Consider the following 126063-nt stretch of genomic DNA (forward strand, 5'->3'; position numbering starts at 1 on the left):
CCGCCACTGTTTACAGTATACACCTTGTGTCTAACTGTCAACTTTAATAGACTTAAAGATAATTTGTCATGTTTAAAAAGTTTCATTAATTACTTAACACTTTCACTACTTTGTCCGTGTCCGAGGAAAATTTGCATACCCAGATTCCCAAAGGTTTCAGAAGATGAAATATTAGTTATTTATTCATTAATTACCTAGGTATAATATCACCCCATTGATATATTTGACATATAAAAAAGTGACCCAATCATCAAGCGATCCATTATATGATGCAGACTGCCATTACAATATGTACATGTGTTGCTGTGCAATATTCTTTTAATGATGTATTTTGTTAATCATGTATTGTATGTCCGACAAATAACTTCAAAGGTTTAGGCATTCTTATTTCATTAAAACCAGTTAATAAACTGAATGTAATCATGGCTTAATTGAACATTGAAATGTTGTAGTTTACCAATTTTGTAACCATCAAATATGTGAATAGGGCCACATGTTAGTGCTTGGTATTTATTGTATTATGATTTTCCAATATATTGTTTCTAAATTCATCATGTTATTAAACCATTTAAATTTGGATTTTTTTCGTTTTCTTTGTTTAAAAGATGTAGTATGACACATATTCTTCATTAAAAAAAAATGTTATTCTATAGGTATGGATTAAGCCATAAAAAGAATGTAAATAAGAAGATGTGACATGCTTGCAAATGAGACAGCTCTCCATCCAAGTCACAATGCGTAAAAAAAAAAACATTATTGGTAAAAGTACAGCCTTCAACAAAATGACTAGTGTAAAACATTTGAATCAGGAAAGTTCATTTCAGATTAATTATAAGCTGCAATTTTATATGTATAAAAAGCACACCCTCCACCACATCTTGTTCGTCTGTCTGAAATTTAAATTATTATCTTCTTGTCCATTAACTTATTGAGAAAATAACAAATGTTTCTTAGTGTGGCTGAAAAGTCCAAAAGTTGAAATGCAATCAAAGAAAAGCTAAAGTTGTAATAAATAAGGTTTTTTCCTTAAAGAACAAAATGTATTTTGTAATTAAATTAACAATGAAAATATTTTCCCCTAAAAACTTTGATACCTTTGTTAAACAAAAGTTAATATATAGCCATGATGGCCCATGAATACACATATTGTTTCATTCTGCATTTGTGTGTATGGCTTCCATTAATGTTTATGTTGTTTTGTTAGGAATCACATGTGTTTGGTATACAGTCGCACTAGCATCAATAGGAAAAAAGCAGATTATAAGCTTGATGTAAAAGAGTAAAACCTTTAATGTAACAATAGGCAGTTAGTTGGAGCAAATTTCCTAATGCATGTAGAGTAAGATTTTGGTTGGCTTTATTTGTATGAAATGTTTGCTCAAACATTCTAATTCAGATTGACATCAGAAAACAATATAAACAGGCAGGGTTAAATTTGCATACATTATATTTAAAAATGATTGGACATTATCAAATATTCAAATTATGATATACAAGTTTAACTCTGCCTTCCGGGTACTTATATTATTGCAGATGTCAATCTTAATTAGAATGATTGAGCAAACATTAATACATACAAAGCAAGCAAGCCAACCAAACTCTTACTCTTCTTAAATGTTACATGTCTCATGAAAGAAATATATGGAGAGGCAATCAACAATTTAAATATAAACTGGTGAGGTTTTCTCATAAATTCTATCATTCAGTGCCTGACAAAAAAAATGAATAAGGTAACATGTGAAAACAAAATGACAATGACAGAGCATCATCAATATCATAGTTTAAAAAAATAGATAAATTGACATAATAATTTTAAACTACAACTTCACTGAAAATGAGATAAGTTTTCAATTCATTATCTATATTACCTGTATCCACAGTCAGGTTTGTGTATCTACTTCTTAAGTACAGTCAAGCCCTGTACCAATTAACACCTATATGGTCCGAGACCACAATTATTTCGTAATAATTACATTAGATGTATGTTTCATTATGATACTTTATTCTGATTGGCTAACTGCACATCTCGTGTTATTCCGTAAGCAATTGCATTGCTCATTAAAACTTTTCATTCATGATAACACGTGGTCCCACAATAAAGTGCACAGGTGAATTAAATAAAACAATAATAAAATTCGAGTTTTCATGATCATAGCTAAAAAATGTAATTATAAGTATTGAATGCTTCTTTTTGTAACTTCATAGGGTTGTAAAAGCGTTGACCGTGCGCACATTTTTAGTATGAAGCGCTTCCGCGCTTCATACAAAATGTACTTCGGTCAATGCTTTTACACCCCAATGAAGTTACAAAAAGAAGCATTCAATTCTTAAGTGCATTTCTTTTAGAACATAAATGAAAATAAAAAAAACCCAACCTGCGCTTTCTCAAAGAAACTTTTACAGTGTGTTGTACTACTTTTGGGACAAATTATATCAAAATTATAGAAAACTTCATTGTCTCTAACTCAAAATATGGACAATTTTATGTTTAGGGCGTCTTGAAATCTTTTGACAGCTTCCAAAGTGCTAATTTTAAACCTTTTTCAGCTGGACCAAATCACTTCTTTCCTTTAAAATTCCGGACCCAAATTTTTTTACAGTGTAATTTCACCTCCCTCTTCAAAAACGACTTGATGATTTATCAAAATTTTGTACTAAATGGTGTTTAGAGGTCAATCTATCTAAAACCAAAGTTATTATATTTAACAAACCTGGTAAACTTTTAAAAGAATATTTTTATTTCGAAAAAGATACAATAGAATGTGTTAACAATTATAAGTATTTAGGTTTAAAATTTATATCTAGTGGACTTTTTAAGCAGGGAAAGGAAGAATTATACAAAAAATCACTAAAAGCTGTATTCAAATTGCAAAGATCTTTATCATCTTCCAATCCAAGTATTTCTACTCTATTACATGTATATGACCATACAATAAAACCCATTTTAATGTATGGCAGTGAAATTACAGGTATGTTTAAAACTAGCTCTGCAGCATGCCAGAAAGAAAGTGAATATTTATTACAGCACATTTATATGAATGATTTTTTAGATAAATCCAATTTAAGATATATGAAGTATATATTAGGTGTAAACAAAAAGTCTTCTAACCTAGCTGTGCTAGGAGAGCTTGGTAGATTCCCTTTATATTTCTCAATTGTATTATCAATGCTAAAATATTAGTTTAGAATAAAGAATATGAAAGATGGTTTACTGTATGATACCTATATGTGTAACAAAAACATGTTTAATAATAATATTGAATGCTGGTATTCATCCATACATTTCATTTTTAAAAAGATGAATATTCATAATTTGGAAGTGAAGCTCAACTTTTTTATCAAGTCAGTTAAGCAAAAACTTTGTAATAGTTTTATAAAATTTTGGAACACAAAAAGAACAGATACACAGAGTAGTAAATTAGATACTTATTTCAAACTTAAAACTTGTTTTTCGAAAGAAATGTATCTATCTTTAAACAATTTTCAATTGAGAAGTGCCATATGTAAAATTAGAATCAGTGCACATGATCTCAAAATAGAAAGAGACAGGTATAAAACATTATATATAGAAAGAAATCAAAGGCTTTGTAAGAAATGTACTCTAAATCTGGTTGAAGATGAACAACATTTTATAACTGGTTGTCCAGCATACAAAAATGATAGGGAGATATTTTTCGAGGAGATAAACTGTATTTGTCCTAATTTTATACATCTTTCAAATGAGGCAAAATTTGTTTGGTTATTTACTAATGAAAATTTGTCTATACTTAAATATTTAGGGAGCTATATTATTACATGTCTAGAAGTTAGACGAAATGTTAATTAATGTATGTAATAACAATGATAATTGTAATGATTTTATGGTTCTCATCCTGCCTGGAACTAAATGTATTTGATTTTTATAGAATGAAGATAATAACACCTATCTGAACTTTTTTAATGTTTCCTTTTATTATATAAAAATGTTTTTCTGTTACAAATCATGATGTATTGTTCTATGTGTACATGTTATGCTGCCCATCAAGGGCCCTTGATTGGAATAATAAAATATTCTTATTCTTATTCTTATTCCTCCCTACTTGCAATTTGAGGCATTAAACATGGAGAAATAAATTTGGAAGGGGTATAAAAATTAATGGCAAGTAACCCACTGTCAACACAAGGGACTATATTTGTGAACAACGAAAGAACAACGAAAGAACAACGAAAATCAAGGGACGACAATGGTGGTCTCGGACCATATACACAGGCATTCTTGAAAAGATTCTGGTTCTAACAAGTGAAACATTTACCAAGAGTATAGATATAGGAATGAAATCACATAAGTGATGAAGGCCAACTTTTGTTCTGAGATTCTATATCTTTAAATACACATTAAAACAGAAGTTTGATTCAAAGTACATTTCGATTTCTCAAAGAAATTCTCAGAACATAAGCAACCATAAATAACATTGTGTGGCAATTTGACTTTAAAAATTCATATATGATACAGTTTATATGAACCAAATAATAAAGGTCTATTGAATGGCCTTACAAGACAAAATGCTAGGCTTTTAGAAAGTAGATGTTCAATAAGCATCTGAACAACTTAATTAAGTGTCTACCACTAGTCCTACTTCAGTTACTTTTCAAATATATCAAGTTGAGAGACCAAACTTTCAATGTCTATGTTTACAGCTTGTGTCTGCTATATAGGTATTGATTGGTATTAACTGCTGATACATAGAACAAATGATGACTTGTGTGATAATGGGTTGGAATCTCTACCTTGATGGTCAAGGTCACAATCCTAGATTTTAGAGACCAAACTTGGTTAAAATTTCCAGGTTGGAGTTGAAAGCCCTATGGTCCAAGTTCTCAATTCATCTATCATTAATCATATCTGCTCCATATTAATGGGAAATTACTTGGAGTTCAAAGGTGATCATTTATAGAAATTTTCACCACCATTAGAATGTTTTTTTGGAAAATTAACTTGAATGAAGCTCAAACTTGGATTGAAGTTTCAGACCATTTTATAATATGCTTAAAAACATGTCTAATCCATATCTTGGGTGCCAAATTGGTTTCAATTGAGGACCAAATATTCCTAAAAGTTTTGCCAAAATGAAATACAGCTAAGGAAATCTATTCCTGTGGTAGAAAAGCCTTAATTTTAGTATTTCAAAAATTCAAAGTTTTGTTAACCGTTTAATTTATATTTATAAACATATCAATGATAACTCTACTCAACACAGATGTGCTATTTACTGGGCTTTTGATACCCTTGGGGAAATAAATCTCCACTTGCATATCTGTATATTTGTATATTTTTCATATTTATCTCAAATTCTATTGTTTATAATATTTTTATGACAAAAAATAGTTTTTTTCATGTATAATCTAACAATTTATGATAACCATTCCTAATAAGGGACTAAGTGCACATCCAACAATTAACAACATGCATGTAACTGAAAATGGTGTGCTAAAACTGTTAAGCAACTTAAATTCCAGATGAGATCCCAACAAGACTTCTCTTTACATCCATGTTGGCAAAATTGTTACGATTGACACACTTGGGTAGGATTGCTACGGATGATTCCGACAACAATTGTAGGCATGTTATACACCATTGTAAAGATAAATCAATTTTGATTAACGATATAACAAGTATAAGTGTGGTCAGGGACTTTCTATACTAGTATATATAGTATAGAAAGTCCCTGGCGGGGTTGTTAGCCTAGAAAGCGGCATATGATGGAATTTTGTCACCGCCTGGCATTTTTCTAAGGCAGCAACCATTTGATTTTCTGGAAAGGGGGGGGGGGGGAGGGGGCTATGGTTTTTTTTGGAAAAAAAAGTTTGTTTCCAGTTTTTGGAGAAAAAAATAATTTGTTTTTGATTCTGAGAAAAAAAAATTGTTTGTTTTACCCTCAGCTGCCACTATATGTAATGCTAAAATTGAAAGAAAAAAATTGTTTTCGACTTGTCGCGAAATAAATAGATTGTTTTTCGCCGCAGGCAAAAAAAAAAAATTGTCCAGAAAAAAAACCCAATGCCCCCCCCAGAAAATCAAATGGTTGCTGCCTAAAAAGCAAGTCCAGTACCTTCCGTTATATTAAGGTATATAGGGAAAAAATTCTGAGACAAGAGTCTTTCATGCGTCAAAGAAAAAAAATATAATGCCTTTCAAGACATCATAATTAGGGAGCTACCATTTGATTTTTATGGGGGGGGGGGGGGGGGGGCTATGATGAAATTTGAAAAAAATAGGCAGGACAGGAGTTTTGAGTAAAAAAAAAAAGTCAGGACGACAATTTAGGTAAAAAAAGTCAGGATTAAATTTTTAAAAAAAGCAGGACCAAACAGAGTGAAAAATAAAAAGGCAGGACAGAGATTACAGTAAAAAAATGCAGGACAAAATTTTTCATCCTAGCCCCCCCATAAAAATCAAATGGTAGCTCCCTTATTTGGACTGGATCTATACCATTTGATGCTACATATATTTCAGTTTGACATAGATGGATAGTTGTCTGAAAGCGTTTGTATTTATCATTTCCAGGTGTAAAAACAGAGTGATTGATTTAAATTGAAAAAGAACTCGCAATCCACACAATAATTTTTTTAAATTACAGTATCGAGATCACCGAGATGACCCAAACTTATTCCGGAATGTCGCATGTCCGATTTGGTTTTACTTTTACACACAAATCACCACTTCCGAATATTTAAAGAAGAAAAAAATCGTAAGAAATATCTCATTCTAATATAATTAGAATTAACAACAGAAAAATACATTTGTATAACAATATATGTGAACAATTTCTTCAAATGTACAAGCTTAACAAATTAATCTATCGAATATAGTAACCTCTTGCCTTGGGAATAACGTGTTTTAGTCATTTCCAAATTGTCTATTTTCAGTTCTGGAAACACAGTCACAGGCACTTGTTTCTATCCATTGGAAGACCCACTATTGGCACTATTAACGTATATGTTAACAAGTGCCTGTGTCAGGAAATCGCCGAAATTGGTAACGTTAAGGAATACCCGATGTATACAATATGAATACGGCATATATACAAAAACTGGCAAATGTTGTAACTTTCGGAAAAGCATGTCACTGTTTAACTGACCTGTGTCTAGGCCTGACATTATATATATGTGTCTGTCCCTGGTCGGGAACATCTAATATAGTGGCTGTCATAGGTTACTGTTTGACATCAAGTTGTTTATGATTTTGTCATAAAATTAAATCAGACAATTTTGATACGGTATGGGTTTTGTTCATTGTGAAGTGTATAGTGACCAATAGTTGGTCAAATTCATTTCATTTGGACTTTGTTGGATAATCCTCTCTTTGGAAATCATTCCACGTCTCCTTATTCAAATAATGTTATTGTCTTATTTGTAAAAAGGCAGATACAGTCAATATATTAGTTTAAACATGTTAAAGAACATAATTTAATTTTCTAAAAAAAAAAGAACTCAACTTCTTTTCTAGTAAGTAATTAACAAGCTCGGTGGTTAACACTAATTATTTTATTTTAAATATTAACCTTATACATGTTATATTCATCATTATTGGAAAGAATGAAAGAAGAATCTGATACAAGGGATACAAATCCGCCTATAGCTAGGACTTGATTATTTATTTAAACTTTCTACTTGAGAATACAGATGACATTGTAAGAAGTGTTTTTGGTTGTCAGCATTTTAATGTTATAAACTTATTAATGCAATACACAAAAGCTAGCATCTTCGACTTGTAAGTTAAATGAATATAATCAAATACCATCTAATATGGACAGGTTGCAATATTTTTGAATCCTGATGCTGCATACTCATATCATATTTGCTGTTTTTCGTAAATTGTTTTGTTATGAGTTAGGCCGTTAGTTTTTCTTATTGAACCATTCCACAATTTTCGTGTCTGGGCTTTTTATAGCCATCTTTAAGTTAAGAGTTTTCGTTCTTGAAGGCCGTACGATAGCATATAATTGCTTAAATACTTTATTTAACCCTGGTGGATAGTTACATGTATCTTATTTGCAATCATACCACATCTCCAATGTTTATATAAAAAAAACAAAAGAACACAGCACCAACAAAAGATGAATAGTCGTTTTTTAGCTCACCTGGCCCGAAGGGCCAAGTGAGCTTTTCTCATCACTTGGCGTCCGTCGTCCGTCGTCATCGTCGTCCGTCGTCGTTAACTTTTACAAAAATCTTCTCCTCTGAAACTACTGGGCCAAATCAAACCAAACTTGGCCACAATCATCATTGGGGTATCTAGTTTAAAAAATGTGTGGCGTGACCCGGTCAACCAACCAAGATGGCCGCCACGGCTAAAAATAGAACATAGGGGTAAAATGCAGTTTTTGGCTTATAACTCAAAAACCAAAGCATTTAGAGCAAATCTGACATGTGGTAAAAATGTTTATCAGGTCAAGATCTATCTGCCCTGAAATTTTCAGATGAATCGGTCAATCGGTTGTTGGGTTGCTGCCCCTGAATTGGTAATTTTGAGGAAATTTTGCTGTTTTTGGTTATTATCTTGAATATTATTATAGATAGAGATAAACTGTAAACAGCAATAATGTTCAGCAAAGTAAGATCTACAAATAAGTCAACATGAACAAAATGGTCAGTTGACCTGTTTAGGAGTTATTGCCCTTTATAGTCAATTTTTAACCATTTTTCGTTAATTAAAGTAATCTTTTACAAAAATCTTCTCCTCTGAAACTACTGGGCCAAATTAATCCAAACTTGGCCACAATCATCTTTGGGGTATCTAGTTTAAAAAATGTGTGGCGTGACCTGGTCAACCAACCAAGATGGCCGCCACGGCTAAAAATAGAACAAAGGGGTAAAATGCAGTTTTTGGCTTATAACTCAAAAACCAAAGCATTTTGAGGAAATCTGACATGGGATAAAAATGTTTATCAGGTCAAGATCTATCTGCCCTGAAATTTTCAGATGAATCAGTCAATTGGTTGTTGGGTTGCTGCCCCTGAATTGGTAATTTTGAGGAAATTTTGCTGTTTTTGGTTATTATCTTGAATATTATTATAGATAGAGATAAACTGTAAACAGCAATAATGTTCAGCAAAGTAAGATCTACAAATAAGTCAACATGACCAAAATGGTCAGTTGACCCGTTTAGGAGTTATAGCCCTTTATAGTCAATTTTAACCATTTTTCATAAATTAAATTAATCTTTTACAAAAATCTTCTCCTCTGAAACTACTTGGCCAAATTAATCCAAACTTGGCCACAATCATCTTTGGGGTATCTAGTTTAAAAAATGTGTGGCGTGACCTGGTCAACCAACCAAGATGGCCGCCACCGCTAAAAATAGAACATAGGGGTAAAATGCAGTTTTTGGCTTATAACTCAAAAACCAAAGCATTTTGAGGAATTCTGACATGGGATAAAAATGTTTATCAGGTCAAGATCTATCTGCCCTGAAATTTTCAGATGAATCGGTCAATTGGTTGTTGGGTTGCTGCCCCTGAATTGGTAATTTTGAGGAAATTTTGCTGTTTTTGGTTATTATCTTGAATATTATTATAGATAGAGATAAATTGTTTACAGCAATAATGTTCAGCAAAGTAAGATCTACAAATAAGTCAACATGACCAAAATGGTCAGTTGACCCCTTTAGGAGTTATTGCCCTTTATAGTCAATCTTTAACCATTTTTCATAAATCTAAGTAATCTTTTACAAAATCTCCACTGAAACTACTAGGCCACAATCATCTTTGGGGTATCTAGTTTGAAAAATGTGTCCGATGACCTGGCCATTCAACCAAGATGGCCGCCACGGCTAAAAATAGAACATAGGGGTAAAATGCAGTTTTTGGCTTATAACTATGAATTCAAAGCATCTAGAGCAAATCTGACAAGAAGTTAAATTGTTAATCAAGTCAATATCTATCTGCCCTGAATTTTTCAGATGAATTGGACAACTGGTTGTTGGGTTGCTGCCTTCCAATTGGTAATTTTTAAAGAAATTTTGCCGTTTTTGGTTATCTTGAATACTATTATAGATAGAGATAAACTGTAAACAGCAATAATGTTCAGCAAAGTAAGATCTACAAATAAGTCAACATGACCTAAATGGTCAATTGACCCCTTAAGGAGTTATTGCCCTTTATAGTAAATTTTTAACAATTTTCATTAATTTGGTAAATATATGTAAATTTTTACCAAATATAGTTCTCTGTTACTAATGGGCAAAGTTCATTATAGATATAATTGTAAGAAGCAAAATCGTTCAGTAAAGTAAGAACTTCAAACACATCACCATCACCAAAATACAATTTTGTCATGAATCCATTTGTGTCCTTTGTTTAATATGCACATAGACCAAGGTGAGCGACACAGGCTCTTTAGAGCCTCTAGTTTGCTTAACTTGCAAAATTTAACCCTTACAACAAATAAGACAACAGTCGTTAGTAGTATAACTATATATGAATGTATTTAGGATAATATGGTTGAAAAAATAATTTTGGTCTTTTAAAAAAAGTAGAATAGAGGTACGCAACAACGACTTCTGAACGAAATTATACCAGCATATATTTTATAATATTAGATATGTAGTTAATTTTGTATATTTGTAAGCCGTTAAAGCTTTGATATGGACAAAATATCATCACTTGATATTTACTTAACAGTGATTAAGTTCATCTTTAAATTACAATACATGTATTTTGCAATTCGCCGTACAACAACCTGCAATTCGCCATACATTAAACAAACAATGTTTTGGTCTATATTCCTTAAAAAACATCTTTTTGACAACAAATTTCAGTAAATATGATGTCACACTATCATAATCTAAAAACGTGTCTGGAAAAATAATGAAAAACAGTTGACTAACTTGCAAATGGGGTGTCAGAGGACGGTCGACCTCGAAATTTTCCGGTACTAAGTGGCAAGTTTTGGAGTATAACACAAAATCTTGTCTTAATTTAGTATTTATCACCCTAAAAATTTAAAGACATATATCAGAAAATCATTCCTTCAGCGGTAACCTCATCAAATCAGTAGAAATGCTTTAAATTGAATGAACTCCTACCTTGTTTACTATTTTTTTCTATGCTTGGTAGTACCCAATTTCTGGTTGCGATGATACGCAGTGTTGATGACTTGTTTTCTATCCATGGCAAGATCTACTATATCTGTATATTACGTAATATATATAGGGCTTGCCATGGATAGAAAACAAGTGCCTGTGATTTATTTTGATTTAACTTGAAAAAATTAAGATTTAACAGTATAAACTTAATACACTAAATAATAGAGAAATTATTTTATCAAAAGTTGCAACCAATCAGGTTACATTAATTTAATTGTTTTCAATTTGATGAAAATATTTTGCCCAACATTGCGAAAAAAGAAAGACTAAGTCATACATTTGCTCTGTACAATGTGCTCCATGTTACTCTTTTGTCTTTTTTGAACTTCTGCTTCTGCTTCTGCAAGATAATATAAGGACCATGGTCAACAAATAGATTATACTACAATGGGTTTGGTGCATATATAGGGCTGTTAGTCTGGAGAGATTTTCTGATATTGGTGGCTTGGTTGACTAGACAATTACCGGTAGTTGGATTATATTATAATTTATAAATGTATGTTTTACAGACAAATTAAACTAACAAGTACTAACAAAATTTATTATATACTACTAACGGTTAACGAGGCCGGGATAAGGTACCGGTATTTGATGTATCCACTAACAAATGTGAAAAACTATTAATAAAACATGATTTACCTTTATAAAAAAAAGAAAATCACTACAGATTCAGAATCCCAAAAGGGATTACATATGTCTAACTGTCTATTTTGATTGGGTTGTGCACTTGTTGTCTCTTTCAATGACACAATCCCCATTTAAATAAACCGTTTTATTACTTAGTCCAAATAATGATGATGTCTTGAAAGGCTTTTTAGCTCACCTGGCCCGAAGGGCCAAGTGAGCTTTTCTCATCACTTGTCGTCCGTCGTCCGTCGTCGTCCGTCGTCGTTAACTTTTACAAAAATCTTCTCCTCTGAAACTACTGGGCCAAATCAAACCAAACTTGGCCACAATCATCATTGGGGTATCTAGTTTAAAAAATGTGTGGCGTGACCCGGTCAACCAACCAAGATGGCTGCCACGTCTAAAAATAGAACATAGGGGTAAAATGCAGTTTTTGGCTTATAACTCAAAAACCAAAGCATTTTGAGGAAATCTGACATGGGATAAAAATGTTTATCAGGTCAAGATCTATCTGCCCTGAAATTTTCAGATGAATCGGTCAATCGGTTGTTGGGTTGCTGCCCCTGAATTGGTAATTTTGAGGAAATTTTGCTGTTTTTGGTTATTATCTTGAATATTATTATAGATAGAGATAAACTGTAAACAGCAATAATGTTCAGCAAAGTAAGATCTACAAATAAGTCAACATGACCAAAATGGTCAGTTGACCCGTTTAGGAGTTATTGCCCTTTATAGTCAATTTTTAACCATTTTTCGTTAATTAAAGTAATCTTTTACAAAAATCTTCTCCTCTGAAACTACTGGGCCAAATTAATCCAAACTTGGCCAAAATCATCTTTGGGGTATCTAGTTTAAAAAATGTGTGGCGTGACCTGGTCAACCAACCAAGATGGCCGCCACGGCTAAAAATAGAACAAAGGGGTAAAATGCAGTTTTTGGCTTATAACTCAAAAACCAAAGCATTTTGAGGAAATCTGACGGGATAAAAATGTTTACCAGGTCAAGATCTATCTGCCCTGAAATTTTCAGATGAATCAGTCAATCGGTTGTTGGGTTGCTGCCCCTGAATTGGTAATTTTGAGGAAATTTTGCTGTTTTTGGTTATTATCTTGAATATTATTATAGATAGAGATAAACTGTAAACAGCAATAATGTTCAGCAAAGTAAGATCTACAAATAAGTCAACATGACCAAAATGGTCAGTTGACCCGTTTAGGAGTTATTGCCCTTTATAGTCAATTTTAACCATTTTTCATAAATTAAATTAATCTTTTACAAAAATCTTCTCCTCTGAAACTACTGGGCCAAAATAATCCAAACTTGGCCACAATCATCTTTGGGGTATCTAGTTTAAAAAATGTGTGGCGTGACCTGGTCAACCAACCAAGATGGCCGCCACCGCTAAAAAAAGAACATAGGGGTAAAATGCAGTTTTTGGCTTATAACTCAAAAACCAAAGCATTTTGAGGAATTCTGACATGGGATAAAAATGTTTATCAGGTCAAGATCTATCTGCCCTGAAATTTTCAGATGAATCGGTCAATCGGTTGTTGGGTTGCTGCCCCTGAATTGGTAATTTTGAGGAAATTTTGCTGTTTTTGGTTATTATCTTGAATATTATTATAGATAGAGATAAATTGTAAACAGCAATAATGTTCAGCAAAGTAAGATCTACAAATAAGTCAACATGACCAAATGGTCAGTTGACCCCTTTAGGAGTTATTGCCCTTTATAGTCAATCTTTAACCATTTTTCATAAATCTAAGTAATCTTTTACAAAATCTCCACTGAAACTACTAGGCCACAATCATCTTTGGGGTATCTAGTTTGAAAAATGTGTCCGATGACCTGGCCATTCAACCAAGATGGCCGCCACGGCTAAAAATAGAACATAGGGGTAAAATGCAGTTTTTGGCTTATAACTATGAATTCAAAGCATCTAGAGCAAATCTGACAAGAAGTTAAATTGTTAATCAAGTCAATATCTATCTGCCCTGAATTTTTCAGATGAATTGGACAACTGGTTGTTGGGTTGCTGCCCTCCAATTGGTAATTTTTAAAGAAATTTTGCCGTTTTTGGTTATCTTGAATACTATTATAGATAGCGATAAACTGTAAACAGCAATAATGTTCAGCAAAGTAAGATCTACAAATAAGTCAACATGACCTAAATGGTCAATTGACCCCTTAAGGAGTTATTGCCCTTTATAGTCAATTTTTAACAATTTTCATTAATTTGGTAAATATATGTAAATTTTTACCAAATATAGTTCTCTGTTACTAATGGGCAAAGTTCATTATAGATATAATTGTAAGAAGCAAAATCGTTCAGTAAAGTAAGAACTTCAAACACATCACCATCACCAAAATACAATTTTGTCATGAATCCATTTGTGTCCTTTGTTTAATATGCACATAGACCAAGGTGAGCGACACAGGCTCTTTAGAGCCTCTAGTTTAATTTGTTTCAGAAACCATTTTTTAGGCTGGATGTTGACGGGAAATTTTGCTCTCAACTTTGAGACTCAATTTGACATGAAATCTACACATACAGCTAGAATATTTTCATTTTTAATGTATTGTTAGCTAGTTGGTGCATAATATTTCCAAAATATAGGGGGAGGGTTGAGATCTCACAAACATGTTTAACCCCGCCGCATTTTTGCGCCTGTCCCAAGTCAGGAGCCTCTGGCCTTTGTTAGTCTTGTATTATTTTAATTTTATTTCTTGTGTACAATTTGGAAATTAGTATGGCGTTCATTATCACTGAACTAGTATATATTTGTTTAGGGACCAGTTGAAGGACGCCTCCGGGTGCGGGAATTTCTCGCTACATTAAAGACCTGTTGGTGACCTTCTGCTGTTGTTTTTTTCTATGGTCGGGTTGTTGTCTCTTTCGCACATTCCCCATTTCCATTCTCATTTTATAAAACAAAGTGACAATGATATCCTAGATGTAATGACTTATTTCCTTTTTCAAATGGTTTTCCAGATTTCCTAAGATCTTTTACTTTTGTAGAGTATAGAATAATTGATCTACAAACAGATCTAGAACATTTAGAACTCTGTTGAATTTAATTGACCTTAATTTCCAGATGCATGTAAATGTAATATAAATCAAATTATTCTTGAAATTTTGGTCCCTCTTGGCATTCACATACAGTAACTATCATTTTCTCATACATTTCAATCATATCAATGTCACAATGATTATTATGTAACTACTATGTAAATCCTAACATACCAACTCTGCTCATTGTTGAAGGCTGTACGGTGACATATAGTTGTTAATTGCTGTGTTATTTTGGTCTCTGGTGGAGAGTTGTCTCATTAGCAATTATACCGCATCTTCTGTTTTATATTTATACATAATAATGAATAGGTAAACTTTAAACATTCATATTTACTAGTACAATTGATAGCCTATTAAATGAATGTAATTTTCTTTTTGGAGGCAGAAACATCAATCTGTATGATGAGTTCATCAATTATTCTTGGTGAAATTGAAGAAAACACTAAATTAGGTAGAGAGAATGCCTTGTTAGGGAACTATGACACTTCTTTGGTGTATTATCAAGGAGTTCTACAACAAATACAGAAACTTCTGACATCAATAGGAGAGCCAGATAGAAAAAGAAAATGGATGCAGGTATAGTTTTAGAAGATAAATTTACATGTATTTGCACAAACATACATATACACTGATAACATGTACCTCTGTTACCCTAATTTCCATGATCATGATGATTTTTTGCTGGTTATTTAATCAATCAGATGAAGACAGGAACTGTGATTTTTTATTCTGTCCAGCATTGTCAATAATTATATCAATAATATAAATCAAAACATAAAGGTTATTCCTGATTAATTTTTCGAATTATTTTATTATTAAAGGCGTTAAGAACCTTTGGTGACCCCACAGTTTAAATTCTATAATAAGTTAGTAGTGAGCAGTGGTCGCTACAGACAAACGTTCACCTAATCTGTCCCAGTCAATGGGATAATTTAGGTTGTCAATCAATGGCCACAGCCACACTGTTTTGAATATGATTCTATATACATTGTAATGATCGTACCTACAAAGAATACTTTCAGATACTTTTAAAAACTAATCATTTATTGCCAGTTTTATTGATGAACACAGAATGAAGTGGGCAAACTATGAGAGAAAGCCTCAGAACCACCAATCCTCAGGAAAACTGGCATTCTCTATGATGATACAATGATGACAGAACTAACGCTTGTTGTTTTTCTTTGAAGTCTGTTAACTTCTATTATTTCTTGAAATTTGATCATATGGGTGTTTTTTTTAATGTTCAGAATAAATTTGATTGTAATTATCTCAACATATTTGAAGCATCCTTGGATAAAGTTATGTACACCAATGCTGTAACACAATTTCAGGACAATTTTCTGTAAAATCATCAGAAATATTATGTTCTTATTTAATTCTGCTACATGTACATGTATTACAAATTTTAGTGATGAAATTGATCAGAATTACGTTTTTTTAGATTCATGTAATTAATTCGTAACTGATGAAAATGATAAGAGCTGGCAAAATCACTACTTTTGATGAAAATGTCAGGGGCGGGTCCAGATGAGGTGTAATAATAATTAAAAAAAACTATCGAAAAGAACTTTACATAATACTTCAGTGTTTGTTTGTTGTGTCATTCAAAGAAACCAGAACTTAATCTTAAATAGAGAGATATTTATCAGTCTGGCTACTTTATAAGTGGATGCTAAATTGTTGAAATCCAGGAGCTTCTGAGCTTCCCCATGGACCCTCTACCATGGCAATCATAATTATGCCTCCCGTTCATAAAATCCTTGCCTAGGACTATTGAAATGTTAAGTAACGCCTTATATCCTAAAATTTGGAATTTCTCGTTATTGGTATACTGCTGTTAAGATCCATCCAATCATTTTAATATACCAAGTCCATAGACAATTAGTGGAGAGAATTCGGTATAAAAAATATCAAACCCTGACATTTAAGCTATGAAATATACATGTTTCAAGTCAAACATTACATTAGTGCATTTCACAATTTTTTTATGATTTTTTAACAAAAAAGTCCAAAATTTTTTGAATTGAATTCTACGCCCCTGAATGTCACATTTTTTATGTTTCAGGCAAGAGATTTGATCAGCCAAGAACATGACAGAGTGAAAGATATTAATGAAACATTGGCAAGTTTTAAGTCTAACAATCCTAGACATCAGCAGGGTGATAATGATTATGGAAGTCCATTTCAAGATTATGCCAGACATGAAGAGCCAACAAGAGACCCTGATGTATGGCCTCCTCCTACACCTGTGGAATATAGGTTAGTGATATCAAGTTAGCCTCGTCAGTTACAGATCCAGGGGGAGGGTAGACTGGTTCTCTATCCTTTATCTGTTTGGCTTTGGAACCTCTCCTTTGTTTTGGACGATCAATGCATTTGAATGGGGACATGTGGTTGGAATCCCCCTCCTTTATACTGGGTTGGGAACCCTCCTTTTAAAAATGGCTAGATCTGCCCCTGTTGGTTCTATATTCTTATTCATCAAGCAATATACTAACATGTCCTCTCTTGAAATGGTTAAATTTTCAAATGGGGTGTTTACAGGACATGTTAAAATTTGACTATTTACTTGATATTTTCAAGACTTACGCAACCTTATATCTTACCTGCATGACCAATGGCTGAAGCAGGTCAAATTTCCTTGTCTCTGTCCATCCTCACAAGGAAATTTGATATCTGGTCTCCAACTAGAAAATGCTGAGTTGTAGGGAGTAGGCCATTGTTTCAACTGCCATGTAGCCCCTTCTCTTTTGCTGGCAATTTAAATTTCTACAACACAAAGTTAAATTTTTTCAAAGTTATTTTGGTTTCTAAGAAAGGCAATTATTAAATATATGGTCTGAACTTGATGATTTTCGATGTAGTGAGTAAACAATTTTAACATCTGCTGTATAGTGGCTATTAAATAGCTTCCTGTTTGTCAATTTTTTTACATTTTACATCTCGCATCAAAGTTTTTTTTTGCATCAGTGCAAGGGAATGATCAGTTATGCATTAGTATACACGTGACAACAATAAATTGCATGCAGCGATGCAGGTGCAAACTGTGCATTGATCTTGATATATAGTTTCCATGAATTTAAATTTTTAAAATCTGTTTTGCTAAAACTTTTGTAATTAAGTATTATATCTTGGTTACTTAAAATGAAGTTTGTGCTCCAATAATATAAGAAAATCATAGTTATTTGACTACTTATGAAAAGATTTATGCTTGTTATTTGTAGACCATCCCCAAATATTCGAGGTGGGAGGCCTGCACCTAGAAAACAAGAACCAGTCAGAAGACCGGGTCCTGGAAAACCAGCTCCTTCAAGACAACAGGACAGAAATAGGGCAGGAGGACCATCATATGGAAATGTGGACAAAGGACGTGACAACCGAGGCAGGCCAGAAAATAAGGATAAGAAAAAGGTTTATATTTTTGTATACCATGAATTCATTCATTTTCCTTGGTAACAATTTTTATGTTGTAATGGAAAATTATATTTACCTGGGTATTTGATATCGTTGTTTTGTCAAAGTCTGCACATCTTAAAAAAAATTGTAATTTTGAACATTTAAATATGTGGTTCACCTGCAGCCACGAAATCAAAGAAAATTGGTATCAAAGGAAAAATCATGAAACTGCAATATAAAATATATCTATAGATTATAGTTTTTTCCACACAACCCTATAATATTCATAACAATATCTCTTCATCATGAGGTAGTTAAATGTTCAAATATGGGGTGTAAATTTTCAAATATGTGGTTTACAAGTAAATTTTGTAATTAGACTATTAAGAGAATATAAATATATTGATTAACAGGGTTAAATGGAGGAATTTCTTTCTCTAATGATTTGATTGAAAATGTTGAGTGCAATGGTCCGAATGAATGATGCTGGAAATAATACAAGACAGATTTAATTGACATGTTTTTATCAATTTTATCAAAGTGGTCGTAACAAGTATAGATGCAGAGCTATATTTCTCAGACATTGGTTCTATGATATATTGTTATAACTATTTTCTTTTACTATAGAATCAAGATAAGAATTAGATTTATGGGGGGGGGGGGGGGGGGGGGGGAGTATTTTAAGTAAGCTAGTTTCTACTCAAAATTGAAATCTTGTATTTATGTGCTTTTATCAGTTTTATCAAGTTTTTAAGTTGTATCATACAAGTTTTATGATCTTTTGAAAGTACACTTTTGTTATTAGTTTCATGTCATTTATTGTTTTTTGATTTGTAATTTGTCCTTTTTGCAACACATATTTTAAATAATTTGTAAATAAAGAAATAAAAAAAATTGATTTAAATCAACATATCTTATTTTACCCTGTACAGCAAGGTGAGGACGGAGAGAAGAAATTTGATCCTACTGGCTATGATAAAGGATTAGTAGAAGGACTAGAAAGAGATATAATACAGAAAAATCCTAGTGTTCCATGGTAAGATAAAAATCTTATAAGTATTTTCAGTTCATAAGTGTAACCTGCCTAATCTGACATCTGAGTATTCCAACATCATGCTTTAATCGACACATTTTAATGGGGCCAAATTATGCTTATTCTTGTGGAAAAAACCTGAGTATTTCGACATCCTGCTTAATCCAACATGTTTTTTGGTCCCCCAGTGTGTTGGATAACACAGGTTACACTATACAAGTATATATATATATATCAAAGTCAAATATACCAAATTTTCGGTTTTTGTTGAGGTAGTTCTTTGATTCTCATTCATGAAGAATACACTCATTCTTAAATTTGAGAGTTTTAATCCAATGGCTTGTACTTATTAAAAGATTAGATAAAAATTATACATATATGACAAGTTTTGTACTATAAACTAATCTTATAACTGTTTATGCTGATTGCTGCACTTATATACAGAGACATCTTTCACTAGCAAATGAGTTGATTGAACATGATCAAATTGGACCTGCAATCTTAGGGAAAATGTTACCTTTAATTTTTATACGACTGCAAAAATATTTTTGGGGTTTGTATGATGCTATGAAGATGTTGTCGTCGTCGGCGGTGTTGTCCCAAGACACATTTGGTTTCCAAACAATAACTTTAGTTTAAGTAAACTGATCTCATCTGAAATTTTACAAGAAGTTTCAATACTACAAAAAGAAGATGGGGATTGATTTGGGGGATAATTGCCCCAAACATGCAAGAATTAGGGGCAAAAAAGGGACCAAAAACAAGCATTTTTTAGTTTCCGACAATAACTTGTGTTTTAGTTTATGGATCTCTCTGAAATTGTACCACAAGGATTCATATCATGAAGGGAAGGCTTGGATTGAGTTTGGGGGGAAATGCCCCAGACATGCAAGAGTTAGGGGCAAAAAAGGGACAAAAAACAAGCATTTGTCTGTTTCCAGACAATAACTTGTATTTAAGCATATAGATCTCTCTAAAAGTGTACTGCAAGGTTCCATACTACAAAGGGAATGCTGGGCTTGAGTTTGGGGGTAATTGCTCATCAATTTATTTTTGTTGGGGTTTAAAAAATTTTGAATTTAAAATTTTTAAAAAGTTTAAGAAGAAATTTTCAATTGCACAGTATTGCGCAATATATTTTTAAGATCTTGGACCACATTTTTTTGTTGTCAGAAAGCTATATTATGTCACAATCCAAATTCAGACAGTATTAAGCTTGAATATTGTGTTCAAACTGTTCAGGCTGCACTCAGCAAAGCATTTTTTTTTAAATATGTCAAATTTGCTTAAAAGTGACCTGGCTATCTGAGGCAATTTTTAACAACACCCTGTATCGTAAAGGGGGCATAACCTTATAGGAGATCACTCAGGTATGTCATCAAAAATAGAAGCAGCTTGAAATTTGATCAAAGTTATAGTATTAGGGTTATTTATTTGTAGGTCATCCATTGCAGATTTAGTAGAGGCTAAGAAACTTCTGCAGGAGGCTGTAGTGCTACCTCTTGTCATTCCAGATTTTTTCAAAGGCATTCGTAGACCTTGGCGGGTAAATACATAGATTATAATTGTTTTACCAGTAAATTAACAGTGATCGTAAGGGTATTGTGTGCACATTCAAATAATTTATTTATTAATTGAATAAATACATCACACTGTCTAGATATACATGTAAATTAGTAAAAGTGTTTGTTAATTATCGTCTATGGTCCATTTTTTATGAAATATTATATTCAGGTTCCAATTTTTATAGAAGCTTTTAGAAATGATTCATATAATTTGTATCTCCAAACTTTGCACAATTGTTATAAATATTGTTATACATATGACATTTTTCTGAAAAGCTTGTCCCCAAATTGCATGAACTGTCTACCACTGGAACTTATCAAACACAACAATAAGTTAATCAATTGACCTATAACCTGATTGCATTTATCTCTACACAAAGTGTTGACTGATTTTTGATTGGTCATTTAAAAACCACATCTGTGTTTGTATAGTAATGAGAAAGATGTTCCCCCAAAACAAACTTAATGAAAATGAATATTTTATAAAAGACAGAAATTAATATTCAACAAAATATAGATCTAAATATTATTCATGATGACAAAAGCTATCATAGTTCAATACAATGAAGGATATATAAGGATTGATATAGTGAATATGTTATGACCACCTTGATAGATTGACGCATGAAATGAACTTTTGATAGAGACTCAGAGATGTAATTTCTATTAAGAAGGACACACCCACTTTAGAAAACTATTGTTAAATGTCAAAGAGAACCTGCTCTTGTAATAATGCTGGCCACAGCAGTATGTAAGTAGCAAGAGATTTACAGAAGGATTTTGAATTAAAGCTGGAGTTTCTGTCTGCAGGGTGTGTTAATGGTCGGGCCTCCTGGTACAGGAAAGACGATGTTGGCAAAAGCGGTGGCAACAGAGTGCGGCACTACATTCTTTAATGTCTCATCCTCAACTCTCACATCGAAATACCGGGGGGAATCTGAGATGTTAGTAAGACTCTTATTTGAAATGGTAAGATATATAAATATGTTGTTACACATTTTTGTTTTTCTTTTTTTGCCTTGGTTTAGGGTGTGCTGATGGTAGGTCCACCGGGAACGGGAAAAACCTTGTTGGCAAAAGCTGTAGCCACAGAATGTGGAACAACTTTTTTCAATGTTTCCTCTTCCACATTGACATCAAAGTACCATGGGGAATCTGAAAAACTTGTCCGTATACTGTTCGAAATGGTATGTTGCTCTTTGACCTTTCAGTTTGTGCTAACTGTCGTAGTTCTTCATAGATTCATATATCACTTTTATCGTCGAACATTGGCTTTCACGCTTCATATATTCATCATGCTTTTTATCTTTGATCAATTATTTTCACATGATATTTTGATAATAAATTCATAACATTTTTATTTTATCATTTTCAGTTTTCTCTTAAAAAAAAGAAATTTGTTCATTAATTTATTAGTGCGTTGCCTTATAACTTTACAATGTTCAAACCGGAAATTTAAAAAATATATTGTGTCTATGCATGCAATTTGGTTTTGCTCATATTAAGTACGAAAATGTCTAGAATAATGTGAAAATACATTTTGTAGAAATACTTGAACTTTTTTATTAAAGTAAAAACATAAAAAGGAAAGTCTATATAGAAAAAGTACTATTGGCACATATGGGAAAAAACTTTTTTTATACCCCTGCTCCCATAACTTATTTTCATCTTTAACTAAATTGTATTTGCTTCTAACCCTTTAATCCTCAAACAAAAATATGTAATGGCCAACCCTCCCATACATGTTTTCCTAGAATATCCCTATTAAAACAGAAGAAAAAATAATTGTACAGACAATTTTTTCGAAAAAAATATCTAGCTTGCTGATAAATTAAATGGAAATGCCTTGAATTAATAGAAAATACTAGAAAAACTGAGTTACTGACAAATTCACAGAGAAAAATAATGTTATACAGAAGAACCCTGATACAGATCCAGGGGGAGGTTTCCGGGGGTTGGACCCCCCCTTTTTTTTTGGATGATCAATGCATTTGAATGGGGACATAGAGTTGGAAACCCCCCCTTTTGTCCTGAGTTGGGAACCCCCTTTATTAAAATGGCTGGATTAGTCCAAGTAGATGAGACCTGACATACTATTTAACTTGTATAAGGTTCAACATGTTCAAGTCATCCAAGGTTCTGAGTTACGTTATATTTTCCCATTTTCATAAAATCTCTTGTCGTGTAGACTTGATGTGTTACTATATTTCACTTCATAATCCATTTATATAGTATGAAAAATAACTATTTCATGAAAAAAAATGAGACAGAATAAACAGTTAACATTTGATGTTTACAAAGATACGTGAATACAAAATTCAGGAGCACTTGCAAAACAAAACAAATCATTGCAAATGGATGTATTCAATTCGCCATTTCAAAAACTTATGCATTATGGGTAATATTTTCAATAGTGTACACCAAAACATTGTGATTGGTTTAAAACGTTCTAAAAAATGGAAATTTGAACATTGACATAACGTTATTTTCATTTTGGTGTACAAACAATGAGATTACCCATAGTTCTTTAGATTCTGAAAAGGCAATTTTCATTTATTTTGAGGTTGATTCTTTTTCTACAACATAACTCTTACTGGTATGAATATAATTTGAGCGATTCTTTCCTCTTTCCTCTATGTCATAAATAAATCTTTTTTATCACAGGCCAGATTTTTATGTCATAAATATATCTTTTTTATCCCGGGCCAGATTTTTATGTCATAAATAAATCTTTTTTATCACAGGCCAGATTTTTATGTCATAAATAAATCTTTTTTATCACAGGCCAGATTTTTATGTCATAAATAAATCTTTTTTATCCCGGGCCAGATTTTTATGTCATAAATAAATCTTTTTTATCACAGGCCAGATTTTAATGTCATAAATAAATCTTTTTTATCCCGGGCCAGATTTTTATGTCATAAATAAATCTTTTTTATCACAGGCCAGATTTTTATGTCATAAATAAATCTTTTTTATCACGGGCCAGATTTTTATGTCATAAATAAATCTTTTTTATCACGGGCCAGATTTTTATGTCATAAATAAATCTTTTTTATCACGGGCCAGATTTTTATGTCATAAATAAATCTTTTTTATCACGGGCCAGATTTTTATGTCATAAATAAATCTTTTTTATCACGGGCCAGATTTTTATGTCATAAATAAATCTTTTTTATCACAGGCCAGATTTTTATGTCATAAATAAATCTTTTTTATCACAGGCCAGATTTTTATGTCATAAATAAATCTTTTTTATCACAGGCCAGATTTTTATGTCATAAATAAATCTTTTTTATCACTGGCCAGATTTTTATGTCATAAATAAATCTTTTTTATCACGGGCCAGATTTTTATGTCATAAATAAATCTTTTTTATCACGGGCCAGATTTTTATGTCATAAATAAATCTTTTTTATCACGGGCCAGATTTTTATGTCATAAATAAATTTTTTTATCACGGGCCAGATTTTTATGTCATAAATAAATCTTTTTTATCACGGGCCAGATTTTTATGTCATAAATAAATCTTTTTTATCATGGGCCAGATTTTTATGTCATAAATAAATCTTTTTTATCACAGGCCAGATTTTTATGTCATAAATAAATCTTTTTTATCACGGGCCAGATTTTTATGTCATAAATAAATCTTTTTTATCACGGGCCAGATTTTTATGTCATAAATAAATCTTTTTTATCACGGGCCAGATTTTTATGTCATAAATAAATCTTTTTTATCACGGGCCAGATTTTTATGTCATAAATAAATCTTTTTTATCACGGGCCAGATTTTTATGTCATAAATAAATCTTTTTTATCACAGGCCAGATTTTTATGTCATAAATAAATCTTTTTTATCACAGGCCAGATTTTTATGTCATAAATAAATCTTTTTTATCACAGGCCAGATTTTTATGTCATAAATAAATCTTTTTTATCACAGGCCAGATTTTTATGTCATAAATAAATCTTTTTTATCACAGGCCAGATTTTTATGTCATAAATAAATCTTTTTTATCCCGGGCCAGATTTTTATGTCATAAATAAATCTTATCCCGGGCCAGATTTTTATGTCATAAATAAATCTTTTTTATCACAGGCCAGATTTTTATGTCATAAATAAATCTTTTTTATCACAGGCCAGATTTTTATGTCATAAATAAATCTTTTTTATCACGGGCCAGATTTTTATGTCATAAATAAATCTTTTTTATCCCGGGCCAGATTTTTATGTCATAAATAAATCTTTTTTTATCACAGGCTAGATTTTATGTCATAAATAAATCTTTTTTGTTATCACAGGCCAGATTTTATGCACCCAGTACCATATTTATAGATGAGATTGATTCTATTTGTTCTAAACGTGGATCTGATTCAGAACATGAAGCCAGCAGACGAGTCAAATCTGAATTGCTAGTACAAATGGATGGTAAGTTTTTATTTGCACTAATGACAATTACAACTTTTTGTCCGTTAAAAAGATATTGTACAATAAAGAATTTTCATGTCTGAAATTACCGTAAGCAAGAATCTTAATTTTTATATTATTACATTTATCAGACTTTGCAAGTTATTTTAGGAGTATTCAATTCTTATATTTTTATTAATTTTATAAACTTGTTCTAAATCAAGGATTATGACCCCATATCAATTAAATATTTACCAGTATACTATGATTCACTTATTTTTGTGAACTATGATTAAGTGGATACTTAATTTCTTGGTTTTGCAAAAAAATCATTGTAAGCCTATTTGAAATATATTTTGGTCTGAATGTACCCACGAAATCCACAAAAATTGGTATACAGCTAATAGTAATGAATCCTCAGTAGTAAAACACAACAAAAACTAAGTAGAAGCAACATATCATTTTTAAAACTACAAAATTCAAGACAACAAATTTTAATTCTTGTCATGAATCTGTAAATCTATATCTTTTAAAAGGAGTAGGTCTGGTAAGGACCGATTTTGGCCTCAAATTTCAGGTTCATCTGAAAAAAGATTTTGACCACTTTTTAAACACTTAAGTGTCTATTTTATTTGAATTAATTAGTTTATGTGAAAGATTTTAACAGATTTAGTCATTAAAAACGATCCGATTCAAGCTCAAATATGAAAAATCTACCTAATATGCCGCAAAATGTCACTTTTCAGATGTTTTTTGGTCAAAATGAAAGTGGCCGCATCCGTGTTCATCCTCAACCTTTATATATGTTATGTATTATCATAGAATACAACTTACATTTCAATATTAAGGATGAACACGAATGCGGCCACTTTCGTTTTACACGAAAACCGTCTAAAATTTAACTAAAATGCTAGAATTATGAGGATTTCAGTAATTTAGCATGACTTAATGGTGCTAGTACCGGATATATGTGCATTGTATTGTCAAAAACAGCCCATATTTATGTAGCAGAAGCATTCTACTGTCCAATAAATAACTAAAGGTTTACAACTTAACAATTTTGTAAAACTGCTATATTTTGGGGCCAAAAAGGGGTCTTACTGAACCTACTCCTTTCATGAACATTTTCAATATTTCTTATAAGATAAACAAATTTGTTAAAGATCATTTTTTTTAAAGTTCAATTTCATTTGTTTGACCCTTTCCGCTCTGCAAAAATTCCATGATGTCAATATTTGACTGTAACTTGTCTTTTAGATCTAAGACCATTGTAAATTGTTGACTTTAATTGTACTTATAAATTTTGATACCTTAGGAATGTATGAAGGTATGTTGGAATGGAAAGAACTTTGATATGATAACTTTTTCTTTTTTTAAACTTTAGTCAACTATGATGTGCAATTCAATCCTAGGATTGTTTATTTTGATTAAGGCCACCCTATTTCTTTTGAATGACAAATGCTTTTTTTTTTAATTATGTGATAGTACATGCATTATCCTAAACCCTTGGTTTTTGAATGTATTTATGAGAAATAAACATGACAAATCTGTTGTTACTTCCATTGGAAATTAATATAGAAAAGGAGGGAAGAAATTAAACATTTTTGAAAATTATATGTTGACCTTGAGATATATGTTGGTGATTGTTTTGCAGGTTGCTGTCTCATTGGCGGAAATTTTATTGATTGCAATTGGCTTGCATTTAGAATATGAATTTTTTCAAGTCTGACTTTTCAGGTTTTTTACATACCAATCTTAAATCTTAAAATCATTTCAAAGTTCTTTTTAAAGTATAGAATGTATGACATTATTGTGGAAAGAATGAAAATGTATTTCTCTATAAATATTATGCATTTTGTATTAAATAAACTCATCATAGATACTGGGATTAAAATTTTATATATACGCCAGACCATTTTTATAATAATACTAAGCCTTGTCAGTAGGAAAAATAACATTATTAGTAATATGAAGTGAATCAATCTGAAGATACTCTGTCATATTATATTAATGATTTTCCAATGATAGGAGTTAACATTTGGTTATTCGTTGAGAGACAGCAACTCAAAGGCAAAAACAAACAATGGACATCTCAGTCTTTGATAGGTGTTTGTACAATATTTCAAGCTCTATATTGTCTCAATGACTTTTATAAAGCACAGAATTCTACAAATGACAAAAAAAAAATATATGAGGTATATAAATCTGAAGTTGGGGCAGGTGCATGAACATGTCCTGGGTTAAAATAGTATCTTTATTTTGACATCTCAACCCTCCTGCTTTTAGTCTCATTCAGTGTTACATGATCTTGTACATTTTTCCTGTTTAATTTCAGTGCATGTGTTGACTTGTACTTAACATATCTATGTACTTTGACTATAGGTTTGAATGATAAATATTCAGTATTTGCAAGTCATTTTTGGAATGGACTTTTATGCAAATTGTGTCTTACGATTGCTATGATTGCTATGCATGAAATGTATGTAATCAGTCTTTAAATTATTCAGTGTCATGACCCAGGAAGTTTAACTGTAATCTAACATGCTATAATTAAATGAAAAAAACTACTGTGGATTCATTTATTTTCGTGGGTACCAATTTTCATTGATTAAGGAAAACTTACATTTTCGTGGAATTTAATTTCGTGGTTTTGCTTAAGTCTGCATACAAGTCTATATAAATTTGTCTTTTGTTGAACATTAAATTTCTTGGTTTACCTGTACCCGCGACATCCACGAATATTAGTATCCAACTAATAATAATGAATCCACAGTAACTTTATTGTTATTTAAAAACAAAACAAAAACACACAGATCCTTATACTCCATTGTACATGTACTATCACATCAAGGCTCCTGCAGGTCAGTTTAGATTGTGTCTTCATTTTAAGCCTGTCTTTATTGAGGATCATTCATTTGTGACAAACATCATCTACACATGTGAATATCTTTGCAATAGCAGCTAGAAAAGAAGCTGATAGTAGCTGTCCACTTCACAACAACTAATATGAAATTTGTTTTAAAAAATATTATTTATAAATTATATGACATAAAAAAATCCCTGCAATGTCTAGAAAAAACAATTTTGCATAAAAACAACACACACAATACAGATCCTGCTCCACATGAGGCACCCATCATGTTTCTCCTATAAAAGTACAGTTTTATCAAGTGATTAAGCATCACACGAAGTACATTTACACCATCAAGGTAAAGGCCAGTTCCGGGAAACGGTTTTCAGATGAATCTGTCATTTGACTTCCATCACCATGTGACAAAAATGTATGTCTTTTGCATAGAAATTTTCATCACATGTTGAGCAAATGGGTGAAAAAGGTTTATTTTATACTGTACAAAATATTTGGGAAATTAAAATCTAAAAGGATGGTCATCCTCCCTCAGTCGAAACATTAATTATTTCTATACTACCCTACAGAATGACAATTATGAAAGAACTGAAAACTTTTAAAAGAGCAGGGAGACAGGCGCGCCTTCTATCTGGTAAATGACATCATAAAGGCGTGTGAAATTGACGATCTTTTCTGGTGAAAGACACGATTCCAGAAATGACCTATAAGCTTAAAATAGTTTTGTACTTGTACAACCAGCACTACAAAATAAATTGCCTTTAAGAGGTACATTTCTGATGGAACAGCATTGAACTTGTTTCAAACTATGACTGTTTTATAGGTATTTAAGTAGAATTTTCATTAATATGAGGCAGGCATTACCTGTGAATGGGGACGAAGTTTGTTTAAATTATTTTTTTTGTATTTTAAATATTTGTTAAAAAAAAGATACGGAAATACCGTAACGTTTCCGATTTTGGTTCTGTTGTTAGGGATTTTACTTGTGACGTTATTTAAGTTATGACGTCATGTTCAATGTAAACAAAGAAACGCAATGCATCAGGTAGGCCTAACGTTTATTCATACCAAAGACAAAGAATGATTAAAAATGAAATATTGGTATTGTGTTCCTTGAGTTCCTATATTTTACAAGACTAATCAAAGTCTCACGACAACAAGACCGGAAGAAGGAAGTAGAGTTATGTGTTCTGCGCAGATCCGGAAATTAAAAAACATGACAAAAAATTTTTTTCCCCGATTTTGAGTTCATTAGTACAATGAAAAATTCGGGAAATTTTCCCGATTTGTTTTTTTATTGAATTTTCTACTGTAATAGGGGACTTCATCCCCATATTAAATCTCAGTTTGTTTAGGTACTGCAGTCAGATCAGAAATTATTAGAAAAATGTGATTGTAAAAAAAATTGTTTGTTTAGGTGTTGGAGGAAATAGTGCAGATGAAAGTGAAGAACAAAAAATTGTGATGGTCTTAGCTGCTACCAATTTTCCATGGGATTTAGATGAGGCTTTACGTAGAAGATTGGAGAAAAGAATCTACATTCCACTACCTACAGGTATGTTTGATTGGTCAATATGATCATGTGACTACAGTTTGATTACAAGCTACATTCCACTACCTACAGGTATGATTGATTGGTCAATAAGATCATGTGACTACTGCATTGAATACAGTTTGATAACAAGCTACATGCACATGTTACATTCCACTAACTACAGGTATGATTGATTGGTCAATAAGATCATGTGACGACTGCATAAGGTAGAGATTTGATGACATGCTACTTTGGTTTTAAAATTTTTTAGAACATTGATTTGTTCTAGGTATATTTACCCTTTTCTCATCTACATATATACAAATAAGGAAATGGTAAGGTAAATTAAGGACAACAAACAACCCCCAAAAAAGTATTGACAGCCAGGATTTTTATAAAAGAAAAAAGAGGGTTGATTGATTATTACAGTGGCCAAAATGTGATTATTTGACAATTGTGAAACTCCAAGGAGGAGCTCAGTAGATCATCATTCAGTTTTTGTCTCGCTTGACAGAGTACATAGGTATGCTGTTTCCGGCGGTGACGGTGGTGGCGTCAACAATGTATTAGTTTGTGATTAGGTCTAGTTTATGGTAAACCACTAGTGGTAAGTCAAATATATTTGGTATACAGTTGTATTAGCTTTGGCACATCTCATTACCATGGAAATTATTTGGTTCCCTCCTTTTTTTTCCCCAGTCATGGTCTATTAATTCTGGTCACTTTTGCTTAGTTTTCATGTATTTGTTTATGATTAGGCCCGTTTATGGGGAACCACTAGTGGTAGGTCAATGATATTTTGTATGCAGTTATATAAGCATTTGCATATCTCATTACCATGGAGATTACTTGACCCACCCCTTAGTTATGGTTTATTGATTTTGAAATTTTACTTAGTTTACATGCACTAGTTTGTGTTTAGGTTTGTTTATAGGGAACTACTTATGATAAGTCAATGATATTAGGTATGCAGTTGTATTTGCATTGGCACATCTCATTTCCATGGAGATTGTTTAGCCATGTACCTTCAGTCATGGTTCATTGACTTTGAATATTTGCAAAACTTACATGTTAAAGTGTTGCTATTTTAACTCTACTTTTCGCTATATAGATGATGTTCTTTCACTAAATAATTCAAAATTTGGTGACTATGTGGAACGCATCTATCCAATCGAGCTAGAGATAAAGGATACTACAGATACAGTTACGTCGGCCTCATATCTTGACTTACATCTAGAAATTGACAATGAGGGTCGGTTGAAAACAAAACTTTACGACAAAAGAGATGATTTCAGCTTTCCAATTGTGAACTTTCCATTTCTAAGTAGCAATATTCCAGCAGCACCTGCATACAGGGTATATATCTCCCAGGTGATACGATATTCCCGTGCTTGCATTTCCTATCATGATTTTCTTGATAGAGGGTTGCTGCTCACAAGGAAGCTATTAAACCAAGAGTTCTAAATGGTGAAGTTGAAATCATCCCTTCGTAAATTTTACGGACGCCATCACGAGTTGGTTGACCGTTATGGAATAACCGTTTCACAAATGATATCGGATATGTTCCTTACATCTTAACTACAATCCCCTTCCCTTTCATGAATGTGACCTACCGAATTAGACCATTTACCGGATTTGTTATCACATAAGCAACACGACAGGTGCCGCATGTGGAGCAGGATCTGCTTACCCTTCCGGAGCACCTGAGATCACCCCTAGTTTTTTGGTGGGGTTCGTGTTGTTTATTCTTTAGTTTTCTATGTTGTGTCGTGTGTGCTGTTGTTTGTTTGTCTTTTTCATTTTTAGCCATGGCATTGTCAGTTTGATTTAGATTTATGAGTTTGACTGTCCCTTTGGTATCTTTCGTCCCTCTTTTAATACCAACATTTGCATTATGGACATTACAAAAAAAGTGAGACATATCTCTGTGATAACAGTTTATTGTTGATACCTTCTTATTCAATTTATGAAACATGGAATATTGTATGTTACTTATTATCAAATACATAAATGGTGAATTATTTTTATCTACAGAGGAAGGAAGAGAAGAACTGCTGAAAATAAATCTGAAGGGAATAGATATCCATAAAGATGTGAAGCTGTCTTCACTGGCTGGTAATCTAGAGGGTTATTCTGGAGCTGACATAACTAATGTGTGCAGGTCAGTCAGATATACATAGATAACATATATAGATTCTAAGGTTATTATAGAGCTGACATAACTAATATGTGCAGGTTAGTTAGAAAAAACATGGATAAAATGTAAAGATGATTCTTGATGTAATGTAGATATCATTGGAATCATTTATTATCTCCTGAATGCAATACAGCCATTTTGGATTGTAGTAATGTTTGATCAGTCATTGAGTATTTACGTCCTATCAATAGAGTAGAGTTTCTCTTATGTAAATCTTGTCATTATTTGGCACTAGCTGCATAAAAAGATCATGCTTTGTCCAGCTATCTCCTACAGTTTTGGAGATACAGCTTTAATATTTAGTAGAATGTTCATTATGAAGGTGTGCATGGCCACATGATTTTGATTTCTTTTAAATATTCTGAAAATGACAGCTAGTTGGTCATTTTTATTATGCCCCACCTACAATAGTAGAGGGGCATTATTTTTTCTGGTCTGTGTGTTCGTTCGTCTGTCCGTGTGTCTGTTCGTCCGTCTGTCCTGCTTCAAGTTCAAGTTTTTGGTCAAGGTAGTTTTTGATGAAGCTGAAGTCCAATGATTTCAATCAACTTGAAACTTAAACATGTTCCCTATGGAATGATCATTTTAATGCCAAATTAGATTTTTTACCCAATTTCACAGTCCATTGAACATGGAAAATGATAGTGAGTGCGAGTGGGGCATCCGTGTACTTTGGACACATTCATTTCCATTCTCCATTTATAATTTCTTATGATCAGGAGGGGGGGGGTCATCATTTATGTTGTACAGACAGCGTAACAATTTCAAATTGTCCATATCTAGTTTTTGTTTTGTGATAGGTCAAGGTTTACCACAAGTTTTGCAAATATGAATTCATGTTTCTTCCTCAGATGAAGGTCTGTTATGGATATAAAACCTGTCAGGCTATGAAACATCACCAGGCGCTGTTAATTATGTGTTTCGGCATATACATTTGTACTATAGTTTAATGCATTCACAAATTTAAGAACACTTGCTTAGATGAACATGTTTGTCTTGTTGGTTCATCTGACCTTGACCTCATTTACATGGATTGTTGATAATTTTAATAAATTTTGTGATAGTTGTAGTAAAACCATTTGCACTTGTTTTTCGCTTAACAGTCCAATTTCAAACACCAATAAAATGTTCCCAATAAAATTAATGAAAATAAAGTAGGTGTATTGAGTACCATCAAACACAGTGGTGGATCCAGAAATTTTCGTAAGAGGGGGTCTAGCACCAGTCATGCTTCAGTGATTACCTATATAATCAACCAATTTTTTCCCAGAAAAAGGGGGGGGGCAGGCCCCCTGAAAAACCCTCTAAAATTGCCTCTAAACAGACATATAACTGTCCATATTATATGTTGTAGAGATGCAGCCATGATGTCCTTTAGGAGAAGAATTAGTGGTTTGACCCCAGAACAAGTCAGGAATATTCCGAAAGAAGAATTAGAAGTACCTCCCAACATGGATGACTTTGAAATGGCCATTAAAAAGGTCAACAAAAGTGTCTCAGCACAAGATCTGGAAAAATACCAAAACTGGATGAAAGAGTTTGGTTCTGTGTAAAGTGAAACAAAACTGATTAAAATTACTGCATTAATAGCATTTCCAAAATATTAATATATTTATAAAGATTTTGTTATATGGTTTGACTCAAATATGATAAAACCTTCAAATGTATGATAAGTTTGAAAATAAATTGCAAAAATTCATTTAAAATTACATGTATATTATTCTTACATATTTTTGACTGAAGATGCCTGCAAAAAGCTAGTGAACAAAATCTGATGACTCTTTGCACTTCCAACAATAGTAGGGTGGGTTGGTTCATCTGTCCATTGTAAATCTGTGGACCGTTAAGTCTAGTATTTAAAATTAGTTTGAATGAAGTAGGTTGGCTGTTGTGAATAGTGCAAATATAAGTTAAAGAATACTTTTTATATAAATAAGGCAGTTATTTTTCTCGTTTGAATTGTTTTACATTGTCTTATTGGGGCCTTTTATAGCTGACTATGCGGTATGGGCTTTGCTCATTGTTGAAGGCCGTACGGTGACCTATAGTTGTTAATGTCTGTGTCATTTTGGTCTCTTGTGGACAGTTGTCTCATTGGCAATCATACCACATCTTCTTTTTTATATGTAGACATAAGAAGATGTGGGGATGAGTGCCAATGAGACCAACTCTCCATCCATGTCACAATTTGTGAAAAGTAAACCTGTATAGATCAAAGTACTTCCTTCAACACGGAGCCTTGGTTCAAACCAAACAGCAAATTGAAAAGTGCCCTAAAATGACTAATGTTTAACAATTCAAACAGAAAAAAACTAAGGGTCTAATTTATGTAAAACAAGAATGTGTCCATAGTACATGGATGTCCCACTCACACTTTTCATTTTTGTGGAACCTTTGACTTTTGTCGAAAAAGCGAGACATAACGATCCTACATTCCATCGGCGGCGGCGTCAACAAATATTCACTCTGTGGTTAAAGATTTTGAAATTTTAATATCTTTCATAAACTTACCTGAATTTCTCCCAAACTTGGACAGAAGCTTGTTTGTGATCATAAGATAGTATCCAGAAGTAAATTTTGTAAAAAATAAAATCCTGTTTTTCCGTATTTCACTTATAAATGAACTTAGTTTTTCTGCTGGGATACATTACATTCACTCTGAGGATAAAGTTTCTTAAACTATCCTGGATTTGCATCATACATGTATGTGGCCAGAAGCTTGTTTATGATCATAAGATAGTATCCAGAAGTAAATTTGGTAAAAAAAAAAAGCCAATTTTTCTGTATTTTACGTATAAATGGACTTAGTTTTTCGGCCAGGAAACAATATAAATGAACTTTTTTTTTTAGCCAGTTAACATTACATTCACTCTATAATTAATTTTTTTTTTTAATTTTATTAACTTTCTTAAACTTTCCTGGATTTCTTTAAACTTGGACAGAAGCTTGTTTATGATCAAGTATCTAGAAGGAAATTTGTAAAAATATATTTCCCGTTTTTCCCTATGTTCTTATATATAAACTAAGTTATTCTTCCAGTTATCATTACATACAGTCTGCAGTTAAAGTTCTTAAAAATATTTTAAGTTTCATAAAGAAGGCGAGACACTGGGTTCTGTGGAACCCTTACCTGTTTTCTATGTTCAGTGGACTGTGAAGTTGGGGTAAAAACTGTAATTTGGCATTAAAATTAGAAAGATCATATCAAAGAGAACATGTGTACTAAGTTTCTAGTTGATTGAACTTCAACTTCATCAAATACTACTTTGACCAAAAACACAGTGAGAAAATGCAGCACTCTGAGGCAGGCTTCAACTAGCCCCTAAACAAAAATGTGTACTAGTTCAGCAAAGTGAACTCCACACTAAACTCACAAACATATATATGAACCAAAATTAAATTTATGTATATACAAGACTAACAAGGGCCATAGGCTCCTGACTTGGGACAGGTGCTTAAATGCAGCAGGGTGAAACATTGTTTTATGAGTTCTAAACCCTCCCCTTATACCTCTAGCCAATGTAAAATAATAAAAACACACAGCAATATGTACAGTAAAACTCATCTATAGAGAAGTCTGATGTCAGAATAAGAAGGGACAAAAAGAAACTAAATAAAATGACAATGATACATAAATTAACAAAGAATTACTAGCAGTTACTGACATGCCATCTCCAGACCTCAATTAAACTGATTGAAAGATTTTGCCTTCATCATATAAAAATCATGAAAATAATTTAGCTTGCAGAACCCTGCATTCTAGGTTTCCTAAATATTATAGAAATCTGAACAGTTTAGTCACTTTAAGGCAAACTAACTCAGGATGCTTGTTTTCTAATTTTGAATATATGTATATCTGTATTTGTCTTTTAAGGTTTTATCGTCTATAAGATAAGATAAGATAATATATATTTTAACCAGAGAACATCTTACTATCAGTTGGTCATAGAACACCTTTTGTTACTAACACATGTTATATGGCCTTTTTTGGCATTTTATCAAATCGGCCCTTCGTTGTAATACAGATGCGATATCTTCTTGATGCTTTACCTACAATCACGATTTGTAGTGTAATTGATTTGTTCTGTGGTGTTGTTTTATTTCCTGATGACTTAGGTACCGGTGCAGGGACGGTGGCAAAAATGTCATTACTAGTATCTACACAGTTAGTGAATTTGCGACAAAATTGCTGTTGACTGCATTTGTTACACATAATACCATGTTCAAAAAAGGTTTCGAAAAAATTGTTTGTGTTGTTTTGAAACTTGTATACAATGAGGTAATAATGGCCTCATTTTAAGTTATGTGTATATTACACATGCAGCATTTGGGCTTCATTGCTATATAATAAATTCTTGTGTTATTGGTTATGTACAGGCACCTACATCAGTTTGACGACAGTTGTTCCTTGCATATATGAAATAAATGTAAACATGGAATAGAAAATAAGTCAAGAGTATGGACAGTCATGGGAATGCACACAATAACCGATACATTACTTTCTTTGATAAATTGATATACTAGTATACTATAAAGTCAAAATGAACCAGAGTGACTCTATGAATTAAGCCAACATCCGAAAAAATATATGATAGAAACATTAAAATTTAATGTAACAACACAAAAAATGCAAAAAGATTTGAACCTTATCTTCAAAACAGTCTTTGATTAGTAGTTCTATGCTCTACTGATGGAGCCACAGCAACGCTTGGTTATATTGTCTTATTTAGGAGCTATATCAGTACAATTTAGCGATGTTACAATTTTTTTATTAAAAAGTTTTTTATGTAATAAGGACACACCAGACCAATTTCATTTTTGAGGGAAAAAGTAGTATAAATTACAACAGTCTCAAAAACATAACATTTTTTTGGTTTGAAATGTCCTTCTGGGGGGATTCCCTGTTTTTCCCCATCTAAAATCACCATAAATTCCGCATATTGGACTTTTATCCTTTTTGAGGGTTAAATTAACTATTTATCACACATATCATAATATATGTTAATCGAGATATTGATCAAAAAGCATTTTTATTTTTTATTTTTATAGTAAATTTATTCTGTCGGCACTTTTTGAAATTGGCCCTTCTGTGAAAAAAAATCACGACAAATTGGCCCTACCTCTTTGCTGAAATTTGTGCACAAAACTTAAATACTTAAAAAATATTTGTCAAGTAAAAGTTTTGAATAGCCAGTAAAACTAGAAGTCCTCACTTCCCCAAGGAATTATTAGGGTGAATTTTCCAAGACCAAGGCCAAGTCTCTGCACAAAATCATCAGACTGGAAAAAAATTCGAACTTGATTTGTAACTTGTCATGATTAAACTTTATACCAATTGTCAATTCAATATGTTTAAGCTTGACGAAAAAAAAGTGAGAAAAACTGATTATTTGAGTGGGCCATAACTCTGCAAAAAAAATCATAAGACCAGACCAAAATTCGAACTTGATTTGTAACTAAGTATGGTGCTGAACAATAACAGGAAGAAAATTCAGTCTGCTACACAAAGATGAAGACAGTCAATCAAATATCTGTTCAACAACCCTCCGCATTAAGACAGTTACAACCAGCTGTCAAGATCTGAACAAACTACCATCTTCAGATTTAGGTCAGGACACAACAGACTAAATCAACATCTTTAAAAAGTCCTGAAAGTTGTTCCATCTCCAATGTGTCCTAATGGAAGAACAGAACAGGATATTGCACATCACTTACAGTCATGCAATCTAATTAAAATATTGATCTCTGGTTTCGTTATACTCATATGTAGCATAAAGAAATCAGAGATCAATATTTTAATTAGATTGATAGTCATAAGATCCTTTATGCACTGAGAGAAAGATAAGATATGGCATTCAGAAACACCACTCAAAGAGAATCTATATGAACCAGTGGATGCCCTACCAAAGACCACCAGATTTGCTTAGGAGATTGGTATTCAACTGTAAAGGTGTACGATAAAAAAAACATGATTTATAACTTGTCATGATAAAACTATATACCAATCATCAAATTAATATCTTCAAGCGTGACAAAAAAAAACAAAAAACGGAAAACTGATTATTTGAGTCTGTGTATAAAATCGTCAGACCGAAATAAAATTCGAACTTGGTCTGTGACTGTGTGACCGACAGGCACAGACTGACGGATTACCTAGACCAAACATACATTTAGAATGCTTGTGAACTGTACATGTACTAGCAGTTTTCCACAGACATTGAACTTGTTTTCCTGTTTCATATGCCATGATTGTTATTTTTTTTTTTGTGGTATTGGTCTGTCATGTTCTCATACACTATACGCATGCACTTGTGGAAAAATATACTATATCGTAATGGTTATCTTCTGTTGATTGGTTGATTGTTGGTTGCTTAACGTCCAGTGGCAAATATCAAATTGTTGATGATGAAACATACGAGATAAATGACAAAAGTGGGCAGTGATTGACAAACATGAAATCGCGAATAAGGCAAAAATCGGATTTTTAAAGTTTTATTTCACATTTCGCGTTCTTGCGATTTTTACGATTTTTCTGACGTTTTTATAAATATAAAGACGAAAACGCTAAACAGTCTTATCCGCCGGGTTCCATATCAATCGCATCGAAATAAACTATTTATTACATCTATAGATTACTTTTGTTGAAATCCTAGCATATTGAACATTTCCAATTCAACGGGTTTGTCAGCTGTTAGAGTAATTTAAAACATATGTGTTTGAGACATAAGTGACATTAAGTTAAGATATTAAAGAATGTGTCAATACATGATTTAAATAGAATAAATAAACCATAAAGACTATTTAAAACAAAAGGAGATGCATTCCCCATATGCCTGAGTACTAGATTTGAACTCTGTCAATCCTGAAGTACAGTAACTATTTATATATATATATAGATAAAACATGTGGTTTGAGTGCCAATGAGACTACTCGATCTCAAAACAAGTTATAAACATAGTAAAAAGTAAACCACTATATCACAAGATTTCTAGCAAATATTTAGAATAATACTTCCAGGTTTCAAAGTAGAATGCAAACACACCCAGGTTTTAAAGTAGAATGAAAACACATCCAGGTTTCAATTATATGGGATGTATCCTTCACGTGATACGGGTAACATACGGCAAAATCCGGTAGTCACATGTGCTTTTCCTCAATACACCGTACTCATTGTCACATTGTGTCCTATAAATTCCCTCTAGAAGTTGAAATTTTAAGTCCGTTCCGATTTCGCTCTCTCCCTCTATATATATATATATATATAGAGGGAGATATAAGTTGTCTGTGGTTCAAACATAATCTATAGATAGGATCCGGCAATTCTGATCTGAATGATTTGGTAAATGTGTTTTCCGCTTCACAAAACTGAAAAAACATCAACTCTTATTGGAATAGGAAACGTGCCACTTGGAATGATTTTTTTTTATGATTCCGTGAAAAGTACCACGTTCATTCGTTAAAAACTATGACCTTGAACAGGAAATTATCTTCCTATAAATGTACCAACTAAATCAATTACGAACATCAAATAAAAGGTGGACTTCGTACATGTACACCCAAAGAACTTGGAGGACTGTAAGATCCGGAATATCAATCCCTTTTATCTTGACCTTTATGTGTGTAAATTAATCATATCTTACAAACAATTTAATCATTCAATACTTTATTAATTCATAAATTACTTTGAAAATTCCCTACACATATTATAGACTATATACGGTTTACTTCGTAACCCGGAAGGAGTGTAAGATTTATAAATGTAGTATGTTGGGGATTTTCAATATTTGTTAGTAGTAGAATAAATTTTAAAAAACATGGTTAAAAGAGGTAAAATTAATTTTCACTGATCAAAAGAAAGGTAATTTTATCATTATGCTTATTTTCCTTTTTGTTTAATGTTTCAAATATGTCATTTTACATTTTTCACTTAGTAAGAAAAGATAAACAAATTCATTCATTGTTACAAATGCACCAATCAAAATTGTGACATGTATATTTTGAACTATTTAAATTGAAGCAAACATTTCTAAATTTTAGAACGCAATTAGTAAACGACTGATAGAGATAAACAGAATTACTTTTTGATATACGCCATAAACCCACCAGATTCCAAATCGGACGTAAATTTCTTGTTTATATGTAAGTTTTACTAAGAATCTGTTGCTTTTTGTATACCTAGTATAGTCAATAACACTACAGACAGACCCAGTCAGACAAAATCAACTACAATCGACTAATCTCTAAACATTTCCATATAAAGTATGTGTACGTTGGAGATACCAATTCTGGCTTTTATTATGGAGTATGTATTAATCCTCAATAAAAATGTTCCCTTATTTGTCCACAATTTCCTAAATTAGTTTTCTTCTTATTATAAAGGATCTATTTTTTATTACCTATAAATGATGACTTGTTTGAGAATAAAAAGTGGATCTAAATTGGATACTGTATTTGGTCTTTGTTGCTTGTAATTAACCATCTGACAATATATGTCCAGCATGAAAAAAAAGTCTGTCCATACATGGTGAACACTATAAAGATATCCGTCAGTTTACCACATTTTCAATTTGAAATCAAATGAAAATAAAAATAAATTCACGAAAAATAAAAAAATAAAAGAACATTTGGACCCTGAAATTGAAAGAAATATAAAGAATAGAGAAAAGTGACCTAACCGTTTCTAATTAATACAGAAATGAAGGACCCACCCAGATCGTCAAGGTTTATATAGTATACAGGGGTATTAAATACGCGAGGTCTCTTATAACACAATATGGGATTTATAAGGAATCTCTAAAATCTCAGAAGGATTAAAGCAATAACTAGGGAGGTAAAACCTACTAAATAAAGATAACCAATGAAAGAATTGTCCCTCGGATCAAAAACACGACAACTGGTATTTTTGAGGATTGGAAGAAATACCAAAATGTTATCTCACCTTGATTGTAACACTCAAAATTTAACCGTTTTTAAAATTAAAAACAGGTTATAATTTCCAGACAGATATGACAACTTCGTGGTGTGGATATAGGTTAATTAAGAGTGTTAATTAAGAGTGTTAATTGATGCGATGTTACCATTGATTGACTGTCCTTGTCCATTCAGTTTTGTCATGTTGAATGATTTCCTTCAAAAAATGTTCAGGTCAACATACTAGGTTTAGAGTTTGAAACACGATATAGACGCTTGTGTATGCCCGTTGATGACAATCCTCTATGACTTTGACGCTTTTCCATCTAGGGTGATGGCCTTTTCAGATATTCTTTATACATGTATACAAATATTGAATATCTAATGCTAAGTAAGAAATGCTGTTCTGTGTTAAAAACATTTTCGACCTTTGACGGGAGAGGGGTATGCCCCCTTTAACCACATACGGTACGATATATTGCACAACATGTATACACAATGTCAACCCAAAAGCAAAGGAATCAGTCATTACTAAAAGAAAAAATGGAACAAAAAGTGTACTTATTAAACTTCTAGTATGTCAGTAGTCAACATAAACTAAACGTTATCTTAAAGGATATGTACTATCTATTCGAACCAACTGGCAACGACAGTATAATATGTCGAAGTTGTGATATATATTTTTGAGCTTGACTGCATCATAAAAAATGCGTCTTTAATAAATTACAAGTGTGGACACAAATCGGTGTGGATTGTATTTTTTTTTTATTGGTGTTAGTATTTGACAGTGTTTTGTCCACTTAGTTTATGTATTTGTTGTGCCCCACCAGATGTTTTCTCTTTCTGATCCCTTTCTATGTTTCCCACATAGCGCCATACACTAAACTATGTCCACAATGACAGCCATTTTGGACAGATATTCAGCAAAAGCTTAAAATTAGAAAAGTGCACGGTTCAACATTAACCCTTTTAAACATAAAATGTATGATTTGTCCCAAAGAGACAACCACGTGTATAAATTACCAGATTCTGATGTTTCAACTGAGGTGTTCCGTAATATTTTTTAGCACTAAAGAATTAACACAAGCACTTCTAAATTTTAATTTCAAATTAATGGAACTTTTTTTATCCAGACCACCAAACTCATTTACTCTTGTTGATGATTTTACTAATGGTAACTTCCTGGTTATGACGTTTATTAATGGTAGTTTCCATGTGATAATCTTTAGTTATGATAGTTTCTTGTTTATGATTACAGATGATGGGAGCTTCAAGCAAATGCACTTTGTAGCTCACCTGCCCCGAAGGGCCAAGTGAGCTTTTCTCATCACTTTGCGTCCGTCGTCTGTCGTCGTTAACTTTTACAAAAATCTTCTCCTCTGAAACTACTGGGCCAAATTAATCCAAACTTGGCCACAATCATCATTAGGGTATCTAATTTAAAAAAATGTGTCCGGTGACCCAGCCAAACAACCAAGATGGCCGCCATCGCTAAAAATAGAACATAGGGGTAAAATGTAAATTTTGGCTTATATCTCTGAAACCTAAGCATTTAGAGCAAATCTGAAAGGGTAAAATTGTTTATCAAATGAAGATATATCTGCCATGAAATTTTCAGATGAATCGGACAACCCGTTGTTGGGTTGCTGCCCCTAAATTGGTAATTAATTTTGTCGTTTTGGGTTATTATCTTGAATATTATTATAGATAGATATAAACTGTAAACAGCAATAATGTTCAGCAAAGTAAGATCTACAAATAAGTCATCCAGTTGAACCCTTAAGGAGTTATTGCCCTTTATAGTCAATTTTAAACAATTTCTTTGTAAATTTTAGTTATCTTTTACAAAAATATTCTCCTCAGAAACTACTAAGACAAATTTAACCAAACTCGTCCACAACCATCATTAGGGTATCTAGTTTAACAAATATGTCCGATGACCCCGGTCGCGAACCAAGATGGCTGACATGGCTAAAAATAGTACATAGAGTTAAATGCAGTTTTTGGCTCATAGATCTCTGAAACCAAAGCATTTTGAGCAAATCTCTTGGGAATTAAATTCTTCATTAGGTCAAGATCTATCTGCTCTGAAATTTTAAGACCAATAGGGCGATTTGTTGTTGGGAAGCTGCCCCTGAATTGGTAATTTTAAGAACATTTTGCAGCTTTTTAGTGTTTTCTGTGAATATTATCATAGATAGAGATAAACTGTAAACAGCAATAATGTAGAGGAAAGTAAGAGCTTCAAATAAGTCAACATAACCAAAGTGGTCAATTGACCCCTTAAGGAGTAATTGCCCTTTATAGTAAATTTTTAATAATTTTCATAAATTTTGTAAATTTTTGTAAATTTTTACAATATTTTTTTCCCCTTTCACTTCTGGGCTAAGTTCATTATAGGTAGAGATAATTGTAAGCAGCAAGATTGTTCAGTAAAGTAAGATCTACAAATGCATCACCAACACCAAAACACAATTTTGTCATGAATCCTTCTGTGTCCTTTGATTAATATGCACATAGACCAAGGTAAGCGACACAGGATCTTTAGAGCCTCTAGTTTAAATATAACTGGGTGCTGATTGTTAATAAACTCGATTGATAGTTGTTTCTTGCTAATTTTCAGTACTGACACTTACTTCGGTCATTTTGTTGAATGCTGTTCTCACATACTTGAGTGTTTTTGTTCTTTGTTTTTCTCACTTACGGAAACTTACTCCAGTGCTTTTTTTGTTGCTGTTCTTACTTACTGACACTGACTTCAGAACGCTTGCTATTTACTTTTATCACAGACACCTACTTCAGTGCTTTTTATTACTGTTTTAACTAACACGTACTTGAGTGCTTGTGTTTATTGCTATTCTCACTGACACTTACTTCAGTGTTTTATGGACCCCTGTTCTCACTGGCACGTACTTTGGTGCTTTTGTTGATTTTTTTTTTCACTGACACTTACTTCAGTGTTTTTGGATTGCTGTCATCACTGACACTTACTTCAGTGTTTTTTTATTGCTGTCATCACTGACACTTACTTCAGTGCTTTTGTTGATTGCTGTTCTCCCTGTGACACTTACTTCAGTGCTTTAGTTGATTGCTGTTCTCACTGACACTTACTTGTGTTGATTGCTGTTCTCACTGACACTTACTTCAGTGCTTTTGTTGATTGCTGTCCTAACTGACACTTATCTCCGTGCTTTTGTTGATTGCTGTTGTCACTGACACTTACTTCAGTGCTTTTGTTGATTGCTGTTGTCACTGACACTTACTTCAGTGATTGGTTGATTGCTGTTGTCACTGACACTTACTTGAGTGATTTGTTGATTGCTGTTCTCACTGACATTTACTTCAGTGCTTTTGTTGTATGCTGTTCTCACGGACACTTACTTCAGTGCTTTTGTTGATTGCTGTTCTCACGGACACTTACTTGTGTTGATTGCTTTTCTCACTGACAATTATTTCAGTGCTTTTGTTGATTGCTGTTCTCACGGACACTTACTTCAGTGCTTTTGTTGATTGCTTTTCTCACGGACACTTACTTGTGTTGATTGCTTTTCTCACTGACAATTACTTCAGTGCTTTTGTTGATTGCTTTTCTCACGGACACTTACTTCAGTGCTTTTGTTGATGCTGTTCTCACGGACACTTACTTGTGTTGATTGCTGTTCTCACTGACACTTACTTGTGTTGATTGCTGTTCTCACAGACACTTACTTCAGTGCTTTTATTGATTGCTGTTCTCACTGACACTTACTTGTGTTGATTGCTGTTCTCACGGACACTTACTTGTGTTGATTGCTGTTCTCACAGACACTTACTTCAGTGCTTTTGTTGATTGCTGTTCTCACTGACACTTACTTCAGTGCTTTTGTTGATTGCTGTTCTCACGGACACTTACTTGTCTTGATTGCTGTTCTCACTGACACTAACTTCTGTGATTTTATTGATAGCTGTTTTCACTGAAATTACTTCAGTGTTTTGGTTCATTGCTGTTCTCATTGACTTATTTCAGTGCTTTTATTGACTGCTGTTCTCGCTGATTCTTCAGTGGATTTTTTTTTATTGCTGTTCCTATTTACTGGCACTTACTTTCAGTGTCTAGTTAGTTGTCATTTCTTTTGACAGCAATATTTTCTTTAAAAAAGAAATAACAGCTTCAATACTTTTGTGAATTATAACACCCAATTCCTGACAATGAAGATTTCTTTCATGTGCTTAGTTATTGATAAAATACAGCAATTTTTATACGACCTTAAAAATTGAAATTTTTTTGGTCGTATATTGGAATGAAGTTGGCGTCGTCGTCCGAAGACATTTGGTTTTCGCACTCTAACTTTAGTATAAGTAAATAGAAATCTTTGAAATTTAAACACAAGGTTTATGACCACAAAAGGAAGGTTGGGATTGATTTTCGGAGTTTTGGTCCCAACAGTTTAGGAATTAGGGGCCAAAAGGGTCCAAAATTAAACTTCGTTTGATTTCATCAAAAAATTAATCATTGGGGTTCTTTGATATGCCAAATCTAACCGTGTATTTAGATTCTTAATATTGGGTCCTGTTTTCAAATTGGTCTACATTAAGGTCCAAAGGGTCCAAAATTAAACTTACTTTGATTTTACCAAAAATTGAATTCTTGGGGTTCTTTGATATGCTGAATCTAAACATGAACTTAGATTTTTGATTATGGGCCCAGTTTTCAAGTTGGACCAAAATTAAACTTTGTTTGATTTCAACAAAAATTGAATATATGGGGTTCTTCAATATGCTGAATCTAACCATGTATTTAGATTTTTAATATTTGGGCCCGGTTATCAAATTGGTCCACATTGAGGTCTCAAGGGTCTAAAATTGAACATTATTTGATTTCATTAAAAATTGAATTTTTGGGGGGTCTATGATATGCTGAATCTAACCATGTATTTAGATTTTGGATATTGGATCATAATAGGTAAATGTTCAATTTAAATTTTTTAAGTATTTAAGTTTAAGTTCTTAGACCACATTCATTCTGTGTCAGAAACCTCTGTTGTGTCAATTATTTAATCACAATCCAAATTCAGAGCTGTATAAAGCTTAAATGTTGTGTCCATACTTGACCCAACTGTTCAGGGTTTGACCTCTGCGGTCATATAAAGCTGTGCCCTGGTTCCATTTGTAAAGGGGCATTACTCTAGTACAGTAAAAGTTATGTCAACCAAATTCATACTGAGTTGTGTTTAGTGGTAATAAGTATTATGTGTATGTTTCCTAACATTTTGTTGAGAAAAACTTAAGGTTAAGGAATGGAAACCAATTTTGGGACATACAGATTTACAGTTGGACAAGGGTAAAACTCAAAGCCCAGTTTTAGCCCACTCCTTAAAAAGGACAAAATGAAGTGCATGTTAAGTGACTGGATAACTTTTTTGTCTTTAATTATTTTACTGAAATCAGTCTTAGTTCTATAATGCTAATGTTTCTATTTAATAAAGTGACCTTCAACTATTTAAATAAAATAAATAGTGTGAAGAATATACTCTTTCCTTTCAGGATTTTCATTACAGAAGGTTTCGTTCTAATGAGGAAGCTGTTTATAACCTTACATTTTAATAATAATGTTGAAGTCATTGAAAATTTGATGGTTGTCATCATTTCTTAGTACGGTATTTTAAACTGAGGAAATGTTAATGCCTCTGGTGACAAAGGGTGTACATGGTCCCATTCACTGTATTCTCAATCCCAACCTTTTTTGCTATGACATCACATGATTTTGTAATCTACATATCCAATTTGGATCTAAAACTGCTTCCCTTTTCAGAGTATTGGAGCTCAACTTCAGTTAATGTGGAGCTTTTCCTCCTTATTTTCATTTTCCTGTTAAACTTTATTGATATTACTTATCTTTTTCTGTCTTTTTGGTCAAGCTTTTGTTTTGTCTTTCATCAGGGATATTTTTTATTGCAGTTCAGTGTCCTTTTCAAAGAAAAACTCAAGATCATTTTTATTTTCTGCAACAAGGATTTGTTACCATTGTTTCCGAAATTTAAAGTACTGTAATTCAGTAATTATTGTGATGTTTTTATTATTGCGAAAAATGCGACAGAATTTTCTCCATATCGCAAAAATTAAAATCTTGTTTTAGTCTTAAATGACAAAATTGCAATAATAAATGCACGTAATAATTTCTGAATTTACAATATATAAAACTGACATAAGCACTAAGCAGTGATTGTCTTTATTAGGAATTCTGTTCTATATCAAACTTAAATAGAAATCTTATACAAGCACTAAGCAGTGATGATTTTAATTCGAATTTCCATTTTACATCCTTGTGTACACAGATAAAATAATCATATGCAAAATAAATAATTACCAAAAAAAGAGTAATAATTGAAATTACTAAAATAAATATGGATATATATTATTGCACATAAATAAATTACCAGTTAGATATGCTGCCTAAATAATTTGTTCATACACTAAATTTATAGCTACAATATCATGTTATACTGTGTTAAAGTTTCATATTTTGTTGCTAAATCTATATTATGCATATAAGAACTTCTAAATTTCTGTTTCCTTTATATGGATCCAAGTAAAATTTTATATGATACCAGGTAGCATAGATATATAATACTCCTATGATGATAAAGATTGGCAGTGTTCTAGCTACAAAGTTTGAACAGGGCGTAGCGCCCGCCTATATTTATTGATGCCCTTGCCATTTTTCTGTCATACCTCGGGCGCCCTGCCGTATCAATAGTGGAAAAATCAGTAATTTCTGTCTTTGAAATACCGGTAATAATTTTTTCATGAACAGGAAGTTCAGTTACCTGTGCAAACTGTCAAATTAAGTAACCTATTAAGTGCATGGCTTCTCCTGACAGCTTTTGTGTCAAACACATTGTTAATAAACACCAATTACCTTACCTTTAGGTCATACATAATTTGTGTATATCAACAAAATGAGTTACTTCCCCTTATTTATCATCTGTTCGCAATATATTCCTTAAATTTATGTTTCTTTTCGTAAAAGGATTAAATATAAAATTAATTTAATTTTTTCAGTGACATAAATTAACAAGTAAAATTGCCCTTTTTCTGACTAGCACCCTGCCCTTTTCAAATCCTGGCTAGAACACTGATGGGGCAACAAATGTATTCATACAATTTCTTGCTGTTCGTTGGTTTTGTTTATTTTCATCTTTATCTACGAATTCAAGTAACTTCATTCAGTGGGAAAGTGAACTTTTAAGCAAAATTACAATATCCATCATCTAAAATATTTATGACTATTTGGGCCATTACAAAAATTAATGTTTTTTTTAGCCTTAACAATGCTTTTATTTTTACACCTTGCCTATAATGGTCTGTTAGTTTGTCTATCTCTTATCAGGTTAAAAAGTAGATTAAGGCTAGTTTCCTATGAATTTTTAGTGATTAAATGGAAAAATGTGAACAGATTTATACTTAGTTATTACAATACATTTGTAATAAGTCAATTAAATAAATAAATAATCAATAATCTAAAAAACAAAAAATGACAAGTTTTTGCTCCCTAAGACTTTTAAATCACAACAATAGCTTATAAACAGTAAGCTTTAACAAGTCAAATAATGTAACTAGAATATATTTGTTCCCAAATCACGGTTGGTTCATTATTTTATTGTACTATTTTGGATGAAATAGGTACAAGAAAAACACCATCATTTCCAAGAATACTTTGGACTTCCTCATCTGGTTTGTCACTCATTATAATACATTTGTAATCAACTTAAAAAAGTAACAATAATAAAGAGAAATACTGTGAATTCACTTATTTTCGTGGGTACCAAGTTTCGTGGATTGAGGAAAACTTGCATTTTTGTTGATATTTTATTTCATAGTTTTTCAAAATTCTGCATAAATTCCTATACAACAATTATAATTCGTATGATATTTGAATTTGTGGTTCCCGGGTTACCGCATAATCCACGAAATTTGGTATCCAATGAATAATAACGAATCCACAGCAAGACAAAATAAGACAAAATACAAATATTTGATCCCTTAGAATTTAAAATCACAACAAAAGCTTCTAAACAATAAGCCTTTCCATGTCAACAAATGTAACTAGAATATAATTGTTCCCAAATTATGACCTTGACCCAGGTTCAGTCCATCCTTTGTACTTTTCCAGTTCACAAGCCACAGCAATAGTAAGTCTATCATTATTCATAGTGCTGACCACCTGCATTCCTAAAGGTAAGCCATCTTGACTGAGGCCTAATGGGACTTGTGTAACAGGATATCCTAAAGCATTGAAAATACCAGTATAGGCAAAATTAAATGGATAGAAGATAGGTTCATTATGGTATGGTGCTATTTTTGGATGCGATGGGTACAAGAAAACACCATCATTTCCTAGGATATTTTGAAATTCCTCATCTAGTTTATCACACTTTTGAGCAAACATTTGAGTTTGCTGGTCAGACATTCCGTTGAAATTTTCCGCAATCCCTAATCCAATAGCGGGTATAGTGTGGTTTGATTGTCCTACCATCCATTTGGCAAATTCTTTAAATGCATTGACTTTTCCTTTCTTATCAGCCATGTATTCACAGAAAGAGGTTCCGCCTCCGGCCAACATTTTGGCGGACCAAATCTGAACACTAAATTTCAGTTCATGTATATTTACTTTCTCTACACTTACACCTAAAGTATTCTTCAAATATTCCACTGCCTGTAATGAAATAAGTCAACAGTATCAATATTGAACCCCCTTAAATTATACTGGTGATGTTCTAGTTAATTTTATCATTCATACAGAAAAAAAAAATATAGAAATATGTTACTGCAGCCATTGATTTATGATATCAAACTTTTAATATGAATTAATGGAGCTTTATTGTGTGAAATTTTTAGTGTAAATATCAGACTGTTGGTTTTCTTGCTAAAATTGTTTTCTTTTTTGTCATAATGGGGCCTTATATACCTTACAGTACAGAAAAGATTATGCCGATTTTTGAAGGACGTATGGTGATCTATAGTTGCTTATAACCATGTTCTTTGGTCTCTGGTGGATAGGGATCTCATTAGCAATCATATCACATGACCCTATTTTAAAGATGTTTCTTTGAATATTGCTCATAAACAACCAAGTTGAAGCCAACCTTTATCTGAGCATCTTTGAGTTCTTGATCTACATTACTGACAAGCAAGCTTCCTCCATCATCTTCCATATAATAAAACTTCAATTTACGCACATCTACCTAAAATATACAAAAGTCAAAGGTCACTTTATGGTTAAAATAATAATGTACAAGAGTCGACATTCTAAAAAATGTATTAAGGTCAATTGTCACAAAATAATTAAAGACATTCTAAAAATTTACGAAGGTCATATGTCACAATATATTATTTAACAAGACTGAACATTCTCAAAAACATCCAAGAGGTCATAGGTCTCAAGAAGATATTAACAAGAGTAAACAACACTTATGTACTAATAGGTCACAAAATATTATGAAAGATCACCTCTTTTTAAAAATTGAATGTAGGAAAACCAAGTTAAGATCAACTGACTTATGACAGAGAGAAAGGAGTAGGTCCGGTAAGGGCCGATTTTGGCCTCAAATTTCAGGTTCATTTAAGGAAAGTTTTTGGACACTTTTTAAGCACTTAAGTGTCTATTTCAATTGATTCGATTAGTTTATGTGAAAGATTTTAACTGATTTAGTCATTAAAAACGTTCTGATTCAAGCTTAAATATGAAAAATCTATCAAATATGCCAAAAAACGTCACTTTTCAGATGGTTTTTGTCAAAAATGAAAGTGGCCGCATCCGTCTTCATCCTCAACCTTTATATATGTTTTGTGTTATCATCAAATACAACTTACATTTCAATATTATGAATGAACACGAATGCGGCCACTTTCATATTAGACGAAAACCGTCTAAAAATTAACGAAAATGCTAAAATTTTGAAGATTTCAGTAATTTAGCATGACTTAATGATGCTAGAACGCGATATTTGTGCATTGTATTGTCAAAAACAGGTCATATTTATGTAGCAGAAGCATTTTACTTTCCAAAATATAGCTTAAAGATTACATTTTCACAATTTTCTAAAACTGCTATATTTTGGGGCCAAAAAGGAGTCTTACTGAACCTACTCCTTTACTGTAAGACCATTCTATTAAGCGGTCGTAAATAAAATATTAATTTGATCAATTCCATTATATACACCTTTTTAATGAATGACAATAGCCCTTTGAATTTTTTAAGCATTTGTCTATGGCAAATTTTCTTTTTAAGTATTACTTTAAAATTCTTACATGTTGATCCAAGTTAGCTTCAGATGATTTTGGTCCTGCATAAACTTTGAGTAATGGTAATAAATCTTCCGAATATCTACACATAGGTCCAGTACTTAGTAAATCTGCATCACTACCATCAGCTATAGGATATTGCCCTTCATTTGGAACTAACCCTATAACATATACAATTAAATACTTTAAAAACTAGTCTTGCAGAATCTGACAATTCTTTAAAAACATCAATAATTTAATCATGATAATAAGATCTTGCTCTATCCTTAGACATTAATAGCTAAAGGTACCCCATCTTTCCTGAAGCATAATGGTACTTACGTCCAGTACTAAGTAAATTTTTGAAAACAGATTTGAAAACAAAAAAAAGTTTATGGCCTACAATCTCTTTGAAGGGTGACAGTTTTAGATCAGATGCAGCCAAACAAATTACCCCAAGTTAAAAGAGTTGCTGAGAAGTTTTCTAGAGTTAAAAAAAACCATAAAAACCTGTTCTTTTTCCTAGGCAATATCAATGACCTTGTCTTAAAGTGTTATCATGTTCTCTCTCTAATTGACTGAGAAAAAACATTCTCAAGAAAGTAGCATAGGATGTAATAATTATTCCACAAAATAATCAAAGGAAAACAAAAATGGCGACTATAGTCTTTATATGTGAGGAGAGATAATTCTAATTTAAGACAAAATTTGCAGAGTTTTGCAGGAGAGGAAAATAATATGACGTTAGTTTTAATCATCTCATGTTATCAACAATGTAGCTTTATATTTACAAATGAATTATCTCCCTTCTTTGGTTTCAAACATCACTGATGAGTCTTTTATACACAAAATAGGTGTCTGGCCTAAATAAAAAGTTTCAATCCTATGGGTATCTATGAAGAGTTTATTCACATATATTTACAAATGAATTATCTCCCTTTACATATATTTACAAATAAATTATGTCCCTTCTTTGGTTTCGAACATCACTGATGAGTCTTTCGTACGCAAAACAGGTGTCTGGACGACATATAACATTTCAATCCGAGTATCTATGAAGAGTTTTAGTTATCACATATATTTACAAATGAATTATCTCCCTTCACATATATTTATAAATGGTACAATTCCTTTCAAAATATATAACAGTAATCTGTTGAACTATTTGAAAGAGTTTGGCTCATACATTTTGTATCCTATTTTCTTGCCATACAGAAAATATCCAGTTACCTTTGGAAGGTCTGTGTCCAAATATACCATTAAAGAATGATGGCATTCTGATACTTCCTCCAATGTCTGAACCAATTCCCATTACTGATGCTCCTGCCGATATAGCACAACCTTCTCCTCCTAAAACAAATAAATAAATATATGTAAGACTAAAACTTCATAATAAATATATGTAATTCTAAAACTTACAAATAAATATATGTAATGCTTAAACTTGATAATAAATATATGTAATTAAAAAACTTACAAATAAATATATGTAATGCTAAAACTTGATAATAAATATATGTAATTCTAAAACTTACAAATAAATATATGTAATTCTAAAACTTACAAATAAATATATGTAATTCTAAAACTTACAAATAAATATATGTAATTCTAAAACTTACAAATAAATATATGTAATTCTAAAACTTACAAATAAATATATGTAATTCTAAAACTTACAAATAAATGTATGTAATGCTAAAACTTGATAATAAATATAAAGTTGAGAATTAGATTCTTTATTTTTAGAATAAGTAGTTGTTTGTCCAAAACCAAAAAGGCAACTTTTTCAACAATAATCCAATTGAAGTTTACATGTGATAACTTCAATTTCTTTATTTTAACTTTGAAATTTATCTAGCTCTGAAAATATGTTTCTAAAATTTATTTTTAATTATTCACCCTATTCCGACATCTAAAATATTCCAACCACCTACATACTAAAAAATTCAATGACACCAACAACAGTGTTTAATTGCCATGTTTGTATGCAAATCAACAAAAATCTGTGAAACAACAGATCTTTTACACTTTCTGATATGAGTCAACTCTACACATTGAAGAAGGAGAATATTGAATCCATTCAATTCAGAAAAAGTATTATTTAGTAAATTACCAACCTGAACTTCCCCCAACAATTCTGCCAGTATTGTATGCATTTTTTGTCCTCCCGTACAATCTGTTAGCAGACTCATACCACATACATAATTCACTAACATTAGTGATGATAAAGGGTATAGCACCAGCTTCTTTTAATCTTTTCACAACTTCTGCATCTTCTTCTGCTACCACACCTTTCCTTATTACCAGTCCAGAGGCATGGGGCATACCTATGTAAGATAAATAAAGTATCAACCACCAGTCCAAAGGCATGGGGCATACCTATGTAAGATAAATAAAGTATACGACACCAGTCCAAAGGCATGGGGCATACCTATGTAAGATAAATAAAGTATCAACCACCAGTCCAAAGGCATGGGGCATACCTATGTAAGATAAATAAAGTATCAACCACCAGTCCAGAGGCATGGGGCATACCTATGTAAGATAAATAAAGTATCAACCACCAGTCCAAAGGCATGGGGCATACCTATGTAAGATAAATAAAGTATAAGACACCAGTCCAGAAGCATGGGGCATACCTATATAAGATAAATAAAGTATGAAACATCTTGCTCATTATTAAGTTCTATCTTGAACGTTTGTATTAAACTCCAAAACATTTGCATTTTATATACATGTATATGATTTGATTTGATTTTTTTAGTGTTTTAACGCTACTTTTAAGCACCCCTTTTTGGGCTATTTCGTTGCGGCCAGTTTTTATTGGTGGAGGAAGCCGGCGTGCCTGAAGAAAACCACTGACTTAACCATCCTAGTCAATTAAGATTGGAGTCAAGTGCACCTTCACAAGCAGGGTTCGAACTGACAACCTCAGTATTGACTTGCTAGTGATTACAGTAGTAACTACAAAATAATGTCCTTAGACCATTTGGCCATCGAGGCCCCTTTGTTTATATGACCTCACGTTATTAAACCTATTTAAAAGGAAGGACAGGGCGAGATTGTTGTAAATAGAGATAATCTCTAATGCAGCTTGCTGTATGAATCCGATAAAATGTGCTTCTATTTTTTATGTGAATGCTTGTAGTCATTTTCTAAGTATTTGATGATGAAATACTTTCTCATGTTAGCATTTCTTCATCTTATTTAATTTATGTTTATTTTGTTGTTAATTAATTTTTCAGATGTCTGTCTGTTTTCAATGCCAATATATATCTAACTGTCCATTGTCGTTGGTCTTGAAAAAGCACAACAATTGTCTATTGGGTTTCTTGTTTTTATTTCCTGCATTTCTTCAGGCAACAAATTATAGAATGTTAAAAGGACTTAACTATTCATTTATTAATAATTTTGTAGTATTCTGTGCCTATTCTGTAACATTATTATGTTTACCTTTGACCCCAAAAGCTTCCTTAGCAGACAATGGAACTCCAAGAAATGGTGCATTTACAGCAGAATATTTTCCATGACCCTCCTTTTTATCCAAAATATCATCCACCTTTTGTGCATCCTTCAAAGCTTCATTGTATCTTTCACCTATGATAGCATTGACAATGGGATTAATTTCTTTTGCTCTGTCAATGTAAGCTTCCATCACTTCTACTGCTTTCACCTGAAATATTTAGGGTTTTTTGGTAAGTTATAAAAAAGAAGCTAGCTGAAAAATAATATCTGCTTACAGAATATTTTAGGTCCAGGATTAAAAAATATAAAAATAGGAGTAAATGTCTAAAATACCTTTTCTACTAAGACATTCACATTTTCTTAATAATGAAAAAATTAAAATCATTTTTTTTTTAAATGAGAAGTGACGAAAAAAAATCAAGAAGACTGAAGTTAGAAAAATAATTTTTGAGTACTTATATTACGTAATGAAGTGATTGTAAATGGGAAAAAGCTGATGTCTTTAGGGGGATTTTTGTCATCGGTTTGCTGTTTCATTAGAAATAGCCCTTAATACTTATTCTAAACATTTAATGTGCAAACAAGAAATCAGTTAGATCACATTCTTAATTTAATTTCTAAAAATAATTTTTGTTATCATATGTGGTTTTTCACCAGGAATGAATAATATTATCTTATCTAATCATATAAGATTTACAAAACATCAATGTATGGGTCTATGGGAGTCTATTTCAAATTTTATCAAAATCGTGAATACAATTTAGGATTTAAAGTTTAAGTAGATATAGTAAGATGTGGTGTGAGTGCCAAAGAGACAACTCTCCATCCAAATAACAATTTAAAAAAGTAAACCATTATAGGTCAATGTACAGCCTTCAACACGGAGCCTTGGCTTACACCGAACAACAAGCTATAAAGGGCCTCAAAATTACAAGTGTAAAACCATTCAAACAGGAAAGATTTGTTTCAAATTTGTTCACACATGCACATCCTTGCATACAAACAGTAATTATAAAAGATCATCCTTAAATGGTCATAGATTTAAAGAAAGTCAAATATAATTGAAAATCTATAAAGTTATGTCCCATTTTTTCAAATTATAATATGTTCACTATATATATCTGGAAAACACACACAACAGATAACGAAAAATAAGAATTTTTGAAAAGAAACCTATGATATTTAAACATGTCATACTTGAAAATGAATTCAAAAGCCTGTTTTATTTATTATAATACATCTTATAGGAAAAGTTGTATTTAAAAGCCTGATCTTGACCTAAAAGTGTTTCTAAAAATAAGATAAAATCAGTAAATATATCCTTTTTCCAGGAAGAAACTTTGTCTCGTCTTTACTAGAAATTCTATTTATTGATAAAAAGTAAGTTACCTATTTTCATTTTTACAGAAAAGAAAACTAAGGATGTTAGAAATCATGACAATTGAATTCTTTTGATCTTTAGACAGTTTTTAAACATAATTTTTTGACTTTTTGATTTGATATGTAATTATTTAAAAACAAGAATGTATTCATAGTACAAGGATGCCCATCTTGCACTATCATTTTCTATGTTCAGTGGACCGTGAAATTGGGGTAAAAACTCTAATTTGGCATTTAAATTAGAAAGATCATATAATAGGGAACATTTGTACTGAACTTCAACTTCATCCAAAACTAACTCGACCAAAAACTTTAACCTGAAGTGGAACAGACTGACAGACAAACTGAAGAACGGACAGATGGACAAACGAAAGGATGCACAGACCCTAGTTGGGGTAAAAAAGAAACAAAATTAGTGCAGTTTGTATATAGTAGTATTTCATATCTCACCTCTTTATTTCTAATCATTTTGGCCAGTCGTGTAGCACTGTGCAAACATAGTTGTTGTTTTATCTTTGGAACCTTTTCTGAATCGCCATAGATAATGTTGAAGATAATTTTCAGCGACGGTTTCATTACCAGCCCAATCAAAAACAGGAAAACTCTTATTATCTTCTCAAGTAAATGCATTTTGGGTTGTCTTGTTCTCTTAATCTGTGTAAGATAAAGATAAACAACAATTATTTACCAAAAGGACTTTTAAATTGAAAAAAACGATTTTCCACGTCATCAGAAATTTTGTCATATGAGTACTATAATAATCTATATATTTTTACGATCTGATGTAAGGCCTTTATTCATTTCCAATTTTAAATACTTATTGATTATAAACTGTTTGTCATATGATTTTTACTATGCCAAAAAAAATGCATGGGTCAATGTCTATATTCTTTAGATGATATAACTGACATCATGACAAATCTTATCATAGTGATATGTATGTCATTTAATTTCATATCATTGCACTATAAATAAAATACACGACTTTTTATTTTTAAATATTACAATAATATATAAAAGATTATATAAGTAAAAATTTAAACATAAATTATAATGTTAAAAATATTTACCTGGAATGATAATTATGATATAAGATATAAGTTTAAATGTTCGCTAAATTAAGCCTTGCTAGTCATGGTGATCATTGAACTTCGATCAAAAGCGTAACAGGAAATTTTTACACACAGTAAATTTGCTTAAGTGACTTTTCATTTATTAGTTTCTATAAATACTAACCTATTTGTCAGCACTTTAATTTGACTACAAAATAAATCCTTCTTTTAAATTCCTTGTTAGGAAACTCTCATTTTAGCATTTAAAAAATTTAGAATTTAAATAATTTTTGTATATATGAAAAACACTTACTAAAGGTAGGTTTGCTTCAAAAATAAAATAAATATTTCTATTAGTATAATACGATTCTGTAGCATCCTTAAAGGAAACCACAGTTGTTGTAAATAATGTTTACAAGTCAACACAACTACATGTACAAATCGCTTAATATTAGTTTATAGAAAAATTGTATACCTCGCTTTCTGTCCAGTCAATAATTTCTAGAACTAAAAAAGGGAAGTTAAATTAGATTTAAGCTTGTATTGTAAGAGACAAGAATAGCAAAGATTGAGAACTTTTGTTATAAATCATAGACCAAAAAGGGGGGGGGGGATAACAACTCAAATGTGACAGAAAGCTAAAAACTGTTATGCACAGCCACTGTAATTGTGCTAGTTTAGAGGACAAAATCCTATAATGCCATAAAAGTTGGCTTTAAACAGTTATTGACAATGTTTGCGATGTTGATAAGTTTTTATCAGTAGACAGAATTTAAGCTCACCAAAGTATCGTGTCCTCCTTTAAAACTGCAACTGTGGTTTTTATCAAAAATATTTTATTTCAAATAGTTTAAAAGTTGCATTATATATAGAGAGCACCCAAACAATGCCTCATAACATAAATTTCATTTGTACTTTGCTCAAAACAGGATAGATTCAATACATGTACTTGGCAAAACCTCACATTCTACATGTTTTCTATATACTTGTGCAATTAAATTACAAATACAATATTATAACAATGTATAGACATTAAATATATGCATGAATTTTGAAACTAAAATCTCAAGAAAACATACAGCAGGTTCACAGAAGATTCATGTCCTCCTTTTAAAATTGTAACTGATTATTTTTACTCATGATTTCATTTGAAATAATTTAAAAGTTGTATAGACTTTAAATATATGCATGAATTTAAAACACAATAGTGTCTCTTTTGAACAAAATTAAAGGTCCCTCAAGTTTGCAAATGAAAACTTGCATGCTTTTTAGAGATTTTGTATGTCATTAAAAAGAAAGAGTTAAAACAACAACAAGATGAAAATTAGATCTTAAAGATGTGTTGTTTGAAAGTCTTCCTACAATATTGTAATAACTGATATTGGTTTGGAGGGATTTTTAAAGTTCATTACAAAAATGCTACCATCAAATCCTTAGTTATAAATATGCAGGGCCTTACACAGAATAATATCTATGTGTGTCTATAGAAAACAACAAACAAGAAAATTTAATAGATATTAGAAAATGTAAAATGGATGATCCCGCACAAACAGGAAATATTTAATAAAAGTCTTAAAGATTTGTGAAACAATACTTAAAAAGACAACAATATACAAACATAGTGAAACAAATGACCTTTCAAGTGCGGAAATAATTGTCAATTTTTTTCTCAATTTGCAAAACATGTAATACAATACAAGTTCTTTGTTTTAAAAAGATTTTGCTCATACAAGTATATTACTTGTTTATAAAGTTCTGCAGTGGATTTTAACAAAATAATTTAGTAACCAATAATAATAATATGGTGTAAATTTCATTCTATGTTCATGCATGCTAATTCTTGAAGATGGATGACTTTTTTATAGTAATTTTTGTATAAATTTATTACAAAACTGATGACTGAGTCAAGCCATTGAAAGTTTGTTTAATGTTGTGCCCGCCCAAGGTTTAATTAAGGGTTGAATATTTAAATACATGACAATTATGATTAATCTGCCCACATTATTTTTTTTTTTTTTATGGTGGGAGCACTTCCTATCAAACAAGTAGTTAGAATGAGCCTCTTGAATAGGTCACTATTGTAAGTTTCGTGATAAATGAAAAATTCTACTAATTGTAATGAATTATATGACAAGGTTGCTGGTTGAATCATAGAATCTGATTGATATCAAAAAGAAGGTATTTTTTTACAAAGGCCACTAAAACCATAGTTTTAAATGCATCAGACCTTTCAAATTGTTTTATCTCTCAATGAAATGGTGTTATCATGATAGCAGTGGGTATATTTTTTTCAAATCAAAGGGTACATATTTTTGCTATTCAGAATATATGAACATGATGAAACGGTGAAGGACTGGATTTTTCAGTTGCTCACCACTACCGTAACATAATTGGAGAGGCCCCCAAGCTTTATTGGCCTATCTCAAAGCAGGAGCCTGTAGTTATGACTCACAACTGTTTTTCATTTGTTGCAGTCTTTTTAGTTGTTTTTTATCTATCTCGTATTATTTTTTAAATGGGGCACTCAGTTTTTTCTATAGTATTGTTAAACATTCTGTTATCCAGAGCCTTTTATAGCTTAGTTTAACAATTAAATGATATGGATTATCTTATACTATTGACTTTCAATTGCCAACATCCTTGTCTTGTGGTTTTTTAAAGTGTCTTATTAACAATCATGACATATCTTTATTTTAATGATACAAATCAATTTAAAGTACTACACTGTCACTGACTATGTGACAGTAACTATGAGAACTGGGATTTGCTAAGGTTTATTTTTTAAAAGATATTTTTTTTAACATGTGATCAAATAATACAGGTAAATAACATTCTTTCAGTAGTTTGTTGATCTGTATACTAGAATGGCCACTGTCACCAGTTAAATAACAAACATCGCACAAAATCTCTTAGTTTTAAATGATTTGTTCCAGAAAAAAGTAATTAATTCTATCAAGGATTTGTATAGTAATACTATACAAATCCTTGATTCTATATTAAAAAAAAAAATCTTCAAGCATGACCAAGAAAAAATGTGGAAAAATAAATATTTGAGTGAATTTTCAAAGTCCAAGGACCTTAAATCTGCATAAAATTGTCAGACTGGAACAAAATTCGGACTTGATCTGTAACTTGCCATGATAAAACATTGTATACCAAATATCAATTTAAAATCTTCAAGCAAAAAGAAAAAGGGTGGAAACTGATTTGCCAGACTGACGGATGGACAGACGAAATATGGACTGAGTGCAAACCTAAAGTTCCCTTTCCACTTTGTTGGTAGTGGACTAAAATGCACTTGCACTTTATATTCACTAACCCAACTACATTTACAGTGAAAAGAATAGTACAAAGCTAAGGTATTGACAGAAAACAAATTAATACAAATATCACGTCATGAAATTATTTGACATTTTATTCCCATAATAAAAAAAAATAACAATTAATCTTTAATATTATAGTTTCTACAATTTCTAACACCAAAAAAGGTGCAAGAAGCTTCTTTGTGTGTTTAAAGTGGAGATTAAATTAGTTAGTGAATTGATGTCTTTTTCTACTTCCCAATAATGAATGTTTATAATAAAAAAAAAACTTCTGAGGTGTCAAGCAACACAGCTAGTCTTCTTCAATTAAAAAGTATCCAATATACTATGAACAATAAAATTATTTATTTTCTAGAACTTATTTTGATTCTCCATTTAAACCTTACAACAAAATAGATTTAATATTTGCATTCTATAATAGATCAAATTTATTAGTTCAGTGTATGTTCACTTGTGTTAATATGTCTTTTGTTTGGAATCCTGCTAACATGTTTAACACTGCCACATTCTGTATGTATGTGCCTGTTCCAAGTCAGGAGCCTTTAATTCAGTGGTTGTCATTTGTTTATGTTTCATTTTTGTTTTTTGTTCATTTTTTCATAGCAATTTAAGCTATATAGGTCCCCAAAAATTACTAGTGTATTTAAAACCATTCAAACGGAAACACCAAAATGCCTCATCTATATAAAAAACGTACAATATTATAATATTGATCTTTTTACTTGCAAATAACTTTATTTTTCAATCAGTTTGATAAACTTACTTATGAAAAGGATTCATATCTAAATAGAATTAAATTTAAGTACTATGATCTACTATAGAAATCCTTGACAATGGTAGATCAGAAACAAGTGAACAATATCATCATGATCATGATGCCATAATATATATAATTTTTGTAGAACCTTAAGTGGGGATAAACTTTTTTCATAAGTGGGGCAAGTTGGTTAACAAGAGCAGGTGATTGTCATTGGATTTGCTGTTCAACAAGCCAATTCATGTCTGGTTCTCTTTTTCAAGATCCAAAATATGTGTATTGCCTATTTGATTGAAGAAAAATAATGTAAGAGTTAAAGATTTTCATAAAATTGGTATACTCAAACTGTTCTTTTATCAAATGGTTACTTTATATTTGTGTCACATGACTCTATACTCAGTTACTTGAAAACGAAAGTAGAATTACTATTATCTCCCCTTTTTCTAATACTTATGATAATTTATTTTTTTGTAATGTTTCGAAGTTCCTGTTGTACTAAAATTTGTGTATTGTGATGCCTTTAATAACAGCAATGAACTAACGTACTATTTTGTTGTCTGGACGTCCTTCTAAATCTTAAAGATGTGCTTTTTGCGCCAAGTCGTCCTAGTTTTTACTCGGAACTCCTCCAAGATTATTCGGTTCACTCTCGAAAGATCATAAGAAGTTGTGGGAATTTTAGGGAATTTCCATTTGAAAAGTCCCTCTATTTATTACACACAATCTAGAAACAGAAACTCTGCAAGAATTCCCTGCTTATTAGCAGAACAGGTACAGTGAGAGTTTGGAATATATATAAAACGGGTTATCAGATGATTCTTTTTTTTTTAAATTCCAACGGCATACCAGTTTAAATTTAAAAGTACGAGTATTATCTATAGAATTTGATGTCAATATGGGTGGTAACTTAAGGAAGTGCTGAATTTATTTTAAAAATCTTATTATAACGCTGGATAATTCCTACTAAAATTGTTAAATGTCATACTTGTGCAGCATTTTACCCCTTTGTCAATGTTTGATCTGATTTAATTCTATTATTGTTTCAATGCATTTACTAAGACACTAACCTAGCATAATAATAGTAAAGACTCAACTTCAAGGACACGAAGGATGTGATCTACTTTTTTCTTCTGTTGAATTGTGAAAGTTACCTAGTGTTGGCCGGACTAAGACATAGAAACAAGAACAGTGATCAACAGTTGGCTTGCAATGAAATGATGATCATCCTGGAAATACTCTTTTCATAATCTTTTTTTTTTTAAATACAATGTCTTCAACAGAAATACACCTGGATCCAAATTACACAGATTTCATATGCTGGTAGTTTGGTATATAATTATTATATTTTTAAACTGTATTATTGTATATTGAGTTTCTCTAATTCTAAGAGTTGATTTATGATATTTCTGCACTCTCAACAATTAACTTTAAATTTTATAACTTAACCCTCTACAAGCCTCCGTCTCAAACACTTATAATATTTCATATCAAACTTGATGCAGTGGTAGAATTGTTATATAAATGGTAGTCAAAAAATCTGTTTGTTCTTACTAAAACATACCAAAAACAATGCACTTTGATATATCATGTATGTCTGTAGTCACTGTAGAGCTAAATTTATATTATTCTTGGAACTGATTGGTTTTTCTATTGATCATTTCAATGCAGAATGCCATGGCTATACATATATGTTTTTTTTATTGATCATTTCAATGCAGAATGCCATGGCTATACATATATGGTTTTTCTATTGATCATTTCAATGCAGAATGCCATGGCTATACATATATGGTTTTTCTATTGATCATTTCAATGCAGAATGCCATGGCTATACATATATGGGTTTTCTATTGATAATTTCAATGCAGAATGCCATGGCTATATATATATGGTTTTTCTATTGATCATTTCAATGCAGAATGCCATGGCTATATATATATGCCATTCTACATTGAAATGATTTCATCAATTGACAAATTGCATCTAGTAAAGCAATGTGTCTAAACTAAAATTTGCTTTAAAATCTCCTTTTTAATATATATTGCCCAGTCAGAAAAGAATTTATTTACTCACACATGTTTGTCTTAGTATAAGAAGGCAGTGATTTTTACCTTTCATGAAACAAATCATTACATGTACATGTAGGTGTATCTATATCGCTTATCATGTTTATTCCTTATTATTTTGAGCTAACTAATTTTTGTGACTGTTCAACAAGCTTTCACAAGGGCTTTGTTATTTTTATGTAAAAAAAATAAAAATCTTCCGTGACAAATTTCAATCCTGCATATATATTTAAAGAATACAATTTTTTTAAGCTAGCAAATTGTAGTTGTACATATATATGCAAAGTGGATTTCGAACAGTCCTAATTGGGACTTGTGTGGCTAGAGATATTCAGTTTTAATCTTGTATAATAGGTGATTTTGTTATCTAACATGTCTAATTTGCTATCTAACATGTCTGATGGAGAAGCCTTAAGTAAGGTATGTAAATTTTATTCATATTTATATTTGATAGGATATAATGATAGGAAGCATGATGATGGTTATCAGATATAAGAAGATGTTGTATAAGTGCCAATGAGAACACTCTTAATCCAAGTCACCATTTGTAATAAGTAAATCATTATTGGTCAAATAACCCATAAATCATCCGTAAATCAACCTTACAACAAATTTGAAATTTACAAATTTTGGCATAAGTATATATATCCTGTATAACTTTATTCTTACAGTTAAATAAAATCGATATGAGTGATGTTGTACCACCATTCAAGAAGAACTTCAGAGATTGCAGTCCACACATGGCAAATTCCTTGCAGGAATCGATACAAAATGACATTGATACTTCAGAACGAAACAAGACGTTTTGTTTAAAAAGTTACCATGTTTACAACATAAATCTACCCAATTTGACTCTGTATCCTGAAGGTTTTCGACACTTCTATTTGTTAAATATCCTTGATACAGACATTAGACAAGAACTTCAGGACAACAAAGTTATCAATTGGTGTCGTTCAGCAAAAACATTATACCCTCTGAAAACAAAAGGTAAAATGCTTATAAAAATATCATTATATTTAGTACATGTATATATTTTATAGATTATCATTGGTCATCTGCATATAGATCTATCAATGAACTTTCTATGAAATGACCAATGGTCCTTATTTTACCTATGACGACGTTTTTAATTTCATTGACAACCACACATGCGTCCTTAGTTTCTAGCGATAATTTTTCATATCACTCTACTGTGCTGAGAAAGGTCAGTGAGCAATATCAAAGGAAAATTTCATTAAAATAGCGATAAAACAAATTTATTGTGAAAATACATCTCAAATTCCTTGTGGAACTGAATGTTTTCAAGCAAGATAAACTAAAAGTTGATGTGGTAGTTTTAATGTATTTTGCAGCAATGTAAAAAAAAGAATGGAGATTTATAGTGATTTCTTGTCTGTTGGATTCAGAGTATGACAGAATATACTGTGAAAGGCTTTCAGACCAGGTTCAAATTACAGATATCATGTATATATGTTAAAGTTAAAATGAGGCATTACAGTTATTAAACTGACTATAAATCAATGGAATTAAAAATGAAATAAATGTCAGGCAATCCTTTATATCAGAATGACATATAATTTACAATGATTTTACAGACCAAAAATAGTCAACCTGTTACATCTTCAAGGGCTGCTTCTTATATAAAAAGTGATGTCGACCTAATGTATTTAAGAAAGAAATTTTGGTTCTTGAAACATAAAACTAAAAAAAACCAAATCAAATTGGCAGTACTTCTGATAAAAATACTTTTTGATATCTCTTGATATATCAAAAAGTATTTTATTAGCAATCAATTTTTAAAATTACATGATTTATAATATATTTTTACCATCATGATGAGAACAATATTATAACTGATTTTCATGACAGTACTATTCAAATTATATCTAGAGCTATTTAAACCATTGTCAGCTTTCTCTATGTGACTTTTATTTATCAGTGGCGGATCCAGGGCGAGGGTTCTGGGGGTTGGAATCCCCCCTTTATTCTAACAATCAATGCATTTGAATGGGGACATATGGTTAAACCCCCTTTTGAAAATGGCTGGATCTGCCCCTGTTTATAAATTTACATATCATACACCTTTTGGTTTCAAACCCTTTTTCTAAACAACTCTCTTAGGACATATTTCTTTATGATGCATATTTTAAAACATTAAGAGGCAGACATTTCATATGGTTGACATAAAAGTTCCAACCATATGTTCCCATTAAAATGCATATATTTTTAAAAAGGTGGGGGTTTCAATCCCTAGAACCCTCCCTCTGAATACCTTTGTTTGGCTTTTTTTTTTAACATTATACATATAAATCTTGGTTACAGCTAACCATGATATAATGGATATTTATAGGTGATGGAAATTGTTTGCTCCATGCTGTTAGTATGTGTCTGTGGGGACTAGAAGATGAAAGTTTGTTATTGAGACGATTACTGTATGTTTCACTTGTTCAAGACTCCAGCACACAGAAAAATTTCCAGAGAAGATGGCTCTTACGACAGAGAAGAATGAATCAGGAAAGACCATTTGGATTCAATGCACAGCTAGATAAAAATGTAAGTTATCAATTTTTTTTTTTTTAGTGTCTAGTGATGCTAGGTGCAAGAAAAGGAAATTCTCATAACATCTACCCCTGATATAAATATATATCTTAGATAGTGGTCTTCTTTGATTTGGGTAATAAAAAAAAAACATAAAAAAGTTTTTGTTTACGTAAAAAATATACCGGTAATGAGATTTTTAATATATATTTGGCTGAAACACTTCAGGAAAATATCCTCATTTAGGATCAAATTGCAAATGTTATAAGATAATAATATGGTAAATTCAGAAATGATTACAATGTTTTAATTAAATGCAATGATAAAAAGAATGGCATTCATAATTTCAGAAGTGATTTGCCTTTACAAAAAAATTGCAATCAGAATTAAATAGATCTTGCATTTTTATGCGTAATCAGGCATTTGCAATAATAAATGCATTTCCAGAAAAGTCTGAACTCATGTCTTTGAGAAAACGATTAGGCATTTTAACAGGGCAGATCTTTAATTATCCAAGGATTTATAAAGTACAACTTAAAATTAGTCCTTGTATAATCTATATAAATGGCCATTTCAAAGAATCCCCAATCTACTTTTTCTATCAGATATAAAAATAAACTTCCTGTTCCTGTTTGAGCAAATTGCCACTTCTGGGATCTAACAAATTTCTGGTTTTATCTGATTATTCAGTGTTATTTTAATCTTGTTATGCTATGTTTTATTTTAGCATAAAAATTCTTTTGATGTCAACCATTTTGAAAATACACATGTAATGTGAAAACAAATTTAGAGATTTTTTTAAAAACTGCAAAGTTGTTTTTTGAGCTTCATTTATCATGTTTATAGTAACTTCGTGTCCATTTATTATTGTGAATCAATCATTTCTGGTAAAATGAAAGATCTTATAAATGCAGTTGCATAAGGTTTGTAAGAGAAATCATTACTGAAGTTATAAATGCAAGTTTTTAGTATTGTCAAACTGAGGCTGAGTGGGTAGTACAGTGTATTAATAAAAACCTTGCAATAATTTCTGAATAAGCAGTATATCAAAGAGCCTTTTAAGAATTATATAAATGATGGTGAAGTTTCGAAAAATAATTTTATGCTTCTAAAATGATATTCTCAATGAAATATTTTTGTAATAAAATGGACTATTTTAGAATTAATTAATATTTGTAAATTGTAAGTGGTTCCTCATGCATGATACTGGCTTTAAGTAAAGTTAAGTGAAGGAATTTTTATTTCATATTTGTTGTGAGTTTTAAAACTAACTATGATAAAGATATAAACATAGTAACACTTCATTGAAATTTAAATTGCTTCCTTGAAGTGTTACAATAGATTACAGTAACACTAATCTACTTCCTTGTTCGGAAAGTAAATCAATACTCGACCTTGTCTGGTATTGAGTACAAACAATTGTCTTAACCAGTATACAGTGCCAAATTGAGTAGACTATAGGTAAAAAAATATAAAATGTCTAGTCAGTGAAAGGAAGTTCAAAAGGAAATGATAAGCTATAAATATTTGAGTTTAGGTCTATTCCTGGTGCATTTTATGTTTTATAAGGATATAGAGACGAGGTATTGATATTACATATAAATTATTTTCTTCGACTTATGGATTTGTATTACCACTTGCCCACCTCCTACTCAATATCTTCAGTCTTTAACACCTTATTTTATGTAGTATAGTACTAGTTATCAATGTTAGAATTAGTTTGGAGCATTTTAGTAACAGGTGATGTCATTTTTTAATTGTTTTCCAGTGTATCAGTAAGCCAGTTTTATTCATTTATATTTGTAGACTTGCGGGGGGCAAATGCATTGAAGACCCATTCAAATGCATTGAAGACCCATTGGTGGCCTTCAGCTGTTGTCTGCTCTATGGTGGGGTTGTTGTCTCTTTGACACATTCCCCATTTCCATTCTCAATTTTATTGCATATGTGTACTGGTATTTGCAAACACTTCTTGTGTTTTACTTTACTACACAACTTTATTCTTTCAGGAATGGGAAAGAGAATGGGAAACTATAACCAATGCAGCCATTGATCAACAGAACAGAGAAGCCTTTTTACCGTATGATACATTAGAAGCTGTTCATCTTTATGTTCTGGCAAATATTTTAAGAAGACCAATAATTGTTCTGGCAAGCAAGAATGTGAGATCTGTTTACGGAAATAGCGTCCAAGAGTGTAATATTTCTGGAATATATTTACCTCTTGAATGGAAGGAAAATGAAATTTACCCATCGCCTATCTTGATTGGATATAGTATGAACCATTTTGTACCATTAGTAACTAAACAATCATTAGAAAGAGATAATGACGGTGAGCTAGTTGTCCCCCTTGTTTTATCTGATCAGACTCCTCTTTTTGTACAATTTCTTTTACCAGAGGAAGAACCTCTCGTCCAAGATTTACTGAAAATGTATTTAAAACTAAAATCTGTGCCAATGACTACCCAAGACTCTGTTTTACAAATTCCTGTAGCAAAATTGGAGTTTCAGACAATTCAAGATCATCATAATCTAGTTCAAGATCATTTATCTGAATGTTTGCAGATCTATGGGTTTTGGTCTAAAGACCCTTCAAGGACACCCCAAGCCCAAGAACCTCCAGTTTTTGTAAACAACGAATATCGTGTAGTTGATCAAGAAAAGGGAACTATTACCTGTCAGCCCAAATGTTGGAATGAAGGATGCGAAATGTATGGTGCTCTGTCCATTGCTGGATACTGTCATAAATGTTTCATGGATTATACACGAGATTACAAGCGAAATGAAGATGTGGCAGCCCAGAATCGGCAGATAGAAATGGAACCTACTGCACCACCAGCATCTTTTACTACACAGCAAGTTTATGAAATGTCTATGATGGAGGAACAATGTAAAAATAAATGTGGAAACCGAGCTTCCACAAAAACTCAACCATATTGTCATGAATGTCATCCTTCTGATAGCCGCAGACATCCACCTCCAAATTCCAATATGCCATTATCATTACACGAAACATTGTCTAAAGGTCAAAGTGAACCAATTGATGATCAATCATTATTTGGCACTGGCCAGTCAAGGACTCCCCCGGGAAGTGGACATCAAATGAATAGACAATCACCTGGTTTCAGTAATTCATTTACTAGAATGCAACCTGGGGAATTACACAGGCAGCAGTGTTCATCACCGCACTGTAAAGAACATTGTCTAACACTGCAAGCCAATAAATGTGCAAAATGCTTTGTTACCACAGGATTCACCGATTTTTCTCCAAGTCATGAAAACAGTCCACCTAATTCCAGGCCTGCTGAGGCTGCAGGGGGTAGAAGTGGGCCATCATCGCAGACATATCTTCTGAATGACTTGAATGACTTAAGTGGTGCACGTAATCCACCAAATTTAAGATCCTTCAATCTGGAAGATCTTCGATGTAAAACTCTAAATTGTAAGAACCCTCCTCATTTCTTCTTAGAAGGGTATTGCAGTGAATGTGCCAACAGTAGAAATAAGAAAACCGAGACTTATTCTGTGCGTACATCTGATCGGACTCAAGATAAAGTTATGCAGACCTCGTTTGTACCTACAACTGCAGAAGGTAAAAATATCTGTCTTATACCTGGGTGTTATGGTCCTATAGAGCAGGGAGGACTATGCCATTCCTGTATAGTTAGTTCTAGAAGAAGCAGTGACCCTACAGAGTATGGAGCAGAACAACTAATAGAATCGGCTACACCATGTCAACATATAGCTCCAGACGAGGTCAATCCTGTCATAACAAGCCATAAAGATAAAGTCAAATGTGCGTCACCTGTTTGTGAAAATATGATTTACCCGCCAAACCAAATGTGTGAAACTTGCACATCAATATTGGCTGGTGCACATGCAAGGTGTAGGTCAACTGAGCATAAAAGACTATCACCAGGTATATATATTTTGGTTTCATAATCTCTATAAGTTTTCACATGCAGTTTTAATACTGTGGATTCATTTATTTTTGTGGGTACAAAAAATGTATCAATATTCATGGATTGCTGAAAACTAGCATTTTCGTTGATTTTTGATTTCGTGGTTTTGGCAATCTCTGAATACAAACCCTATTGAAAATATGTAATTTGTTGAACATTTGAATTTGTGGTTCACCTGTTCCCACGAAACCCACGAAAAATTGGTATCCAACGAATAATAATGAATCCACAGTAAAGTTTTTCTGCACAAGACATTAAATGTGTGTTTTAAACCTCTAACAAGAGTTAATGAGAGTTACAGCAAAAACCGTTCATTTGATACTGTAAATTGAGAAATATTTTTATTGCGATTATTGCAACAGAATAGGAATGGCAAAAAATTTAAAAAAAATTGATACCAGTATTTGTATGCACATCACAAAATCTCTTTTTATTTTCATTTGTTCTACCAGCCAAATAATAGACCACAATAAATGCACAGACAAATTTCTGAGATTATAGTAATAATTTTTTAGCAGTTGTTCAGTTAAGCTTGAATTTTATTGAGAGCATTGTAAAATAAGTTACAAGATGTATGAAATGAGATTGATGTACCTCAGACTGATTCACTGATAGATTTCTTTGTGTTTCCTGTTACTTATTTAGTCCTTATTATAATGGCTGGTGGCACTTAGGGCAAGGATTTGTGTACCTGAAACATTCATAAAAACAAACAAAAAAGACATGAAAAAAAATATCTGATTGTTTATGTGGATCTGCATTGTATAATAAATAAATTTCTACTTACTTCCCCTTACTGAACAATTAAGGGCTTTCCTTGATTCATGCTTGATCTGAGTTGTACTGTAATCTAAGAGAATATTGGTTGTGAAACAATTCAAAGCAAGGCTAACAATACTTACATAAAGTAACATTATACAATCCTAAAATAATGAAATAACATTTGGAACTATAGTTACAAGGGAGTTAATCAAATTTACATACATGAAATACTGTTTCCTGAACACAACCAATATGCCTTACCTGAACATCTACAGTTTTTAAATTAGGAATGAGATCTCCGCTAAAAGCTGAAAATATATGTACTAGAGTAGAATATTTACTGCAAACGATTCCAAATATTTTTTTGACATTATACACAATATATTATTGCCAAACAGTATACTGTAAACCAACTTATTTTCGCGGATACTTTATTTTTCGTTTTACCCTTTCTAGACCACTTCGCGGCTATTTAATTTTCACGATTTTCTGACTTACCTGATGAAGTTTAATAAAGAATGATATAAGTTTTAAATATTCGTGACTATTTATATTCGCGTTATTTTTTTACTCGCGAAAGTCGCGAAATTAAATCGCTCGCGAAAATAAGTTGGTTTACAGTATTCAATTTAATCATTTAAAATATTCTATCAGGACATCTTTGAATATTTATAAGGTTTTATCAAGACACCTAATTTGAATGCTTCAAAATACATTCACCAGAACAGTATTCAAACAGCTAAACAAATCAGTAGTCTTCAAATTTATTTAGTAGATCATCTATTCATTTTGAATATTTATTTTCATTGAAAAAAAAAAATTGTGTTAAAGCAATTGTATTAAAATAATTATTTTTACTATTTTTAGTACAACATGGAGTGTGTTACTCCCCCTCTAGACATAAATGTAAAGTTGTTGGATGCCATTATTATGGAGATTCTAGGACTCAAGGCTACTGTTCTAAATGTTATGAAAAAGGTATTGTCATTACCGTTAGTTGCATTCAGATAAGGCTAAAAGATAAAATACTTGTTTATATTAAGTGGGTCTCATTTGGGTCTAAGAGTGACGTGGGATTGCAGATTTTTTGTAAGCGTGACACGTGAAAGTCAAATTATTGTGCTGTGAAAACAGGAAATGAGGTTTACCAGGACACAGGAAATTACAAAAAAAAAGAGAATTGCTTACGTTCATAGTGTAAGCAGGGTACGGGAATCTGACAAAACAGTAAGCAGGATCCAGGATCAGAACCCCCAAATGAGACCCCCTTTTAACATGCATAAAAATAATTAACTGGTTAGGACATACGCATATTTGAGTCATCTTGAAAATAACCCTTTAAACCAGTGATAAGACAGAAAAATTTCATTAATAATCAAAGTCAGTATTTCCAATTACAAAAACATACCAACAAAATACATAAATTACTTGATTTGCAGTATTTACATGATTTACAATGAAACATTTGGAGAAAAAAAACCAATTTTTATGCAAACAGTGAAAATTTCAAGTAAAATGTCTTCAACAGCATCCTTTTATGTACATTGAATATCAGTACATCTGGTTATGGTGGGACATTTTCTATTCAACAAAAGTGATCACTTTACGATGAAATTAAATTGTCTTCTTGTGGGTTTTTTTCAGACAAAAAAGACAAAATGAAACCACTTCCGATCAGACAGATCAGAAAAGGAACAATTTGTATTGAACCAGGCTGTGATAAATACGGAGATGAAAGTATGTATTATAGATGTACTTTTCACTATAATGTATTAAAAGAAATGTATGGTGGATCAGCTGGACCACCCAGTAGAACGGGACCAGGAACTATAAATACTAGTGTTCCGACAAGTGTTAGTAGGACTGCGCCTGTTACATCAAATATACCAAGACCTGGTATGAATTTAAATGCAACAATACCTGGGGCTACATCCCCAACAAGGACTTATCCAATGCTGCCAGCACAAGTAGAACAGTATAACGTACCAGAAAGAGAACCTATGAATGATTTATCACGGACTACAGTTACCAGTCCTGGAGTGGAACAGAAATATTCCCTAGCAATGTCAAAAGTTGAGAGGGAGCGTAGAAGTATCAAATTTTGTAAAGGCTTGGGCTGTAATAATTACGGGAATACTTCTAAGGAAGGGTATTGTAACAGTTGTTATCCTGAGATCCAGAGGCAAAGATTAACTGGTAATGGAGGAAAGCCAGAATATAAAGATCATTACTGCTGTTAACAGGATTCAGGGCTATTCTATTAAAATGTATGTGGGGGGGGGGGGGGGGGGGGGGGGGGGGGGGAGGGTAGGAAGGGACATTCAAAATATCCCTACAACCAAGAATTGTTTTTTAAATAATTTTGCATATATATAATAGTAATAAAAGACTCATAATTGAGAAAAGATCCATTACCAACATTCAATAATTAAACTATTACTTGTGGTACTCTCAGCATATAGGTTCAATAAAGATAAACTTCCTTTCCTACCCTTCCACATACATTTCAATGGAATAGTGCTTATCCTTTCTACTATGGATCAATTATTATTCGTGGGATATCAATTTTCTTGGTTTTAGTGGTGAACCACTTATTATAGATGCTCAATGACTTACAAATTGTCTATTGAGATGTATGCAGACATTTGGAAAACCATTAAGATTAAATATCCTTAATAATGACAAATTTCCTAAATCCAAGAAAAGTGGTAACCACATAAAATAAATTAATCCACAAAAATGTATAAAAAAAACAACAACAAAAAACACCACCAAAGATTAATCTTCAACAGTTTTATTCACTGTTTTCTAAATAGTTGGGAGGTTTTCTTTTGTAAAATTATTGTAAGTATGTAATTAGTATTTTTCATTTTAAATTAGACATTATTGTTTATAAATGTTATTCAAATTTGTTTATAATTTTGCAAAACTGTCAGATAAGAATTTCAGGTAGAGGGATACATTAGAGTTTGTTATTCATACAAGAATAGCATTCCAAAACTACTTGACAATTGAAATAACTAATATGGATTGCTTGGGGGAAATAAGCATAGTCTTATGTGTATTTATAAATAGTGTATAAAATATCACAGAGGACTTGTTGTATATCATATTCATAAACCGCTTTTATATATGTATATAAAAGAGTATATAGTCAGTGCTAGTTCTATTCATCAGCTTTCATATCAAGAAGAACAATTTTCCCTCACTTAATATCACTTTTGCACAACCTTTTTGTTGATCTATATCAAAAAGTTTCATTTTGTGATGAAACAAGTTTAATTTCTGGTTGAAAAAACATAATTATATTTTCTAAAGACTGGAAAATTACATTTTTCAGAAAATTTTCTTTAATTTAAAGGTAAGTTCCACATAGTTTCCAAAACTACAATTGTCCTTCACTGGCTCCAAGGAGAAAAAATATCAATTCATATTATTTCGTTATTTGATGATATAGAGGTGTATTTCATCGATCATTATAATTGTACAAACTGAAACCTGGGGAAATATTCCTGTTGAGTGTATATATATATGTATACTGTATTTATAATTGGGGATAACAAATATACAATATGTTATAAATATTTATATCCAGTTAATGATTTTTTTTTTTTTTTATAGTTTTAGAATTTAGAATTTAGTTTTATCTGTACATACTAATGAAACTTTTAAGAACTAGCTGTTATTTTCAATATATTATTGTAGTTTGTCTTTACCTTTGTTGTATAAATATTGTCTGATTTCTAACATGTAAAGATATTAATTTCTTCTATGTTATTAGCCTCTTGTAAGTAGGAGCACCTTCATATGTAGTATACTTCAACACTCTTGAATGCAAAGTACTTTACAGTTATATCTATGGTCTTGTTATTGATTATACATACAAATATGTATCAATAGTATGATCTGTTAAACAGAGCGCTGTATAAGTGTTTTGACATTAAAAAAAACAGGACAATTGACATGATGGGGCTATGGAACATCAGATACATTCCATATAGAAATTCTAACATGGATATTTATGACCAAGCCATGGGGTGGCAACAAGTTTCACTCTTGAAATCATAATAAATCCATCATCAAGCAGATAAGCGATACATAAAAAAATTCTAACTCATTTTTGTCGAGCCTTCGACTTTAGTCGAAAAAGCAAGACATAGCGAACCTACATTCCATCGGCGCCAGCATTGTCCTAAAATATTCACTCTGTGGTTAAAGTTTTTGAAATTTTTATAATTTTCTTAAACTATACTGGATTTCTATCAAACTTGGCCAGAAGCTGGTTTATGATCATAAGATAGTATCCAGAAGTAAATTTTGTAAAAATAAAATTCCATTTTTTCCGCTTTTTACTTATAAATGGACTTAGTTTTTCTGCTGGGAAACATTACATTCACTCTGAGGATAAAGTTTCTTAAACTATCCTGGATTTGTATCATACATGTATGTGGCCAGAAGCTTGTTTATGATCATAAGATAGTATCCAGAAGTAAATTTGGTAAAAAAAAAACGTAATTTTTCTGTATTTTAAGTATAAATGGACTTAGTTTTTCGGCCAGGAAACAATACATTCACTCTGAGGTTAAAAATTTTAAAATTTCATTAACTTTCTTAACTATCCTGGATTTGTACCAAACATAGACAGAAGCATGTTTATGATCATAAGCTAGTATCTAGAAGGAAATTTTGTTAAAATCTTGTACCTGTTTATCCGTATTTTACTTATAATTGGACTTAATTTTTCTTCAGTTAACTTTACATACAGTCTGCAGTTAAAGTTTTTAAAACATTTATTTGATTCATAAAATATCCTGGATTTTTTTATCAAACTTGGACAGAAGTTTCTTACAATCAAAAGATTGTATTGATAGGAATATTTTTATTAATTTTTTTTACTCATTTTTGTTTAACCTACGATTAACAGCAAAAGAAGGCGAGACACTGGGTTCTGTGGAACCCTTACGAAATTTTTCTTTTAAAATATATCCCTTTCATTTACAAACTACCCCCTCACTGTAGCTCAAATGGAAGCCTACAGGGGGGTTAGTCTTTGAAGAAAAGATAAATGTTTGTGGAGAAAAATATATAACAAAAAAAATGTATTGTTTATCTACTTGACAATTGATCTATTACTACATGTATTTGTAGATAGAAACTTGCTGCCCAATGCATAGGTCTGCAGTTTCCATATTTTCTTTTTTGACTGCTCTGACATCCCATACCCTGCAAGTTGCAAAAACAGATCGTTAGACTTGAGAATAATCTTGAACAAGTCAGCAAGAGACATATTTATATCATTCATTATGTATAAAAACATCAGTTTTATGCACCAGATATTCTTATTCAAATTCATTTCCATCACATACATTTAACCAGTCCCATGAAAGAAAATCATCAGAACAGTGTTAATGAGGAATACTGTATATGATAAAAAAAATAATAGACCTGATTGTTTGTTGTTGTAAAATGCCCCTTTTAGGTTCTTGGCTGCACCATCATGGTCAGTTTTTTATTTGTGGAGGAAGCTAGAGATAACCATTACCTTCAGTGCCAAAACTGGCAATGTATCTCAATTAAGATCGGCGTCGAGTATCAAGAACACATTGACAAGCAAATATCTGAACAGAGTTGTTTGTTAGATTCGATGAAGAACAGCTTTTATAACAGCATTTATAAGACTTTACTGGTCTGAGAATCTAATGTCTGTTATAACAAACTTGTCAAATTAAGTATCAAGTTAGTATAAAGAATATTGGGTAAGTAGGGAGGTAACGAGAGGGAAATTATTCTGTGTGTAATTGTTTTTCTGTGATAACTATATGTCAATCTAAAATAAAAGCTTACCAGTAATTGTTGCAAGTCTTGTTACTTACATATTTATATGTGCAAAAAGAAATTAACTTCACTTAAACCAACCATGAAAAATCTAAATGATATAAAAATAAGGAGTCAGTCTCAAAAAAACTTATGACTAAGATTGATTTTAAGTATTCTGAATTTTTCATGTCTTATGACCATTCTTAGTAGCAAGTCTTTTTGTGAAATCGACTCAACATGCTCAAGACAATGTGTGTTGTATGATTGCCAATGAACAAGAGACAAAATGACACAGCCTTCAACAATGAGTAAAAAAAAACCTACTGCATAGTCGCCTATAAAAATCCAAGGAATGACCAATGTGAAACAAATCAGACGAGAAAACTAATGACATATTTTAAAATTTGAACATAGCTTCACATATCTATTTACCTTTAATATTAAACCCCTGTGTTTCTGATGAGTTTGTTGAGTGTTACACTGCTAGTTAATTACCTTGTGTATTATGTTAAGGTTTATAGGAAATTTGTTCAGAGACAAGTGCCTTTGGGTTTTCGCCAGAAGACGAAGATGGCCTACTTAATAATGCATCATAATGATAAAATTTTACAAAGATTCATAATGAACTGAAGCATGTTTGGGTGCTGAATTCATATTACTGGATAGTATACAAAATTTGAAGTTGAGAGGGCATAATAACCAATTTACTTGGGGAAAAAATTACTTCATACTACATATTTGACCAAAGTACATTTTTTTAATTCCACAAAGTTGGACATATGAATGCTGATTCCAACATACTACCCAATTGTATTTATAGGATATGATATGAAATCTTCATAACCTGTTGTCTAGATTTCTGTCACTTTTAGCATACGGCAGCTTCAGGTCAATATTCTCAAATTATGACATGCAGTTCTTCAAAAACTTCTAGCACTTCCCAAGTTTCATATACTGAATAGGTTAGTATATCAAGCCTGTAACACTGTAAAAAGATTTACAATACAAGTACACAAAAGATTGCACACCCTGAAATGTCTTGCCTGCTTTATTGACCATTTATTTGATGTCGTCTTAAAGATAAAGGTTATACAAAAAATATCACACTAACTCCACATATTAAAAGATCTATGAGGTCAGATAAATTCTGTCAGACAACATATACACCTTACAATGTTTTTAAACACTAAATATAGTGACCTTTTGCTTATGAAACACAAACCGAAACACAAAACTTAACATCAACTAATGAACCATGAATGGGGTCAAGGTCAGATTATACCTACCAGACACATCTGCACCATTCAGTTATTTCATCCTCAAATATAGCAAAACTATTGCTATCAATATATGATTTTTTTTTTAATGAAAACACAAAAACTTAACAGTGACCAATGAACCATGAGAATTAGGTCAAGGTCAGATGCTAGACCAGTATGTACACCTTTAATACAATCATTCCACACACCAGATAAAGTTAACATTTTGCTTACAGTTCTTTAAAAACCAAAAGTCAACCAGGTGCTCCACAGGGTGCAGCTTTATACGACCACAGAAGTCGAACCCTGAACAGTTGGGGAAAGTATGGACACAACATTCAAGCTGATACAGGTCTAAATTTAGATTGTGATTAAATTCTTGACATAATATGAGTTTCTGACACAAAAAAAATGTCAAGATCTTACAAATCTATTATGCAATATTATGCTTTCTTCTTCAAACTTTTCAAAAATTTGGAATTTGAGAAATTTTGAAATAAAAATTGAAAACTACTACCACCACCCTATTTTTGGCAATAAGTCCCCAACCTGACATTTCTTTATACATTATTTACAGCTAGTGTAAGGGGGGTAAATCCAAACATACGAAACATTGTATGTCAACTGTTTTTGAATTACCTCCCTTACACTGCTTTTAGATTGTCTTAATTGTCCATTGACCAGAAAAACCTAGTTTCCCCCTTTTTTGCCCCTAATTCCAATACCTTTTGTGCCATAACCCCTCAAAGTCATTACTTACCATCCCTTAATGGTATGGAAACTTGTGGTATAATTTTAGAGAGATTCATCCACTTGAAACACAAGTTATTGTTTGAAAACTACAAAAATGCTTATTTTGGGCCCCCTTTTTGGCCCCTAATTCCTAAACTATTGGGACCATAACCCTCAAAATCAATCCCAACCTTCCTATAGTGGTATTTAACCTTCTGGTAAAAATTTAAAGAGATCCACTTAATCTAAAGTTATTGTCCGGAAACCAAATGTGTCTTCGGACGACTCAAAGATTTTGTTTGCGGCCGTATAAAAACTTACCATTGACCAATGAACCATTAAAATGGTCAAGGTCAAATGAAACCATGGCAGACTGACATGTACCTATTACAATCATACCATACACCCTTAGACACACATACTGTGGATTTGGGAAAACTTGCATGTTCATGTATATTTAATTTTGTGGTTTTGCTCAAGTCTGCATACATGTCTATAGGAAACATGTCATTTGTTGACATTTAATTTCATGGTTCACCTATATCTACAAAAATTGGTATCCCAAGGGATAATAAAGAATCCACAGTATTATGATTTTTGTCGCAGGCCAGACAAAAACGGATATTTCCTAGGATTTTGGTTTTGGTTTTTAAAAACCGTTCAAGAAACATTGACAGGTGAAGTGCTTACTTTGGCTATGTTCAGGGCTTACTTTGGCTATGTTCAGGGCTTACTTTGGCTATGTTCAGGGCTTACTTTGGCTATGTTCAGGGCTTACTTTGGCTATGTTCAGGGCTATATATAACACTAATTTAGCAAGATGCTTTTTAATTGTGTAATTGGTTACATAATGGCATTACCATCAAACATCTTTGTAACAAATAGATATCTAGATTTCTAAAATAATTTTCTGTACAAGTGATGAAATGTTTATTTACTTATTGACTTTTAAAGTTCTAAAAATAATGCTCTTTTTCCACATCAATTCTTCAAATTACATTCATATCGATTGTTGTTTAAGTTTAAAACCTATTTACAGACTTGTTAGGTTGTCTTAATTGTCAAAGTACTGTTTTAATAACTAACCAAGACTACTTTCAAAATTGCTATTTTAAAACAACCTGGCATAAGGCTTGTAACATCCTAGAGAAATTTAATACTTTGTTTTCCAAAAGTTATATTTCTTTAATCAGGATTGTTTGGTAAAAATTGGTCAATTTATATTTTAAAGTTTTGAGAAAAATGTGGAAACAACCTCCAATTTAATGAATCAAGAACTTTAAAAGTGAACAAGTAAACTAAATGTTTTCCTTACAAAACATATTCTAATGTTAATTTTAAAAAATCAACAAAGAAACAATTTCTTTTCTGATAGTCGATGGAAAACATTTTATTAATGGAAATACCATTCACATCTCTGGTACCTATATAACATAAATTAAAGGGAGGACAAAGAGAAAAGCAAGAAGCATCGATGTCTATAAATGCATAACTTGAATATATAATATCTACCTCAGTTTTATAATTCATCATACCATACCTGACTGCCTTATTACAGTATGTCTTACATCGGAAACATCTTTATAATATCAAGAACCATTAAAGCAACTTATATAACATTAGAAGCAGCATGGTTACAAAAAAAACACAGAAATACAATTTCATACACATAACTTCAAATAATTTTAAGTTGAACTGATTTCTACTTAGGCAGGGTTGTTTTGAACAGGGTGAAATTTAAAGGTCTTATTCTAACAGTACTTTCTAGTAAGAAGATTGTTCTAGCCCCAAAACCTAATTAACATCCAGATTGTCCCACAGTATGAAGCAACTTTCAAGAAAACGGGAGGTGAACTAACAAATGGACAGGTAAAACTCTTGAGCTGCACTCAAAGGGAGGTAATTTTTGATTTGCACTAAAGAAAAGGAACTTTTGAAATGTTCACTGTAAGAAAGCTGCACTTAACATTTAACTGATTGAAAGGTACGTTTTTTGGTGGCTCTAAAAGAAGGCCATATTTTAAATAAATTCAAAAGAAAGTTATGTTTTTAGTTGCTCTAAAAGAAGGGCATGTTTTAGACAAACTCTAAAGAAAGGTACCTTTTAAGCATGAAGTTAAGATGTGAATAGTATGACAAAACATATATGATGACTATTTACACAAATGTTGTCCTTACCCATTAATATAAATAATATCTGTACATGTCATTCAGATATCTTAATCATAAAGACTTAGATGTATGAAATCAGATTTCACATATGTTATGGTTGTTTAAATGGAATTAAATTCAATCTAATCCTCGTCTTTCTCGTGACAGAAATTTTGCATGTATAAAAGCAGTTAATGTAAATTTGATGTTGTTCAATCTTTGACCTTCCAAGAAGTCTCTACCAAGATTGCATTTTTATATTATGATCATTATTATGGTAAGGAACTTGCAACAATGTGAATAAAATATATTCTATTTGTACATTTATTAATTATTTAATTAGTTTGTATCCAACCAAGTGAGACCCTCCTGGGAAGTCAAGGTCCTTCAACTACCCCATCATAGTGGTATTTTTTATATTTTTGAATAAAGGGTAAAAACTTTTTAAATTTGTCATACACTTTTAATAGGTGTTTAAAACTTTACATTTTGCATTCTTACAAATTTGCACACACAAAAAATGAGAAAAAAGAACCCCAAACTTTTTAAAAAGTACATGAACTTCAAATATTTACACACATGAATTTATCATTATAAATACTAACATTTCCTTAAGAACAATTAACTTTCTAAAACAAGTAACATGAACAAGTATAAAATATACGTTAAAATATGAACTACAAAGTTTACTGTAACAAAACCTAAACAACTGATAAATGAATTCTGTTTAATGTTAAAATACATTGATGATAAAAATTTGGGAGACATCATAAAACTCAAATATATATTTTTGCACAATACAAATTATGTACAGACAACAAGATTTTATTTCTCCAAACATTGGAAGTTTTCTTAAATATTAACACAAATTTATCTGGATTGCAAAACTTTTTCTTTCAACAGACAAAATTCTTGTACAATTTACAACCGAAGGAAAATATGCCAACTACTTAAGATTTATTCATTATATTCGGATTCATTCAAAGAACTAAACAATTTGGTAACATATACACTGCAACCTGCTTTTTACATCCCTATTCAAGATATTTGATTTTGTTTTTTTCTTGTCTTGTCTGCTTGGAGCTAAACTTTTCTAATTTTGGGGAGTCAAATTTTAACTTATCTGCTGTCAATATGACAACAGATCAAACATCAAGCTGTTGTATTTCCCAGTCTCATTTTATATTTAATAAAAACAAATTGACAATATGACATTATTATGTTGGTGATGACAAATGATAGCTATACACTTGATATTTTAGTCATTTTTAGAAAGTTTCTGAGTAACTAAAATGTAAAAGACCATCAAGGATGCTCTTAATGATTTGTGTTCTTGAAATATGATGGGAAATATTGTTCAGCTGCCAACATGACCTAGATAGAAAATTTTTGAAGAAAAAAAAAAATTTGTTTACGATTATTTCAACCACAACCTATTATTTCAATTAACTGTGGATGTATCTATAGAAAGACTACTAGTGGAATTTAAGTATGAACTATACAAGTGATAGTATAAAACTTTATTTAATGAATGTGCGTAAAGCATGTATGAATTATTGGTGTTTGATCACCAATTGTATATTTTCCATACTAAAATTATAAAAGAACTTATTCTGCTTATTACACTGATTGTGGCAAACCTAATATATTGCTTCTTAAATCTAATGGGACTTATTCTTATTTAAATAATTTTCCTACATTTAATAGTTGTAATCCAATTTTGCACCAAATTGATGAAATATATTAAGATATATGTGAAAGAATATGTATCTTACAGTGTTTTGAGATCATCTACTTTGTATGAATTTGATCTTATATTTATATTTATTTTTACAAATGTTCAATGGAAAAAATTGTACATCGATGAAATTTGAAAATAAAACCTATGAAATTTCTTCATGTATCAGATCCTGTCATTATAATAATAGTGGATCTATATAAAATACACTCGTATGTACATGAATTACACCGAAAAAAAGCCCTCCCGTGGTATGCTCCTGAAAAAATACAACTGCAACTGGTTAAAAGATAAACAACATAACCTGAATTACATTTTAGATGCCATCTATGAATAAAACCAATATCTTGTCAGTATTACAGTTACATGCATTCACAGCCCTGAACCATGTTCAAAAATAAACACTTATTATTTATACTATTCCATTCCATGTAACTGTCACTGTTAAAATGACTTAATGTTTATTTACAACTTTGATATCAACAATGGCTGGTGTCCGTGATTCTAATGACCTGAAAAGACACAAATAGTTTTTGATAAAAATATAACCATTTTTTCTTAATTTTTATCAGTAATTGAACAATACTGTGGATTCATTAAGTTTTTGTAGGTTTCATGGATTTTCTAAAGGTGTGAATATGGATTTTGCTGAAACCACAAAATTAAATATCCACGAACATGTAAGTTTTCCTCAATCCACGAAATTGATACCCACTAACAGAGTTCGCGAAAAGTGGTGGTCTTTAGGATTTTACCACCAAAATTTTGCATAGGACTGACACAATTTTAGTATTTTTCAATAGAATTAATAGTGAGGACCAGTAGATTTTCTTCAAGCACCACCAGGGAAAATAAGATTTCGCGAACTCTGCACTAAAATAAGTGAATCAACAGTATCGTATGCAAAACTAAATTACATTAGAAGATAAATGACCTAAAACATTCCATCTTAAAAACATCAATTCATGTACATTTCATCTATAAACAAAGAAACCATAGATTACCAGGGTTATGTTCAATATCGTAGCAGCTATGTAGTGGCTACGTAGCTGCTATCAACATCTATGTAGCAAGCTGCTACACGTTCAATAGTCAAAATCTACATACTACAATATTGAACTTGGCCCTGTTGGCATGTCTAGAAGAATCCTCAATGCTTTTTTTAAGAAATACTGTGAATTCAGAAACTAATGTCTGTATCTACAATGATAAACCTGATATTGTTGAATTTTTAGCATCAATAAAAACATAACAATAACATTTTCTGAATTTGAGTATTAAAGAACTCTTGAAGTTTCATGTTTGTAAGGTTACGTGTTACCTATAAATAACAGTGCCTGTAAGAAGAAAGACAACTCTATTTGCCTGACATCACTGCTTATGTGCAACAAATAGGCTTTATATTATTATGCCAAATTATAATATAAATTATGTTGCTTGAGTGTTTTTCTCTTTAACAAGAAAACCAATTAATCATTTTTTTTCATAAATTATCCCACAAAATTTTGTGAAAATATTTTCTGTGTCATTGTCTGCATTTAACAATCTTTATAGAATTTCATAAATATCAATGAATCATTGTATTAAACACAAAGGAAAAACTGAATTATCCAAGAAAAACTATCTTACTTATTTGAATGACAGTGTTGATTTGATAGAGACATGATCTGATGGGAAAGTGGCATTTGGTATGCCACCTGTTTCTGTAATGGCTGCTTCTGATGCTACCTCCAGCACACCGACATTATCCAAGCTGCTAGCACTATAAAATATATAGTCCACAGCAGCCCGCATCACTCGATTATAACTTGTTACTGTTGGTTCAGTTCCCTACAAAAGATTCACAAGGATTAATTACTTTTTTGATTTCTTTATCAATTACTAATTATTAAACTAAGATTAAGAAATCCAATTCTGAAATGTTTTGATTTGATTTTGATTTCAATTAATAGGACGAGCTAACCACTACAATCCAATGATTGAGATATTTTCATCAATTAATGGGACGAGCTAACCACTACAATCCAATGATTGAGATATTTTCATCAATTAATGGGACGAGCATCCAATGATTGAGATATTTTCATCAATTAATGGGACGAGCTAACCACTACAATCCAATGATTGAGGTATTTTCATAAATTGATTCTTATTAAGTTAAATAAATTTGGGAATGTGTCCATTTATAAAGGGGCATGACTTCTGTTACAAGCTTTTGTCTATATAAAAAAACCCAGCATTGGTTACAAAGTGTACTCGATCATTTTAAGCAGAGTATTATATAGTTTCTATTCATACTAACCTGTGTTGATAAATAAGAACTTTTAATATTAGATGATGGATGCTGGAATGCTCTGTACAGCTGATTGAATAAAGCTTTCTTCTACAAAAAATTAAAATATTATCAATAACATTTAAAATTCACTTTATAATTTTTATTTTTATTCTGGGAACTACTTTATCTGTACTGAAACATTAGATTTGTTTTCTGTTTACACTTGTTTTTAGTTTTCTGCTGCTAAACTTTTTTCCACAAAAATGTCTGATAAAAGTTTTGCTAATAGAATTCCTTGAATACAGACAATAATGTAATAGCAACCATTGGTTGATTTAAAAAGGATACCACAGTTAATGAAAAGGCTGACAGCTTGGAAATGGTAGAGATTATCCTCTAACGGATCATAGAATATATATAATTAACTAATTTTCAAGAATTATATATATATATTCAATAAAAGATTTAAGATATTGTAAAGATCAATAGTGAACATTATCCCTTGTTTAATATATATTGCAGTTGCAAGCTCATTCAATATAAAAATCTCCTCTACCAATATTGATGCAATAACTGTATTATACTAAAAATATCAAAATGTGTCGATCTATAACCCAGTAAATATCAAAATATAACCAACCGGATCAAATTTAACATTTTCAAAATTTTCTTAATCACATGACCATTGTCAATAATTCTTTATCACAAGTTGCAGATAAACTAACAAAATGATATTATCAAGAACTGACATTGTGATATACATGATATATATACTTACACTTCCATCAGGCATGTCAACATTTTCTATACTTTGAAGCTGGTCAATCATGTCATCAGACAGGAAGCCTTCCAAAACTAGCTGATATCCAGGACTAGTGGCCTCAGAATTAAAGTCACCACATAAAATATGAGGATTACTATCACTTTCAGCTAAGTTTAATAAAGCTTTTATGGCACATGATATCTAAAAAATAAAACATTGTAAAAGTTATCTTACTGTTGTTCTTATTCACATTTTTACGGGTTGCATCATACACAAAATTATTATAATTGACTTAAGTTAAATCTGTTTATTTCATTTTTCTATAGAAGAAAATTTAAACGAAGTGCCTCAAAACAAATTTAAACTGAGATCTTTTGCTTCCTTTTGATACCTCCCCTATAAATGAATTTAATAACCAATAAATGTGAAAACTTATCACACTGTATAGCATGCTCACAAATTTAAAGGAAGCTATGATTCATAGTTCTTAAAAAAAAGACAGCGAAGAAGGTTTACAAATCTTGAACCAAAATTTAACCTTTTAGAAGATCCTAAGAAAGTCTAGAAAAAAATGTGATAGAGCTCATAAGTTCATAGTTTAGTTTTTAGTGATATAGCAATTAGCAACATCTTGTGTTTTATCATGAAAAAAACTAAAACTCATAATTCATTTTTTATCATATGTTTTTTGGCTTACCTGAATACATTGAATATCTGGGACTTCCATTTTGCCCCACTGTACATGAATATTTCCAACGGTAACAACATTATTAGTAAAGTTACATTTGAGTTGTGTCAGAACCACTACATCAGGTTTATCCATGTATTTCTGAACTGCAGCTTTAACACCAGAATCCAAACTGGCATCTTCAACCTCCTATAAAATATATGTTGCGGTTAAGAGATGACAAAAAAACTTTCTTGCAGGGTTGGCAAAAACCCGGGTTTTATGAGTATTGCCCAGCCCAGTGGGAAATACTGGGAAAACCCGGGTTTTACTGGGTTTTAGTGGGTAATACTCAGTCAGGGGACTTACTGAAATAAGTGATTTTTAAATCACTTATTTGAGTAGCAAATTCGAAGTTTTGTCACAAATTAGAATTTTGTAGTTTTTTTCAAAATTTTAAACACATAGGTGTTAAATAATATCTTTTAATTATTAAAATTGAAAAAAATTAACTTTTTGCTTCTTTTAAGAAGCAAGGTTAATGCCTTTGATGCTATCATTTAGCTGAAAATTCTATTTTAGTTGAAAAAATGCTATAATAATGGCTTTACATAATGAACTGATACTTTCTTAAAAGATTTTTCCCAGCAGTGGGAGCATTTTTCCTGTGAAGTTCAAGGTTTCATCTTTCAGATTATGTAATAAAATTCTACTGTTCGCGATAAAAATTTCACTGTTCGGGGGTGTTGAAATTAGTGGGGATTATTAAAATAATGATACTTAAAGAAGTGATTTTTGGGAAGGAAATTGAGGTATGGTACTTAAACAAGTGATTTTTATGTCATTATCCTAGATTCAGTACAAGGTCATCGCCTGAAATGACCTGGTCTTCCTAGACAACACAGATGTTGGTTCTGATAAGTTTAGAAACATAATTAGTCCCTGGATCATTAGTATTCTATATTTAAACTACATTAAAACTAAATCACTTAGTCTAGTGATAAATTTGTACTACTTAAATAGGTGATTATTAAAGAAAGATAACTCTTACTTTCAACCTTTATGAACAATATGTTACTTGAATCAGTGATTTAGAAAATCACTCATTTAAGTAAGTCCCCTGACTGATACTGGGCAATACTGGGTAATATAAAATACTGGTCTGAATTTTATATAGAATTCAGTGATCAAACACAAATTTTATACATTTATATATAACCTTTTTTGTTTGTTTTGTTTGGGGAACTGTCAATCATAAAGCAAAACACTTTTTTTTAAATAAATATAACTCCTATTAAGAATTAACAATTACATGTAAAAAAAATTACATTTAAGTAATGTATATGTACTGTCATTAGTAATTAGTAAGTAATTATTCAGATTAGAATGCAGATTTGTTTATGTAACAATAATCAGCCCTTTCAATTCTATAAGTGTTAATGGCATGACCCCTTAGGGTGTTTATGTAGCAATGTGACAAATGTATGAATGTATAACATTTGAAATTAACAATTCACTTAAACATTGCAATAATTTTTTTTTCAAAGTATGGATTATTGAAACAATGCTTAGTAATAAACAAGGTTTCCTTAAATGTGCAAATCTTGTATTTTGTCTACATAGAATTTTTCATTATTTTAGAAATGACTGTCAATAGTTATCTGTATAAAAAGTATATATTTAGCTGTAATACTACAAAACTACACCAAGACTTTACTATTTTGTGTTAAAATAAGCTTAAAAAATCATATTGCCCAGTAATGCCCAGTATTCCCCATTTCTGGGAGTATTGCCCAGCCCGGGAAAACCCGGGTTTTCCCACCCGGGAATTCCCGGGCGGGTAATACTTTGCCAACCCTGCTTTCTTGTGAAAGGACTACCAATCATACAACTTTATAGCAAGCAGAACTATTTAGCTAATTCAAAATCCTTGTAATTTGCCTCTTTTTCAGAATCTAAAGGACAAGGGTCATCTCAATCTCATTATTTTTACACAAAAATGAAAATAACATTATTTCATGGGATGGATTTCCATTGTTTACAGTACGCCCAGAGAGTTTGTAATCGCGAACTTTTATCACCGATTTCCGAGTGTAGCGGTGTGACACCGCGAATGACGGATTCTACTCCCAATTTCCTCCAAAGATTCTCTCCCAACACCGCGTGGCTGTTAATTGGTTTATTGCCCATCAGATGAACTGAAAATTAATGACGCGTGACAACATAATCGGATTAGCCAGATTTATTACCTTTGTACATTTAATCGATCTTGATTGCACCTGTGTGCTTTAAAATACGTTATTTAAATGTCCATTCATTGTCAGATAAAAGTGTGACATTTTTATTTAAAATAAGATAATTATTCTTGTATGTATATGCCCATGTCATTGTCATATTAAATAAAACGTAAAAACGTATAAAAATACGAATAAAACACTTATTTAGTATTTTCATTATAGTCCGATCAGGTCATAATTTTTGTTTTTTCAACAAAGTTTCAACAAAGATGATTTTACCACAATTAGAACCTTTTATGACCTACTCAGTGAATATCCGGTTCATTAATAGTTCAATATTATATAATCAATATCAACTGGCTTAAAACAAAATGATGTTTTTACGGTAATTTGTCCAATCTAAATCAAACCCTAGAGTTAATTTATCGGACCAACAAGTGAACTCTGTTACTTTCAATTTATTTTGAAATGTAAAATATTATGTTTCACTACCTCGGTAGATTACCGACTTGAAATATTTGAATTTAAAAAAGAAACTGTAAAGTGACAAATAGTTTTGTATGCAATGTGGCAGCCCTATATTCATAAATACTGAGATAATTCCCCGCCCAGACACAACACAATCATCACAACCTTATTTAATTATATGAAGAAATAAAATCATGTGTTTTTTATCTGTTATTGATCTTTTATTATTTAAAATAAAATTGGATTGGCGCAATCCGTATTTTACTGCTCGTTAAAAGTCCTCGGCGAAATATAAAAAGAAGTATTTCAACAATTTATACTATAGAATATTAAAATGAAATTATATCGTACTCGAAAGAAATATGTAAAAAAAATGTGGATCGGATTTTTACGATCGACACATTTTCACAGAGGATCTCTACCAACGCCCATCAGGAACTGAACGACATGCATCCTGTTTTCATCTACCATTAATGTATAGTGTTGACTATGAAAGTAATGTCCAGGTTTATGTCCTCTGTTGATTGAGAAACGTATAAATAAAAGGCTGATGTTCGTTTATTCAGAAAAGGAATAAAATTTAGAATCCGGTTAATCAATTGTAAAAGGACCTTCTAGAGCCTCAATCTTAACGCACACAAATGTCAATCATTACATGAATTTTCCCACGGTTATCCAGAAAGGTCACCTGAGTTTACTGTTACATGATACTATTTCCCGCCAAATAAAAATCTCGTGGACAAAATTGATGTCACTATTTTTAGCATTCTATATTGTGAGCGAAGTCAAGTTCAAGTTCAATCACGCACTGTTGATCACTGAGATGCGTGTCGTCTTCCCACGGCAATTAATTGTTTTAAAAATATTTAAAGATAACTGTTCTAAATACAACACAAAGGTTTACATTCATTGTGCGTAAATGAATATTATGCAACGACGAGTTGATGCAGCTATAGAAGTATTCCTGTTGTAGCCGAAATGTATTATATCCTAAAGTAATGCTAATCGTGAAGAGAAAATGCCGTAGACTTATTAAGCATAACGAATGGTGAATAGTATTTTCTTTTTTACTTGCATATACAAGTTTTAAGACACGTAATTTTCTTTAAACTCACTGCTCACATTTTATACCTTCAGCGTTAGTTTCCGTTTATTTTCACGCAAGTATGTCTCTTTTCGTAAGTTATATCAATTACCGATAAATAAAAAACGAGGTCATAATCAAGTATAGATTTTTTTTATAAAACTTTAATGCAATTGAAAGCATTAACAACAACGTTTTGGATTTTAAAACTTTTATTTTGTAATGGTAAAATGGAAATGGCGTAGAATTATTAGCATAACAGATAAGGAATAATATTTTCTTTTTTACTTGTAGTATAAAAAACTTTGAGACGTGTAATTTTTCTTTAAACTGCCCTCATTTATTCAGCGTTAGTCTCCGTTTATTGTTGCACAATTATATCTCTTTTAGTGAATTAAATATTTATTTACTGATAAAAAAACGGAAGTCAAAATCAAATATAGTTGTTTAAAAACTTGATTAAAATGTACAGAGTAACTGAAAGAATTAACAACGTTTTGCTTTTTATTTTAATCTTTCATTTGTTTCAAGCAATCAGATATAACCTGATAATCAATAGACAGGAAATACAATTGTTTAATTACATTAGAAATCTCACATACCTTGACTGTCGCGTGCCGGCATAGATCAGACGGATTAGGGCAATTAATTACCTGGTGTCACACCGCGTCACACCAGACTGGGAGAGATGTCGCTAATACAATAAACAAAAGGTAGCGGATTTACGCGGAAGTCGGAGGGAATACTCCCAAATTTCTCTGAGAATTTTGGGAGGGATGTCGGAGTTTCCTGGTGTTACACCAGGAAAAATATCGGAGTATGGAGTTTGGGATTACAAACTCCTTGGGCGTACTGTAGAACATTTTGGTGTACGCTTTTGAAAATATGACCTAGAATGCATCAGATTCTGAAACCGACTTTAGCACATATATAATGTATAATGAATTGTTTGGTATAACTTCAATAAGAAAGAAAACTAATAAACCTCAACACATCTTGAGGGTTTTAGGTTTGCGTTACTCGTTCTTTACTGAATACAAAGAAAAATTTTCCCAAAAGAAACGGGTACCAGTAATAATGTCAAAATATGTAAATCAAAAAGTTACCATACATGTTTTTAAATTTGTTCAGAAAAATCAAATTTAATGAGTTAGCTTGTCAACAAGCCATGATGACTTCAGTATAGTTAGTAAATGCTTTTCCTGATTTTACTTGTTTAACATTAACTTTGAATATCAGTACCTTGTTTGCAAGTGTTGCTAAGCTGCTGGTTTCACTTTTCACTAATGCAAATCTACTGTTTTTCCAAAATGTTGCTTCTCCTTCATCAAAATATTCTTGAGTTCTCTTTTTCATAATTCCTGAATAACCAAGGCTAAAAGAAAAGGGGTACCATGAAGAATAAAATGTTAAATTATTTTCATCAAATGAATGTACATTTCACTTATTTGTCTTTTCATCTTCTTTCATTTTTTTGCCATTGACAGTTTTTCTTTGATTTATTGTTGTGAATGTCTCCTGGTTCCTTTCAGCATCTTTTTTAAATGTCATTTTATGAATTTAGTTTTTCCTTTGTCTAAGCAGATGTGATGACATATTTTTAAATGGAGGTTAAGAAATTGAATGTTTTATGTAAGCTACACATGTACAAAAGCTATAAGATTTATAGTATATAAACAATTACAGTTTCCAATTTAAACCATAGTATCAGGAGTATGGCTCTGTGACTATCAAAATAGGATTCAATATTTTATGGATGAGAATCTCATCTTTTTTTTATATTAACATACACAATGCATGTTACATCTAACACAAAAGATAACAATGCTAATAGTTGTTGAATTTGAATGCATCAAGCACTTACAAAAATTGACCATGATTTAGATTAAAGCCTACGATGGGAGCCATGTGTCCCTAACCAGGGCTAAATATCTAATTGTATACAGTAAACCAACTTATTTTTAAGCTACATATTTATTTTAATGAGTAGAAAAATAGCTTGAATATAAATTTTCCTGAATATGTAAAACTGGAATCTTTAATTTCCTTATATAACATGTATAAATTAAATAACTACATTAAGAAAATTTTACAGCGCAAAATTAAATCGCCTAAAAAAAGAGATAGACCCAAAATAAAGTACATGTACATACAAAAAAATTTGGTTTACAGTATACACCCAAATAAACATATATCTCTTTGACTTTATGTTTTGATATTGTTGAAAGAAGTCCCATAACTATGGAATGACAAATAAACAAAACAAATTTCCAACCAAACTTTTTCAAATTATGATAGCATTATTTGTATATACAGCACTACTTCAAATAGAAATAATAAAATCTCACATTTTTGTCCAGTGTTAAACAATAAATGCACATAAATATTTCTGAATTATCATTATTAAATGCAATCGCAATTATTTTTTTGTGTGTCAGCTGTGCCAGGTATTGCTTCATTTTTTTCAAATATCTTGTTTTAGTTGTTTTTTTTGTTAACATAATTATTATTATACTGCAACTAGTTGTGCTTATTTCCTTAATAATATAGAAATATTTTTTTATAGTAGTATATTTTGTGCAATATCAATTCTTCATGGAACACTTTTTCCAGTCAGGGGTTCATTAAATGATGAAAATAAGTTTGAAATCGGATTTACAATTTTAAAAGCTATCAATTTATTAATTTAAGTTGCAGTATAAAAACAATACTAGGTCAATGTAATAACAAGAATGTGTCCATAGTACACGGATGCCCCACTCGCACTATCATTTTACATGTTCACTGGACCGTGAAATTGGGGTCAATACTTTAATTTGGCATTAAAATTAGAAAGATCATAGTTAACATGTGTACTAAGTTTCAAGTTGATTGGACTTCAACTTCATCAAAAACTACCTTGACCAAAAACTTTTACCTGAGCTTCACACTATCTTCTTCTTTGTTCAGTGGACCATGAAATTGGGGTCAATACTTTAATTTGACATTAAAATTAGAAAGATCATATCATAGGGAACATGTGTACTAAGTTTCAAATTGATTGGACTTCAACTTTATCAAAAACTACCTCGACCAAAAACTTTAACCTGAAGCGGGACGAACGAATGGCCGAACGGAGGCACAGACCAGAAAACATAATGCACTATCGAACGTGGGGCATAAAAATATGAACTATTTTGTATTCAGCATAAAACTAGAGAAGGGCTCGGTACAACCTCACCCTTTCCCAGTTTCTCAGTCTCATAGATTTTTTTTTTTTATTTTTTGGCATTCACCTAATATTCTAAATTTATTTGTTTGTTTTGTGTTCCATTTTAATTTTTAATTTTTACTTACCTTAACATTGCAGGTTGAAGAAGCTGTTCAAAGTATTTTGGTTCAACTTCTTGTAAACACACTACATCAGCATCTAGATATTGAAACTCGGACATCATTTTTTGGTGACGCTTCTCCAATGAAAGAAATTCAGAAGGTGTGAATGAATAGTCATTTCTTTCCAAGTGGCACTGGGCTAATATATTGTAACTAACAACAGTAAATTGTTTTGAAGAGTCACTACTTTCAGCCTTAAACGACGGATTTTGAATAAACTTCCTATTAAATAAAGGTCCTAGTTTTCCAATACTGTCTATTTTTGATTGAACACTATCTGATGTCTGTTGTGGTAAGCTATCAAGAACTTCTTTACTGTTACTATCAGGGACATCAGCTTTATTAACCATCACATAATCATCCTCGGTGCTGTGTGTCGTCACATCATCCATATATTGTGTAACTTGTGCACTATTTTCCTTTTCAGAAGGTTGCGAAGTTTCCCCATTTTCTTGAACAACCTGTTCTTCTGTGACGCATGCTTTTTTAGCTTCTACATTTTCTTGTTCAGATTCCTCAACATCATCTATTTTCCTTTTCTTTGATTCTGGTTGTCCATTTAGATTACCATCAGTACAAACTGGCTCCACAGCCTGATTAGATTCAACTTCCATAACTTCTGGTTCATTAGTGACAGAGTTCTGAACTGGTACTGGAGTTTCATCAACTGCAATTGGTTCAGACTGAACTGGTTCTTCGTCTGGAACTACGACTGCTTCTTCTGAGACAGATTGTGAGTCGTCTGATATCTGAACAGCTTCTGATAGGGCTGGCTCAGCAACAAGTGAAGATGCTGTATCTTCATCAGATATTTCCACAGCATCTGAGGCTGCCTCGATATTGATAGTTGGAACTTCCAGTTTTTGTTCTGGTTTTGGTTCCTCAGCTTTCTCTTCTTCCTGAGATTCCTTTGCTGCCTCAGGTTCATCTGGGACCTGTTCTGTAGGTGGTTCTTCAGATGATGTTTCTTGGTCTTCTTTTTCATCGGGCTGTGTTTCTTTTGGTAAATCTTCTGCACTGTCTTCTTCAGGTTCTGTTGTCTCAACTTCTTTTGTTTCTTTTTCTTCTTCTGATTTTTCAGAAGTTTCTTTTTCTTCTTCTGATTTTTCAGAAGTTTCCTCCACTTCCTCTTCCATTTGTTTCTCTGTTTTTTCTGGCTCTTGATCTACTTTTTCATCTGCCTGGGGTTCTTCTGTGTCTTTAGTACTTTCTTCCTCTTCCTCAGCTTTGTCTGCAGATTCTTCAGTAGTTTCTTCCTCTTTTTTTGGAGTACCCCTTCTTGACCTTGCTGGTCTAGATGAAGGAGAAGGTGAAGGTTTTTCTACTGCCTTGGCTCGCCTTCCACGAGGACTTTTTACCTCTACTTCAGGTGTCTTCTCAGTTGCAGCTTCCTCGCTTTCTTTACTTTCCATTACATCAGAGGTATCCATCTTCTCAAGTACGACCTGTGGTGAAGGAACCTCTTCTTTCTTACCGCCTCTACTACGACTTCTTGATGCTGCAGGCTTAGGTGTTGTTTTTGGAGATTTCTTTGCAGGACTTGGGCTTGGTGTTTTGGCTTTAGCAGGACTTTTAGCTGGAGTCTTAGCTCGTCCTCTGGGTGTTGCTTTCTTGGGAGGCTCAGGCTCTTCTTCCTCCTCCTCCTCCTCTTCTTCTTCCTCTTCATCATCATCAGCCTCTTCTTCAGCGGGCTCTTCCTTTTTACCCCTACCCCTTGCACTCCTGCCACGTCCACCTTTAGGTGTGGCTTTTGCTTTACTTGGCGTTCCTGTTGACTTTCCTCTGCCTGACCTTGCTGGTGGATCTTCCTTTGGCTTATCAGTTTTACGCGTAGATGACCTTCCCCTACTTGTACCAGTCTCTTCCTCCTTATCTTTCACAACAGCTCTTGTTACACGACCTTTGGTGGGTGTTGATTCATCTCCTACAATATATTCATTTACATAATTATAAAATTCAGATAACAAATTATCTTAAATGTGCATTCAGAGGTTACTCATTAAGGAACAAATGTAAGTATATATTCTTAATTATGTATATTTCACCACATTCGACATTTTACATAAATGAAATACAAAGAACTTGCATCACAACTTTCCAAGAAGAATATTGGGTCAAATTTGAGTTTCTATTTGCCACAATCATTGTTTCAGACATTGAAATTAATTTTCTTACTTCCAGAAATACTTTTGACTATTAATCAGCTTGCTTTGGAATACAAGAATTTACAGTACAATGTAACCAAATACAACAAATTGCAGGTCAAGTTGGATTTTAATTGTCCCACCTAGGTTGTAGTCATGTTGCGCCAAATTGTCATGGTTTTGATGAGTTGATTAAATGATTAATTGTTGGTGTTTATTGCCACTTTCAGCACTATTGTCCATTTTATTGTGATCAGGTTTTTTTATTTGGTGGCCCGAGTGTCTGGAGAGAAACACATACCTTCAGCAGGAAAAAACACAACTCTAGTCAATAAAGATTGGAATTGAATGCAATTGCCCACATGCAGGGTTCAAAATCAAAATCTCAGTGTTAACAGACTAGAGCATGGATATAAAAACAAATTGAGAATGTCATACCTTGTCCTTTTAAAGCTGCCTTTGCACTTCTTCCTCTACAAATAAAAAAAAATATTGTTTACATTTTACGAATCTAACCAATCTTTTTTAATTTGAAATCATTTTTTTATGTTGCATTCTTTGATTTTCATTAATTCTATACCAATTCAGAATAAGGAAGCTTCTTGGTGAACAGGGGGTTCTATCAAATTTTACAAACATGCATAAAAATTTTTAAATTTAGATTGATTGAATTTTTGAAATAACATTATGTCACAATGTTTTATAAAGACACCTGCTTGTTGTTTAGAACTGGAATGTGACTGTTGGATATCTTTTGCAAAGTATTTTTTGACAATTATGAAAGTAAAATATCAATATATGTGTAATGCTCAAAGATAGTGGTTCTAACCTGCCAGTGGGTGCAGGACTTGGGCTTGCCTTCCTAGTGGCTTTTGCTGGACTTGCATCACTGGAAGCTGATGCTCCTCTGGCTTTTTTCACTGGTTCAGGCTCAGCCCTAGCTGGAGTCCTTGAGCTTCTGCGAGCTGGACCTGAACTTTCAGCTGCATCTCTTTTGTTTGCTCTTGGCATCTTGTGCTTTTATCTTCTCTGAAGAAAATATAGTAAGATGTAACATGGTATTTTAACTTTTCATGTAAGTATTTGTAACAACATTCTTCAGAATCCCTTTAAAACCAAGGATAAAGTACTCAGCAAGAAGTGAAATTGATTAAATTGAAAAAAACAATTTGACAGCTTTAGCCAAGGCCAATAATAATAAACAAGAATGTGACCAAAGTACACGGATGCCCCAATCGCACTATCATGTTCCATTAACCGTGAAATTGGGAAAAAAATCTAATTTGGCATTAAAATTAGAAAGATCATACCATAAGCAACAAGTGTACTAAGTTTCATGTTGATTGGACTTCAGTTTCATCAAAAACTACCTTGACAAAAAACTTTAACCTAAAGCGGGACAGATGGATGCACTGAAGAACACATGAATGGGCGAACAAACGCACAGACCAGAAAACATAATGCCCCTCTACTATCGTATATTTTTTTTTGGTTAACATAAAATCATAGGTTCTGACAGTTTTGATTAAAACATTAATTTAAATATATATTTCTTTAATTTATCAACTGCTGAAGTGTTGGGTTTTTTTTGTTCACCAAGACATGTAACATGTGTAATGCCAACTTTTAATTGCAGCATATTTATGACTTCTTGTATTACTGTTGCTTTCTGAGGACATCAGATCTTGAACTGAATAATTTAATAATTATTTCAACTGCCTTAAATGATTTTCATTGAATTGTCATAGATGTCTTTCCTCCCTCACCAGACATGACTTATAATAAGCAACAAGCTCAACCGTCCAGAACACATAGGTTCACCCAAAAAAAACAGCGCGATTATTAGAAACAAATACTTTTCCAGATAGGGGAAGATAGGATTTCTTCTTAAATTTCCCTTTAAAAAAAATTATATAAATATCTGTTGAACAAGAAAATAAATTGGTAAGGCATTATCATTCACTGTTGCAATAACCCAGATTACTCTTGAGGTTGGGGAAGTGTGACAGAATTGCTTCCCTTCATTAGAAAATACTTAGTCAGCTGTAATCGGTTGAGCTAAGGAAGTATTTGTTTAGCTCAGTCGGTATACATGCGAACAGACCCAGATTCCCTTGTAACACTGAGGTCCCAATACACCTTATCACTAATCCCGGCTGACCTGGCCACTTGAATTTTAGACACATAAAACAATCTCTTTTCCATTGTGGCGTCAGATATTTTGTTTTATGAAGTCAACATGTTACGGGAACCTGTGTGATATCCAGTAATGGGGGACAAATAGCGATAAGGTGTATTTGAGTCCTGGGAGTGGGAGACAAGCAATTTTTTTATAGAAATTCATGCTCTCTGGTTACAAAAGAAAGAACCTGCATTGTTGACACTTTTAGCCCAGATACACTGCAACTGTGTTATATAATGACTTTTTTGTATGTCCATTACAGTGCCACATTGTAAGCATTACACTAGTACAGCTTACATGTACAAGATAACTTTTATTAAGAGTCCAGAAGCTCATTTTTTAAAAACTTTTGTTGGATTCTTTTTCCTTGAAGAGAAAAAAATTACAAGCCTGGGCCACATGTTTACATGTTAATGAACATACAGTGTATGAGGTTTTCCCATGCTAAAACAAAAGTGTGTGTTCACATGTGACTTTTGAGTAGCTCATTATATTTCTATTTCTTTCATGGGATCAATTTTTAAGGCTTTCAATTCTTTCGTCTGATAGGAAATAATACCATTGCACAGATTTGTAATGCCGGTAATCAACTAGAAATATGATTATGAAAATACATTTCGTAAAAACGAGGACGCCGATAAAGCAGACAAGACGACATCTGTTCACAGTGTATTTTGACACTTGTCTAGATTTTAATGGTGTGGTTTTGTGAAGCAAATATGACTTAATGTTTTAAATTTCATTTTTTATAGAAATTGATGCTTTTGTTTATATATCACCACCAAAACATCACCTACATTTGTGAAACAAGGATGCCGCCATAACAGGAAATGAATAATGTTTAAGCGACGATTGGTCAAGAATTTATTCAGCTCCAATGAGTAAAGTTATTTCCCTTTTCAACAAACAATGTTAAAGACACGGACTTTGAAAAGATTGCAAATCATAATTATTTATAAAAAAAATCGGTATTCCTTTCAACTACGTATAAAAAAATTTATGTTTATTTAATCGATGAAATTCGTGATTAAAAAGAATAAAGAAATGTACTTTATTTTTTTTTCACGAGACCTTTGTTTAGATGACCTAGTTATCGACCAATCAAATTGGCTGAGTAAACAAACAAAACCGTACCAAACGTAGTGCAAAAAGGCATCACATTAAGATCTAGAACTGCCACAGAATGCTCAAAACGGGTTTTTACAAAAAAATATAATTTGCCACAATATGTATTTTCCAAAAATGAGGGGGGATAGGACCTTTATCGGGACTCCGGGATCGGGTGTTTTAATAAAGCTCGGGATTTCGGGATCCGGGATTTCGTGTTTTTAAGCCCGGGATTTCGGGATCGGGACCCGTCTTACCCCTCTGAAAATAACCTCTATTTTATATAAAAAAAGATAATTTGACTGAAAAACTCAGTATCATGAAAGATCATGAAATAGAAGCGTAAATGACGGTCGACATACTTATACAAGATCATACAACGTCATAGCACAAGCACTAGACGTTCTGTCAATAGTATAAAAATATTGGCAATTGGAAGAAAATAGTGTCTATAGTATAAAAATATTGGCAATTGGAAGAAAATAGTGTCTATAATATTGGCAATTGGAAGAAAATAGTGTCTATATTATATTATATATATAGACACTATTTTCTTCCAATTGCCAATATTTTTATACTATTGACAGAACGTCTAGTGCCTGTGGTCATAGTGACATCACAATTGACCTTATCGCACTAAACCATAAAATAACATACTCGACGCCTGAATGTTACACACTTCATAGATAACGTCACAGTACCCAAATCATCAAGTTCCGAATGCCCACTATATTCAACAAAATGTATAGCTGCGGCAAGACATCTTGTTGCAAGATTTCTTTGAGACTTAACAATTTGTATTTTTATAGGATCTTTATGTTTATATATGACACGCGTTTCAACATATTAAGTAAAAATGTTTAAGGGAGGAGGGGGGGGGGGGGTATAATTTAACGTGAGGGTACCGTCCTAATTGCACCTATTTTTAAAGTTTTTTTCGCCTACGTTTTTTTTCCATAGTCCCTGGTGAGACATGAGACAAAAGTTTCCATTATGTATTTATTTTGTAGGTGTATCCTTTAATATTTCCCGGCCTTTATTTACAATATATTTACACCCATTTAATTTTGAATCTATCATTGTCTATATTGAATCATAGAAAAATGGGTTTGAACAGATCTCCAACCGATTCATGATTCTGTTATGATCAATGGACTACCCCTGTTTTGACTATTATGTCTGTTTTGTTCACGCATTGTTGTAAATTTAACTTCGGGAATCTGATGCGACTGTCGTACAAGTGGGAGGTTTAGCGCTATAAAATCAGTTTCCGAATCCACCATTTTCAACATAAAAATGCCTGTACCATGTCAGGAATGTGACAGTTGTTATCCATTTGTTTGATGTGTGTAAGTTTTTGATTTCATTGATAGGGACTTTCCGTTTCGAATTTTCCTCGAATTTCAGTATTTTTGTGATTTTACTTTCTACCCAAATTGCATCCATGCATGCTTAATAGTAAATTCACATCATTTCAAAATTGAAGAAAAAGATGTTTTGTTTTATTTCTTAAAACATTAAGAACAATTTGACATTAGTCCATGTCCATGCTTACAGTTCATTTTTCAAGAAATGAGCACCTGAGATCACCCTAAGTTTTGATGGGTTTCGTGTTGCTTAGTCTTTAGTTTTCTATGTTGTGTCTTCTGTACTATTATTTGTCTGTTTGTCTTTTTATTTTTAGCCATGGCGTTGTCAGTTTATTTTATTTTCTATCTATGAGTTTAATTGACTCTCTCTCTCTCTGGTATCTTTCGTCCCTCTTTTGTAACATACTTGTATTTTATTTGCTCATTTTTAAAAGATGATTTTTATGAACGTCGCGGCATATGGCGACGTTTAACTTAACGTAGACTATACTTTTTCCGTGGAAGCTTCTTCTGTTGATATACACTGTGAACGTTTTGTGTATATTTTATTAATTACCTATGTTGGAAAACGTGTATAATGTCAAATCATGAAAATAAAAATATGTTTTGTCTCAAAGAAAGCTTATAAAATCAAATTTATTTCTGTTTTTTTTGTTGAAAGGTGCAATTTGGGTATTGTGACGTTAGATTTCACAATAACTCTAAATCCCTATTTGGATTGCTGCCTGATACAAAAATATTTCATAATTTAGAAAGAGCTTTCGTTTAGCATTTATCTGTGATGTAATGTAGCGTTGTTTGCAAGAAAAGTGTTGGAAATTAATCGGAAAAGGATACAGTAATTAATGTAATGCAGTATTATTGTATCTTTCATCGTATATTTATGATCTTTTATATTTTTTAGTTATCAATACAAAGTCATACAGTTTCGATACATGTAATTACAGTATAAATATTTTGATATATTGGTGCCGTGACCAGGATAAATATGACTTCAAATCTGAATTTGATTATATTCTTTCGGGACACAAGGAACTTGAAAATGAAAGACGTAACCAGAGGAATAAACAGCAGAAAAAAAGGAAGAGGACAAGTCGTAAACATTCTAAATAAACACTAAATGAGAAACAAGTTTTTCTGAAGGATTTAGATGAGAACATTCTAGATATCAACAGGAGGAGAATATAGAACACGAAATACTTAACTCATATGAGTAGAAATTAAACTAAGAAACGAAAATAAGATTCGTTATTTTCTTCATGTACAAACATCCAATTTGAATGCAGCCACTAGAATTATTTTCACAACATAAATGAAACACTGCAACCAATCCCAAATTTTGGCCCCACATAAAACTATACGTTCAAATTCACGAGTCAATAGCAGCAACTGTCATGAACTCCATAAGAGGAACTTGAACATATTTGAACCTAAGATACATTTGAATATTTTTTATGTACTTTTTGGTTATAAAGTTCAACAACTGTTTCAGTTTTTATACATTCTTGGCTTCATATATTCGGCTTTTGGTGTTCTTGATGAAGGTAAATTTAGAAAAACGCTTCGAATGCATGGAATGTATTACTGGGTTTTCTCATTTTGTAAAATAACATCCTTAAATGGCAATCATTTTTGGATTCTGTTAATTCCGCAATTCACAACAACGTCACACTAAGCGACATTTAAAAGTTCAAGTAAACGACTGAGTAGAAATATAAATGTGTCGATTATTGAACCAAATTAAGACTTGTTATTGGTACCAGTAATACCCAACACAATATCCTGTTAAGTACAATAGAACACTTTGGTTTTTCAGGGCTATAGGAGATGTCCATTCAAGGAACTAGCTATTTTAGAAGCTGGTAAAATGACGGAATCTGTTGAAATTCTTAGCGCTAATGCCACTACTCACACGAATACAATTGCGGAAACCTGCCCGAATAGCAATTCAAAATAGAAGTCTAATACAACCAGCTGCGATTATTCCAAGGAACTCCATTTTTCCAAATGCATCAAAAATAGACAGATGACAATGATGAAATAAGATATATTGTGCTTCAACTGCTTATGGCGACACAGTGTCAGGAGAAATTTGATGTATGAAACAACAACATGGAAGACTGATTTGTCAGCAAGTGCAATCACTAAACTTGTCCTAGAGAATGAATATTGTTCTTAATTAGATATAAGAAGATATGATATGAGTGCCAATGAGACAACTCACAATCAAAGTCACAATTTGTAAAAGAAAAAACATTATAGATCAAAGTACGGTCTTCAACACGGAGCTTAGGCTCACACCAAACAGCAACATATAAAGGGCCGGCCAAAAATGACAAGTGTAAAATCATTCAAACAGAAAAACCAACGGTCTAATCAATATAAAAGATGAGAAACGAGAAACACCGTCTGAAATAATAAAAGTTTTTCGACTGTATCTGTGATCTATGAATAAGGCAACAGTAGTATACCGCTGTTCGAAAGTTAAAAATCGATTGAGAGAAAACAAATCAGGGTTACACACTAAAACCGAGGGAAACACATCAACTATAAGAGGAAAGGAAAACAACGAAACAACAGCGACACAGTGTAGCAGATTGCAACTCTAATCAATCTGCAAGAATTACAAAAGCTCATACATCAATGACCAACACAACTGAGAAGGGAATTACAAGCTGGGGTACAGTACTACAAACACACAACGCGGTAGAATCATCTGAAACATCTTCTTCTATTAATTATTTTACCACGCTCGCCCAAATGTTTTGTTGTGAATATTAAAATTTCACCACCACAGAGGATAAACGATTTACGTAAAAAGTAAAATTTAACAAATACCGAACTCCGAGGAAAACTATAAACGGAAAGTCCCTAAGCATAATATATACTAGTATATATATATACTGCAGCTGTCCTATTTGAGCAGTCAAATTGCATTGACTGTATATTCATATGTGATATACAGTCACTGACCGTATATCACCTTGTTTATGACGTTGACAATGCGTTTCCGTAGAGTTTTATTTATGACGTCAATAAAACATACAGGTTCGGGGAAATTTTACGTCGTCCGCTTCAAATTAAAAAATGATGGTTTTTACCCTAAATACTTCATTTAGAACACTTATAAGAGTTACAGTATATAAAGAATGACCATACATTGTCTCGAAATATCAATCGGTTATTTGTACTCGGCTCGAAACAGGTAGTTCTAAATGCTCGGCACAGCCTCGCTTTCTACCTGTTTCTAAGCCTTGTAACGTGACGGTACCCAAATTGCACCTATTTTGACTGTTTTTTCACCTACGTTTTTTTATGATCAAGAAAAAAATGCCCATACTGTGTGTATTTTGTAGCCCTATCCTTCTTTATTGTATAGGTACACCAATTTACTTTTGAATCCATATTGAGTCATAAAAAATGGGTTTGAATCAACCTCCAAACTGTCCATCATTCTGTAATGAGGAGTACCCAAATTGCATCCATGCTTAAATTCACATCGTCAAAAGTCTGATAACCGAGCTTTTGTTTAATTTCTTCAAATATTTTGAACAATTGGATATTAGTCCATGCTTACTCTTCATATTTTACGAAATGGATGCTTATAATATATTGTATTTGCTAATTTTAAGAAGATGACGTTTTGATGACGTCGCATGATGACGTTTTCGTACATTTTGCTTTTTCAGTAAACAGTCCATCTGTTGATTATCACTGTGAACGTTTTGTGTATATCTAAATATGTTTACCTATGTTAAAAGACGTGCATAGTATCAAATCATAAAAATACAAAGTGATTAGTCTCTAGGAAATCTTGTAGGATTTCGGTTGCTATTTTTTCTAAATAGGTGCAATTTGGGTACCCTTACGTTACAAATAACATTGATATTTCGAGACAATGTATGGTTATTCTATATATAAATGGCAAAATCAAAAACCCAAACACATCATTCAAATAAATAGATAACAACTGTCATACTCTTGTCTTGATACAGGCATTTTTTAAGGTAGAACATTGTGTATAAAACCGCGTTTTATAGATAGATAAACTTCTCACTTGTATGACAGTCGCATACAATTCCATTATATTGACAACGATGTGTGAAAAAGAAAAACCCAGACATAATAGGTAAAAATACAGCAGTCAAATAACCTTAATCACTATAATAACAAACAAGGAACCCAACAAAGATAAAAATGGCATATAGACGAAGCACATTAGTAAATACGAAAGACAAGAATACAAAAATTAACTATTTCACAATTACACAATGACGTGATGTTTATAAGTTTCGAGTCACGTCAAATGGAAACTACCCGAATTAGACTAAACAGTAAAAGTAATTAAATGTACAAAGACAATAAAAGAATACTATAACACGTTATTAAGATGATAAACAAAAATTAATGACAGTTCATAAAATATATATTTTAAGACCATCGTGTACTATTTATGAAGTTGATACTGTATATTTACCAACAAGGTCTTGGTATCTTCTTATGAACTCTTTTAGGAAAAGGACAAGACGTTCTTTGCCATACCGCTGATTCATTAACTTTCTGCCCAGACACTGGTGAAGTTTTACTAAGTCTGGGTAGCAGCTGCAAGCCGAATGAGTTAGGAAATATATGTAGGACTCAAATCTATGATGGGTTCCAAATCTATGGCAGATTCCTAATCTGTGGTAAATGTGACGTCATGCCATCCCAAATCTATGGCAGATTTTTTACAATCCTAATCTATGGCAAGTTTTGTAGTTTCCTAATCTATGGCGGATTTTTATTGTTTAAAAATCTATGGCATTTTTTTGCAAATGGAAAAAAATTAATGCAGTACATTTTCGACCAATGCCTTGTCTTAAGAAAGAAGAAATATACGACAACGGGAACATGTCTATAAACATTTGTGAAATAAACATTCCATAATGGTCAACCAAAAAAAGTCATAAATTATAAATTCATAAACCTTAATACAGACTTCAAGATGAAATGATGTGCTCTGTAAAAAATAAACATTTTTTAATCTGTGCATGGTATCTGTTTAACCCATTCATTAAACCAACCAATAAGTCCTTTAACAAACAAGAAGACCGCTTTTTATATAAAAAAGTAACAATTAAAAATCAACAGTTTGAATTTTCAAATAATATTTATTTCAGCGATATCGTTAATTCATCTTTTTTTATTTGATGTGGATTTAAATCAAATTTGTATCCGGTAATTTGATCTTTCAATTTATAAACTTTGCCAGCCGTAGACCGTAGACGACTACTACCAAAACTCCTTTTCAAAAATATGCGATACTGAAAATAGCGGTGCCCTTATCACGGAATAGTAGGTCACATCTTCCTTTAAACCACCGGCAAATTTTTGTCAGGAAAATAACTTCACTCTTGAATGGTGTTCAAATCTATGGGTTCCGCCATCGTTAGAGGCGGCGAAGATGTAATATGGCGTTATATGTTACTCTCTCCCACAGATCTGCCATAGATTTGGAGAAAACAAAAATCTGCCATAGATTTGAGTTGTTTGGCGTTTTTAACGTCACATTTACCATAGATTAGGAATCTGCCATAGATTTGAGTTGTTTGGCGTTTTTAACGTCACATTTACCATAGATTAGGAATCTGCCATAGATTTGAGTCCTACATATATATCTATTATGCTTACTGGGATGGTGATACCCTCGAAAAGGAAACAACCACCAACAATTTGGCATCTACACAGTGCTTGTAAATAATCTTTTTTAACTTTTAAAATTTGTACGCTTTACGCCCGTTCGTCTAAAAAAAAACTCACTAGTGACGCTCTAAAAAGTTTTAAAAATAATTTAAAAGCATTAATGTTTCAAATATAATAGCATAATATACATAAGCATTGTCAAAATAATTCACAAAAGAGTCCTTTATATATGTTGTGTACAAATTGTAATGTTGTAAAAAAAAATGTATAAATTATCAGTGTTTTATGACCCACAAATGGATGATGCAAGTACAGTCTTTTGTTTCGCATATTTTTGTCATATTTCCATGAATACCTTGATACAGTCTAAAAGGGTGGTAAAGGGTTATTTTTGTGCAACGTTTTCGGCCTTTTTATTTCACGTGTTTTCGTGTTTTGACGTTTTATTTCTCGTTTTTTCGTGTTTGGCTCGATTTGCGTGCTTCGTGTTTCCCTTTATTTATTTTCCGTGTTCCGTGTTGGTGCTCTTAATTTCTCGTGCATGTCCCACATTTGATTAAAAAGTCAATGTGTTATAATACCTTCTGAAACTTGTGTAATCTAATATAAATTGATGTATATTGTTACCATTCTACTTTTGCAATATGTATGGTATTAATGAAGTCCATCAAATTACTGTAAATAATGATAAAAAAAATTCCAATAAGATGCAAGTAGCGGACGCTAAAAGGTGACCACAAGGTCTTCATGTCCTTTAATAGTGGCTGCATGGACTTCAAGAATGGCTTAGTAATAACTTCTGGTATTTTTTCTTTAATATTTACAATTTTATGCTTCGTTTTTCCCGATTTTGATTTCTCTTGCATCGTTTTTGCGATTTTTATTTCACGTGTTTCCGTGTTCAGTACCCCCTTTACCACCCTCGTCTAATACACGTGCACCTGGTGCAAAAAAGTATGTGTAAAAAAAACTTACAACTTGTATACAACACTAAGAACTTAAATATGAAAAACCCAAACGAATGCAGTTGTACTGTTGTATTGGACACATATTTTGAACGAAATTGATAAGGTTGTTTGTGTAAGTAAGAAAGAAAATATATATAAGGAACATTCTGGTGTTCAGCAGCAGCTTTCAGCTGATTTGTTGTAAACGTGTAGTCATCTACGATAACATTTTCAGGAGAGATTTAATGTATAAAACAACAACATTGAAGGCTGATTTGTCAGCAGGTGCAAACACTAATCTCTTTCCTAAAGGATGCATATTGAGTCAAAAAGAGGGACGAAAGATACCAAAGGGACAGTCAAACTCATAAATCTAAAACAAACTGACAACGCCATGGCTAAAAATAAAAAAGACAAACAGAAAAACAATAGTACACACGACACAACATAGAAAACTAAAGAATAAACAACACGAACCCCACCAAAAACTAGGGGTGATCTCAGGTGCTCCGGAAGGGTAAGCAGATCCTGCTCCACATGTGGCACCCGTCGTGTTGCTTAAGTGATTACAAATCCGGTAAATAGTCTAATTCGGTAGGTCATATTCATGAAAGGGGATTGTAGTTACGACGTAAGGAACATATCCGATATCATTTGTGAAACGGTTATTCCATAACGGTCAACCAACTCGTGATGGCGTCCGTAAAATTTACGAAGGGATGATTTCAACTTCACCATTTGGAACTCTTGGTTTAATAGCTTCCTTGTGAGCAGCAAACCTCTATCAAGAAAATCATGATAGGAAATGCAAGCACGGGAATATCGTATCAATTGGGAGATATATACCCCGTATGCAGGTGCTGCTAGAATGTTGCTACTTTATATGGTTTAAACAGAACTATTTTTTGTAAAGTTATATTCGGTATGTTTTATACGATTATCAATAGATTCATGCATTTGTTTAATAAATAGTGATGATAAACCTAATCGTTCTGGAAAAGTGTTCTGAAAATACCACCGTTTTTATATGTCTCACTGAAATAAGAAAAGTTTTTCGACTGTATCAGTGATCTATGAATAAAGGCAACAGTAAAATATTGCTGTTCAAAAGTCAGAAATTGACTGAGAGAAAACAAATCCGGGTTACAATCTAAAACAGAAGGAACACACCAAATATAGGATGAAATCAACGGAACAACAGAAGACTGAAGTGCAACAAAAACAAACGCCAACGAAATGCATTTTTTCATATTTTTGACACTGTCTTTGACATGTTTCTTATATACGGACACTATATAGACAAGTTGGACAAAAATATTACATCCAGAAATCAGATATAAAAATGTTGCGTACAGCCTACAAAGTCTGAAATGTTGTATTCAAATTTATTCTGCAAAGAGACTACACAGACATACAATAAACATACAAGAATATTAGGCGAACGACAAGACGGTACGAAAGCATAATATGACTGCAAGGACACAATCGTTACGTAGAACACATAAATAAAATAAAGACAGGACGACTGGTTGCTTACAGCTTACAACTCCCATTAGCACCATATGTCGAAAAGGGCGTGGATGGAAGCCTTCCAACTGAGTCCTGTCTGCTGCGTCTTGTTGTGCTTCTACTTTTGTTCTTTCTTTGTTTGCCATTCGTCTCCAAGTTTCCTTAGGTTTTCCGACATTTCTTTTTCCTAGTGGTGTCTACGTCAAGGCGATTCTACTACCATTCCATGAGACCATTCTCAGGATATGGCCTATCTAACTCCATCTCATGGTCGTAATGGTGTTGGTGATGCTGCACAGGTTGGCTCTTTGCAGCAGTTCTACGTTGGAAATCATAGTTAGCCAAAATATCTTGAAGATTCTATGCAAGTTCCTGTTGTTAAAGGTGTTGAGTCTTTTTCCATCTCTCTTGCTTATCTTCCAACATTCTGTCCAATATAACAACACTGATATTACATTGCTTTTGTAAATTTTCCTATTAGTTTTTTACTGTTTGATGACGGTTTGATGTCCATATTTTTCTTAACTTATAGTATACTGCACTTGCTTTTTTAACAGTTCTATTCCTTATGTCGGCTGTTGCATTGTTGGTGGTATCTATGACTTCTCCAATAGCATCACTTATTCTGTTGATGATAATTTTGCAGAGGAACTTCCTAGGTACAGATAGTAATGTTATTCCTCTCCAATTGTCACACTCTTTTACATTTCTTTTTTTTTTAGAGTTTGAATATAATTCACTTCTGCCAGTCTGTTGGTATTTCTTCCCTGTCCAAATCTTTGTAAATAGATTGCAACATACATTTGCTATTGTGCCAACAACAGTTTTCAATAGTTCAGCTTATATGTTGTCAATATCTGGAACCTTACCATTCCTGACTGCCCTTATACTCTTTATTATCTCGTCGTCAATGGTTGGTGGTTCAATATTCATATCAACAACATCTCCAGGTTGAATATCTGCTATTACTGGTGGATCTTTCGAGTTTAAAATCTCTTCAAAAAGTAAAATCACAAAAATACTGAACTTAGAGGAAATTCAATTCGGAAAGTCCATAATCCATCTTTCCATCTCTCTGATTGTTCCTTCTCGTTGGTTTATAAGACGTCCCTCTTTTGACTTTACAGGTCTGTTCCCTCTCATGAAACTGTTGGAAATTTACTTGCTCAGTATATATCGCTTGTTTTGCTCTCCCTTATTTGCTGCATCTTTTGCACTTTTTGCTATATTATTAATTAATTTATTATCAATGTATTTCCTTTTATCATATATTGTACTTAATGTTACCTCCTTGTTGTTTTCTTTATAATCTTTCTCCAGCTTTTCTTTCTGTCGATGTAATCTTGTAGCATTGATTTTTTTCCGTTTAGTACGTTCTTGTATTTTGTGGATACTGTCGGCATTGACCCATTCTGGTTGTTTCATGTCTTCAAATAGTAAAATCACAAAAATACTGAACTCCGAGGAATATTCAAAAAGGAAATTCCCTAATCAAATGGCAAAATGACAAAGTTTGGAAATAAGTAATTCATGATCACTACCAACATCATCATCTCTATATGATCGTACATCGTCCATAGATCTTCTAAACATTTTGTCAATCGTGATGTGATCAATCTGATTCTTGATGTTTCCGTCTGGTGAAGTCCATGTATATTTATGAATATCTTTACACAGTGTAGATACTATTCTGCACGCTATCCGGAAGTCGAGATTTTCGAAGCGAGAACTTTTTGGATCACATTTTAAATTTGTTTGATATGCTATATTAAACGGTAAAATGTTCATCTGTACATTGTGATTAATTCAGCTGACATCTATATTCACAAATGGTTTAAAATTAAATTTAGCACATTCATTATTCGTATCTTTGCCTTAATCAAGAGATTTTCAAGTGCATCACTAAGAAAAATCAGTCGGTGAACCTAAAAACAATCTTTTTGCACCCTTACTGTACAAATTAACGTAAGAACCAGACTTAATTTACTAAATAAAGTATATTTAAAGTTGTGGTAAAAGATTCAGCCAGATCTTTGAAGCCAGAAATAAGAAAATCATACTTGTTTGAATTTCTCACTGTACGATCAGTCTCGCTTGTATATTTTTAAATTGTATGATCAGTCTTTATTTCACTGTATTCTAGTGGTGATTTCAAAGTTATTTACGATACATTAGAAGATGGCATTTTTCTAAATAACACAAATATCTATAATACTAAAATTACGAGGTCCAATTTGTCAGCCGTCATCACGTAAAAACGACGAATCACAGAATTCAACTTTATATATAACTAATATAGTACAAAGGTGTCGATTAAAAATTACACCACTCCAGGCCCTTTTGTTTTCCACGTAATTAATATTCCCAATAATTAAGAAGTTCCGGGTCCAGTCCGCTACCGATACCAATAGTATATTCACCTGTTACCTATTACCTTATCTGTACTTTCCGCATCTGACAGGCGCACCACCAAACGTTGTATTCAGGATTAATATGCTATATACACGGGTCATAACCACAGAGTTGACACTACTAAATTGTCATATTGTTACCTATTGTAGTATTTTAATCAGTAAGACTTTCTAAGATAACAATACGAATACTAAAAATTTGGACTTATAATAAGGCGTATAGGTACAGTTTCCAATTTGTTAGTGGGCATGACGTAAAACAGCGAAGCAAAGAATTCAACTTTATTTATAACTTATATAGGACAATGCTGTTGATTAAAAAATACTCCATTCCAGGACCTTTTGTTTTCCAAATAATTAATATTATTGTTTCAGTTCGACGGGTTCAAACAGAAAGACTTGAAAGCAGAGAAAAACTGTGTATCTTATAACCGACATGACTTTATCAGATGACAATACTAATATTAAAATAAGGCTTGCGCATAGTTATATACTTTAATTCAGTCACGGACCCGTGATATCACGGGTCTGTTCTAGTATTTTAATAAATTCACATCCTGAAAACTTATCAAACATGTTTTAGCTTGATAGCGTGTACTCGACTTACTACATTAAGTATAAGGATGTTTGAATGTTGCTGAAATAAGAGAAAGGTTTTTTTGTTTATATAAAATTCAAAAATGTCCTCCGTTATACTTAAAATTGTATTCTTATTTAATTGTTATATAAAAATGCATGTATTTACAAAAAATCGAGGCCGTACTGTAGCCTATAATTGATCACAGTTCTTTCACTTTGTTTTGGAGGTAGATCTGTCTCTTTCACACTCAATTGTACACCACTTTGTAAAGCGGTGGTTCATAGTGGTAATGAAGTCCGTCTTTCCGTTCGTCCGTTGGACCGGTACAACATGTTTCGCCGGTTTTGTAAGCGCATCTCCTCATAAACCACTTAATTTACATTGGGGTTTCCAAACATTTTTAAATAGAGAGGAGGTCCAATCCAGGAGAAAAGTCATTAACAAATATAGGTCACCGTATGGCCTTCAACACATGATAAGCAAAGCAAATACCACAAAGTCAGCTATAAAAGGCCACGAAATGACAATGTAAAACAATTCAAACGAGAAAATTAACGGTCTTATTTATATAAAAAAACGGAATGTATTTCGAATTTTATTAAAAATCTTTTATGGGTTTTCAAGATACGGTCTTGAACATTGCATTATATGGGGGCACCCATCAGGTATTTCCAACCTTGACCTCCAAAACCAACTGTTAAACTTTTGTAAAATTGCTTCATTTTTAATCAATTAACGTATTATGGACCTTCTATTTCGAATTTTTGGTAAAAATGTTTTTGATATTTTTATATCTAAAATACGGACTTTGTCATAACCTTATATTGGGCGAACCTATTTTATATCCTACACTTCCTTCAGACACTTGTCATAACTTAATGAATCTTTTTTTTCCAGATTCCTTATCATTAAATTCAATTGTGAACCTCTTACTTTGATTTTTCGAAAATTCACCAGTTTTCTATTTCCATGATAAGGACTTTTCCACTACCTTATTGGGTGGTACCCGTTTACTATACGCAAATTTCAAAAACTTACCATATATTATTAAAACTTCCTCATATTCGTTATTAAATGATGCCCCTGTGCACCTATAATTTAGTTTTTTTGGTGGTTTATTTTTTTTCCAAAACATGGACTATAGAAGTGGCGGGGTATAATTTCGTTAATTCTTTCCTCAATACCGAAAGTTTTTAAACAAAGCTTTCTCTATTTATTTTTTTGTCATTTTAAAAGAGACAGGCTTGATGTATGTTATCACCAATTTGTCAACAGCAGACGGTGTACATAGTCTTTAAAAATGTAATCGTTAAACAGATAACTGCAACGACACAAAGGTCCACAAGCGAATCATGTATTGCTTTTTAGGCATTTGATTTTAAGTAAGACTGACAGGAAAAAAATATAATTATTTTGCCGTCTACAAAAATCATCAGAAATATATTTGTAATTGTCTGATGAAAGAATTTACACGTTATAGTTCCATGGACACAATCATAATATCACTTTTTTTTCTTCAAAATCACGACTGGTCATACAGACAAAAAATCTGAAATCGCTTCTAGAATACAGTCAGTTTTAGACTGATCGTACAGTAATTTATTTTGGGATCCTCAAGGAAAGCATATTTTTTATTTGAAATACGAACATTCTCAGTACTTAAATACGGTAAGAATATTGAAACAGTATATATTTAACTGTAAACTGATGCAAATATTTGCAATAAAAGATTAGTTGCTTTGTACTACGAGAGCAAAATTGTCAATCGATTTCACTTTTTTCTATGAAGTTGGCGTGATGCACACGTATATTTCATATTCTACTGCATGTTTTTGTTACAGTTACTCATATTTATGATGCTATACATACTTTTAAGATGTGCAAAGCACTTAATAGATATAGAAGTAAACAAATGATGAAAAAAGAACCAAAACAAAACCGTTCTGTTAGCCAGTTTGAAATCCTCGCTTCGAAAATCGCGACTTCCGGATAGCGTACAGAATAGTATCTACACTGTGCTTTATGCTGGAGCCAATTACAATATTTTTAGTCTAAAAATAAACCCGAAATAGTTCTCCGTTCTCATTGATAACACCATACCCGTTCTTTCCCATCACATCTTCATATCCAACATTATCTGATTCTATAATAGCATTTATTTCATCAATTACTCATTTTCTCGGGTGTAAAATATCGCGATTTTCATTGTATACAAGGTATACGAAATATTTTGGCGGATTAAAAACTTTTATCAATACCTTTGCATGTGCACTTTTAAATTGGTGGAATTTATTTTGGCGACATTGTTCTATCCGCGAAAATAAGCGAAAATTTCTAACCCGCGAAAATAACCCGCTATACGGTATTATCATATCATGTTTATGGGATTTTACTGTTACATCATTCAATGTTTGGTAGAATTCCCCTTTTACTTCCTGCGGCGTAGAGCCAACAATCAATCAATCAATCTTTTACTTCCTCGAATGCTTTATTCGTTGGTGCATAACACTCTATAATGGTCAACTTGATAACTTTCTAGAATAAAATCGAGCTGTTATTTTTCTTTCATTTATAGGTTGCCATTCCGAGAGTGTTTTTCTATTTGCTTTTGATATAACTAGGTGCTACTCCATACTCATGTCTTTGTGTTTATCCAGAATATATCATATTCTCACCGCCTCTAAGGTTGATCTTTCCTGTTCCAGTCCAACGACATTCGCTAATACCCAACACATCAATTCCATAGTTGTTTTTTCATTTACTTCCTATTATGTCTTTCCATGTGCATACATTGTTCTTACATTCCAGCATCCAACCTTAATCTGTTTTCGTGGGTGAACCAAAGGTCTTCTCCTGTTGTTAGCATTGAACCTTCTAACTGATTTCTGTTTTTTTGTTTAACCTCCGTATTTCCAATCAGAAAAGTCGTTCTTCCATCTCGTGTTTCTGTAACTTTATAGGTTTTTACAAGGATATGTTATTGGACTATCGCTCAAACCCCAACCTGATGAACCAGAGAATCTTTACACCAAGTTTCTTTCCATTAGATCAATTGCCGACCAAGGCTGTCGAGTTAAATCTACCCGCAATTTAATTTTATATCAGAGTTTTTTTCTTCTAGATGAATTGCCTTCCAAGGCTGACGACCTTCAATTAGCCGGCTATTAACCCAAGGCTCAGTGTTGAAGACCGTGCTTTGACCTATAATGGTTTACTTTTTACAAACTGTAACTTGGGTTGAGAGTTAAACCAAAACTGTCATATCAATGATGTAAACTCAATATAGCTGACTACTGAGCCTGTGACACGTTTACAATCAGTGGCATCAGAGCGGTTGTTGTAACGGTTCATCAAATATAACAGGCTTATCATTTGTACTTCTCATCAAATATGACATGCTTATCTTTTGTACTTCATATCAAGAGTGCATTTGTTTCTTACCCGAAATTTTGTCATCGATGACTATCGTTTAGTAAACGTTAAGCTGCTAGAAACAAATACATCGTTTAATAAACTTTATCGACCCCGCGTAGTCAGACAGAAATAGATTACACTCACGCACTGTAAACAAACAGGTAAAAGTGCGGGAAATAAATAACCAGGACTTTATGAAAACAACACGTGCTCGTAATTATTTAAACGACAGATGCAGAAACAAATGTATCGTTTACACGTCTCAACGATAAACGATCAACGACTACGCGACTGTTTTGCGCGTACATCGTTTATGTGAACGATGTCAACGTTGACCAAAAACTGTAAGAAACAAATGGATTAAACGACTACGCGCGTAATCGTTTACATCGTTTAGGTTAGAAACAAATGCGCTCCAAATATAACATGCTTATCATTTGTACTTCTCATCAAATATAACATGCTTATCTTTTGTACTTCATATCAAATATAACATGCTTATCATTTGAACTTAACATAAAAAACGACATGCTTATCATTTGTACTTCTCATCATATTTAACATGCTTATTATTTTGTACTTCACATCAAATATACCAAACTAATCATTTGTACTTCTCATCAAATATAATATGCTTATCATTTGTACTTCACATCAAATATAACATGCTTATCATTTGTACTTTTCATCAAATATAACATGCTTATCATTTTTTACTTCTCATCAAATATAACATGCTTATCATTTGTACTTCTCATCAAACATAACATGCTTATCATTTGTACGTCAGACGGGCGCTATATTATAAGACTTATGAGTGGCGCCAAAGTCAAAAATAATGGAAGCCTTAACCAAATACGAAATTGAAGCATGAGTTTCCGAGCATTAAACAAACGAAAATTTCGATAGATGACAAATTAGGAAGAATTAACCATAAGACGTTATGTTATTACCAGTATTTCCTTTTTGAAGATTTAACATGGTTTTGCCACAATTGACAAATACATATGCAGTATGGTAAACTATAGAAACTAGGTATAGCTGTCCCATTGGCAATTATACCATATCTCAAAAATCAACTGTTGAACAAAGAAAACATCTCTGTACATAACCATAGTAATATTTTCATATCCTATGGCATTTTAATCAGTTAATTTTCTACAAATAGCTTTGCAGTTTGTATAATATCTATTCCAGTAATTCTTCTTGGTGGGAAACATGACCCCTCTATTCCAATACAACTGCATTTACATGTCCATGCAGAACGTCTGCCTTCACAGTTACAATAACACCACTAGTTCCAGTACTTTTGTCAGAACATTTACTATACAATCTCTTCTCACTTACTTTTAATACTGTGCACGTTCTACTGCCTTCACTTTAACCTTAATACCTATGTTCAAGTAATTATGCCAGTAAATTTTCTATGCCATCTTTTTAAGCCTTCACATTTACTTTAATACCTATGTGCAATGGGGTTCATGTTGCTTAGTCTTTAGTTTTCTATGTTGTGTTATGTTTTCGATTGTTTGTCTGTTTGTCTCCTTTCATTTTTAGCCAGGCGTTGTCAGTTTATTTTCAATTTATGAGTTTGGCTGTCCATCTGGTATCTTTCGTCCTCTTTTCAAGTAATTATACCAGTCAATTTTCTATACCATCTCTTTAAGCCTTCACATATACTATTTAACTATGTTCCATTACTTCTCCCAGTGCATTTACTTCTAATACCGGTATACCATCTCTTTCCAGTAATTCTGACTTCACAGTAACCATAACATCTCTCTGTTCCAGTTCTTCTACCAGTAGTTTTACTATATATATATATATACTATGTCTTTCAAAAATTTCTTTCTAACAATTACTATCCCATATCTGTTCCAGTTCTTCGGCAGTGCATTTACTATTCCGTCTCTTTCAAATAATTTTGCCGTCACAGTAACTTTAACACCTCTGTTCCAGTACTTTAGCATTTGCAGTAACTTTAACACCACTGTCCGAGTACTTTAGCCTTCGCAGTAACTTTAACACCACTGTCCGAGTACTTTAGCCTTCGCAGGAACTTTAACACCACTGTCCGAGTACTTTAGCCTTCGCAGTAACTTTAACACCACTGTCCGAGTACTTTAGCCTTCGCAGTAACTTTAACACCTCTGTTCCAGTACTAAATATATCTGTTCTAATACTAATATCAGTATAAAAAGATAAGTATATCATCTCTTTCCAGTACATTTGACTTTACAATGACTACTCAATGACGGTTCCATAACTTCTGCCAGTATATTTACTATACTAGTACATAACATGACTTTTATACTTCTGCTTTCACTGTTACTTAAACAACTCTCTATCCTAGTTTTTTCTGCCAGAAAACGTACTGTACAAATTATTTCCAGTACATGTGCCTTCACTGTATTATTCCACCTTTGCTCCAGTACTTCTGCCAATACATTTTCTATACCATCTCTTCAAATACTTCTGTATTCACTGTTCACGGTTCCTCCGGAATGAAACATCCATCATCCAACAACAGCCACTGTGCTTTATGCTCTGGACTTTGGAAAGGCCCATACAAATGACCTTTATACGTTTATATATAATACGTGTTTGTCTCTGTAGTATTTGTATAACATTGTATTCTTTTGTGTTTTTATGCATGATATCAGACTTCTGTGAAACTGTTTGGTATATGTGTAGCTCGAAAGGAAATGTTTTGTGATTTTGAAAAGTGAAAACAAATAGTGAAATAATAATTCGCTTTTAGAAGCCATTGTTGTTCAATTTTGTCAAAATAAGCTAAGAAACATTGATAATGAATTATTCACGTGTAATGAAATATTTGACCTCATTGAATCTGTACGCATGTGAACTTCAATTTAACTCCTTAGCTAGAGATGGATAACGTATTAATTGTGCATGTCGAGTTATAACGACGATTAACATATAATTTTAATCCATAAAATGAAATTACGTAGACCTAGAAAAATCCAATTGCGGGATTTCGTTAACTCTTTTATATCTATATTTATGTTTACATCCCTTATATGGCCATCGGAGGTCTTCGAATGTCAACTCGATAGTTAATTAGATGGCGTCTATGCGACAGAATATAAGTTCCCCCATAATATTTGTTCTAAAGAAGTTTTAGCATATAACAAAAGTTCCATTGAGAACGTTCCTTATATAACATTTTATCCAATGCTATAAGAAATTTCCTTCTCAAAGGATAAAATATTACATAAGGAAAGTTCCTAATTGAACTTTTGTCATATGCTAAAAGTTCTTTGAAATATTAGCATGATTAGTATGGACAATGTTTTATATAATAAAAGTTCCAGGAATATTTGCTATATATTATAAAAGTTCCAGGAATATTTTTTATATTATAAAAGTTCTAGGAATATTTGTTATATTAAAAAAGTTCCAGGCATATTGAAATGTAAATGTAAATTTCCAATAATAAAGTACAGGCATTTTCATACCTTGTCTAGAATAAGAATCATCGTTTAAATATATAAAAAATGTATTCCTCAGACTCCATTCTTTGTATGTACTACATGTACAGTTAAATGTCATGTGAGGTGAACATTAATTAAGATGTAATCAGGTGTAAACAATCAAATGGCACTCTTTCTTTAAAGGAACAAATATTATGAAACCATATGATGTTTTAGTTCCAGGGAAAATATCTTATTAAGGTGGAATTAATATTATGTAATTTTTGTTTCAAAGAACCAAATGTATCCATAATTTGTTCCAGGGGGAACAAGTATTATGCGGAACAAATATATGTTCACATCTAGACTAAAATAGACACGAAACAAAGTTTCATATTATCGAGCCCATGCCCTGTAAATTGTTTATATTAGACTTTTTATAATTTGCATAATTTTTTTTATGACGTTATTATTAATCAATAAGGAGATGATTTGAGTCAAATCGGTGAACATGAATTTGACAGCTAGTGCCCCTTTAACAACAGTTATACTTTCTTCATGCCAAGCTAAAAATCACATTGAAAACAAATAATAATATGTCTTTTGATCGTCAATAAACACGTTCATTCTAAAATCAGTTGTTGGCAAGATATAGGGTTATGGTCTCAAACATTTTATGATGGTATAATACTTAACATTGTGCTTGGTTTTCTTATAATGAAGGTATAATCTATCAATCAGTTTAATTGAGGTCTGGAACTTGCATGTAAGTATAAATGTTAGTAGTCCTTTGTTAATCTTTGTATCATTGTCATTTTGTCAACAAGGCTGTAACTAGCCCCTTTTAATAGTGAGGCAAAATATATAAAATTTTGGGCTAGGGGTCTGGGGGCCGCTTAAGGCCCCAGTAGCTCTGGGAAAAATAACGCAAAATCGTGCATTCTGAGCGTTTCCCAGACTCTTTCTTGCATTGAAATAGCTTAATTAATTTTTAGATATTTTTTTCGATAATAAGGTCCCAAAGCAAAAACAAAGATACATTGTAATTTAAGACTTTTAGGTGTTAGAGACAACATTAAAAGACCGATATGTAGGATAAAGCAAAAATCGTAATTCTCATAATTATTGATACCGTATCTGTCTGTCTGTTCTTGTCTTGTATTGTGATTAGACTTTGGTGATTTGTTTATGACTAGATTTAAATATAGTGACATTGCAGTATTATACTTTAAGTACTAGTACTGCTTAAGTCCACACTAGGGACCATCTTCACCTTGTTTTACGATCTTTTACGGTATTACCTTTTATAGCTGACTTTGCGGTATGGGCTTTGCTCATTGTTGAAGGCCGTACGGTGACCTATAGTTGTTAATGTCTATGTCATTTTGGTCTTTTGTGGATAGTTTTCTCATTTGCAATCATACCCCATCTTCTTTTTTATATTAATGATTCTTTAAAAGTATTGTTGAAGACCATCCGGCAACTATCAAGATGAAGAGCAGGAACACAAACATTGACCATTGATCATTTGTAATTTTTTTCTATGCATTGACTTTGTGTGCGATTATGTTATCTGTTAAAGGGTCTCAACACGACTTAATGCAAGTTTAACCTTTCAATGTAAAAGGTCATATATGGCAATACCTTGGTTTTTTTCTTCAAATTATTTGATACCGGGAAATATGTGACCTTACTTTAATTCAAACCATGTCAGCTATCTAGTTTTATTTACAATAAAACACACTGTTTTGTATTCTTTGATATCAATTTCAATTATCCATGCAGAAAGGACAATTGTTTTTTGTGTCCACTGAGTAGCATCGTATGTTCTAAAAATATATTTCTCGCACAATTCTGGACATCGGTGGACATGCAACATTGCAAAACCACGTTTACAAATGAAAATCAACGCTCAGACTATAGTCATAAAGTAGGACAATAAATGAACAAAAGACAAACCTGGAACACAGAAGTACAAACAATAGACCATCAACTCTGAAAACTAAAAGGAAAATAGAAACATGGATAACGAAAAACATCCAGGGGATACACCAGAGAGTGAAGAGAACTTGTTTCTTGCAAGACACTTCCCGTGAAAACAATTTGATATGAAAGCAACCTTTTGTTTCATTTTTTTTTTTTTTTTAATTTTTTACATGAGGCATTTGCCTCATTTGCCTCAATGTAGTTTCGGCCCTGGTCAAGTTTCTTTTGTTGACTTTTCTGACATCAGGCTAGGACTTCTTTTAAACTGAGTTCTATTGTGTATTGTGCTGTGTGGTCGCAATTGGTGTCCATAAGAATACACACAACCTGTCGATAAACTATATTGCCGAAACGTACGTGAGTATTATCAAAAGGGAAATAAACAGCTTCAATCATCTCAGCACATCCATAGTAAGTATAAAATTGAGAATGGAAATGGGGAATGTGCCAAAGAGACAACAACCCGACCATAGAGCAGACAACAGCAGAAGGTCACCAACAGGTCTTCAATTCAACGAGAAATTCTCGCACCCGGAGGCGTCCTTCGGCTGGCCCCTAAACAAATATATACTGGTTCAGTGATAATGAACACCATACTAAACTCCAAATTGTACACAAGAAACTAAAAGTTAAAATGATACAAGACTAACAAAGGCCAGAGGCTCCTGACTTGGGACAGGCGCAAAAATGCGGCGGGGTTAAACATGTTTGTGAGATCTCAACCCTCCCCCTATACCTCTAGCTAATGCAGAAAAGTAAACGCATAACAACACGGACATTAAAATTCAGTTCAAGAGAAGTCCGAGTCTGATGTCAGAAGATGTAACCAAAGAAAATAAACAAAATGACAATAATACATAAATAACATCAGACTACTAGCAGTTAACTGACATGCCAGTTCCGGACCTCAATTAAACTGATTGAAAAATTATGTCTTCATCATATGAATATCAGGCACAATCCTTCCCGTGAGGGGTTTAGTATCATACTATCATAACATATATGAGAAGAACATAACCCGTGTCATGCCAACAACTGGTTTATAAATAATAAATGTGTTTAGTTCCGATGCAAAGACCTTATAAGTGAATCAATATTAACGCCAAAATATGCAATCTTTAATGACCTGACAACAGTATCGTAACTATATCCCTTCTTAATAAGTCTATTAAAATGTTTTGTTAGCTTCTGAGGTGAATACTGACATTTTTGTGCTTTATAAAGGATATTTCCATAAAATATTGGATGTGAAATACCTGAACGTATAAGAAGTCTACATGTTGAGCTATATTTACGAATGATGTCCTTATATACCGATGATAGAATTAAGAAAATGTTTTGACTAGTTTGTGATATCGAAAACCCTGGTGTAATAATTTTTCAGGAATACATAAATTTCTCTCGTTAAAATCTAAAACATTGTTACATACACGAGCGAATCGTACAAGTTGAGATATATAAACACCGTAAGATGGTGACAAGGGAACGTCACCATCTAAAAATGCATGGATGATTAACGATAGGAAATGAGAAATCATCTCTTTTATCATAAATTTTAGTATTAAGCTTTCCGTTAATATCAAGATCGAGAAAAGGGCAGTGGTCATTGTTAGTATTAGCTTTATTTAAAGTAAGTTCAACAGGATAAATTTCTTTAGTATACATACTGAAGTCGTCATTATTGAGAGCTAAAATATCATCCAAATATCTAAAAGTATTTTTTTTTTTATCAGATGTTGTTTCGATTGGTCTTTGCTGATTTTTGTCATAAATTGTAACTCATAGCAATACAAAAAAAGGTCCGCAATAAGTGATGCACAGTTAGTCCCCATTGGAATTCCGATAACCTGACGATATACGGAATCTCCAAAGCGAACAAAAATGTTATCTAATAAAAATTCAAGGGCAGATATAGTATCAAAGAATGTCCAATTGACATAGTTTTTTGTTTATTGCTACTAAAAAATGACCTAAAAAGGTTTGAACATATATATTCACATTCTGACTTTTTAAATGCCCATTTAATTAGGTGTGTGAATTTTTTCTTAATGAGAATGTGAGGCAATGTGGTATATAGGGTAGAAAAATCAAAACTTTGAACAGATTCAAAATCACCAATATAAGCATGCAATTTATCAAGTACTTCCAACGAGTTTTTGACACTTCAAAAGTAATTAATTCCACTATTTTCGAAGGCCTTATTTGAACAATTTATTTTCAGGTTTTTGATTGTACCAAGTGTACTGGTAAGAAGAATAGATAATTAAGTAGTGGAACAATGGCTTGAAGACGAAATAAATCTTTATTTGTAAGGTGTTTTGTGTAGTTTCGGAAGCCAATACATAGTTGGGACTTTCATTGTTTTTGGTTCTGCTTGTAAAGCGGTAGCTAAAAGTTTATGTTTGTTACAGATGTCGTTTTATCATCTTATTTTTTTTCACACGAGTATCAGCAGACATATTTGCGTTTATATTTACCAAACAATGAATTATTGAAATATTAGAAACTTTAGGAAAAAAGGAAGTATAGTGCATGTAAAGACAGAGTTGAAAAGTCAATACTGTCAACAGAATCAAAACCATCAAAAGCACGTAATTAATCAAAAACATCAAAAGATTTTTTTACATTCCTAAAAAAGATAATTCTACCATTTTCATATATATATATATTTGTTTTCAAAAGTTAATGACAAGGTATTTGGTAGAAGTTAAGGAACTAGTTAAAGTTTTAAACTAGTAAAACACATACTAGAGGTCGAGATGATGTTTGTTTTGTGTGTAGAGCACCTGCTATCACCCCTAGTTTTTGGTGGTGGTGGGGGGGGGGGGGGGTAAAGTGTTGCTTATTCTTGAGTTTTCTTTGTTGTGTCATGTGTACTAGTGTTTGTCTGTTTGTCCTTTTTATTTTTAGCCATGGCGTTGTCAGTTTATTTTAGATTTATGAGTTTGACTGCCCCTCTTGTACCTTTCATCCCTCTGTTAGGTAACCATCACATAAATAGGAACTTCAAATGTTCAGAAGAGGCATTAAGCTGTTATGTGGTTTGGATATGTTTTTTACTATATTAATCTCTGTTAAGCGGACGGACTTGAATGTTGAATAATTTAATATGTAATTCTTAAAAACCACCACCACATTATTTGCTGCTTTGTCGGCCGGTACAAACAAAAACCGCTTATCTAATTTAAATGGTAATAACTGTCCTTTCCTAGATCTCCACACCAAAATTTACGACAAAAAGGACGATGTTTCGTTCCGTATTGTTAGTTTTCCATTTTTAGATGGTAATGTTCCTTTGGCACCATCTTACGGTGTTTATATTTCACATCTCGTTCGCTATGCCCGTGTATGTTGTGACATTTTTTCATTTTAACGGACGTAGTCTATGTACTACTGGTAAATTATTCAGCCAGGGATTTCGTTACCATAAATTATTTTACTATTTTTTTCCATAGATATAAAGATTTTGTTTTGAAGTTTGGTTGTATCTGTAGAAAACTTATTTCAAACGGGATAGCACATTCTCATTTTTACTGAAATGTTGTTAACAGTGCCCGGAAATTTAGAACTGATCCTGGTAAACTTATTGCTCCTTCAAATAAACTTATTCTAAAAGGTTACACATTCAACACTGTAATAAGATCATTGAATATTGTTTTTATTGGTATAAATATTAATTTTGTTATCAGTAAATTAAAAACAAACTAAACATAACTAGTATGTTATATACATATACACATTCAAGGATCTACAATCTGTCGATACCTGTATCTTGGCATTGCACAAGGTCATGTTTTTTCTCTGACTGTGTATGACGTCTTTACACTAAATCCATTGTATGTTAGATGTGTACGGATTGATAATGTAGTCTTAGGTGCATGATTTTTTTAATTAGTTGTTGGTGGCTTTGAACTAACTGTCAGTTAACTGCGAGTACTCTCAGATCTGTACCTAATGTCTTTTTGTTGTTGGGATGTACAAGTACCCGGCCACGTCCACTTGTATTTTTGTCCATCTGATGAGTTAAGCCTTTTTCAATTGATTTGTATAGTTCGTTCTTATATATGTTGTACTGTTATATCACTGTCCAAGGTTATGGGAGGGTTTGGATCCCGCTAACATGTTTAACACCGCCACATTATGTATATATGTCTCTGTCCCAAGTCAGGAGCCTGTAATTCAGTGGTTGTCGTTTGTTTATGTGTTACATATTTGTTTTCGTTCATTTTTTGTACATACATAAGGCCGTTAGTTTTCTCGTTTGAATTGTTTTACATTGTCATTTTGGGGCCTTTTAAACTGCTGATTATGCGGTATGGGCTTTGCTCATTGTTGAAGGCCGTACGGTGACCTATATTTGTTTATTTCTGTGTTATGTTGGTCTCTTGTGGAGAGTTGTCTCATTGGCAATCATATCGCATCTTCTTTTTTTTTATATATTAAAAGTACTTGACGGTTGTTTCTTATTCTAGAAATAGGTAAATTCTGTATTCTTTTATCTATTTCTGAATTATTTTCAAGAAGGGATATTTGAATATCCACACTATTCATATATTTATATAAAAAAAAAAAAAAAAAAAGAATCAAGAGATTTTATCAGATTTTCTCCGTTTAGACCAATGGTTACAATACGATGCAAGGGCGTCGTTTTGACCTGACAACCCTGTTTCCTATCTATTTTGGATGAAGGACGATATATTTTTTTCTTTCTCGAAACATTTTATACTCTTGGACGGTCTTGAGGTCCCGTAATAACATGGTTCTAGGGGTCACATCTTAAATTCGATAAATTGTTAGTTTGGTTTACCTCAACTAACGTTTTCCTTTTCATACCTTGAAGCAAACATTGAAAGTAGTGATCAGTAGTAAGATGTTTGCAAATCAAAGCTTACATATTGCAACTTGTTGATAAAAAATGATTAGAAACATGCTGGAAAAACTCTTGAATGACCAAAAACATGAATAAACTGTACAATTCCATTACAACACTGTGACGGTATAGCAAACGGTTTATTCCCGATTGTCCCACTTTTTAAAATTTTAGAGTTCTGATTGTCCCACATAAAAAGTTCTGATTGTCCCACATTATTTTATGAAGTAAAATTGTTTGTTTTGCAAAATAAACAAGAATTAATTATTGCACATAAAATATTAATTTTATAAAAGTATAAAATATCAATTTTATAAAAGTACAAAATATTAATTTCATAAAAGTACAAAATATTAATTTTAGAAAAGTATAAAATATTAATTTTATAAAGGTATAAAATATTAATTTTACAAAAGTATATAAAAAAAAGTCATCAGATAAAAACACTTTTAATATAAAACCAATATTATATCTCTGATTTATGAAATATATCTACAATGTTACGTTTAATATTTATAAAACAAATGTCAATACCATAATTTTAATAACATTTTCTTTGTAAAGTTTTTAAATAAATAAATAAATAATGCATGCAATTATAAACTCATTTACATTCTACCCTCTATCAGGGAACAGTATATCTAACAGTCAATTAATATGTTCCAGCATCTATATATGAAATTATTGATGGAGAAATGTTTCTACTAGTGCCTTTGCAATGTTACTAGGGATTTCAGAGGACATGTTAACAACATTCTCTGCGCTATTGATTAGACTGTTAAAAAATCACCTGAACCAACAACGTTCTTTATTGACAACGAAGCTGTTGTCTAGATTTTGACCAGTTTTGTCTTTTAAATAATCACTATTAAAGATTATTTTACCAATATTCCTTTTGTCTTTGTCGACAAGAATCGTAACCAACTATATACAGAAGAATCAGACTTCCATAAAAAAAGAAAAGAAGATGTGGTATGATTGCCAATGAGACAATTCTCCACCAGAGACCAAATGACACACAAATTAACAACTCAAAACAATTCCCAATTGTCCCACATTTAAACTTCCCAACTGTCCCACAAACATATTCCTGATTGTCCCACAAAATTTCGTTACTTTTTTACCTGTAATTTCAAAAAGTGGGACAATCGGGAAGACACCTAGCAAACCAATGCATACCTGTAGTAATGGAGTTCTTAAGATTGTTTTTATGAATACTGGCGATTTTATTACCTGATTGATTAATTTTTGCTTGACTAACCTTCATATTTGATATGTCCTAAATAAAATTCAGTCATTATATATAATATTTAAAAAACATATATGTTATAAAATTAAGTTTTTGTATGTACCAAGAAAGACAACTCCGAATGGCATCATTACATGGGGAATGACTCTGTCTTACTTAGAAGCGATATCGATCGAGTTAACGTTATCGCAAGGCATTTATACTATAAAAATCCTTGTTTGTTGTAATTATAAACGATTTGAGTATGTTTATAAAAAGTAATATCATTTGGGTTAGTTCTACATTTTTGCGTTACAACTTGAAAATGGTTT

At 32.1% G+C, this 126063-nt stretch overlaps 4 protein-coding genes across 18 annotated transcripts; 2 read left to right on the forward strand and 2 right to left on the reverse strand.

The window, feature by feature from the left end:
- Positions 1-6629: 6629 nt before the first annotated feature.
- Positions 6630-33533, forward strand: LOC139491262 (katanin p60 ATPase-containing subunit A1-like). 3 transcript variants are annotated; one of them, XM_071278793.1, is made up of 11 exons: positions 6630-6728; positions 15207-15401; positions 16891-17084; positions 18050-18236; positions 19154-19257; positions 20695-20800; positions 21630-21788; positions 25122-25248; positions 29511-29648; positions 31662-31788; positions 33179-33533. In XM_071278793.1, exons 2-11 carry the CDS (start codon positions 15225-15227, stop codon positions 33375-33377), a joined length of 1518 nt encoding a protein of 505 aa, XP_071134894.1. In that variant the 5' UTR covers positions 6630-6728; positions 15207-15224; the 3' UTR covers positions 33378-33533. The 3 variants fall into 3 exon arrangements, with proteins under 3 accessions (XP_071134894.1, XP_071134892.1, XP_071134893.1); XM_071278791.1 differs by lacking the exon at positions 21630-21788 and adding an exon at positions 21848-22006 and having other exon boundaries at positions 6649-6728; XM_071278792.1 differs by lacking the exon at positions 6630-6728 and having other exon boundaries at positions 15213-15401.
- Positions 33534-39478: 5945 nt separating this feature from the next.
- LOC139491263 (tumor necrosis factor alpha-induced protein 3-like) lies at positions 39479-76158 on the forward strand. 9 transcript variants are annotated; one of them, XM_071278795.1, is made up of 7 exons: positions 39505-39682; positions 39862-39963; positions 63715-64030; positions 65394-65596; positions 67591-69499; positions 71172-71282; positions 71949-76158. In XM_071278795.1, the coding sequence occupies exons 3-7, from the start codon at positions 63730-63732 to the stop codon at positions 72542-72544; spliced, it is 3120 nt and encodes a 1039-aa protein (XP_071134896.1). In that variant the 5' UTR covers positions 39505-39682; positions 39862-39963; positions 63715-63729; the 3' UTR covers positions 72545-76158. The 9 variants fall into 9 exon arrangements, with proteins under 9 accessions (XP_071134898.1, XP_071134896.1, XP_071134897.1 ...); XM_071278796.1 differs by having other exon boundaries at positions 39536-39568; XM_071278797.1 differs by lacking the exon at positions 39862-39963 and having other exon boundaries at positions 39479-39682.
- LOC139491265 (fatty-acid amide hydrolase 2-like) lies at positions 46926-61607 on the reverse strand. 4 transcript variants are annotated; one of them, XM_071278805.1, is made up of 8 exons: positions 61520-61607; positions 56296-56499; positions 54454-54673; positions 53118-53327; positions 52228-52347; positions 51025-51179; positions 49860-49958; positions 46926-49429 (listed from the first exon to the last, which is right to left on the reverse strand). In XM_071278805.1, exons 2-8 carry the CDS (start codon positions 56473-56475, stop codon positions 48842-48844), a joined length of 1572 nt encoding a protein of 523 aa, XP_071134906.1. In that variant the 5' UTR covers positions 56476-56499; positions 61520-61607; the 3' UTR covers positions 46926-48841. The 4 variants fall into 4 exon arrangements, with proteins under 4 accessions (XP_071134906.1, XP_071134905.1, XP_071134907.1 ...); XM_071278804.1 differs by having other exon boundaries at positions 61524-61602; XM_071278806.1 differs by lacking the exon at positions 61520-61607 and adding an exon at positions 57082-57211.
- Positions 76159-78923: 2765 nt separating the features above from the next.
- Positions 78924-98075, reverse strand: LOC139491266 (nucleolar and coiled-body phosphoprotein 1-like). Of its 2 annotated transcripts, none has more exons than XM_071278807.1 (10): positions 97991-98075; positions 95841-96040; positions 95450-95484; positions 92832-94791; positions 90738-90870; positions 85737-85916; positions 85055-85240; positions 84304-84384; positions 83631-83831; positions 78924-82513 (listed from the first exon to the last, which is right to left on the reverse strand). In XM_071278807.1, the coding sequence occupies exons 2-9, from the start codon at positions 96020-96022 to the stop codon at positions 83631-83633; spliced, it is 2958 nt and encodes a 985-aa protein (XP_071134908.1). In that variant the 5' UTR covers positions 96023-96040; positions 97991-98075; the 3' UTR covers positions 78924-82513. The 2 variants fall into 2 exon arrangements, with proteins under 2 accessions (XP_071134908.1, XP_071134909.1); XM_071278808.1 differs by lacking the exon at positions 78924-82513 and adding an exon at positions 83321-83338.
- Between the last annotated feature and the right edge of the window lie 27988 nt (positions 98076-126063).

This window comes from Mytilus edulis, chromosome 10 (genome assembly GCF_963676685.1).
Source record: "Mytilus edulis chromosome 10, xbMytEdul2.2, whole genome shotgun sequence".
NCBI lineage: Eukaryota > Metazoa > Mollusca > Bivalvia > Mytilida > Mytilidae > Mytilus > Mytilus edulis.

Bases quoted from the DNA above. Each gene is read 5' to 3' on its own strand.
- LOC139491265 (XM_071278805.1), bottom strand. From the start codon at position 56,475: ATGCATTTACTTGAGAAGATAATAAGAGTTTTCCTGTTTTTGATTGGG. The intron at 54,674-56,295 runs GTGAGATATGAA...TAAATATTTCAG, and splicing joins AAATGATTAGAAATAAAGAG to GTGAAAGCAGTAGAAGTGAT. The intron at 49,959-51,024 runs GTAAGAATTTTA...TGTATATTTTAG, and splicing joins AAGCTAACTTGGATCAACAT to GTAGATGTGCGTAAATTGAA.
- LOC139491266 (XM_071278807.1), bottom strand. From the start codon at position 96,022: ATGCCAAGAGCAAACAAAAGAGATGCAGCTGAAAGTTCAGGTCCAGCT. The intron at 95,485-95,840 runs GTTAGAACCACT...TTTTATTTGTAG, and splicing joins AGTCCTGCACCCACTGGCAG to AGGAAGAAGTGCAAAGGCAG. The intron at 84,385-85,054 runs GTAAGTATATAT...AATTTTTTGTAG, and splicing joins TTGACATGCCTGATGGAAGT to AAGAAAGCTTTATTCAATCA.
- LOC139491262 (XM_071278793.1), top strand. From the start codon at position 15,225: ATGATGAGTTCATCAATTATTCTTGGTGAAATTGAAGAAAACACTAAA. The intron at 19,258-20,694 runs GTAAGATAAAAA...ATTTATTTGTAG, and splicing joins AAAAATCCTAGTGTTCCATG to GTCATCCATTGCAGATTTAG. The intron at 29,649-31,661 runs GTATGTTTGATT...TTTTATCTACAG, and splicing joins CTACATTCCACTACCTACAG to AGGAAGGAAGAGAAGAACTG.
- LOC139491263 (XM_071278797.1), top strand. From the start codon at position 63,730: ATGAGTGATGTTGTACCACCATTCAAGAAGAACTTCAGAGATTGCAGT. The intron at 64,031-65,393 runs GTAAAATGCTTA...GGATATTTATAG, and splicing joins ATACCCTCTGAAAACAAAAG to GTGATGGAAATTGTTTGCTC. The intron at 69,500-71,171 runs GTATATATATTT...TACTATTTTTAG, and splicing joins GCATAAAAGACTATCACCAG to TACAACATGGAGTGTGTTAC.